The 125,838-nt window shown below is 38.2% G+C and overlaps 1 protein-coding gene across 2 annotated transcripts; it reads right to left on the bottom strand.

Moving 5' to 3' along the window:
* Positions 1–18,065: 18,065 nt before the first annotated feature.
* col6a5.S (collagen type VI alpha 5 chain S homeolog) lies at positions 18,066–113,831 on the bottom strand. 2 transcript variants are annotated; one of them, XM_041567540.1, is made up of 42 exons: positions 113,746–113,831; positions 92,972–93,067; positions 88,972–89,580; positions 86,113–86,700; positions 83,163–83,762; positions 81,916–82,536; positions 80,661–81,221; positions 77,788–78,345; positions 74,159–74,734; positions 72,702–73,277; positions 67,261–67,613; positions 66,031–66,109; positions 63,324–63,469; positions 63,073–63,165; positions 59,928–59,981; positions 59,724–59,795; positions 59,277–59,303; positions 57,735–57,779; positions 57,074–57,127; positions 56,899–56,961; positions 56,093–56,158; positions 55,261–55,314; positions 54,381–54,416; positions 53,337–53,399; positions 52,493–52,555; positions 51,678–51,740; positions 51,308–51,370; positions 49,157–49,207; positions 48,690–48,725; positions 46,587–46,649; positions 44,718–44,780; positions 43,720–43,755; positions 43,308–43,344; positions 42,132–42,143; positions 41,553–42,046; positions 39,438–39,528; positions 36,821–37,492; positions 33,781–33,862; positions 33,412–33,539; positions 27,053–27,229; positions 21,784–21,822; positions 18,066–20,123 (listed from the first exon to the last, which is right to left on the bottom strand). In XM_041567540.1, the coding sequence occupies exons 2-42, from the start codon at positions 93,045–93,047 to the stop codon at positions 19,957–19,959; spliced, it is 8,307 nt and encodes a 2,768-aa protein (XP_041423474.1). In that variant the 5' UTR covers positions 93,048–93,067; positions 113,746–113,831; the 3' UTR covers positions 18,066–19,956. The 2 variants fall into 2 exon arrangements, with proteins under 2 accessions (XP_041423474.1, XP_041423473.1); XM_041567539.1 differs by lacking the exon at positions 27,053–27,229.
* Between the last annotated feature and the right edge of the window lie 12,007 nt (positions 113,832–125,838).

Below are 125,838 nucleotides of genomic sequence, written 5' to 3'. Positions count from 1 at the left end.
GCTCAGCAGATCATAAGTTATTTATTCACTTGTTGGGACTTTTATGGGCATATTTATCATAGGTTTAAAATAGAACGTATTTCATAATCTTAAATAGGTAAATATAAAGCTGGGAAGTTACTTTCTGGTGCACTGTGGTGAATTCTATTTGGCACTAAACTAAAAGAAAAAACACATTATAGTTATATTTATCAAAGATTAAAAGATTAAATAGAATTTACCTTAGTTCGCCAGAAAGGAAATCTCCAGTTCTCTGTTCCCTTAGGAGCATATTTTGAAGTGGGGTAAATAGAGCAAATTCTGTTTTAAACCCTTGATATACTGAACTAGATCCTAAAGAGCCTTTATTAGTGAACAGAGCACCGGTGATCTGTGGGAAGCTTTATTTTCATGCTTTATTATACTTTTTACTGTGTATCTCTAAATCTAAATTGCTAATGTATTACTTTATACTAATTTATATTTATGTATAGCCTCACTTGTAAGATGCAGATGTTATTTTGTTTCTGTTTATCTGTGTGGGCAATATCAATACACGGTGTATATATTTTAAAATTTTGTGTTCTTTATTTTGGTTTGTTATTATGTTGAATATTTGAGAAGCATACTGTATGTAAAGAAAATTAAGTGCAGTGAGGGTTGATGTAGGCATTGAATTTGAAAGACGTTTATGTGTGGCACAACTGTCATGCATACAACCCACCAGGATACTGTACCTAACTGCAGGCGTATCTGTCCTGCAAACTCATTCTTGCTTGGTAAAGTTTTTCTATAATGGTGGTAGCAGGTTTATTATTTGTATGTTGTTCTTATTTTTCTTATGCTTATCTTTATTATTTATATATGAAGGATTAGAGCATAGAGGTGCAGAAACCGCGGCTAGAGCTTTCATCCTTTACGCATTTATCACAAGTCAATTTATACCCTTGGATGGGAACAATAGTGCTGAACAGTGTAGCTGCAGCTGTAGCTCCTTGTTTGATCTTGCAGTTCTGTAGCTCTATTGATATAATACAGTAGCTTTGAGGTTTTTATATCTTTTTTTTATTTGCATTAGTAGTAATATTGTAGTATTATTAACTTTGTAGCATTTTCCTGTTGCAGCCCATAACATGTATTGATTGTTTCAGAGCTTTTATAGCATTAGCTAAGAGCATATAATGGCAACAAGGGGTGGCATTGGAGGGGAGAAACCCGCACAAACGTCTTTCTTGGCCCACTGCTTACTAATATGAAGAATTGTAACAACTTTCTATAATATTGAAAAGAATACGCACATTTGCGGCTTAACAATGTAGAAGCAGATACAGCTCTGTGTTTACATTTTCAGAAAGGGCAGCATCTGTGCTGATAAAATGGAACTTTAAATTATTATTTGCACTTATTGTCTTTGGTATAGTTTGTGATGAATTTTGTGTTTTGCTTTATGTTGTTGCGGTGGTCATCTGAAATTGATGCGGTGTGGAATTGGGTGCAGTAGACAGTATTGCAGGTAGAGAACATACTGGGGCGGAGAGAGGTGGTATTGGCGGGGGCGACGTGTGTGCCTTAGGCATTTGCTTTGCACACAGGTTGCCCCACGGCTCTTTTACTTTGCTCTAAGATCATTTTGGAGCAAGGTGAAGGGACCCGCTGACAATTATGTTCACTTGTGTCTTGCAATAGTGTTGCACTAGGTCTACTGTCGCACAGTTTTTCAGAAGGCCAAAAATTTTCTAGATTTTCATTATTGTGTTTCCTTTATTATTTTAGAAATTGCTGTTTTATGTGTTTGCAATTACTAGATTCTTATTTGCCTTGCTATGTGTTCATGTCGTTTTTCAGAATATTGCTTAAGAACTTTATAGAGTTATAGTCGCTATGAATGAATTTACATGCATAGGGTGTCTTATTGAGGTTTATATAGTGCTTTATGTTGTTGCGGTGGTCATCTGAAATTGATGCGGTGTGGAATTGGGTGCAGTAGACAGTATTGCAGGTAGTGAACATACTGGGGCGGAGAGAGGTGGCGTTGGCGGGGGCGACGTGTGTGCCTTAGGCATTTGCTTTGCACACAGGTTGCCCCACAGCCCTAGGATCATTTTGGAGCAAGGTGAAGGGACCTGCTGACAATTTTGTTCACTTGTGTCTTGCAATAGTGTTGCACTAGGTCTACAGTCGCACGGTTTTTCAGAAGGCCAAAAATTTGCTAGATTTTCATTATTGTGTTTCCTTTATTGTTTTAGAAATTGCTGTTTTATGTGTTTGCAATTAATAGATTCTTATTTACCTTGATATGTTTTAATGTCGTTTTTCAGAATATTGCTTAAGAACGTTATAGAGTTATAGTAGCTAAGAATGAATTTACATGCATAGTGTGTTTTATTGAGGTTAATATAGTGCTTTATGTTGTTGCGGTGGTCATCTGAAATTGATGCGGTGTGGAATTGGGTGCAGTAGACAGTATTGCAGGTAGTGAACATACTGGGGCGGAGAGAGGTGGCGTTGGCGGGGGCGACGTGTGTGCCTTAGGCATTTGCTTTGCACACAGGTTGCCCCACGGCCCTTTTACTTTGCTCTAGGATCATTTTGGAGCAAGGTGAAGGGACCCGCTGACAATTTTGTTCACTTGTGTCTTGCAATAGTGTTGCACTAGGTCTACAGTCGCACAGTTTTTCAGAAGGCCAAAAATTTTCTAGATTTTCATTATTGTGTTTCCTTTTATTATTTTAGAAATTGCTGTTTTATGTGTTTGCAATTAAATTGGCAATGTGTTCATGTCGTTTTTCAGAATATTGCTAAGAACGTTATAGAGTTAATAGTCGCTATGAATGAATTTACATGCATAGGGTGTCTTATTGAGGTTTATATAGTGCTTTATGTTGTTGCGGTGGTCATCTGAAATTGATGCGGTGTGGAATTGGGTGCAGTAAACAGTATTGCAGGTAGTGAACATACTGGGGCTGAGAGAGGTGGCGTTGGCGGGGGCGACGTGTGTGCCTTAGGCATTTGCTTTGCACACAGGTTGCCCCACGGCCCTTTTACTTTGCTCTAGGATCATTTTGGAGCAAGGTGAAGGGACCCGCTGACAATTTTGTTCACTTGTGTCTTGCAATAGTGTTGCACTAGGTCTACAGTCGTATATACAATTATACCGCACCTGTTACTTCGGCCAATTGTTACTTGGGTGCACGTCCAGAGACCTGTTCACAAGGGTTCTCCATCATACAAGTATTTTCATCCAATAGACAGCACTCCAATAGTATTAAAACCGTCTTTATTTGTAGGACAGCAGCACAGATGCAACGTTTCGAGCGGCACCCACTCTTTGTCAAGCATGCTTGACAAAGAGTGGGGTGCCGCTCGAAACGTTGCATCTGTGCTGCTGTCCTACAAATAAAGACGGTTTTAATACTATTGGAGTGCTGTCTATTGGATGAAAATACTAGGTCTACAGTCGCACAGTTTTTCAGAAGGCCAAAAATTTGCTAGATTTTCATTATTGTGTTTCCTTTATTGTTTTAGTAATTGCTGTTTTATGTGTTTGCAATTACTAGATTCTTATTTACCTTGATATGTTTTCATGTCGTTTTTCAGAATATTGCTTAAGAACGTTATAGAGTTATAGTCGCTATGAATGAATTTACATGCATCGTGTGTCTTATTGAGGTTTATATAGTGCTTTATGTTGTTGCGGTGGTCATCTGAAATTGATGCGGTGTGGAATTGGGTGCAGTAGACAGTATTGCAGGTAGTGAACATACTGGGGCGGAGAGAGGTGGCGTTGGCGGGGGCGACGTGTGTGCCTTAGGCATTTGCTTTGCACTCAGGTTGCCCCACAGCCCTTTTACTTTGCTCTAGGATCATTTTGGAGCAAGGTGAAGGGACCCGCTGACAATTTTGTTCACTTGTGTCTTGCAATAGTGTTGCACTAGGTCTACAGTCGCACAGTTTTTCAGAAGGCCAAAAATTTGCTAGATTTTCATTATTGTGTTTCCTTTATTGTTTTAGAAATTGCTGTTTTATGTGTTTGCAATTAATAGATTCTTATTTACCTTGATATGTTTTAATGTCGTTTTTCAGAATATTGCTTAAGAACGTTATAGAGTTATAGTCGCTAAGAATGAATTTGTTCATTGTGTCTTGCAATATGTTTAGGTCTGTTCTACGTGAACGTTTCAGAGGGGATCTTTTCAGATTGTATTTTTGTGTTTTTCTGAATTTTTAGAAATTGTAGTTTTATGTGTTGTTAATGAGGTTTATATGGTTTTGAGCTTTTTGATATTGCTGGTGGTCATCTGAAATTGATGCGGTGTGGAATTGGGTGCAGTGACAGTATTGCAGTAGTGAACATACTGGGGCGGAGAGAGGTGGCGTGGCGGGCGCGAGTGTGCCTTAGGCATTGCTTGCACACAGGTTGCCCCAGCCCTTTTACTTTCTCTAGGATCATTTTGGAGCAAGGTGAAGGACCGCTGACAATTTGTTCACTTGTGTCTTGCAATATGTTGCGCTGTCTACAGTCGCACCAGTTTTCAGAAGCGAATCTTTTCTAGATTTTCATTATTGTGTTTCCTTTATTGTTTTAGAATTTTGTTTTATGTGTTTGCAATTACTAATTCTTATTTCCCTTGCTATGTTTTCATGTCGTTTCAGAATATTGCTTAAGAACGTTATAGAGTTATAGTCGTAAGAATGAATTACATGCATCGGTGTTTTATTGAGGTTTATATGTGCTTTATGTGTTGCGGTGGTCATCTAAATTGATGCGGTGTGGAATTGGTGCAGTAGACAGTATTGCAGGTAGTGAACATACTGGGGCGAGAGAGGTGGCGTTGGCGGGGCGACGGTGTGCCTTAGGCATTTGCTTTGCACACAGGTTGCCCCACGGCCCTTTTACTTTGCTCTAGGATCATTTTGGAGAAGGTGAAGGGACCGCTGACAATTTTGTTCACTTGTGTCTTGCAATAGTGTTGCCTAGTCTACAGTGCACAGTTTTCAGAAGGCAATTTTTCTAGATTTCATTATTGTGTTTCCTTTATTGTTTTAGAATTGTTGTTTTATGTGCTTGCAATTACTAGATTCTTATTTCCCTTGCTATGTTTTCATGTCGTTTTCAGAATATTGCTTAAGAACGTTATAGAGTTATAGTCGCTAAGAATGAATTTACATGCATCGGGTGTTTTATTGAGGTTTATATGTGCTTTATGTGTTGCGGTGGTCATCTAAATTGATGCGGTGTGGAATTGGGTGCAGTAGACAGTATTGCAGTAGTGACATACTGGGGCGGAGAGAGGTTGGCGTTGGCGGGGGCGACGTGTGTGCCTTAGGCATTTGCTATGCACACAGGTTGCCCACGGCCCTTTACTTTGCTCTAGGATCATTTTGGAGCAAGGTGAAGGGACCCGCTGACAATTTGTTCACTTGTTGTTGTCTAATGACAATTAAGGTAGTTGCACTATCTAGTTCATGCGTTTTATTCAGATAAGGTTTCTAAAATTTCTTCTAGTTTTATGATTTATATGGTGTTTATTTGGTTGCGTTCTAAAATTGTGTGTTTAATTGTGCATGACATATTGCGGTATGAATTCTATTTCCGACGTGTGCTTATTTCTTCAGGTGCCCAGATTTCTTAGCAAGTAACTGCTGCTTTAGACGGTTGATAGGGAAGGTTAGTTAAGTCGGGTAAAACTGATTTCATTATTCGGAGTTGTTTTATTTGATACTAGATCTTTTTCCCTGCTGTCGGAAAATGAAAATTATACCGTATATTAAGGCAATTCCTTGCTTGTAGGATGTGTGAGACAATTAAAAACATTTTAATAATCCATCCTCCACTCTGACACGTGTTTAAAAAAAGTACACCAATGCACATAACTCAACTTTATTAGACATGTGTTGATTTCAAGGGCTCAAAGGGGGGTTCAAATAACCCTTCATGCACAATTTTCAAATCCCATTGGGGAACTGAATTAAGAACAGGATGCTTTATCTTCAGGGCTGCCCTAAACAATCTCTGTACACTGGGCTCAGCGGATAAATGAGTACAGAAGAAGGTTGAGATTACAGAAACCTGGACGTTGAAGGTATTTGGACTTAGATCTTTGTCTAACCCCCACTGCAAAATATCAAGGACATTATTGACAGACTGTTTCCATCTCAACACATTCTGAGGACCACCACATCTGGAACGATTTAATTAACCTAGAATAAGCCTTGGAAGTTGCTGGCTTTCTGGATTGGAGTAGAGTATTAACTACCCTATCAGAGAGGCCCAAAAAGATTAATAAGGCCCTGTCAAGCTCCAAGCAGTCAGTTTCAGATGGCTCTGCTCGTGGTCCTGGAACTGGTTCTGAGAAATCAGACCCCTGACTTGGGGAAGAACCCAATAGTCCCTGTGGCGCATAGTCATCAGCTGTGAGAAATCATACACTTTTGGGCCAATACTGGAAAATAGCAATGATTGAAGCCTGATCCAGATAGATCTTCCTGATGGCCCTGCTGATCATTGGAATAGGAGGAAACACGTACGCTAGTCTGAAATTCCACTTGTCATTGCATCCTGAACCCACGGATGATCCTGTTGATACAGGACATCCAGGCATTCTCCCTGGTTGCCATCAGATCCACCTCTGAGACACCTCTGAGACTCCCCAATTGTCTAACTAACTCTGTGGAAGTGGAAAAAAATTGGTTTGATTGTTTTGTAACAAAAAGTCACGTGAAATCATGCCCTCTCCACAATCTGCATATGCAAATTAGGATTCGGATTCGGTTCAGGCACAAGGATTCAGCCGAATCCGAATCCTGCTGACAAAGGCCAAATCTTGGCCGAATCCCGAACCGAATCCTGTATTCGGTGCATCCCTACTAGAGAGTCCTCTGATCTGTCCCAGAGTCTCAGTAGTTTCAGCTGGAGAGGGTGAATATGCAATCTTGCCTATGGAAGAGGACATTAGCCCTAGAACTTTCATTATCTGTCTTAAAGAGACAAGAGACTGATCCTTTGAGCGACTGACAAGGTCCATAGTCTTAAAGGTGTTAGAGACGTCTTTTCCACGTTAATAATCCAGCTGAGATATTGCAGAACACTCAGATCTTCCCAGATGTTTCTGAAAGAGGGAGGTTGACGCAGCTTTTAGAAACAACTACCTTGGTGAATACCCTCAGTATACTGTAAGTTAAGGTTCAGCAAGAGGCCACCTTTTTAATGCACACATGTAACTTTGTAAAGGTTAATGTGATATCACCACCTAGCGTCTGTTTATTTAGGGTTGCCACCTTTTGACCACACTCAAAAGTTCAGGCAAGGGTAATGTTTCAGTGGTGGGTAGGGGGAAGTTTTAAGACAGGTCTGCAATGATGTGGAAATTGGCATGTAGCTGATAACCAAACTTGGAATTTGGAAATCTAGACAGGCAGTTTTCACCTGGAAAATCTCACAGATAAAAAAGCGGATGAGGCAATAGAGAAAACAGACAACAAAACAAAAATATGGTGTAGTAGGTTCAGGTTTTTAAAAATAGTATGCTGTGTTGGAAAATAGAAAACTCTCTTGTGTAAGTTTCCCTTTAAAAAACCTTTTACTCCTCCAAACAGTGCATACTGTATATGCTTATTCCGGAAGCCTTCACCAAATATGGCCAAAATGCCTACTTAAAAGACAGTAGTTGTAACTATTGCATGTAGTATCCAATAGTATTCTCCACTTCTCCGCAAAACTCCTTTAGGCTCCAACATAGGAATACAAAAATCCCATTGCGTAATACTGTTTTATAATTTTTTATGTTTTTATAAAAAAAAATGTAAAACATTACACTCACATCAGTTTCCATGAGGATAGTCAAAAGAGCAAAAAGATTAAGTCAAGAGAAAAGAGTTTTTCCGGCGTCCCTTTCTTCCTCTTGGCTCTCCCCTGTAGCTCACCGTGACGTCACCTCCGCTCGATGCGTTTCGCAGAGCCAATCAGCTTCGTCAGAGGCATGGAGTGTGTTTAACGCTGATCCGCTTTTTTATCTGTGAGATTTTTCATGTATAGCTGAGAGACTGGAAAAGGATTGGCAAGAGTTAATAAATCTAAAGGACTAACTTTTCGAATGTTTTCTATATTTATTTATAGTTTTCACCTGGCCCAGCCCTTCTGAAAACCAGGCTATCAAGGTGGCAACCCCATGTGTATCTCTTCTCTGAGAAGAGACATTTTCTATTTTAGTAACATGATAGGAATTATTGCCTTAAGCACAATCTTATTTTGCCTCATTTAGTTTCATAACGGAGATATCATAATCCTTTACAACTAAAATTAGCGCCCTTGTCGAGGGCTCCCAAACATTTTATTACACCTATATGTAATTAAAAGTTTGCCCAGGTACAGTAATGCATGTGGTCACCAAATAATGTTCAAACCATGCTATGCATAATTCCTGTTTAAGAGAATGCATGGCAATTCAAATGTTTTGTTCCACCCGCTTATAATTTAGTCCTGCATGACTCTTTCACCCTATCTCTGCATCAACAGTAGGGTGCTATCTTCAACAGGCTGCTGGCTGCAAAGTGAGAAATATCTGTCCTTCTCTCTGTGGAGGTTGAAAATATTGAAATTTCAACTCTGAGATGATCAAGAAGAACCCCAGAAAGCAAACAGGGTGCCCTATTTATACAGTAGTCCCCCTCTTCTCCTGTGTGTGCATGCTACATGTTGATGATGGGAAGAGGGAGGTAAAGCACATGCGGGTGGTGGGGTGAAAAGGACCTGGCCTAGGGGTAGGCAAAAGAAGAGGTACATGCCTTTCATCCACAACAGCTTTTGCCCTATGCATGTGCCTCTTCTGTATGGATATGTATTTTTGGATTGTCTGGTGGAAAAACAAAAAATGCATTTAAAAATGGAGAAAGAAAGTCCTATAAGTGTCACAAATATTTCAGGATAATTACTGACATACCTTTTACTCTTTAGGTAAATTTATCTTCATCTTTTACTGGTATTGTACAAACTTGGTCAAATACAAAAAATAAAAAGATCCCATGAACATGAGAAGGCAGAAGAAAATGTATTGTTAAGGCCTATGGCACATATTACAATTTATCTGCCAACAGAGAAAAAGCTAATCCCGCTTCTGGAAAATAAATTTACCGTAATTAAGGCCCTTCCTGCTTGGTAGGATGTGTGAGACAATTAAAAACATTTTAATAATCCCATCCCTCCACTCTGACACGTGTTTTAAAAAAAAGTACACCAATGCACATAACTCAACTTTATTAGACATGTGTTGATTTCAAGGGCTCAAAGGGGGGTTCAAATAACCCTTCATGCACAATTTTCAAATCCCATTGGGGAACTGAATTAAGAACAGGATGCTTTATCTTCAGGGCTGCCCTAAACAATCTCTGTACACTGGGCTCAGCGGATAAATGAGTACAGAAGAAGGTTGAGATTACAGAAACCTGGACGTTGAAGGTATTTGGACTTAGATCTTTGTCTAACCCCCACTGCAAAATATCAAGGACATTATTGACAGACTGTTTCCATCTCAACACATTCTGAGGACCACCACATCTGGAACGATTTAATTATCCTAGAATAAGCCTTGGAAGTTGCTGGCTTTCTGGATTGGAGTAGAGTATTAACTACCCTATCAGAGAGGCCCAAAAAGATTAATAAGGCCCTGTCAAGCTCCAAGCAGTCAGTTTCAGATGGCTCTGCTCGTGGTCCTGGAACTGGTTCTGAGAAATCAGACCCCTGACTTGGGGAAGAACCCAATAGTCCCTGTGGCGCATAGTCATCAGCTGTGAGAAATCATACACTTTTGGGCCAATACTGGAAAATAGCAATGATTGAAGCCTGATCCAGATAGATCTTCCTGATGGCCCTGCTGATCATTGGAATAGGAGGAAACACGTACGCTAGTCTGAAATTCCACTTGTCATTGCATCCTGAACCCACGGATGATCCTGTTGATACAGGACATCCAGGCATTCTCCCTGGTTGCCATCAGATCCACCTCTGAGACACCTCTGAGACTCCCCAATTGTCTAACTAACTCTGTGGAAGTGGAAAAAAATTGGTTTGATTGTTTTGTAACAAAAAGTCACGTGAAATCATGCCCTCTCCACAATCTGCATATGCAAATTAGGATTCGGATTCGGTTCAGGCACAAGGATTCAGCCGAATCCGAATCCTGCTGACAAAGGCCAAATCTTGGCCGAATCCCGAACCGAATCCTGTATTCGGTGCATCCCTACTAGAGAGTCCTCTGATCTGTCCCAGAGTCTCAGTAGTTTCAGCTGGAGAGGGTGAATATGCAATCTTGCCTATGGAAGAGGACATTAGCCCTAGAACTTTCATTATCTGTCTTAAAGAGACAAGAGACTGATCCTTTGAGCGACTGACAAGGTCCATAGTCTTAAAGGTGTTAGAGACGTCTTTTCCACGTTAATAATCCAGCTGAGATATTGCAGAACACTCAGATCTTCCCAGATGTTTCTGAAAGAGGGAGGTTGACGCAGCTTTTAGAAACAACTACCTTGGTGAATACCCTCAGAGCAGAAGTGATACCGAAGGGTAGGATGTGAAATTGAAAATGGAAGATCCACCTTGTGATCTGAAAGGCTTCTCCTTTTTGCCATATATAGACTCTCTGGGTCTAGCTGGAGACCTCTATTGCCAACTAAAAATTATTACCCTACACATCAGACATTTTCTCCTTGAGCGCGTCTAATTTTGAACCAAAAAGATGACCAGGCTCAAAGGGCATATTGAAAAGATTATTTTTAGACATGGTATCTGCGGACAACAGCTTAAGCCAGATAGCCCTCCTGGCTGTGGTGGAAAGGGACATATTTCTAGAAGCTAGCTTCAAAGACTCAATGGAGGTGTTACACCCTTAAGGAGCATTAAGCTACCATATAGGGACTTTCAAATCAATATCCTCCTCCAGCTGCATGAGCCAGTAGTAGTGCACTTTGAAATGCAAGCTACTGCCACATCTACCACCGGAGGGGACTCCCAAACTTTAATTTCCTGATCAAAAGGAAACAAAGACTCATGTCCTTTATTTAGTACCTTATCTGGATTTTTCCATTTGAACTCAATTAAATCTTTAATTAGTGGATGCAGAGGAAAATATTTCCCTTCCTATGTTTTTCAGCTCTCTTCCCCCTCCTCTTCCCTTTAACAGCCTTAATAAGCCTAGCAACATTATCTGGCTGAAAAATCAATTACTTCCTCCTCATAAGAAGAATCAACTTCATCAACAACAAAAAAAATTACCTACCTCAAGGAGGGGGAATCCTCTGCAACAGCGAGGCCCGGATTTGTGGTGAGACCACAAAGTCCCGGGCCTAGGGCAGCAAAATATTAGGGGCGACATGCCACTTTCCGGGGAGTACTGTGGTCTCACAGCTCCCCAGTGCTCTGGCACATATATATGCATGCTGCGTGCGCTTCCGGAAGGGGGACAATATTTGCAAGATGTCTCCCTGGCTACAAAATGTATATGGAAATATAGGGCCCAGTGTGAAAGACTGCCACTATGGAAGTCCCCCAATCAGTCAATAAGGTGTGTCAGGCATCAGGAAAAAATGTGCTGCCATAAAAAAAAACCCACTGCAACAGAACGTCACTTGCTACCTGCAGGAGGTGGAACAAAAAACACGTGTTAACGTGGATTATTATGTTTTTAATTGTCTCACTCATCCTACCAATCAGGAAGGGGACTTAACCCCACAGGTGCTGCAGTATAGGACATGAAGGAAATACAATTCATACCACAGGCTTATCTGAGCAAATACCTCCTTGCTAAAGCAAAAATGTTTCTGTGCCAAAGATCTTGAACCTTGTCTAGTTATCAAACAAAAGCTGCCTGACAAGCTAGACAAAGCCTGCCAAAATTCATTGAGTAGGCAGGGTCTCAGGGTTACATTGCCAGTAAATTTGTAATACCGGCTCCAGCATTGGTTGTTATTTTACCAGCTAGGCAGGTAATATACTGACCAAGTGGTGAACCTATTTATTATGGTAATGCTTGGTTTTAGAAAATTCATTCTTATCCTAGTACCACTGGGAAATCTACATTTTTGCCCACATAAATATTCCAATAAAAGCAAAAACTGGTTTGCATCACCAAACTGTATGTTGTATGTGGGACAGTCCTCCGCCATGGATGTGGGACAGCCCTCAGCCATGGATAATGGGAATTGGGTAAGTGTTTTGGATGGGTAGGATCTGGGTGTAGTTGGGCTTGGGTTGATCAGAGCATGGCAAAATGTTTCTGTTTTTAATGCAGTTAAGGGACCAGTTATCCAGAATGCTCAAGACCTGGGGCTTTCTAGATAATGGATGTTTTCGTCATTTGGATTCTGCTCGCAGTAGGGAATAATTATATCTAAGTTTGGATAATGTATAAGGTACTGTTTTATTACTACAGAAAAAAAGGAAATCATTCTAAAAAATGTGGATTATTTGGATAAAATGGAGTCTATGGGAGACTTTCCATAATTCTGAGCTTTCCAGGTAACTGATTCCACACCTGTTAATCAAATGTTAGTTTACCTCTGTCAGTGGGACAGTTTGTTTCCATCAACATTTATCACTACTGGTTGGTCGTATTTTAACTTGCTATGAGTGGGGTATGAACCCCAGGAAATCTGTGTTTATCATGCGACAGACCTTTGGGAATTCTGAATTCCAGGGAGCAGCTTATGATTGTCAGGCAGCCGTGTCACCTTAGCTAAGGACATAGGCTTTGTTCTCCTTAGAAAATAGCATACTCAATTCCTTTTCAGTTTTGCCCTTATCACTACCACTGTTAATATATTTTGTGGAGGCAGAAGAAAATGTCTCAGCAAATAGATGAGGAAAGATTTAAGGCTACCCTTACTGGAAGCAATACCACAAAGACATGCACCTAAACAATTCTGCATGAGCAGCCACAATACACTGGAGAGCAATTACCTTGAATATTGTTTCCTCCCAAAGGGCTTAAAACTAAAAGCCAGAGAAAAACACTGTAAGTAAGCAACACTGTAAGTAAGCAAATAAACATTTTTCTGGAAATTAATCACAAAAATATTGAAATATGCTTGCAGCATCATCCATATTCAGACCATAAGATTTATTATACTTTCAAAATATTCTAGAGGATTGAAGTTGATCCTGTAATGTTCTGACACCATAATGATGTCTTCAACTAAATAGTCCAACTAAACCACAAAAGGATTTGGCCCTGTTAGTAAGGAACGCACATGTGAAGGCAGGAGCTGAGAAGTCTGTAATTATACATTTTAGTATTACTATAGCCATGGATATTATGCTTGTCAAAGAAATCATTCCAAGCCAATCTGAAAGGCATTAACAGAATTAACCATCACAGCATCACCCGGCAGCACATTCCACAACCTCACTGTTCCCACTGTGAAGAACCACCCACATTACTTCAAATAAAAGTTCTTTGTGGTGGTCTCTGGTCTAATGATCTATTTTATTAAATAATAGATCTCCCGCTAGCAGTCTATAATGCCCGCAATGCACTTATAAAGAGTAATTATGTTCCCTCACAAATGTCTTTTCTCCAGAGAAAACAACCCCAACCGTGACAATCTACTCTCATAATTTAAATCTTGCATCCTCTTAACCAGTTTAGTTGCACATCTCTGCACTCTGTCCAGCTTATTGATATCTTTCTTAAAGGAGAACTAAAAACCCCCAGTTACAAAAGCCCCCTTTAACTTTTTGAATAGCGGCACCACATTCGATATAGCCATTTGCTAGTCTCTCAGCACATGCCAGACCTTAAAGGATCCTGAAAAATTAAGTATAGAGCTTTGGCAAACACAGAACTAAGCTCATTTAGTACCCTGGGATGAATACCATCTGGTCCCAGACCCTTGTTTATCTTTATATGTGCAAGTCTTTTTTTAATTTCCCCTTGCATGAACCATGCATCATTTGTTGCATGTATTAATAGAATTGGGACTATTTAGAAGGAAACCTTCATTCCTCATTTGTGTAGACAGATGAAACATAACAGTTCAGAATCTCTAGAAGAATATTCACAAACCTGTTAGCTTTTTCTGACTTGGCAACCCCAGTCAATGTCTGGATAAGTCACCCAAAATAATAACTTGACCTAGTTGTGAAGCAGCCTCTATTTGTAATAGTAGCTGGGCCTCAAACTCATCACTTATTCAAGGTGGTTTGTAGCATACACCAATGATAATTTTTTTAGTAGCTTTTTGCCCAGTCGAAATCTCAACCCAAAGGGATTCCAAACCTTCCCCAGTGCCACCCTTTTTAATCCCTCTGTCTGTCCTAAAAAGGGTGTAGCCATTTAAATTGACAGCCCAGTCACATATCATCCCACCAGGTCTCAGATATTTATAGTATTTCATGGAAAATTACATTTAGGGGCAGATTTATTAAGGGTTGAATTGAAAATGCGAACTCAAAATTAGAATTTTTTAATTTTTATGTTTTTTTTAAATGCTTTTACGTTTTTTGTATGTTTTGTATGTTTCTTTAAGTATTTTTTTAATGATTTTCGAGATTTATCATACTCTGGCCCTTTAAGAACTTGAATTTGACTATTTGCTACCTAAGAAATGTAGAGCAAATTGAATAAACAGCTTGAAGGCAGTAATTTGTAACTGCAAAGTTTTCTTTTTTTTTTTTTTTTTTTTTTTAATTTTAGCAGTGTAAAACACACACTACGGGACAAATTCACTATGCGCCGAAGCGCCGAACGCTAGCGTTAATTCGCTAGCGTTTGGCATTTTCGTTACTGCGCAGATTCACTAACGAACGCTGGCGTAGTTTCGCTAGTGTTACTTCGCACCCTTACGCCAGGCGAATTTTCGCTAGCGACATAACTACGCAAATTCACTAACTTGCGCAGTGTACTGAACGCTACCTTTTACGCTAGACTTCCTTCGCCACCTCAGACCTGGCGAAGCGCAATAGAGTAGATAGGGATTGTTTCAAAAAAAGTCAAATTTTTTTCTAAGTCCCAAAAAACGCTGGCGTGTTTTCTACATGATGGGTGATAGGCTGAAAAAGATCGAAAAAATTTTTGGGGCTCCTCTCCTTCCCCCCTACATTTCCTGACTCAGTGGGCACATGTGTAAGGCAAAATAAAATTTTTATTTGATGATTTGAAGGTTTTCTTGGCATTTGTAGTGCTGATAAGTATTCCTCCATTGAAATTTGAATTTGGCGCCGTATGCAAATTAGCCTTCGCTAGCGTAACTTCGCTTTACATAGCGAATCAACGCTAGCGCAACTTCGCAACCTTACGCTACCCCTGAGCGCAACTTCGGATTTTAGTGAATTTGCGGAGCGCTGGCGAAACTACGCCTGGCGAAGTGCGGCGCAGTTGCGCCTGGCGCAACTTCGAATCTTAGTGAATTTGCCCCTACATGTTTCGGGTAAAGACCCTTTATACTGTCACTTTAAGATGTAATTTGGGGGAGGTTCCTGGTATGTGGAAGAGGATTTATATACCCACAACACTCTGCACTTGGCACACTTGATAAAGGGTCTTTACCCGAAAACATGTAGTGTGTGTTTTACACTGCTAAAATAAAACTTTGCAGTTACAAATTACTGCCTTCAAGCTGTTTATTCCATTTGCTCTACATTTCTTCGGATTACCTTGGGGGTTGCAAAGACTCCTGGAATGTTAACAGCTATATGATTGGTTTGCAAGCCACGTTGTAGCCAGAATCCTGTTTTCTTTATTTGCTACCTAAAACCTGCCGAATTGCTGTTTAAGTCAATGGGAGAGGGCCAGGGATCAATTTTGAGTTGGTTGCAGCCTTCCTGACATTATTAAATCAAGTTTTTAAAACCTGAAATTCAATTCGATTCAAGTTTTCCGGTCTATTCCATTCATCCGAGTTTCAAAAATTTTAATTTTGTAATAAATTTAGATTGGTCAAATGTAAAATTTAGGGGAGTTTTTAAAAACTCACATGAATTCGAAATTTGACTTTTGATAAATGTGCCTCTTGAAGTTACTATTAGTCTGTTTACTTGTAACAGAGTCATCTCCCTACCTGGTAAACTGTATGCCCCTTCACTCCTCCCCCGTGACCCCTTACTAATTCCAAGGAAAAATTAGCCCAGTGTTCTAGGAACCCAACCCCTACACGAAGACAATAGCCATGCATTTAGATCCCTAAGCTCCCATCTTCCTAAACATGAGCGTGTGGCACGGGCACAATTTCTTAAAAAAATTACATTGGTAGACCTGCTCTTAAACTTTGTTGTTAGATCCCTAAACTCATTCTTTAAGGTCATCCATCTAGCATTAATTTTGTCATTAGTACCAATAAATACTAAGACAGCTGGGTCATGCCCAACTGCACCCAATAATTTGTCTACCTGATCAACCACATGCCGAACAGCTGGATCATGCCCATCCGCATCCAATTTTTTGTCTACCCAATCGACCACATGCCGAAATCTTGCACCAGGAAGACAGCAAACTGTTCGGTTGTAGCAATCCAGACAACAAATTACCTTATCCACTTTCCTAATAACTGAATGCCCTATAACCACAATATATTTTGGTCTGACTCTGTTCACCTTCTCACCATTACAAGAGAAACTGGTCTCTTGCTATTAGAGATAGTGATGGGCGAATTTATTCGCCAGGCGCGAATTCGCGGCGAATTTGCATGATTCGCCGCCAGTGAATAAATTTGCAAAATGTCCGCGAAAATTCGCCTGAAAAAAATCGTCAAAAACGAGACGCCGGTGCCGTTTCACTAATTTTTCGCCGTTTTGTGAATTTCGCGCGAAATTCACGAATTTTCCGGCGAAGCGAAACGCCGCAAATTCGCCCATCACTAGTTAGAGAGATCTGCCCCAACTACCAATCCAGAATTCACACTCCCGTCTTCTTTATACAATAAACACTGGAACAGTCTCCCTTTTTTTGTCTTGCCCCCCCTAGATTTTCTGTCACCCAGCTAACTGCCTCACCATACTGCTGCTGTCCCCCCCCCTGCAAAGTATCTGACCCAACTAGGTCATGCTCAGTGAGCAAGAGACTCCTCTCAAGATTGTTGTTCCGGTGCTCTAAGACAAACCTGGCAATTTGCTCACAAACAGTTTGGAACGATTGTTCTAAATTTGCATACATAAGGAAGACTGCACACTGGGCCATATTTTCAATCTTGCTAGCTCTCATTATCCCAGACTGAACAAGCCATCAAAAATTAAACCAAGGTACAGTAGTTAACTATACAAACATTTATCTAAAATAACAGTTAATAAAAATACTTGTCCTTTTTGTTAATTTGATTGCTCAGTTGCTTTCAACAGTCACTAGCCTGTTACTAAGCCTAGACTACTGGTGACAGTCTGGAACACCTCTCCAGTCCATAATAAATACTGCCGCCAGGCTTATACACCTCAGCAACCGGTCCTCCTCTGCCATGGCACTCTGCCAATTTGTGCCCTAGCTTCTACTACCTTCCAGAATAAAATTCAAAATTATGACCCTGACAGTCAAAGCAGTTCATAACTCTGCCCCCCCACATCTCTGAATTTATTTCTAGATACTCACCTAACTGCTTGTTATGCTCCTCTACTGACCTGCTCCTCAACTCTTCTCTCATTACCTCCTCACATGCTCGCATTTAAGACTTTGCAAGGGCTGCACCCCTTCTCGGAAATTCTCCCACGGCTGTCCTCATTCTATTTAGATACCACATGCAATACCATATCTGTCCTACGTTCTCCCAACCTTTCTACTTTCAAATGATCTCTAAAAAACACACTTATTTAGAGAAGCTTACTTCATTCTGTTTAGCTACCAAATGCAATAACAAATGCTACACTTCTCACCTTGCTTATTTCTGATCTTGCCCACTCCCACACCTTGTTTCTCAATCCCTTCCCCTTTTAAATTGTAAGCTCTTATGCACAGGGCCTTCTTCACCTTTCATATAGATTACTGGTCGCTATGTATGTAATTCTGTATGTTCCTTATATAAACACATTTATTTTACAGCACTGCAAAAAATGTTGGTGCTCTAAAAATACATAATGATAATACTTTTCTTAATAAAACTGGACGGCAGAGATATTCCATTGAATTTAGTTTATTCACATCAGACTCAGAGTGACATTATTACAATACTACAAAATCTGTTTATATTTCACAGAGAACATTACAATTTGCAATGTCCAAAAAACATTTTGATAGAAAGTTGTTGAGCACCACTTTGATCAAGTTAACCTATGTATATGAGCACAACTCTAAAACTAGAGAAATTCAGTGGCAAAACACTGGCAGTATGTCATTAAAAACTATAATTATTTATAATATTCCTCAGTAACAAAAAATGGTCTGAAACAGAAACATATGAAATATTTTGGGTATTGTGGGCGAATGAATACACCAGAATATACTTGTAACATCTGCTTCTTGGCTTTTGTTGGGGCAAGTTTCTAAGGAAGTGCCTGAATAGTTAGTAATTTGTCCATATAGCACTAATGGGCCCCCTTAAAAACTAACAATATTAAGGCAGGCAGTACATATTGGGTTCCTGTATCAGATATGACCATCCTCAACTGGAGGGCAAAGTCTGGAATGTGGTAGTTCTGGGAATGACCAAACACTACTAGCTAAAAATGGTCACCCCTCTTTTTTTGGGCCTCATACAAGTGTGTCACTTAGGGTCTTCTGTACAATAATGGACAGTTGCCTTTGTTATCTACCTTGTCCTCAAATTAGTATAAATAAAGATAAAGAGCTCTATGTAATGAATGGCTTCCTTCTCCTAATTGCTGCCTGTGTTACTGACTGAGGAATTCAAGCAATGTAACTGGGAAGGACAACATGAATAAAATGTTTCAGTTATGTTTAATCTATGCAGTTAAAATGCATACATAAAGCCTTTTATTCTAGGGCTTATTATATATTGTGTTACTTACACAGGTGTATCTTGTCTCTTTGAATCTGGTTAAAAAACAGAATTATTCTGACTAGCATATGTTGCACTTTTTATCCAGTGACAGAGCACTTCAAATCACTTGGACATTGGCTTAAATGGGAAATGCCTGAAAACCATTGGTACTTGTGCTTTTCAGCCATGTTAATTTGCACATTATAAATCAAGGGTTTTCAACTTATCGATCAATACCTTGAACTGGCTTTTATTGTTGTTTAGGACCCTATGACTTCCTTCACTACAACAATGTGTCCGTCTTAACCAGACAGGTATGGGATCTGTTATCCAGAATGCTTGGGACCTGGGCTTTTCTGGATAAAGGGTCTTTTTGTTAAAAACATTTAAACTTTAAATAAACCCAATATGATTGTTTTTCACTAGTATGGATTCATGCAGCTTAGTCAAGATCAGGTACAATGCACTGTTTTATTATTACAGAGAAAAAAGAAATCATTTTTTAAAAACAGAATTTTTTGCTTAAAATGGGCTCTATGGGAGATGGCCTTACAATACTTCAGAGGTTTCTTGATAATAGGTTTCCGAATAATGATCCCATACATGTAAAAGCATTTTAGAACTGGATCCTGGGCTGCATAGATAACCCCTACCAGTTTGGGTCCCATAGAGAACATGCTATGAAACCCTGTTTTACAAGGAAATCCCACCAAATCCTATGCCGACAGGTTATGAAGCTACTATTGTAATCTGGAAAACGTACCTGCCTGAAAAATTTTGAAAGTCTTATGCGTGTCCTGTGTGTAGATGTTGGATCCAAATGGCCATGGCAATGTTATACAAAAGTGTAATGTTTCCTTTTCAATTGTTGTGAAGTATTTGCATAAAATAACAGAATAAAACAGCTCTTTACCTTAAATTATACCTTTTTGCAAATTACTGGCTGATTATTGGACAAATTAACAATTGAAACGACACATTTATGCTTCAATAATTTATGTTGATTCACTTTGATTTCCGCTATGTAAGCATGGTTCATAACAACAGGCGCCTCTCTGGGTCACAGGCTCATGACATGCAGATGGCTTCACACTGCCCCTGTGTGTCGAATCGGTTCCCATTTCCTCCACAGCCGCCGTACCAGAACTGCACACAGGCTTTCTTGCCTTGGTTGTAGGACCACTTGAGGATGTAATCTGCACATTCTCCTTCCTCTTGTTTCAATGTGCAGACATCTAGGGAAGGGATAAACAAGAGCAAAATAAATATATATGGTTCCCATGGAAATGAAAAGTCTGATGAATAGAAAATCTTAAAAGGGTTGTTCACCTTTAACTTAAAGGACCAGTAACGTCAAAAATTTTTACAAAAAAATTCGTTAGAATACAACAAAAAAAAAACACCAACACAAATTAAAATTTAAAATAGCAAAGCCTTTATTAAGAAATAACTTACAGAAACTCCACTTCCTGTCCTCTTCATAAACGGCGAAAGGGCGACCATCCATCTGCAGCGCTCGATTTCTCCTCCTGGCTATACACTGACAGCGTGTCCTCTGCCCGATCGCCTTCTCCAGCTCTTCTTCATCCAGCAGCAGTATGAAGGCAATGTCTCCTGCTCCTCCGCTCCAGGAATGCAGCCCTGACTGCCGACCCGTGCCCACTCCGTCACTTATCAAGGCAGCTGAAACAAAGCGGCCGCAAAAGAATGCGTCCAACACTGAGCCGGCAGGAGGAGTAAATAAAAGTAAATCATACAACCCCGGCAGGTCCGCATTGAGTGTATTAGGAGGCTGCGTCTGCACCGCTCCAGGGCGAAAGGCTGTCCCCCCCCCAAATTCTGCCGGTTCACGATTCAGCCAACAGCAGCCCAACAGCAGTTTGGAGGGAGCAGAAGCAGCTGCAGGCAGGGAGCAGCACGGCTCACCAAAAGAAGCTCGTCCTCCCGGGGTTGCCGGCTCAGTGTTGGACGCATTCTTTTGCGGCTGCTTTGTTTCAGCTGCCTTGACAGTGACGGAGTGGGCACGGGGTCGGCAGTCAGGGCTGCATTCCTGGAGCGGAGGAGCAGGAGACATCGCTTTCATACTGCTGCTGGATGAAGAAGAGCTGGAGAAGGTGATCGGGCAGAGGACACGCTGTCATTGTATAGCCAGGAGGAGAAATCGAGCGCTGCAGATGGATGGTCGCCCTTTCGCCGTTTATGAAGAGGACAGGAAGTGGAGTTTCTGTAAGTTATTTCTTAATAAAGGCTTTGCTATTTTAAATTTTAATTTGTGTTGGTGTTTTTTTTTCGTTGTATTCTAACGAAATTTTTTGTAAAAATTTTTGACGTTACTGGTCCTTTAACTTTTAGTATATTATAACATCTAATTCTAAGCAACATTTCAATTGGTCTTCATTTTATTCTTTTTTATAGGTTTTGAACGATTTGCCTTCTTCTTCTGACTCTTTCCAGCTTTCGCTCAAAAAACAAATGCTCTGTAAGGCTACACATGGATTATTGCTACTATTTATTACTTAACTTTCTATTCAGGCCTCTCCTATTCACTTTTCAGTCTCGCATTCAAATTAAATGTAAACAATAAATAAATGGATTAGGCTGGTTTTGCTTCCAATAAGGATTAATTATTTCTTAGTTGGGTACAATATACTGTTTTATTATTAAAGAGTCAAAGGGAATCATTTTTAAATTTTGAATTATTTGAGTAAAATGGAGCCTTTTGGACAATGGGTTTTCATGTAACTAGTCCAAAACCTGTTGTAACATTGTCAGTAACTAATGTTTTTACTGGCTAGTTGGCATCTTTACTGGTGTGTAAATTCAAATTATTTGCATTTTTAACTGTGGCATATCCTTTTAATCAATGGCATTTGCAGAGATAATCTTTTAACATACCTTTCTTAAGGCTCCGCACTTCCCCATTAGCTTTTTTACCTATAAAAGTATAAGTAAAAATTAAAACATTGTTTTCTGTCCAGCTTTTTTTTTAAAGTTGTTAACAATAGAAAAACGCTTGACTGCTCACTGTGGATTCAAAGTGCAAATTGGCAAATACTATTGAAAAAAAGAATTCCTAGTGCCAGAGAGGTGGTTAATAGGAACATACATACTTATAACTGCAACTATACAAAATTTGTTTTAGGGAAACTTAGATAAGAAATGTAAATCGTCCACTTGCTGCCCAAGTCATATTGTGCACTAAACTTCAGATGTATTTGTATATCTACACATGCCAAATTCATAAAATTTGCACTTTAAAACATTTTATTATATTTCATATGAATAACCGGGTAAATCCATTTAAATTTGTGAAAAATAAACATAAGAATCAGGGAAACTGAAACTACTCCACGTTCAGTGTTTGTAAAGTAGATAATTAGATTTACTATGCAGGGGGGTTTTCTGATTACTGGGAATCTATCTACCCAACATGGAGTAGCTTGCACTTTCCCTGTTGGTCCTGATTAGCTCAAGATATAGCAAATACAAATAGATATTTCATGATTAAAATAATAGGCGAAAAGTGTTGAACAAGGGTGTATATTTCCCCCACGGGCAATCCTTGGGGGGCTGCCATCTGATGCCGCCCCCCTCTCCCAATCCATGCTTAAAACACCAGCATTGGAGCTGGTCAAAGGGGGGCAACATCACTAGTGCAATGAGTGCAATAGCTCGCTCTGCACTAACAGAGCCGAATTTCCAGGTAAAAACCTGAATATTCATCTCTCACTTACACAAGGTTCTCGCTTTGTCTCATGGCAGAAGCGGCCCTGATTTCCCCTTTAGTTGAAAGTCTTAATATCTACATAGGAGAATACTGGGTCAGGGACACCAGAAACCCACAAAACAGGCAATCAAAAAAGTGATTAAAAAAAATCTTTATTTATACCATCAACAAAAAGCCTTATGCGTTTCATGTGCACATGGCACATAGGAGCCTATGTCATAACAGTTAGTCCTAGGTCTGGGGCTGGAGCACCTAGACCACTATATGTATGTTGGTGAGTTTCTACCAGTTGCATTTGGTACCTTCTGTTTTTTATTTAAATCGAAACCCTCTTTTATATAAAAATCATTTTGTGGTGAAGATACGATAATAATTGGCCATACCCTTCCCTGAATTATGATGCAGTATTTTGTGCAGCTCGTGTATCCTGTTTGAATAAGTCTCATCCGTTTCTGAACACATAGTAGATTCCATCTTCTGTGCGTACTTCCATATATATGTCGCCCTAAATTTTTATTGGAATTAAAACTTCTAATTGATTCTAGAAAGCTTGCCACCTACCAAATATACAATGCTGTCCCAAATTCAGCTTTCTTAATCCTGATTAGTTATGCATGTTTAAACATTACTTTTCATAGAACTACAGAATATTGGTTTTATATGATTTTCCAGTCTGAGAAATTAACTCCCATGCAACTCTTATTCCTTAGATACAGGTTTGCAATGAAGAAAACAGACAATGAATAACAAATATGTTATTCTCTGGTTTAGTGCAGAAATGTTGATCGTGAGCTAATTAAAAATAACACTGTCACAGTTGCTGTTTTATGCCAAAAAGAACATTATAAGTCATTGGATATGATGAATTAGGGCTCTACCCTTCATAAAACTGAGAAATAAGCAAAGTGGTAATCAGGCAGACACTGCGCCCTCTAATATTCTATAATTGCCTATAAAGTGTCATAACCAACTAATGCTAAGTTACTGGAAAATCTCTTTTCTGTCCTTTAAATAATTCTCATAGTTACTGTTTGGAAATCTTAATGCTTTTAAACAGCCAGTCCATTTAAGGACTGGCTGTTTAAAAGCATTAAGATTTCCAAACAGTAACTATGAGAATTATTTATATTAACTGGAGAGCGAGTGCAAATAGTGAAGCCAAGAAATGGAGGAAAGAAACCAGCCACCAAATATGAAAATCCCAGAACCATATCACAAGCAGAATCTCCAGAGTCTTCCCTTTGATTTGCACTTGGGTTGAAAGGAGTTTGGAGTATATTTCCATTGTAGCCTTTTGCTAATATTTTCAAAGAAAAATTATCTTAAATCCCTTCCCACTGGGAAGAATGAGAGATGCACCAAGTAGACCTTGGGAACTGGGAAATCATATCAACTGTGCACAGCTAAAAGAGTGAACATAAAGAAGTTCTTGTAGAATTCTACACATGGGTTATACGGTATAATAAAAGGTGCAAAGTTTGCTGCAGGTCTAATCGTGTAAAGCAACCAATTAGCAGTTAGTATTTTGTGAACATCTAGGGGTTGCTGCAACTTTTATTACGTATGGGGTACGCTGTTTTGGTTGACCTACAGGCAAATTCCAAAGGCAGCCTCACAGTATTTCAAAGTGAGATGAACATCTGCAGCCCCCAAACCTGCAGGGTTTATGATAAATTAGGATGCATTCTGAGTCAATGAAGGACTGAAACTTAGGGGCCTAGTTATCAAAATCCAGTGGCTGCTTGTAAAAGCTGTGACACAAAAACGTCACCCACTGCCATTTTTTTTGCACTTTTTTTTTTACTGTCAGAAATTATTTGCTGTCTGAATTTTCCAATACCGAATTAGAGGGCATAAATTAATACTTGTATAATTATAAATTCAGCATGTTTTTCTGCTTTTTACACTTTTTTCCATATTAATACATTTTACATTGCATGATAGGTCTCATATTGTATAATTACCTCATTTTAAATGAAATCTGCTCAGAGCCACATAAAGGCTAAATGGGTCCATAGACAGGGTATTGCTTCAGGGCCCCATCTGCTTCTAGAATCACATTTTCACTATATTCACAATGTGCTCAGCAAAAATCTCATTGTCCATAAACTGCTCTCCTAGTAGATAGTATACTGAGAAGCTTCAAAGTTGAACCTCCTTTCCAAAGATCAACAAGAGAAGATTTTTGCTGATCGCATTTTGAGCAGAACCAGGTCACTTTGCATCAGCATTTCAATTGTAGAAAATTCTGTTTTTTTTAGGTTGGTGTCTATTTCACCTAACAGGTAACTTGGCCCTGTAGCTACTGGGAAGTATGCAATTACATATGGCTTTTGACAACTACACAAATGTGGTTCCGAACTGATTAAGCTGAGTAGAGGAGAAGTGAAATTTGGATTTATATTTATACAATTGGGGATATTTCTGCTCTGACAATACAGAATAGTAAGCATTAAAACAGGTAATAAACAGCTAGAAATAGGATATGAGCCAAATGAGCTCTAGTGCAGTTAAGTTAGCTATATCTATGCAAGTTTTTCTCATTAGGCTGTATACATCGCATAATCACAATTTAAAGGACGAGTAAGCCTAAAAATCTACAATTGTTCAGTGTATTTTCAAGCACTTTTGCAATTTACATTATTTTTTCCGTTTCAGAAATAAGTTTTCATTAACTGCCAATAAATCAGGGGCGCTCCACCAATGAGGCGAGTTGTAACTAATGCTGCTTCTGGTAACTAAGAGCCGAATTTCCGGTTTTCAACCCGGAAATTCGGCTCTTCTAGTGCAGAGAACGCAATTGCGCTCTCTGCACTAGCGACGTGCAGCGCCCCCGACCCCCTCTGGCACTGAAAAGGTGAGCGCCGTGAGGGGGGGTGGGGGCGGCAATGGAAGGCCGTCTCAGGCGGCATAAAGGCAAGGATCGGCGCTGAATATAATGAACTGCTGGTCAGTTCCTGTAACTGAACTGTCAAGGACAGTAAAAGAGATTTACCTTTAGAAGGAAAATAGAAAATAGCTCTGATGTTGCGCTGTTCAGGAAAGAGATGAAAAAATGCCATTTGAGGCTTCTGATCTCTTTTCTGGGCAAAGGCAACACCAGAACACTTCTTTGTTTTCCTTTCTCTTTGACTGACCACCAGATTACACTGTTTACAATGTAGAAAAGCACCCTGAACAATTTTACATTTATGTTTTTAAATGTTTATTTTTACATAAATGACAAGACTGGAAATGAGTGATCTTAAGCTTGCAATTTGAAACTGGTGTTGCAATAATAACTGGCTTGCGTGGCTTCAAATGTATTGTAATCCTAGCCCTCTCTCTGTACCATGTTCATCTGTGTTATATCTATGCTAATAAATATCATTTGAATAACTTTCAAATCACACTAGAAAAACATTTAATGGTAATGGGGCGACTGATGGGGGTATCTGGCCACCTGACTCGTCAACAGATCAGTTTGATATACTGATCATGATGATAATTTTGCAGAATGTTAAAGCACACTCCATGTGCATAGCATTTCTAAAGATGCTTATTTGGATTATTAGCTAGCTGTTTTTTTTGCTAGCATTGGTCAGTCTACTTTTAAAAACCAAGTGGCTTGTTAGGGAAGGGGCAAACACACACACAAGCAACAATGACTGGCTGACTGACTAGCATAAATATGGTTACATTATTTTATGTATAAACAAAGATAAGTAATTTGGCGACAACAAAAAGATCAATCAATGAGCTGCTGGAGAATGCCGAGATTTACAGACTAAAAGATGTGATGGGTGCATCTCCCTGTATTATGTCACTAATATATACTTAGATGTATCTCATATCCACTGAAGACATTACTCATTGTCTTTTTAATTCCCCAACCGTCATGACTGGATTTTACATTGTAGAATTAATGTGCTGACATAGGACTAACACAGAGTGCTTAAACAGAGTCTATATTTTTCTTTCTCTCTTGAGAGTCTATATTTTTTCTATGAAACCCAAATGGAAAAAAATGTTTTTGGCAATGCAACAAAAAATTTCATTATAAGGCCAGATTGTTATTTTCAATCATTTTGTTGAATTCACTCTCTCCCCTCTTTATCTTTTCTGACATCCAACCCGCTGCGAGGTTGCTAAGATCAGTGATCAATAATTGACATGGGGTCAAATAGAAATCGGCATTTAGTTGGGCTATTTCTAAGATCAGATGGTGTATCCCCAGCAAGGCCAATATCACAAAATACTGATCCACCACATTGTCCCAACATCTTACAATACCTTTAGCCTGTCAAGCTTAATTTATACATAGCAAACATAACTTTAAAATCTTGTATAAGAACATTAAGTAACTTAGCTGCCTAAACCATAGCAAAGCCAGTTTACAAGATCTGTAAAATTATACCAAAAAAGTCAATGTTTATCCTGTTGGGACCATAAACTTACTTTTGGAAGAGCAAGTTTGCAGACACTCAGTTTCAGAGCTAAATCTGTTTCCATTACCATCACAACCTCCATACCAGAACTGGGAGCATGCATCAATAGCTTTTATATAAAACCACATGCGCTGATAGTCCCTGCACGCTGTGCCATGGTTCACATCCAATAAGCAGATGTCTGCAACTAAAACAAGTTGAATTAAAGATGTAATACCTCATGTCCCTTAGCTATTTAATCACATGAAGAAATGCAAACCACTCTAAACCTGCAGGAAGTTGTCAATTAAGATATAAACCATGACCCATGAATCTAAAACAACCAGCTTCAAGCTGTTACGGGATGGTTGGCGCTGTAGGCAGGATATTCACATCTTATATTTTATACAGGTATTTGGTACATACAGTTTATTTGGCCAACATATGTATGGCACTCTGTGGAGTGCAAAATCGAATATATATAAACCCCCAAAGAGGGAATACGTATAAGAATCGATCAGCGCCTGTGGCAACAGAAATAAAAAACAAACATAGCGCAATACGTTTACAATGTAAAATATCACCCCGTGCATGCACTGGATGTTAAGTGGATGTGTTTTCCCCTTCTCCTTCGGGTGACTGTTAATGAGTAAAAGTGGCAATACAGGTGAACAGAGGGACGGAAGAGTGCTTTTCCTGTGAAGATGGAATATATTCCAGGGATGCAGATGCCTCCACCTTCTATATAAAATGCCTACTTACAAACCACTGCCGTGGTAGGGTGCGTTTAACATGAAGCTCTCTCAGGTTTCTCCTCCAGCGTTCACAACTCCTTCCAAGTTCCCAAAGCAGGAATACAAACCGATAATAGTGTAACACCGTTTATTTAAAACATAATTAAAAGCAATTAAAATTCACACTCACATTTCCCTTACGGGTTTTTGCGCATTGAGTCCAAAAAACAGTTTTTCTGGGGTCCCCAGGGGCAGTCCTGCCAGCTCGCTCCAAATTCTTGTCTGCTCACTCCAGGTGCCTTGGTCTAGGTTATTGTGTCCCCCAAGCTATGCCTAGACCAAGACACCTTGGGACCCCAGAAAAACTGTTTTTTGGACTCAATGCGCAAAAACCCGTAAGGGAAATGTGAGTGTGAATTTTAATTGCTTTTAATTATGTTTTAAATAAACGGTGTTACACTATTATCGGTTTGTACTCCTGCTTTGGGAACTTGGAAGGAGTTGTGAACGCTGGAGGAGAAACCTGAGAGAGCTTCATGTTAAACACACCCTACCACGGCAGTGGTTTGTAAGTAGGCATTTTATATAGAAGGTGGAGGCATCTGCATCCCTGGAATATATTCCATCTTCACAGGAAAAGCACTCTTCCGTCCCTCTGTTCACCTGTATTGCCACTTTTACTCATTAACAGTCACCCGAAGGAGAAGGGGAAAACACATCCACTTAACATCCAGTGCATGCACGGGGTGATATTTTACATTGTAAACGTATTGCGCTATGTTTGTTTTTTATTTCTGTTGCCACAGGCGCTGATCGCTTCTTATACGTATTCCCTCTTTGGGGGTTTATATATATTCGATTTTGGATTCATATACAGTTGAGAGACTGTGAAGGGGTCGGCAAGAAATAATCTAAGAGACTGACATTTTTTATTGGGCTGCATTTTGTAAGCTATATTGTTTTTACTCTGTGGAGTGCACCTTTACAAATATACTGTATTTATATCTGATTAGAATGTGTTTACTGCTCAGCATAGAAAAAAAGAGGAATCATTTATGCCAGGTAAAATAAATAATTTTTTAGGTAGTGCTGGGATTGCAGAAAGCCATTTAGGGCAAGGTCTGGGAAGGCATGATCAATGTTCCAGATAAAATTGAAAGCCAAGTTCAAAAGTCAGTAAGGTTAAGATTTGAGGTTAGTTGCTGGCTTAGGTATTCTTGGAACTATGACTGAAATAACAATGTTTTCTAGAACCTTGTTAAGAGCTTTGGAGTCCCTGCAGAAATATTGGACGTTAAAAGGGCAATTAAGCTGAAAAAGTATGAAGACAGACATGCTGACTTGATCATCCCTTGACTAACTTTACATATATTTATGAATGATTTATGAATAGTTTATTTAACTATTTCAGCTTGCTTTAATGTTTCTTTAGAAAAGATACTTCAGTATAACACTACCAATGAATACATTTAAGTTTCTTAGCAAAATACTGTGAGCTTATTCAGGGTTTGGGTACCCACAGAAAGCATTTTCACATATTAGAAATACACATTCATGAACTCTCACATGTTGTATCTGCTAACCTTGGGAAGATTCTCTGGAAGTTGTACAGTTGTCATAACAGATAACACCCCACATTAATAAAGAATTCATCTTATCTTTCAAGTCTTTATGAATAACCCAAGATTTATGAATAACCCCATTGCTGCCAGTTTCATGCAGTTATTAGTTACAGGGAATTTCTGCCTGGTTTTGGAACTGGTCATGTTCCTCCAGGTGAAACCCGCTTTCATTAATATGGATGTTCACTTTTAACTAGTCAAAAATAGACTGTACTTCAAATATTTGTTATTGTGTGTGCATTTTCAATTATTTGAACTTTTATTGTACACAACAGTGTTGATAACATTTCAATTGCAATTGCTTTGCAGGGTAATCAAACCAAATCTTTAAGTTTTAGAGCATTGATCCCATTAACCAGATACAATTGTAAAAGGAAAAGGAAAGGCTAAATCAGTAGTTGCTTGCCTGTTACACAGGCTGGTGCTCTTGTTGACCAAAATATGCCCCAAACTAGGTTGCTGCATGTGGGGGCCTCTTCATCATATTCCTTTTTCTAGTGGGCTCTCCATTGGTCATTCTGTAGAGCACATGTACCGCAAAGAGATTGTAGTAAAAATTCTGTACTGTGCATGCAAGTGCCCCAAGGCAGACTAAGGAGGAGACCAGTAGAAGAGGAAAAACATTGCAGTGTGATCCTAAAACATGAATCTGAGCCCGAAGAAGAGAAGCACATGCCCAGGGTAATGGGTAAATCACTGGGTGGTGCCTAACATCTTAGTACCCTCTAGTGTTTTAATCTTTGCTTGTCCTTTAAGCTTAGGTTGAAAAGGTACAAAATATTAAGTCACTTAATTAAAAACATTACAAAAAAATCTAAAAATCCCCTGGCTCCTCCAAACTAAACATTAGCCACAGATCAATTGGGCAGGTTAGAAAACCCAGTTGGGTAAATGATCTGATTGCAACTGAACAAACAAAGGGATCATGAATTGAATTCTCAGCTTGAGCTGGCCATGCTTACTTTGCATCCTTGATTAACATTAAAATAGAGGTAGAATGTTTCCAAGATTTCCAAAACTCATTTCACTCCCCTTATATAATATGGGTTCCAAAAACAAATTAATATTCCATGGTTTAAGGTGTTTTTCCTGAATTTAGTTTACATTGCACATAGTCCAGTGGAGGTTTCTGCTTTTATATTGTAGCTGCATTACGCTAATTGCACTAAAAAAGGACCCCAAACAGCCACTGCAATTGTTAGACCATAGGTAGATTCTATCAAATACGAGAAGGGGGGGAGGCCACCAAATTTCTATAAAATAGTATAAAGTATAGAGTATAAAATCCAGTAAATACATACTACTACTATTGAATTTGTGCCTACAAACATCAACGGGTCAAGTCATTAAACAGCATGTAAAGGCAAAAAAATAAAATCCAATTTTTACTTTCTTTAATGAAAAAGAAACCTATCTCCAATATACTTTAGTTAAAAAATGTGTACCGTTTTTATAAGAAACCTGAATGTATGCAGTAAAATCCTCCTTTCAGGAATTGTCAGATGGTCCCTAACTGCTGAGCAGGGAAACAATCATACTTATGAACAGCAGGGGGAGCCCCCACCTTACTTCCGAGCCATACAGAACTCAAGCAGCTTTGTTTATGACAATCCCTAAGCAGCCCAGACCACACTGAGCATGTGCACTTAGTCTTAGTCTTGCAAAGATGTTTAATAAAGTTACAAGGTAGTGACTCCCTTTAGAGCAAAAAATGAAATCGCCGCTAACCAAGAGAGGGGATCAACTTCCGGTTCTTGAGGCAGCCCTCCATGCCGGCCCGGTACGGCACTATAGCGAACAAAACAGGCACTGAAAGTGGGAAGGAGGGTGGCGTTTCGTGACCACGAAACGCGTCAAGCTACACTCACCCTGCCTGCTTGTACTGTCAATTTTAAGGATTTCATTAAAGTTTATCTGTTTTAACCTATCTTCTGGTTCCACCGCTTTTGATGACCTTCCGGACGCCACCCTCCTTCCCACTTTCAGTGCCTGTTTTGGTGACTCCCTTTAGCCAACTTTGAAAGCATAAATTATTTGTTTGATTAGGCTTGTGGTGCAGTAAGTTCACGTTTATATTTAGTATACAAAATACAGCATTTCTAGCCTTATTCTATTTTAGACTTTACATGCCTTTTAACATATAAGCATTCCCTTCTGCAGTGTAAGATGGTTTATATTCTAAAACAAATCAGTCAAGTTCATACTGACAAACCAAAACAATGCGCCAATGATAAAGTGCCTAGTTTGCGGGCACAAAACGCGTTACAATGTAATCTGAATGTGTGTCTGAACATGTCTGAATAAGTCTGAATGAGTTGTTACTAAAGATATCAGACTCCGAGACATACTTTGATCAGTGCTCCGTAGTGATTCAGGCAGAGCCGGGCCAACCCAGACAGGCGCCCTAGGCAACCTGGCCGGGCTTGGGTGCGCATGCGCGAAACTGCACTCGAGCGTGCATGCGTAGAACTGCATGCGCACATGTGCAGAAGCGCAATTACAAGAAAATATCCGTGGCAGTCGGGGAGAGACAGGACCGGACAATATGGTAGGCGTCAGAGCAGGTACGTGCCTGGTGCCCCCCCCAGCTTGCGCCCTAGGCACGTGCCTACTCTGCCTACCCCTAGTTCCGGCCCATTCAGGAGTTGAAGTTTATACTAAGCTACAGTAGTTATTCATTGTTGATCCAGAGTGTGCCAGACCATAGGCAGAGACACACGCTCAGATTTGGTGAGATTTAGTTGCCCGGCGATAAATTGCCTCTTCTTCGGGCGACATATCTCCCCTAATTGCCTCCTGCCGGCTAGAATCTAGATCGTCGGTGGTATGGCACTTGGAGTGCTTCGTTTTCCAAAGTCAGCCAACGTTTCTGCAACTTCGGGCGACTTCGGAAAATGAAGCGCACCGAGTGCCATCCCACCAGCGGTTTACATTCTAGCTGGCGGGAGGCAGTTCGGGAAGATTAGTCGCCCCAAAGAAGAGGCGTTTTGTCGCCAGGCAACTAATCTCCCTTGAATCCCTCGAATCTGCTTTGTTGTAAGTCTCTCTGCACTTTCCGCTCGATCTCTTAAAAGCTATTGAAATTCTAACCGACACAAACTCACCCACATTATTGTTTAAAGAAACATCCCTCCTTTTAGTGGATACTAATGAGGTGAGAAGGGTTATTTATGCATTACTTGAAGGATGAAATGTAGCATGTTTCCTGTATTTGTGCGTTTTAGTGTGTTTGGTAAGGCATACTCAGAGTGTTGTTTTGAGTGACTCTATATATGATAATATGAATATCGTGTAAATTAAATCATTCTAAACAGTGCTTAGTGAAGTCATCAGTTATAATCAGAGTTTAGTGATGTACCACTTAATGAAAAATATTAGGCTATTAGTAGTTACCTTCAGCCTTGTTAATTTATATGGTCATGGAACTCCTTGGGCTGGGTATTATTCACATATGATTACAAAGTTTTTGAATAGCATATTTCTTATCAATTCAGTTTGTTTCCACCACATCTATAAAATACTGCAACATATTTCCCTCTTAAATATATATACTGTGAGGAAGCACAGAATCAAGAAAATTCCTGGTGCAGAATATCCAGATATGTACTGTATGTGCTCAGTAATAAGTGCAAAAGCACATCGACCATGTCAGTATGGTAACCCCACTAATAAAGGTAATAAGAAACCAGAGAGGATTCTTATTACCTTTATTACCTTTATTAGTGGGGTTACTGACAAGGTGGATGTGCTTTACTGAGCACATACATATCTAGATATTCTGCACCAGGAGTTTTCCTTTTTGAGCTTCCCCACAGAATATTCAAGCCTTTGTGTTAGTCCTGCAAGGTAGACACGTTTGGTGGGAATCGCAATCAAACACTTATACCTCAAATACAGTGCAGATTGGACTTTGCTGGTTTTAATATTACCCTCTTAGAATTTGAGAGCGTAAATTTAGACTAGTAATCAACTAAATTCCCTTAGAGCAAATAGAACTACCAACAAAAATTCACCCCTTATAATAAGGCACACACCTTTGTTTATGATAATTTTCTCTGTTTTTTTCCCCACAATTTCTTCCGGTGCAGGTGTACCAAAAATCTCCACTACTTCAATTGTCTCATCTGTTGTAACAAGTTTTGTCAACTCTGTGCCAGGCAAGCTGTAGGAATAAACAATATTGTAAAGGCAATGAATTAATGAAATAAAGTCTATATGTTGGTAGAGTCATAAACACTATTTATAGTTTATTGGCTAACAAATAAGTCAGATTTCTTGATTAACAAATGCGAGTCCCGGTGTAATTGTGACAGCACATTAAGCTGCATTATTTAGCAACTTATGCACAATGTATAAATATGGGCACAAAGAAATGCTGAATTTGGTAAATTCTGTATCCATACCTTTCTAACACTGAGAAAGACGAGTCCCCACGCCCTTGACACTCTGCTTGCAGTGCTGCGGGTGGGTAGCGATTAAAGTCACCTATGAAAACAAGAATTCAGGCTCAGTTTCAAATGTTAAAATGCAATTATAGCCACACAATTAGGTAATGTATAAAGAGGAGGTGGAATATTAGATTTGCAAATTATTAGCAGAGTGCAGAGCAGCACAGAGGGCCAGTCTGAAGGCAAATTAAGAAGAGACTGGGGATAAACAATTATTTACTGTCTTGGATATAGCTACAATTATATCAGTTCTACATATATACCTTACCTTATTATAAGCTAAGAGGCACAAATAAAATTTAGCATGCCAAAAGAGAGCCTGAGCTCTCATCTTGTCCTGTGACAAAAGTTTTCCTGTACTTTTTGCATGTGCACTCGTAAGGCCCCTAGCTCTAAGGGTACAAGGTCCATACAGGGTCGTTTTATCAACAAAATAGACTGCATGTGTCTGTATCCAGGCCAACACAGTGGTTCTGGATGCAGGCAAGAAAAACAGCTGTTGCCAGCATAGGGACTGATTATCAACCAGTGGCGGAACTACCGGGGGAGCAGGGGGTGCAACCGGGCCAGGGCCCGCACCCCCTCAGGGCCCCCCGGCAGCTCGTGCACCACTCAGTTCGGCGGCCGTTTCCGGCCGTACAGAGGGGGGCGGGCCCCCCGCTGCACGTCCCGTGCCAGGGCCCCCCCCCCTCTAGTTACGCCTCTGTTCTCAACTTGCAATTTTCTGCAGGCAGAGAATCAGCACCATGTGACATTAGCCTAAGGGTGCCCAATAGAACAATTGTTGTACAGGAAACAGCACTTTTATAAGCATGTTTTCAATATTTTACCTAGGAGTTACATTTTTATAAAGATTTAAAAAGTTTTTGCAATATTTACTTAGGAATTTCTTCATTGGGTTTTCTCACCCAAATTTTTGACCACATCGATGATGACAGAAATTCTTATAATCAGTTTTATAAAAGCTTAGTGGGACTAGGTGGAAAAACAGGAACAAATCTCAGCTTGTGAAAGATACATTTTCACAATGGATGCCTATGTTGAGTTCATGGTTGTCAGGAAAATGTGTAGTTCATTACAGTAAAAACTTTAAAATCTAAAATGCAGAGATATACATTTTTTGTCACTGGCAAGAAAAAAATTAAAAGTCAAGATATTTTAGCAATATTTGAACTATTAAATGTATTACTATCTCTGCCTTTTCAACATACTGAATATAGTTCTTTTCCCCCTAGGCAAGGAAACTAAGGTGAAACAATAAATATTCAGAAAACTCCAACTCTTCTCCCTTTATGACCTAAGCTTATTCAATTGTGCTTATATAGAAAAAGTGCATAAGCAATATCTGAACTTTCCGAAATAATATACATTTTGTTATACAGTCATACCTGATTACATAAATTGAATAGAAAACATGATGCCTTTGACAGCACTTTATGGAGATTATGTATTATTCACATTGGTCCCTGCCCCAGTGGAGCTTACAATCTAAGCTCCCTAGTGTAAATTTTATCAGGTTCCAAGTAACCTGCCTGTATGTTTGTGGTGTGTGTGAGGAAACACTTGGAGAACATATAATGTGTGGTAAACAGTTTCTCTTGAAAGTAGAGGGACTCAAGTTCCAGAATTCATCACTTCACAATGGAGCATCATGAGTAAGGTTACTACCTGGCATAGCTGGTAAATCACCAGCTAGGGCCAGTATTGTCAATGTACTTGCCAGTAAATTTATGAAGCCTTATACTGTAAATACCTCCCTTCCCCTCTGCCGATCACCCTGATACCAGAAAGCCCGCTTATTTACCCGCCTGGTCCTCCTATTCCCATCCAAATATTCCTGCCCATTTACACCCCCCATATGTCATAGTCCCCCTCTGTGAGACGTCACGTTCCCCCCCTCTGAGAACTGAAGGTCAGTATTAATGAAGAAAAAAGGTGGCAATCCTAATCATGAGGCAGAGATTTCATGGTTCCTTTGAATATCAATAGACTACCATGGTTTCCTATCAGTGTGATGAATCAGGTATGTCTGTGTAAAAAAAAAGTCTATATTTTTTTGCACACACATGTACAATGATGTCACATGGGAGGCCATAGTGGCCTGTGAGCGGACCCCTGAGGGGTGAGTGGCGGAGGGGAGAGCAGAGCAGCAGAGGGGAGAGCAAACAATGGGCTAGTGGTAGGTAGAAGACCCTTTAACACGTACCTGCCCAGCGCCCCCTATCGTTGCACCCTTAGCAGGTAGTTTTTCTGCCTACCCATAGTTCCACCCCTGTTTGGACCCTGCAAAGTAAATAATTCAATTCCTTGCTTGCAACATCCTCCCTTCCCTCTTTATGGAGCCCTAGTTATCTAATTATTTACCTTGCAAGGACCAAACATTAAGTGGCTTAAATCTCTCTCTGCCCCATTTAGCTTCAGAAATGACTAAGACTATAGATTTTTTTGTGAATATACCAAAAGTGTGTTCAGCACAAGCCTATTCATTGAACTCATGTTAAAAAAGTGGTATACTAACTCTTTAAGGTTCCCACATAACTATGTTATCTGGGACCAAGTCTTGTTTCAGTGTTACGGTCCCTAGGGAAATTTGTACCAGGGAGATATGCTCTGCTGGAATTATTTGTTAAAATATCCTGGGTGGTGGTATGGCATTACTGTAGGCATTACAGCAGGACTTGCAAGCCACACTCTGTTGGCAGGATATTCAACACTGTATGTTCTGTCCAATAAAAGTACAGCTTGCAGCTCTAGTTAGAACTCACAATATGAAATTTCTTCAGATGTACATACTTTTTTGTTTTGTAATTTAATGAAAATGAAGGTAAAAGCAACATTGACTTTTTTTAAAAAAAAAACATAGTGGCACACATGCTATAACACTATTTTCATTGGTATTTTCAGTGCAATCATGTGTGGCCAGCAACTGCATACCCCTAGTTCAGTTGCTAAAGCACATAATGCACAAATCATAAAAAGTGATAAAAGTACTTACTGCCGAGTAGATTGAAGAAAGCATGACTCATCTTCTTTGCATAAGCCAATTCTGGCCGTGACACACTTATCAAATGAAGCAAATGTTGGTCTTGTGGTAAACTGGGCAGCTGTGTCATTTCCAGGTCACTTATGGTTTTTCCAAAACCCAGAACAAATATTGCTAATCCTTGACATCTAGCTTTTTGGGAGACTTCTTTCAATTTTTCTCTGTCCCAATAGCTTGTCGGGCTGGCAAGAATGAGAAAAAGTACTTTATGCTTTCTTAGCTTTGGGGTTTTTAAGAAGATATTGTCAATGACCCATTGAACAGAATGGCCAACTGCAGATGGACCGTCCAGCTGTCTAACAGCTTGTCTAATGTGTCTCTTCATCATATTTGCGTTGTTGTAACGAAGAAGGTCAAACTCAGTTTTAACAGGGCTAATGTTCCTATTCGGAACAAATTCCTTAATCGCCTGTTGTACTAAAGCAATTCTAGCCTCTGTGTCAGAAACTCTGGGCCGTGCTGCTATGTAGATGGTGTCCAGCATACTGCTCACAAACTCTTTCATTTCCTCAAAGACTTCTGCTTGCACATTGTGTGAGCTGTCTAATATAAAAGCTATGTCCATGTCTATCATGGTTGCAGGCATTTGATCCAGCTCACATTCCTCATCAGGTTTACACTTATCTGAAAGTAAAACATCATATTATCAACCCAAATGAAAAAATGTAAAGTTGCAAAACAAACACACACAGGGAAGCTGATATTAGTGAGTAATGCTCCCATTTAACATCTGAAAATGCTTGTGTGCTCACAAACAAAACCACCACTTACTTGAGTACAGTACAGGTAATCATGTCCTTAGGGATTTCTTGGAGCCATTATGTTTCCCCAATACTCTCACTGTTAGCAAAATTATGATTAATTAAATGTATGCTTCTTAACACAAATATGAAGTATTTAATGGTATTCCTCCTGAAATCTGTATACAAGAATTTGGCGATAATGGTATTCTAAGAATTCACAATGGAGTTCCTAACATATTGCCACCCAGCCCCTTTGGGTTTCCTTTTACTTTAAACTTATTTAAATGACATTCTTTAACACCATTTACAGCATGGCAAGATCACAGAGCAATTTAGAATTGTAAATTCTAAAGGCATTGGCAGTCAGAAATCAGGTCCCTAATATACAGACCACAGAATTGATATTCTACCGCAGGCAACTGATTGTTGTTTTGTATAACACATACAATATTGCATTTACAGTATCTATAATACAGATATGGAGGCTATTATCTGGAATGATTGGGACTTTTGTAAATTTTTTTCCTACTGAAAATCATTAAAGTATTAAAAATAGCAAAATATTTGTTGCCCCTGACATGGGCACAATTACACATTCAGGAACAACTATTTCCCACTAAGATTTTTCCTCACATCAACACACTTTATACATCAAGATTAGACTGTTGTCTCATCTTTTGGACTCAAACACTAGGGGGCACATTCACCAAGCTCGGGTGAATGAATAGAGAGAAAAAAACCTAGAATTTCGAGTCGTTTTTTGTGCTCCTCGACTATCGAATTGGCATAAATTCGCCTGAGTAGAATGATTCGAATAGATCGAGCGCAAAAACGCTGCGAATATTCGCCCATTCGATAGTCGAAGTACTGTCTCTTTTACAAATCATTCGACTGCCTACTTCGCCAGATTAAACCTACCGAATTGCTTTAAAATCCTATGGGAAAGTCCCATAGGCTTGTTTTCTACATTTTTGATTGAATAAAAAGGCATTCGATCGATCATTCGATCGAATGAAAATCCTTCGATTGTGCGACTATTCGCCAGGCGAATGTTCGCCCATTCGACTATTCGCCAGCGCGTAAATTCGCCCGAATTCCCTATTCAATTCTATTCCCCAGTCCAATTTCGAGGGATTTAACCCCTCGAAATTCGACCCTTAATACATCTGCCCCTAGTTTATAGTCCAATATTTGTTGTTGTAAAAAGATTCACCAGTACATAAAATTCTTATTTTATTCATCTAATTATATGGGGTTATTTTTTAAACTCGGAATCAAAAATCACAAAAAAATTGTGATTTTGTTTTATAAAATCGGACTTTTAAAAAATCATGACTTTTTCAGAATTTATTAAACCCAGAGGATGGAAAAGTCCGAATCAGAAAATCCGGCATCTCAGACCTGTTGATGTTGCATATAAATCAATGGGAGAAGTTCCAATGATTTTTTGATGTGTGCTGAGTTTTCAGTGAAAAATCCAAAAAATTTTGACAATTGAATGAAAAATCCGAAAAATCATGATCGGATTTTTTCCCCGCAAGGCAAATTTTCTAGAAAATGTAATAATAAATAAGGGCAAAAAAACAGAGCGTATTTGATCGGAGTTTGTAGCAGAAAGTATTAAGATAAATTAGATAAATAACCCCCCAAGTGTTGCAAAAATATCCAAAAAAGTTAAATATTCATGCAAGAATCTGATATAATATTATTTTGTCCAGGGTGCAAAATGACTGCTTCTGTAAAATTCTTTTTACATTCTTGGGTAAAGAATATCTTATGAATTTATCACATGACAGTACTTACAAGATACAATAAAATTATCTTACCATAACAAAGAGTGCAATGTGAAATAAGTTCTAGTCTCTGATCTTCAGGCCTGCTCCATAAATACACTTGGAATCTTCTGCTTTCATCTGCCTAAATGGAAGACGTTTAGGGAGTTATATTATATCCATACGAGTCTTGTTGGTGTTTGCACATAAGAGGAAATAAACATTTTTACTTTAAAAAATGTTTAATTGCACTTCCCCTCCCTATAACCAGAAATAAATGATGTGATACATCCAGGCAAGCATATGTATTGCCCTGCACTAAGCAGAATTCTGATGGAAAACAACATTTGCATTTCAGCTATATAATCTACGTGTGTGCATCAGGGTAGCAATGCACACATGTATCACATGTATCATAATTGCTAGGTTTCTGCAACTGAGTAGTATAGGTACAGAATCCGTTATCCGGAAACCCGTTATCCTGAAATCTCCAAATTACAGGAAAATCGAATAATTAAAATATATATTTTTATTCTTATTAATACAACAGTAGTTTATCTGTGATCCCAACTATGATATGATATGGCAAAACACTCCTATTGGGTTTCATTAATGTTAATATTATATTTTAGTTAAGATATGGAGATACAAATTATGGAATGGTCCCTTATCCAGGTCCCAAACATTATGGATAACATGTCCCATAGTATGAGATCAGAAATCATTCCAATATGACATCAGAGAGTAACTAACATCAAAGATAATGGAGGTAAATGAAGGTGCATTGTGCTACACAAACTAAAAGTTGAATGAAGCAGGTTTAACTCTGTTGATAGTACAGGTATGGGACCTATTATGTTACCAGAATGCTTGGGACCGCAGATAAGGGATCTTTCCGTAATGTGGAGCTCTATACTTTAAGGCTATTTAAAATCATTAACAAAGAAAATGAACCCAATAGGATTGGTTTTCCGCCAATAGGGATTCATACAGCTTAGGTTGGTTCAAGTACAAGGTGTAAAAATGTATTGTCTCTAATCGGACTTTACACAAGTTATATCATCTACTTGTATTGGATATTAAGGAAGTAACATGCTATTAAGGATACCAATTAACAAGAAACTTCTAATAAGTCCATACCCAGATATAAGGCATAATAAATCTGGGTTTGGTGTTATTGGATGGCTCTGATACAAAACATGTATAATGCAAACTTTGTATAATGGTGGTGGTTGGACAAATGTCCGCTGCGTATACATATACAGAAATTGGCGGAATTACACGTGTTTGAGAAAGAGGAGGAGAGGCGCCCTTCCATATTGGCAGCATCTATTTGTGTTTTTAAAGGTTTAGGGCTATTTTAAGATTAATGCTGGCAGAATTTGTAATAAATATATATCCATTTAGAATTTATTTGATGTTGGATTGGTTTTGCTGACATGAAATAGAGTCATTAAAGAAGCTAAGGTGTTTCAGGATAGTGATAGAATTGGGGCATTCAAGCCAGCTGGTATATACATACAGTATTTCACTTTAATAGTGAGCTAATACATTTGTAGTGTTATGTCAAGTACAAGGTACTGTTTTATTATTACAGAGAAAGGGGAAATTATTTATAAGAATTATTTGATTAAAGTAGAGACTATGGGCCTTCCTGTAATGCTGAGCTTTCTTGATAACAGATCCTATTCCTGTACTGCAATTAAAAGGGTCGTTTATCTTCTTGATCTATTAGGCCTCATTTAAGTGTAAACACAGAATTGCCCTGTTTTCATTTTAAAAATGGAGCACTGGCTCAGGATAAACGGTTCATGGGATTGTCTTTAATTTTCAGTGTCCTTTGAATAAAGCTTCAACTCAGTGAAAATACTCCTTTTTAGGGCTGAAACTACTACTACTACTACTGAGAAATCCCAGCAAATAATGTATCGGACTGTAACAGTTTAGAGAGTCAATAATAAGGCTGCCAAACACAAATGTAACAAAAACTGTAAAAAAAAAACAGCAGTTGAACAAAATTTTTGTTTGTGGTGTAATATTGAAAACAAGTTGCTTTGTGAAATATGTCTCTAAAAATATATTTCATTAGCTAAATTAAGCACTCAATATGACTTTCTACCAGTACATAGTTATAAAGTTCTACAGTATAATATTTTCTCCTTAACTTACCGAAAAAGCTGCTACGACATTGGGAACTTTATTAAATGCAATCACAATAGGTATAATGTCAAGAGCACTGTATTCCATCACTGCCGTGTTTATTGCATCAGCATCAGGAGAAGGACCATTAGCAAAGAACACTGCCACTTTTCTAATATGGATTCCATGACGAATGCGCTTAAATATGTTCCTCCCTGCAAACTTCATGGCTTCTCCAATATTCCTCCTTGAAGACGATCTTTCTGGAGAGATGCCACGAATTGCTGCCAGGAGCAGGCTTTTCCTTTTGTAGTCAGAGAAACGAATGAGGTATTTGGTATTGCTGTTGTAGGCAACAACAGCAACACGGGCGCCTCTAGGGCAATTGCTCTCAGTAATGTCCAGCTTTTCTATCATGGAAATAATGGTGTCCTTCATTCTTTGGAAAGCAGCTGGGGAAACATCCTGAGATGCATCGAGAGCAAATACTATTTCAGTTGGGTATACTGGACATTTCGAAGCACCTGTAATGTAAAAAAAAAAAAATCTAAATATTTTTTTCTTTTAGATTTTTAAAATTGTATAATTGAGAAATATGATCACACTTACTTGTAAAGCAAGCTGTTCAAGAAACAAAAAAGAGCAACAAAATTAGATATCAGTTACAAAAACAATGATAACAATATGATGTAATGGAATTGAGAGAAGCTTGTTTATTATGACATACTGAGTGCACATACTGTAGGTGGTCAAACAGACTGTGTTAGATCAAGCTAATGGCAATTCACATGTCCCCATTTTAGACTCACTATGGAATGATTACTGGGTACAGTTGTGAGACACAACAAACTATCAAAGTCACTAAGAAGTACATATCTCAGAGATAGGATGGTGACCTATGCTTTTCTAAGATCTGTGTTTCAGTTCACTAAAGGTCGCCATAGATGTTACAATTACAGTCTTTCCTAGAAAAATCTTTTAATGAAAGATTATTTGTTTCAACACACATGTGTAGAGCTGAATCATCAGATACACAGGTAGAAACAATAGAATTCTACCTGTATCTGATGATTTAGCACTTACAATGGTCGATGTTCAGGTGCTTTCGAAGGCGCCCGATCAAAGTTTTCCAGCCAGCCCGATCGACGAGTTGATTGATATCCAAGTCTTCTGCCGATATCAATCAGCTCATTTCCCACCATACACGCACCAAATATCGTATAAAAATTAATTTTGTAAGATATTATCAGTGCATATATGGCCACCTTAAGACTTGCACTTCTAAAACTCACTTAGAGAGAGACTATGGGGTTTATTTACTAAATCCGAATGCAAAAATCCAGAAAAAATTGTGATTTTTTTTATAAAATCAAGAATTTTTTGGAATTTATTAAACCCCGAGGATGAAAAAAAAATCTGAATCTGAAAATCCCGCATCTCAGACCTGTCGAGGTTGCATATAAGTCAATGGGAGAAATCCCAATGATTTTTTGATGTGCACTGGCTTTCATGCAATACCCCCAAGTTTTTGGAGTTTTCGGGCGAAAATTCCGAAAAAATCATGAAAATCGTGAAAATCGGATGAAAAAATCTGAAAAAAATCGCGAATCTTTTTTACTGCAAATCAAATTTTTGGGAAAATGTAATAATAAATAAGCGTAAAAAACCAGAGCGGATTTGATCGGAGTTTGCAGCTGAAAATATTGAGATAAATTCGGACTTTGATAAATAACCCCCTAGATGTATTATACATTTCAAAAAATTCTACTCATTATCTCTACTCACGGCAATTCTCTCGAGTAAACTCCACAAGTTCACAAGGCTGAAAAACATAATGATAATTTATGAGAATTGCTGACACATTTCTGACACTATGCTTTGTATTGTATTGAAACATGCAGTATCCAAGAATGTATAGCAATGCATAGAATTGGGGTAGATTACTGTAGCATGCAACTTTTTAAGGTATTATGTTCTTAAGGCTATTGTGTCATTCAAACTTGCTATAACTTGCTGCAAACTGCAATGCTCCTTTTGAAGTGCCTAGCTTGTATCCCAACTGTATTACTAAAAAGGCCATTATCTGCGACTCTGTTGTTGGGATAATTTAGCAGGGTAGTAAGTAGCTCAAATAAACAATATACATTCATATAAAATCTGCATGACTAGATAAGAAAAAAAACGTGTGGGAGCATACCGTCATTGGCATAGTTCCTGGCAATCCTCTGGAACCCTATAAAAAATTAAAAAGCAAAACAATAAATGGTGACTGTTAACAATACCCTTCATTACTAAAGCTAATATTTTTTTTTATATTATATTGCTCCCATATCCAGAAACCCTACCGTCTTTGCTGTTATCTCTAGTTCTGAACTTGGCAAGAATGGGACTGTAAACTTTCTCTTCCTACTTTTAAAGGCACCCAGGATTACCTAGTCCTATGAAACACTTCTCACCCATTGCCATGCAGTACATCTGTCAGAACATGAGCAATGGAAGACTCAACCCAAAGTCAGAACATCCAAAGAATCCTGACAACTATTTCTACAAGGGCATCAATCATCAAGATTAATATAGTTTCCAAAATAAAGTGTGCCAAAGAGGTAAACCAGCCCTTACATACCATGTAAATATCCAAACAGAAAGATGGCAAATAATATGTACTCCACTGATGATACCAATTTCCATCTATTCATGCTGTATGAACCCAACTATCATCCATATTTTCACTGTATATAGATTATTCCCTGAGGTTCTGTGTAATTTAGAAAATGTTTTCAGGTGGGGCCCATCTCATCTCTTACTCATTGACAGTGATTAAAATGCCCCTAATTTTTGTAGCCCACCTAGTGACCTCTGTGTATGTATAGCATCATGTATACCACTGAAGTTATCCTGTTCCCTGTCCTCCATGTTACTCTAACACACATCTTTCTACAACACATCCCTATTATATTAGAGGTCTGTTTTCTCTACAAAACATATACATGTACAAGCTTTTAATGCTGTCTCCTGTTTCTCCTTTATTTAGATACAAGAGCAATCTTTGTGAAACACAAAGAAATTAGTCTAATAAAAAATATCACTTTTTACAAAAAGAAGCAACTACACTGGATTTTAAAAAATAACAATTTATAACGCGAGAGATAATTGACTTACAGTGATGAATTAAACATGGTTAAATGTGGTACGTACCGGTGGGCCACGTGGTCCCCTCTCTCCCCTTTGTCCATTAGTTCCTGGTGGGCCAGAATTACCCTAAGGGCAACACATTTACATTCAAATGCACAGAACAATTGATAATGTCTGCACAAACTAAAACATATGCGTTCATACATATGGTTTCCTGTTGCAGAGGATATTTCAAGTTATTTCAAATTCATATAATATTTATAAGGAAGATTTATGTTCCATTTCCTCAGAGTAAAGCTGTAAAGATTCAGGGGATACTTGTGCATTTAACATTTATTTTCTTATATTATTATTACCAGACTGCATAGGCAAGTATTATTGGGTTTATTTATCAAAGTTCGAATTTAAAAGTTATGTGAATTTTTTTATAATACTAAATAATCGTATAATAATATAATAATAATTTAATAAATTCGAATGTACTTATAACTTGAATGGGATGTAATTTATAAAAAAAACTCGAACATCTAACATTCCATCAAATAGGTACGTCCTGAAATTTCAAATCAAATTCAAATTGAGTTTTCTTCCAAAAAAAAATCTTGACTGTCAGGAAGGCTATTAGCATCTTCAAATGGTTCAACCTCTGCCATTGACTTCTACATGAACTTGGCAGGTTTTAATTGGCAAAAGGTCGAATTAGAAGTGTTGCTATGGTCGAGTTTTGATAAATCTCACATTTGAATTCAAATTGGTGGTTTTAAATTCGAAATTGTGTGTTTTGACCAAATAACCAATTTGAAAATTCTAATTCGAATTTACCATTCGAACCATAGTAAATCTGCTCATATATATTTTTCCAATAGAATAACAGTTAGCAGTTCCATCCTCCATTAAAATTGTACATCTTTATATTGCTCAGCTAAAGGAATAAACAAGGCCGGCCTTTTATATGGGTTTCTGTATGAAGTCTGTGAATACTGAAGGATTATGCAGCCCATCCCCCAGGCAAGTATTTTTCCCTTAATGGCAAAATTCCATCAATTATAATTTTAAGTTTAAATGGACTGTCTGTATGTCTATGGGGGTTATTTACCAAACTCGGAATGCAAAAATTTCGAAAAATTCGTTATTTTTTATATAAAATCAGACTTTTAAAAATCACGACTTCATGACTTTTTCAGAATTTATTAAACCCCGAGGATGGAAAAGTCAGAATCAGAAAATCCGGCATCTCAGACTTGTCGAGGTTGCATATTAGTCAATGGGAGAAGTCCCATTGATTTTTTGAGGTTCGCTGGGTTTTTGGCAATACCCCAAAGTTTTCAGGTGAAATTCTGAATTTTCGGGTGAAAAATCCGAAAAAATCGCGAAAATCAGATGAAAAATCAGAAAGAACGTTGAAAATTGGATTTTTCATGATTTTTTGCAGATTTATTCAAAATTTTCAGGAAAGCGTATTAATAAATAAGCCCAAAAAACCTGTGCGGATTTGGCCAGAGTTTTTTTCAGAAAATATTGATATAAATTCAGACTTATGTGTATTAATAAATAACCCCCTATGTCTTTATGACTTTGCTCAGCCCCCAAGCTGAGTTAAATTTTTAAGAGACAGAAGTGGTATAAAATTAAAATTATTGTAAATCTGATCCATGAGATCTCAAAATGTATGTGGAAATGTAAAAATATATATATATATATATGCCGATTTATTAAACAGCAATTCAATCATTGATTTATAGTTATAGAACAGAATAGATGTTTCCTATGAGCAGTAAATGCTACCTGCTGAAACTCTGATATAGGTGATTAGACCTTTGCAAATAACCCTGCTAATAGCAAAGGGCCTTATACACTGTGCAAAGTGTGCATATATCACTGGAAGATCACCTGACACCAACATCTGACTAAAAAAATAAATAAATGTCTCACCCTTCTTCCCCTGATTCCATTTGGGCCAGCATTTCCAGATGTTCCAGGATTGCCATCTTCTCCCTGTTAAATTAAACTGACATTTACCTAAATGGATGGATAACAAAGGAATCCCTAGCTTTATGCTTGTAGCAGTAACTGAGATTCCAATACGAAAGAAAAATAACAACATACTCCCTGCTGTTGTATAAGCAGTCAGAGAAATGTTGTGATCCTTTATAAAGGTGACATTTATACAGGCTTTGCACTTTTTATAAATACAAATAGCAAGTGTTACGTTAAGACAAAATATGTTTAATTTCATTTCATCCCCATGATGTCTTCAGTGCAGTGGCAATGCTGCCAGGACATGTGTTGTAAGAAGGACAGGAGGGACAATAAAAGAAGATGTCCCAGTGCAATTACATTATTGTCTCTGTACCCTCTGCTTCCCCAGAAGTTTCTCTGCCCACAATGCACCCCACCAACATCCAATCAGCCCTGCCAGATTCATCATTTTCATAATGAACAGCATCAAGACCCCTTGCCCTATTTTTTTACAAGCTGCTCCAGTAGCAGCACTGGAATTTCTGTGAGCAGAAATAGCATAGCTTGTACTGCTGATAGACTTTTCAGAACTTCTCCTACAGCCAGATCACCTGTCTATGTCCCTACATATTGTGACAGCATGCCCATAACACTTCCAGTGCTATACCAGAGTTACACCTGGTGCTGTTTAGAATAAAAATAAAGAATCTTGCAGAGGAAGCTGGTTGTATGTCAATGTAGGGGAAAATCATTGTGAGATGTGTTGTCTCTTAGTTATAAATTGCATTGAATCCATCATTTTTGGACTTGGTTGAACGCCAAAAAGACTAAATACTGAACTAAATACACACCTTAATTTGTATATTTAGATTTAAGAAAATAAACTAATTTGCATAATCTGTTTAGAAAAAAAGTTGCTTTCAGTTGTCCATGGCTTTAAAGTCACATGACTAAGCTTTTGGATTCAGTTTGGCCAAGCAGTCAGTATTGGGATATATCTAAATCCTGCAAAAAAGTGCTAGAATTTGTCTAAATCCCAAACAAAATATTGGATTTGGTGCTTCCCTAGGGGCCCTTTACTCGAGTGAAGGAATAGAAGGAAAAAAACATCGAATTTCGAAATGGTTTTTTTGGCGACTTGGACCATCGAATGGAATACTTCGACCTTCGACTAACGATTCAAACTAAAAATCGTTTAACTGTTCGACCATTCGATAGTCGAAGTACTGTCTCTTTAAGAAAAAACTTCGACCCCCCTAGTTCGCCAACTAAAAGCTACCGAAGTCAATGTTAGTCTTTGGGGAAGGTCCCCATAGGCTTGGCTATCTTTTTTTGGTCAAACAAAAATCGTTCGATCGATGGATTAAAAAAATCGGTTCGATCGAACGCATAGCGCTAAATCCTTCGACTTCGATATACGAAGTCGAAGGATTTAACTTCGACAGTCGAATATCGAGGGTTAATTAACCCTCGATATTCGACCTTAAGTAAATTTGCCCCCTAGTTTTGATATCAGAACATGCCATTTATAAAGATTTGGGGGCAGATTTACATATGGTCGAATATCGAGGGTTAATTAACCCTCGATATTCCACTGCCAAATGTAAATCCTTCGATTTTAATCCATCGATCGAACGATTTTTCTACGACCAAAAAAACATAGGAAAGCCTATGGGGACCTTCCCCATAGGCTAACATTGCACCTCGGTAGGTTTTAGGTGGCAAAGTAGGGGGTTGAAGTACTTTGACTATCGAATGGTCGAATATTCAAACGATTTTTTGTTTGAATCGTTAGATTCGAAGTCGTAGTCGAAGGTCGAAGTAGCCAATTCGATGGTCGAAGTAGCCAAAAAAAACATTCGAAATTTGAAGTTTTTTTTATTCTATTCCTTCACTCGAGCAAAGTAAATGTGCCCCATAGTGTATAATTATAATTTGCTACATTGTAGAATGCCCAACTTGTATATGTATATATGTGTATATATCTATTCTATCTATCTATATTTTTTTCTGACACTGGCTAAGCGCACAAACATATACATGTTCTGCAGAAATCAAAAACAGAACAATACCTACCTGAGGCCCAGGATCCCCAGGAAATCCTACATGACCCTAAAAAAGTAAATTTTTGAATTATTACTATCACCAAACATAATACATTTATTTCAGGTTTCAGAGTTAATATTCTACATGCATAGAATGAGTGCAGTGATTGTTCTGGCAGTAGAATTAATTCAGAGGAGGAAGAAGTAGTTTATCTAGTAGAAAGCAGAACATTTGGCAGGCTGTGATATTTTTGTTGGACTTGAGAGCTTTTGACTGAGACTGAAAAAGGAAAAACTTTACATGGAGTCAGAATCTGAGTTTCTCAAAACATAGGAGTACTTGCAAAATATTATGTATATGCCATAGATCTAGTAGAGTACACCAAGTAAATAAGGAAATGATCCGGAAAGTGGAGAAAAATCCAAACAAATTATATAAATTGAAATAATAGTGGTGCCTGGCAAAAGCAAAAGTAACACATAATAGGTCAGACATACCTTCTCTCCCTTTAAGCCTGGAGGACCGTATCCATCAGGACCATCTAAGCCCTACACAATGCAAAATTAGGTCAATAACTAAACAACAAAGCTGATCACTGATCACTTTATGCAGTAGGGGTATTACAATTACAATCATCCCTAAAATGAATCCCCCCATCAATTTACTAAATTAATTAGCATTTTGATACCAGACATTTAAAGGGGTGGTTCACCTTTGAGGTAACTTTTAGTATGTAATAGAATGCCAATTCCTAGCTACTTTGCAATTGGTCTTCAATATGTATATGCTTTACTTTTTGAGTTATTTGCCTTTTTCTTCTGATCCTTTTCCAGCTTTCAAATGGGGGTCACTGACCCCATCTAAAAACAAATGCTCTGTAAGACTACAGATTTATTGTTATAACTACTTTTTATTACTCTTCTTTCCATTCAGGTACTCTCCTATTCATATTCCAGTCTCTTATTCAAATCAGTGCATGGTTGCTAGGGTAATTTGGACCCTAGCAACTAAATTGCTGAAATTGCAAACTGGAGAGCTGCTGAATAAAAAGTTAAATAACTCAAAAAACACAAATAATAAAAAATTAAAACAAAAATGCAAAGTGTCTCAGAATATCACTCTCTACATTATACTAAAAGTTAATTTAAAGGTGAACAACCCTTTTAAGTACCAGAATATTCTGCAAATTAATTCATTTTTAAATTCTTATAAGACAACAAACAAACAGAAAGGAAAACAATGTAAACCCCACCCAAGCATTTTTTGGGGAAAATGTAATGCTAAGCAAGCTTCCACCATACATACAGTAAGTTAATGGTTTTATAGTTATTACTAAATAGCATTGCTATTGAAAGCAGTATTTGTCTGTCCTTGTTGTAGTCTCTGTACTACTTGTTCTGACCATTGAAATAATTAGGTGGAAGCCAGCTGATTAAGATACCAATAAAGACACATGCTAGGGACTAATTGGAGTCTTGACTGGAGGAGAACTGGCTTCTGAAACATTGTCCCAAGACTTGGAACCAGCAAAGCGGAATGGGTTAAACCAGTGGTGTCCAATCTTTTGGCTTCCCTGGGCCACATTGGAAAAAGAAAAATTGTCCGGGGGCCACACATGAAATACACAAACACTTTTGATTTGTAAAAGTAAAGAAAATACACAGAAAAGAACTGCAATAACAGTTGAATAACAAGATGGAGCTATACATTAGAACAGTGATCCCCGACCAGTAGCTCGCGAGCAACATGTTGCTCACCAACCCCTTGGATATTGCTCCCAGTGGCCTCAAAGGAGGTGATTATTTTTAAATTCCCGGCTTGGAGGAAAGTTTTGAATGCATAAAAATCACGTGTACTGCTAAAAATAGCCTCCTGTAGGCTGCCAGTCCACATAGGGGCTACCAAATAGCCAATCACAGCCCTTATTTGGCACCCCAGGAAGTTTTTGCATGCCTGTGTTGCTCTACAACTCTTTTTCTTTTTGAATGTGGCTCACGGGTAAAAAAAAGGTTGGGGAACCCTGCACTAGAATATTGGACATCTGGATATTAAATAGACTTATTATTATATTATTATTATGACGTTTCCTCGGGAACTGAGTTTCAAGATGGGACATTCATATCCATCCTGGGCCGCATGTGGCCCTCGGGCCGCAGTTTGGACACCCCTGGGTTAAACAAATACTGCTTTTAACTGCAATTACATTAACAAATACATTTAAAACCACTGGATTTTTTTTTTGATTAATATATGAGTACCCTTTTAACCAAAATAGAATAATAAGGGCATAAATATGGGCTAAAGTACAGCAAAGATGCTGTATATGTTACTGTATAACCCCTTAGTGTCCTGGTTGCAATATAGTTTTTATTACCATTAGAGACTGTTGTGGGGGAGGTACCATTGGTTTTCTCTTTTGGGCCAGTCAGTGTCAGTGCAACATTGGCCAAACTGATGGGCAGGAGGCCCCATACATCAACCAGGGATCCAGTTTGAAAGTTATATGACTTTTTGTATAAACATTCATTCCATATGTGGTCCTTTTAAAACTTTACAATAATATTTATTACAAGGTTGTTTATAGATTAGCATGAGCACAATATAACCACATATCCAAAATGAAGGTACATGTTTTAACTTATACATACTGGCAAACCTCTGCGGCCTGGACTGCTTGGTTCACCCTTCTCACCCTTTGTTCCAGGTTCACCCTACATGGAAAAAAAACAAAGATTAGCATGACACAACAAAACAGGACTGGTGCCTCTAAATGACACCAATTTTTTTTATACGTTCATTTCCATTCATGGAATAGGTAATATAATATGATCTGATCAGTTTTGCTCACCAGTATGAAATTTGATTCAGTGCTTAGGGCTTCATATAATATATTTTTGTATGCACTGAAAAGGCCCTCTGTAGTCCCAGACCTCACAGCAGCTGCTTCTCCGTTCATTAAACCAACACTGGGATACATTTAACTCATCTTGACAAACTTTTACTATTATGAAAACCAACCTTTGGTCCTAGAGCTCCGGGTTTACCAATGGAACCTGATGCACCAGGGGCACCTACATCTCCCTGAAAAGCAAATGTAAGAGCAAAATAAAGTCATTAGCAGAAAACTTGACACTCATAGGTCACTATAATGTGTAAAAGTTAAGAGCAATATAATTAACCTGCATCCTATGTATATCATAATATGGGAAAGGATAGGCTGAAACATTTAAAGGGGCATACAATGTAAGCCCTAGCTATGCAAATTAATATTTTGAATTATCAATTATGTATGGGTAAGTAAATAATATGAATGTGGTGTTTTGCTATTTTAAGGGAAAGCTATATTAATGAATTTAATTGCCGCTCTCTTATCAAGTGCTCTTAAGCAAAGTGTAACTATTAAAATTCTGTTCTAGCACAATCAGTTATAAAAAAAACGGAACTTTCATGTGCAAGTTCTACCAGTGTGTGACAACATTGCTACAAATAAAGGCACAGTTCAGTGTATATTTTGTTAAACAGTCAGTCACTCCAGCCTTTACACATTACACTTTTGGCTAACTAACTAAAATGAATTTTTTTTTATATAGCATTGCCTATCTATTTACCCAGTTTTTATACTGAACTGTTCCTTTAAGAATGTTTCTTTCTTATATCATATTGACTATATTGGTGCATTTGTAACTTGTTTTGATATTTCAGAAAAAGTAACTTTACTTCTGGTTCTGGCAAGGAGTGCTTCTTCTTAGGGCCAAGACAAAAAAGAGGTCTGAGGGTACAACAGGTACAACAAATGGATTAGGTGCACTGTAGTAAACATTTATTTACAGTACCTGACGTCCAGGCAACCCCTGTGGTCCCTGTGGACCTGGTGATCCTGGCATGCCTTGGGAACCCTAAAAAATCATTAAATGTTGATTATGTATTATTAATTTCCACTTACATTGGTGTAACTGACAGGTATAAAATAAATAATCAGATACCTGTTTTATAATTTCCAATTCCATGCAAAAAAATCTTTTTAAAAAATATCTTGAACAGCTTATTTATTTATATATTTATTTATAGGTTTCAGAGGTACAATATATCCTGTGCCAGTACAATTTAATTCCTTTAAAAGTTCCTGATATTGGCTATTCTATACAGAGAGTCTCACTACTTCTTCAGGTATGTGGTTATACAATGGAGAAGCCATGGTTGCCCTGAGGTGGCAAAATCATTCATAAGTGTAATTAAATTTACCAAAGTATCAGGAAAATGGAAGGTCGCCTGCACACAGGACGACGCAATGGATGCAGGCAAAGGGCTGATTCTCAGTCTGCAAGTTTTAGCCCTATGTGACATTAGCCTTAGGCTAAGAGTTTGCATTTCAGCACTGAAATACACACCATAGGTTCTGGGTGCAGTCAAGAAGGAAGTCTGTGCTAGCCTAAGGACTGATTCTCTGCCTGCATTTTTTTAGCAGGCCAAGATTCAGCCCTGTGTGGCATTAGCCTTGGGTTAGTCCTGCTTACTTGGAAACCAGTGGTATATATCTTATATTGTGGTATTCTGAATAATGTACCAAATAATATACCTGTCAGCAAGGAATGCAGACATAATGCTTGCCTATTGAAGACAAGTAATATGTATGCCAATGCACACAAACGCTCAAAACACAAATTCACAATGTCTCACTTGTACGCCTTGGATTCCACTATCGCCTCTGTTCCCTGGCTCTCCAGGAATTCCTCGTGCTCCCTGTCGGTGGCAAAAAAAACTAAATTTGTGACACAGTTCTTCACTTAAATACATGAAGCAAATTTGTCAATGATAAAAAGATGTTATAGTATGTTGGCCAACCTGCTATTTGCTAATATTGCATTCTTTGTTTTGTAGGCCTAATGTTCAGGTGACTTGGTTATCTTAACCTATAATGCATTTAGATCTGCTTATACAGAAAGTTAAAACAGTGCCAGCAAATCTGTTATTAGTATCTTCGTTAAATCACTATTAATGTTGCCCCCATAGCACTCACTTTAGACGAAGGCAAAGTCAACATTCTGATGTCTGGGCAGAAACAAATCATTGGTTTTAATTTGTAAAGGACAGATGTGCAAATGTAGTACCAGAAGTAGTTTTTTGATCCAACTAAACACCTTTTTTGATTTTGATAAGTCCTGTGAGTGCGAGCTTCTTTATTTCACTATATATATATATATATATATATATATATATATATATATATATATATATATATATATATATATATATATATATATATATATATATATACACACAAACATTTATATATACACCTTCAATTACTTGAGATATAAAATGCATTTTAAACAGTTTGAGTGTTTCATCAATATGCATGAAGGGTGATGTTCTAAAATACTAAAATATTCATTCCAGGAAAGCGCCTTCACATTGCAAGAGATAGGCTTGATGTCAGCTGGCAAGCATTACTATGGAGGATTCCTGCTGTACTGAATCTTTTGTAGTACTGAATCTTCTCAAATCCTACATGAAGACTGGTCCCAAACAAAGCTCAATAAAACATGCCCACACAATCTTTATGGCAAAACCCCCTAATGTGAAAAACTTACTCCAAGGATGTAAAGTAATAAAAATAACAGGAAAAGCTTTTTTTAAAATGAAAGCCTTAGACTTAAGTTTCTCCTTTTAAACTACAAACTTTGAAACATATGTGCCAGTTTTTGATAAATAACTGCTGACCTTTAAACCAGGAGGCCCTCTTCGGCCTTGAGAACCCTGTGGATAAAGTAAAAGGGAAAAAAAGTATATCAGATATTTGGCTCCTGGCACTTTTCAAGTTTTGAGAAAAGCCTAGTAGCAAAGATTTTTATATACATCTACATAGACTGACTCTACTGCAGTATTACATCTGGATTCTTTATCTCTCTGACAGGTGCTTCTGATATATTTGTCCCTTATCAGCTCTGTCTCTATAAAGGTGTCAGATAAAATAGGTAAATAAATAATAAAAAGTATACTGAAAACAGATGTTTCAGGTGTTTTCCGCCCCCTTTCTTGGTGTACTGGGTCTTAATAAACAGTAAATCTAGAAGTGGATAAGAGGCCTGAAACATCTGTATTTTTGTTTTTACACCTTCAAATCATGAGTACCATCCATACCTGGTTTTGATACGTGCAAACAATTACAAATTTATTTTGTGAATTTTCTTAAGGTGTTCTGATCTTTGAATACATTTTATTGTAAACAGTTATTTGTTAAAGTATTTCCCCTTCTAAATGAGTTCAATGTATGGGGCTTGTGCTGAGCATACATTCTACTTATTGCTATAATTAGGGAAACCTCAAGCTTCATTATGTTTTCAAGTAGATAATTCGAAAATTAGATTTAGATCAGTATATTATCCATGCACAGATAAGGTTGTTTATACAGAGCTCTGGATCTCTAATGAAACTAACAAAGTGCATGTCACTACTTTAATGATAGAGCTATTTCTATATTTTTAAAATCTAGGTTAAAAGTTGACGTTTGTACATTTGCAGTCCAAAAAAAATAAAAAAATAAAATAATATATATATATATATATATATATATATATATATATCAGTGTTTTATGTTTACATTAGGTCCGTTATCGCCTCGCTTTCCTTGCACACCATCTCTTCCCGTCTCTCCCTGGGGACAAAAATATAGTTTTGATTTACTGTGCTATATAATACTATTATTCACAATGCTATGGCATAGGTTTATTTGACACATTAACTTTACATTGCAATAATAAGAATATCTATGTTCCATGGGACATTTTTTCCAATGGACAGCAATTGTTTTACTTGGAAGGATTTCACTAAACTAAACATTTACTGTATCTCATATGGCTCACCATGTCCAACCATGTCAGTCCATTAAAAAAGATCATTGTTATACCTTTTCCACTTGACATGATGCACCAGTAGTGCACCAGGTTTGTCCACAAAAAAACTACATCTGGCATTTCTGGGTTAACCTGATAACCTTAAACATCCATTAACTTTTCAGAGCGATCATTTAATATGACCATCCTGATCAAGAATAATGTAAAGCCAGGCACTATTGAAATATAACCAATATGTTGCTGGTGGGTATTATAGATAAGAACAAAAAAAGAGAATTTCCTAATGCAGTGGAGAGTTTTATAATGTATGATAACATACAGAGGGATTCAAACAGATACAGTATGTCCAATCGAGTCACAGCATTTTCCTTTCTGGGCAGACCAGCTTGTGCTGGGATTGGACTACTGGACCAGAGGTAAAACAACCACCAATGGGGGCATCCCAAATTCGTTTTAAATTGCTGCTGGAATGCCTGCCTCAAGTATATTACTATATACTGTGTATTGCAGCCGGTCCATAGAATCAAAGCAATATTGCTATACTATAAACAGGAATTCAAAGAAATTCATGAAGTTTACCTGACGTCCTGAGTTTCCTTTCAATCCTTTAGGTCCCTGATTGTTACTGTTAGTTCCAGGCTCACCCTAAAAATAACAGATCAATGTCATACATTGCAAACAGACTTAGAACAGGATTTTAGCTGCTAATTTTAAATACTTCAAAAAAACACTGCTGAATGACAGAGTTGTAAATACTTGTAAACTGCCAAGACAAATTCTGCTATGAAGGTAGTCAATAATTGTAAAATTCACCAGCTGAGGGGCACAATTAGCAATAATAGGAATAATTTGCGTCTATTATACAATATGAGCATCCAAAGGAAGAAGCCTGCGGACTTTGTGCTTATATATCGGTCATGTGATACAAGGTAGCTTGCGCTATTCTTACATATTAAAACAGTGGGTCAAGTTTCTAGAACCAGTTATAAATGTTGATATCACAAAGCACCATTTATAAAGATATATATTACAGGTATAAAGAAGGGAGGCCAGGGTATACTTTGTGGGATTTCTTTTGTATTTTGCACATTGATCTACCCTATATAAATTAGCCGAATACAGCTATAGAAAAAATGCTCCAGGAAAACATTCTTTAATCAATCACTGCCCCATAATATGTGTCTCCATTCCTGCTTAGACTAGTGTGTCAGCAGTGGCAAAAATAGCCCTTCTACTGTAATTTATTCAGGGATTTAGGTAAAACAAAGGAGTATGGTAACCCAATCAGTAAGTTGTACTGAATGGTCACCTGATGAGAAGCAAACATCTTATTGACTTGGTGCCATTAATTACATTACAATACAATAAAACTAGTGTATACATACTGGATCTCCCCTCAGCCCAGTTTCCCCTTTTTCTCCAGGTTCCCCACGAGGACCTTTTCTGCCCTGTCATAAAAAGAAATACAATTCTTAATTCTTATGAAAGTCTTATAAATTAATTTTATACCTTTTTGCTTAATGTACCTGGAGAGCTCATTAAACAAGGCTATCATTCTACCTGAGCTCCAGTGGTTCCACATTCTCCTCGTGCTCCGTGCCTTCCAGGTTCACCCTAAAATGAGCCAAAAATATATAATATGTGAAGTTCATAAAGTCAAAGCAGCTTGAATCAGAAAAGTAAAAAGCTAAGAACTACTGACACCTTCTCCATTATGGTGGGTCTTCATTATACAGGAAGATAGATTTATAAAAAAAACTTTTAGAATATTGTTGATTGGCCTATTCTTAGCAACTTTCCAACTAATTTTGTTTTTGTCATTTGTTTTTTTGACCATGGCAAAAAAACAAAAAAATAGTAATTTACAGGCTTCAGCTTTATTGCTATTACTTATTTACTATTTGCCCTCCACTCTGACTTAACTGCTACTTTGTTACTAGGGTAAATGGAAGCATAGCAACCAGAGAGCCACTGAAATGCAAAATTCTATAGCCACAGAACAATAAAAATTAAAAAATAAAATTGAACACTAATTTCAGTTTTTCTTAGAATAGCTACATCATATTACAGTTATAAAATTGACTAACATGTAAAAGATAATCCTGTCCAGGCAGTAATGTTCTCACCGATAAGATTAAACTCAATTTTTTTTTTCATTTTATTTGTCTCATCCTTTTGACCAAATGTATAGCCTTGAAAGACAATATAAACATTACTTTACCTGTTCTCCAGGCACACCATCAATTCCAAATTCTCCATCATCGCCCTGCAGAAGAAATAAAATGGAAAATAAATCAGAAACTAAGACAAACATTTACAAAGGACTTGTCTATTAAACTGTTAGTCAATGGTCATAATGTCTTCTTTAGAATGAAGAATCTCAACTTAGTTTTTTCAGTGAAAAAAAAAATAATTTCCCTACATACTTCCCCCCGACACCAAGAAACAACCACATGCACTTAGATTTTAATAAATGCTGATACTGTAAGTGATATTGTCTGTATTTTTTTTGTTTAAAAAGTGTAAACAATTATGTTTTAGAATGTATTGCACATTGATGTACTGGTTTGCAGAGTTCAAAAGAATTCATATATTCAGAGATCCAAAAATGTTAAGCTAAGCTTCATTTCTACTGCCACATACATCCCATGAATTCATTTGAATTTGGAAAAAACCCCAACAAACTATTTATTGAAAGAGATGATGTCAGCATCTTCCAAAGAAGCTCAGATTAATCAGGAAAAGAAATGACAGCACAGATGTGGGGACACATGGTACAACCATCTGGAATTTTCTGGCCCCAACAAAATTAAAGAGAACCAAAGAAGGCTATATAAAAAAGAAACAACCAAAAATACCTTAAATGTGCTTGCAATTGCTTTCAAAATACCTTTTCACTGGAAAATCTAGCAAGGCTTCTTTTTATTATGTATTCATTTGTCAGTTTGGCAAATTTATATATTTGTTTAATTAATGTATCCTTTAACATCTTCATTAGAAATTTAGAATGCGGTTTGGAGACGATAAAGCATTTTTTTTAATGTTTTTAATTATTAAATTTTGTAAACTTAGAGCTGTTTACTTTTATATTGTTTCCTTCCACCAAGGGCTGTAGTGCAACATAAAAGCATGGCTGTTAAACTCTGGTCCCCCATGGAGTTGCTGAATGTGAATCTGTCCTTATACTGTAGCTGATGAAATTAATTTCATATGTGGTTCAGGGCACAGATCCCTGTCTAACATAGTCTTGTAATAGTTTGCAGGCCTGTCAAACTGAAAAGAGCCAATTTGGATAAACCACTGAACATCTTTTAGGGGCATTATCCTCAAATACTAACTGTGTAAATCTGGCATTGCCTGGATTTGTGTCAAACCCTAGATAATCGGCCATTCAAAATACAAGAGGGCCAGAATGCTAAAACCTCTTGAAACTGATTTGTGTCTCATTGTGGTATCTATACGATACAAATATATTACTGATTCTAGGTCCTAAAACACATAGAAAATGTGTCCAACACATAAAAAAGACCAATGTCATTGCACTTTGGGAATCATGCATTATGGAGAAATCAAGAGAATAGTTTACTACTTGCCCTATACCTTCTTTTCAACTGCATCCCATTTAACTGCCGGACAATGAGGGAAACTTGGGAAATGATCACATATAGAGAAAGGCATACTGTCCCAATTTGGCATAGTCATAGTGACAGGACAGATGATAAGCAATTTTGTTAGGCAACAATAAAACAGAGATACAGCGTACCTTGTCACCACGTATACCTCTGCTACCCTGAAATGGAAAAAAAAAGAAGTTGACACAAAACGACAAATGTAATAAAATAAAAAAAGTATATAACAATAATAAATTATAACTACAATATGCATTTTAAGTTTCTTTTTCAAAATATGTTCCTACCTTACAAAGAAATAGCTTTGTAAAGATCACTGTTCCAGAAGTGATCACCATAATGGACAGGACTGAAATAATCATTTTGTCTTTCAATAAAATGTATGTTTGAGTATTTGCATGACAAGAGTTAAATAGCATACGCACAAATAATATTATTATGTAAATGTCCTTTGTTATATATGATATGCACTTAAATTGGCATTAAAACATGTGTGCTTGCATGTGTCATCACTGAAGCAGAATATGTCTAACCATCACCAAGGAGATCCCATTCGAGGTTTATATAAACCAGATACTTGCCTTTAATCCCCTACGACCAGGACATCCACTTTCACCTCTGGTCCCGTTCAGCCCACGGAATCCTCGTTCACCCTAAAACCACATGATAATTTTACTCTATATTTAATATGGAATAAAATTCATGGTGGAAAGAGAATTAAAATGGTAAAGAGAAGAGAAAGACAAAAGGAAAGAACACAGAAGACTTATTGAACCTGTACTTACATGGCCACCTTCTTCCCCAGGATGACCTTGAGATCCCTTTATACCAGGCTGACCCTGAAAAAAATTTCATAACACGAGTCCATTAGATGCCCAGTCATATGTGCATTATTAAATATAGGGCTTATTTATAAAAGGATACTGAAAGTTCTACTGTGCTACAAGTTACTAATCTGTGACCCCTAGCAGTGAAGTGAACTGTGAGACTTGTGCTGGTTCTGCACAACACAAGTGTTGGGGCCAGTTGTAAATACCAATGGGTGATCCTTTAGGTAGGGTTGGTGGCAGGTGAGAGTTTGCCGGCAGTTGCATGAGATACAGGGCAGGCGGTGGGGGGCTAGGTGCAAATTATGCAAGATTTGCCTTTGAGGCCTACTAATTAAACACAGTAACATAATAAGTTAGCTAAAAAAACACACGTTCATCAAGTTCAACCTTTTATGTGTATATATATATATATATATATATATATATATATATAACCTGCTTCATTGCTAGTTGATCCAGAGGAAGGCAAAAAACTAATTCCTTCTGAAGCCTCTCCAATTTTCCTCAGAATGTCCAGAGACAATAATTAAAGGGCCCCTGCCACTCCTCACTCCAGAGGGAACATTTTTTGCACTTCTTGCGTTTCCCATGGTTTGTTGACTTGCACAATTTGCACTCACCAACACACTATTTACAGTCACGTTTAAATCATTGGACCCCAACAGCAAAAGGTAGAGAATAGAATTGCAATATCCATTGTGGATACAAATTATATCTCGCTTGTTTGAACTTTAATATATAAAATGAATGGATATATGCTATCTATAAGTGAGCACCATGCCTGGATATATGCTATCTATAAGTGAGCACCATGCCTGGGTCCATGAGCACTAAGCAAATAATCATAAACACAAATGCACGGTAACTCACTTCAGTCATTTATTTGTGCAAATTCAGCAAAGCAATGTGTGAGTAATGTAACCATATGGTTGACTTCTTACTTTGTTTATAATTCCGATCAGTGGGGTTGTTAAATGGCTTGTGCTAAAATCGTTTAAAATAGCGAACTAATTCTCAGCATTTATGATTTGGGTGTTGGTTCATGAACATCTGCAAAGGAAGTTTTTTTTATGATCAAGATAAATATCCAGAAGCTCACAGCAAAGGCTGGTACGCTATCCAAAAGTTAAGAGGTCAAAGATATAATTGGCCTTCATTTAATTTATAACCAAATGACTGGCCTTACATCTGCTTCAGGCCAAGAAATTCACATTCACTGTAATGTCAATAGTTTCCTTTCATGGTTTAAGCCTATGATTTTTTTTGTTCCTATTCCTGTTTAATCACAGTTTTATACTTTGGACAAATGAAATTTTGAACTGGCCAGGTGACAGAACAGCATACTTAAATGTTCAAGATAAAAGAGTGTGTTGAGTGGATGAACAAAACACACCAGTGTCTGCACTAAAGCTGCTTCAGCTATAAGATGATATTGCATTTTTATAGATCATATTGAGCAAATAAAAAATGGGAAAACAAAACTGCTGCAAGATTTTTCTAATCTCCATAAATTGATAAAAGCTGTGAGAAATGAATACTTGAATAATAAAGCCTTGGAAATGGCAAATTGATTTTCACTTTATATGCAGCATAATACCTTGGAAATGGCAAATTGATTTTCACTTTATATGCAGCATAATACGTTGTCCTCATACCAGGTCAGATAGACCATATTCAGTTTATTACATGGAAACAATAGCCAAAAAGTAGCCAAAGCCAAATGCATTTACATTGTCAGGGTGTGGGGAGTGTAGGGAGTGTGGCGTCTGTTACAAGGGCTGGTCAATTTCCCAGTGAGTTGGAAATAAGACAATACAGTATTCAAATATCTAGCTAACTGGAATCATTTCTATGGTCAAATCTGATATCCAAATCAGGAAAACACATATAACAAATATAAAAAATCAAGTGTAAGCTCCATGTTTTTTATACCCCCCCCCCTGCCTATAAGAGTTGCACCTCCCAACTCCGCAAGTGGTACTAAAAATGTCCCCACATTTAGCACACACACATGATTTTGACAGTGAAGGAAAGATGTGATGGCAATGGACACATTTTTAGCACAACTGCATCGCAACTGCAGTAGGTGCAAACTCAGTTGCATTGTGGGTAAAAAAACATACAAAAAAGTCTAAAAGTGAACACATGACTGTGGGCCATTAACAACCCCATTTGTGTTCCTATAATAATAAATATAAAAGAGTAATAGCTGTCTATATAGCTGTCAGAAGGGTAAAGTGTAGGTGTCCCATTGCTCATTTCCCATTATAATAGACTGCCAAGAATGACAAAGAAGCCCTGAACTTGCTATTTGTTTTCCTTCCCACCCACCCATTAAAGAGTATGGTTCAGTAAAACCATATTGTTCAGGGGTGCCGAACTGAAGGTGGAAAAGAGGGTCACACATTGTAAATTAGTTTGAGAAAAAGGCATATGTCCAACAAGTTCAATCTTTTTGCCTAAGTAGAAATCCCTGGAATAATCCATGGATTAAATTTGTGCTAAAGTTGATTTTGGTCATATCATAAACTCCCATTACTGAGGCCCTTTTTCTTTATACCAGAAAGACTTTTTGCAGACATTTTTTATAAATAATATCCATGAAAAGAGACCTTCTCCAAAACTTTAGCTTGAGAAGCCCACAAGACAAGGCAATGCATATCATTTTAAAAATGTGAGTCTTGGCATTAAATTGCTGTCTATTTTGTTTTTTTCTTTTGTTTTCTTTTGATTCACTTTTGTTTTTTGCTTTATTTGCTTTTTATTTTTTATTAACAAACAATCATAAATAAAGAGATTTTAAAAAAAATGCTGTCTATTATGTGAAATATGGCATAAGTGAGTGTTTAAGGTGCTTTCTATTTTCTAGAATCCTACTGGCAAAAGTACTGATATGATTGTTTCAAATTAGTGATGAGTGAAAATTTTTACCAGGTTCCTCCACAAAAAAAAAAAGACTCCGGAAACTGTAATGGGTGAAAAAATTGTCACTTAAAATAAATTGTCGCAAATTAAAAAACTGTTGTCGCCCTTGACTTCAATGCATTTGGCAAATTTTTCACCATTTCTCAAAATGTGAAAATTGTCAGATTATACAAACCTTTACTCCTAGAGTCCCTGGTAAACCTAGAGCTCCATCTTGTCCTAAACATTTACATACTACATTACAGCATTTCCGTTCTGCAACAGTATCCTGCAAAATACACAAAAAGAGGTATTAGGAATAAAAGTTGCGTATATCTATCTATCTATCTATCTATCTATAGATAGATAGATATATATATATATATATATATATATATATATATATATATATACATCCAAATTTGCACTTATTCTCAGTGGACTTACGATTTCTTTTAGCATTACACTTGACAGATCAGGCAGGGCAATGCTCAGAGGTTGCCCGTAGGAAAATCCTCTTCCAAACTCTAAGTTTTGCAGCTCTTTAAAATCCTGCACACCGTCAAGAGCAACGAATAACAGTGCATCCAAGCCTAGATCACAATAGAGAATGAGATGAGCATGACTCTAAGCAGCAATAAGCAATACATTCGTACTGAGCATAGTTAATATGTGAAAGCTGCCACAACAGCTGTGGGAACTCTAGAGCTTCAAGGTAATGGCAGCTCAGCTCTAACTTTAGATAGAAAAGCTTCTTAACAAATGACCCTTTCTATGATCTCCCCCTATCCCCCTATGAACTGGGATAGCCTGTAGAAAAACATATGTTTGGAAGCAATAATGAAATTTACACACTCCCCCCCCTCATCCTCTGGCAGGATAAAGAATTGGGGAACATGAACTGAACTCCTGTTCCCCAACTAACTAACTTAACTAGAGGAATACAGAGGTCTATTTAGTAGGTGGGTCATGCTGTTGAAGCATCTGTGTGTGTCTGTGAGGTGCAATGTGTAACTTTGTTAGCTCCATTCTCAAGACTCTATTTATCCCACTTCTCCCTGGAGCAAAGGATCTGAGATGTGCTGTATGACAGGTTCACAAACAGCAAGTATGCAGTGCCAATCAGTAAAAGACCTGGTTCTTGGTGCAGTGCATGTTTTCCCATCGGCAAAATTCACCTTTAATGGATCATTTGGGACAGGGCATAGACTACAATGGTCACTCACAGTTGCAATGTAGCCCAGTACTTAACATCTCCCTTTAGTGGTAAGTACAGTACAAGGCTCCAGAGCACCTTGTGTCCTCCAGTGATCCTTCCTTGCTTCTCCTGAATGATGTGCAAGGGTTGACAAGGGGCTGTAAATATCACAGAAATGTGACCACCTTGTGCCAGTTTGGCATACAGTTCAGGTCGGTGCCAGAAGCAACTCTCGGGTGCATTGAGGGAAAACAAATAAAGCCTGATGCCTATGGGGTGTCATCATAACATTGGAGCCATTTTACTAGCAAAGACATTAAAAGGCAAAGGAGATGATTTACCCCAATGTACTTAGATATATGACCTAGAATTAATATACTGGCAAGAGTACAAAGCTTTTGTTCTGTGTATACTCTATGGCAGTGATCGCCAAACAATGGCTCGTGAGCAACATGTTGCTAACCAACCCCTTGGATGTTGCTACCAATGGCCTTAAAGCAGGTGCTTCTTTTTTAATTCCAGGTTTGGAGGCAACTTTTGGTTGCATAAAAACCATGTGTACTGCCAAACAGTGTCTCCTATAGGCTGCCAGTGCACATAGGAACCACCAGTAGTGAATTTCAGCCCGTAATTATCATTTCCAGGAATCTTTTTCATGCTTGTGTTGCTCTCCAACTTTTTATAACATTTGAATGTGGCTCATGGGTAAAAAAATGTTGCGGATCCCTGCTCTATGCATATATAATGTGTAAGAGAAAAAGAAGTGACCTCAAGTATTCCACATAGAGTTGCACATGCTTTTCCATTTTCAGACTTTGGCAATAGTAATAGTAACTTTTATCCCTGTGTTTCTTAATACACTCCACAGCTATAAAATGCAGACACAGTAGTATAAGTGTCTGCAATAAAGTGTAACCAAATGAATCCAGTCTGTTCTGGATTACCAATATTTCCAGTATTGACAACTACAGTGTCAATACTGGAAGTTGCTTTTAACATTTTTATTCTCTACTTTTATAGACAAATAGTAACAATAAATAATTCTACTAATCTACTAAAGGGATTACCATTGTTTTTGTTTCTTTCTTGTAAACTATAATAATAAACTTAATAGTTTGTTTTTTTAAAGTAGAACTAAACCCTAAAAATGGATATGGCTAAAAATGCCATATTTTATATACCGAACTTATTGCACCAGTGTAAAGTTTCAGCATCTCAATAGCAGCAATGATACAGAACTTTAAACTTTTCACAGGGGGTCACCATCTTGGAAAGTATCTGTGACACTCACATACTCAGTGGGCTCTGAGCAGCTGTTGAGAAGCTAACCTTATGGGTCGTCACAAATTATCAAGCAGAAAATGAGGTTGGCCTGTGATATAAGCTGATGCTACAGGGCTGATTAAAATATAATATTTTGATGGTAGTTGCACTGGTTTCTGTGCTCTGATGGATTACTTATCTGTTATAATTACTAATTAGCCTTGTTTAGTGTCATATATATATTCTATGTATACATAGAGTCGGTCCCTAAGCTCAGTAACTGACAGCGGCACAGTATGTGCACTGAATCAGCAGAAAAGAAGATGGGGAACTACTGGGGTATACTGTATTTGGAGACACAAATCTTTATTGCTAAAGGGTTGAGGTTACCTCGGGCTGGTACAGAAGCCAAAAACACAATGTACAACATGTCTAGCCTACTTCTTTAGTTGTGAAAATGATATTGTTGGGTTTTTTTTAGCGCAAACACATCTGGAAAAATATTTGTGAATTATTTTGCAAACTTTTAATCCACATGTCTAAAAGGCTACAATAATTAGGGTAATGCTGTTACAGTATATATACTTTATGTGAAAGACGGACCATCTATATATAAACAACAAAAATACTTCCTATTTACATAACAATAAATTATATTATGGCCTTGTACTGTGCATGATTGTCACTGTATACCTTCTTTCCGAAGAGATTCAGTGGTTATCTTGAGTACTTCAGAACTTTCATCCAGTCCATCAGTGAAAACCAGAATAATCTATAAATCATAGTAATACATTTTAACATAGAGATATAGGCACTCCATCCCAATCTACTTCAATTAAAAATTACATTTTGTTAAGAGGTTTGTCAAAAACACCTTATCCAATATTTTGTGATATAAATTTAACATGTGTGAATCACTTTGGGGGTAATTTACTAAACTCCGAATTTATCTCATATTTTATAAAAAAAAACCCCCACCAAACTCCCATGTACGATTTGACCTTATTTATTAGTTAAAAAAAATCGAATGAATTGGTTCAGGAAAAAACTCGATAAAATCAAGCAAAAACCCAAATCTTTGGATTTTTTCTGACTTTTTGCCTGACTCTCTAGATTTTTTTCTGGTTTTTGCCCTAAAATTCTAGATATTTGGGTTTTCATGCAAAAATTGGTTAAACTCAGCCCAAACCACGATATCTTAAAATTGACCTTGGTGCCTCTCCCGTTGATTTATATAGGACCTTCACAGGTCTGAGATGGCGGAATTTAGGATTCAGACTTTTTGCGGCATCGGGGTATAATAAATCTCTAAAAATTATAAAAAAAAATTCCATGAAAAGTTCCAGTTTTTGCACCAAAAGGTCAAACCAGATAAATTTGAGGTTTAGTAGATAACCCCCTTGGAGATAATAAAAGAAAAAAAAAGTTTTAACTCTTTAGACTGACCTACTGTAGGTGGTCTGGAGTGCTTTGAAAACATTTCTTTTTCATGGGGCTAAGATGGGCAGATGCTGGGTGGAGGTTGACGTACAATGTAAGTACATTACACATATAGCATCATGGTGGTTAGTTTGTATGTTCTCCTTGTGTCTGTGTCTGTGCTTCCTACAGGTACTACAAAAACATACAGACAGTTTCATGAGCTCCTGATAAAACTGCCCTTAATGTGTGAATTTCAAGCTCCACTGAGGCAGGGACTGATTAGATCGATGTATGAAGAGCTGCAGAAATGTGTCAGTGCTGTATAAATAAAGGATAATAATAACCTAATAGGTTTCAGTAGAAGAAGCTTTTTGCCCTGTAAAGTAAAATCAACAGATTTTGTGAGGCAGTTATGAAATATATCTTCCACCAGGATGAAAGTCATTAAAATATTCTATTGAAAATAACGTTGCATTAGGAAGTGCCTTCAGATGCACTTACTTTTGCTTTCTGAGATGGTGAACCTCTATATTTATTCCAGAGGGTCTGAAGAAACCTTGCATTTAAATAGGTATCAACAGCAGACTGTTCAGTTATAAACTTCTTAATGACGTCCTCGTTGTACTTCTCAAAATCAGAGTCAAACGCCAGCCTGTCCTGCGCAGCAACAGCATATCGGAAGCGTAAATTAATCTGGGATCCTGAGGCACAGCTTATATTGCTAAGCGAGGAAATGCGTTGAAGCACCGGAGGGAGGAACTGCTGCAATTTCTGCTGCACACGGGGGACTGTAGATAATGTTGCTCTTCTTGAGTGGTCAACTGATATGGTGATATCTAAACTGCATTCTTTGCCTAAAATTCAGAAGAGTTAAAGAACAGTTTAGAGCAGCATCTAAGTATATATCTATATAATACACAAAAGCCATGAATTATAGCCTTTTAAACGGTGAGTTCTAATGTCATCCGTTATAAACGGTGAGTTCTGATGTCATTTCTATCACGACTCACTCAAACGTGTGTATTATAATAAATAATAATAAATAAAGTACCCCCAGTTGCAAAATATGAGGATATTAGAAGTTACCTCGGAGTTCCATGACCTGGTCATGAAACTCCTCGGTAACTTATAATATCCTTATATTTTACAAGAGGAGGTACTTTATTTACTATCTATCTATCTATCTATCTATCTATCTATATATATATATATTATATATATATATATATATATATATATATATATATATATATATATATATATATATATATATATAGATATATATATATATATAGATATATATATATAACATTTAATACCTTACTAATAGATTGCATAACTGAGAGCCAAAATGTAACAATCCAAAAGTTCAGTTAAATAGCTCATTATGCAATGTTATGCACTTCCTGGCTGCCAGTGACCCCATACTGTCCATCGCTAAGGCTAGGGCCAGACGGGTGCAGGCCGATTTAAGCCCCTCACCACTAGCACTATCTTACTCTTGCTCATCTGGAAGACTTGCGTCTGTTTCGCTGTGAAAACATTCAGTGGGTTTCGCCAAAGAAACGCAAGACTTTGCATTTTGTACCTGAATCCGCCAAATGTGTTCATGCCAAAGTCTTCGTAAGGCTTCTGGGGGCTGGGCCTATGAGAGTTAGGGATGGGCTGGGTCTTTCAGAGTTGGGGACAGGCTGGGCCTATGAGAGTTGAGGACGGGTCTATTAGAGTCGGGGATGGGCTCAGTCTATCAGAGTTGGGGACAGGCTGGGCCTATGAGAGTTGAGGACGGGTCTATTAGAGTTGGGGATGGGCTGGGTCTATCAGAGTTGGGGACAGGCTGAGCCTATGAGAGCGGGGGGTGGGCTGGGCCTATGAGATTTGGGGGATGGGTTGGACCTATGGAGTTGGATACGGGCTGGGCAGTGTTATGTGCTGGGGGAATTCTTATGTGTGCTGTCCCTCTGTTCGGAGTCCCCAGAGGCGTGGTGCCCTGTAAGGCCCAAATGGACCCAATTGGTCCAATAGGCCAATAGGAGGGTTAGAACAATGTACATTATGTGTGTAGCAAATGCATGTGATTTTGCCCTCCCAATTATTACTGGTAGCCTCAAAACAGAAACGAGGTGCCAAGACTCAGATCCTTATGCTGTGCACTTTTTTTCTGCTCATTACTATTGCTAATACAATGAAATATCACTTTTATATACCCTGATTTTCCCACATTTTACACAGATTTCCTGTGGCCCCTCAAATATATAATGTATAATACATTTCCCTGGTTTTACATATTCCTGAATTTTACACCGTTTTTTTCTGGTCCCCTGAATAACAATGGGACATCCAAACAGGTCTCCTCAAATACAGTATATGTTTAAGGAACCAACCTGTCAGTTATAGTGATCTGCTAAGAAAAGTTTTTTCCAGGTGCTTCTAGCTATTACCAATAGGAGGAGCTATGGCTTACATGACTATTGCCAGCAACATGTGCTTTTGGTCTTAAAGGGGAAGTTCTGCATGAGTATTGCAGCCATCAGGTTGGCAGGGGCACAGCAAGCAGATAGGCAGGCTGGATTTGTATTAATATAATATCAGTTCATCACTACGTGATGACATACACAAAGATCATTTTGTAATTGCGGCAATTATTTCTACATATTCTGGAATGTTGTATCAGGATAGAATTTGGGAAGTGACAGCACCGTCTTCAGAGCAAGTTCTTCTGAAATCTTGTGGTAATAATTAACCTTGCATTGTCAATGTCAGAGTATGTGGCACTGAAGGTGCCATTCTGAGGTAAGGTATCTGGTTTGGCCAAGCCGATTCCTGCCTGACTGTATGCCCATTAGACAGCTTGTAATGTGCTATACATATTAAAAAGAATAGCCCAGTCATAAAAGAGACATTAATCAGTAAATATGTATCCCTAGCATAAGGGATACACCAAATCCACTATTTTAGGATTCGGGTAAATCCGGAATCATTCACAAAAGATTTGGCCAAACACAGAATGAAATACAAATCTTAATTTGCCTATGCAAATTAAGGAAATGAGAGGCGAAAAGAGCTAACCAGTTTTACTTCCTTTTTTGTGTGACAAAAAGTCACTTGATTTTCTGGATTCAGTTCCAGGGTCGGACTGGGGGGCCCGGGGCCCACCAGGACTGTTGTCCAGGGCCCCCCTCCAGCCCCCCCCGCCCCCTCATGCACGAACAGCACGGCACCACAGCATGAGCTGACTGCGCCAAAAAAAATAATTATTATGTAGAGGGGAGGGGGGTCTTCTGGAGAAGGGGTCTAGCCCGCCAGGCCAGCCGACACTGTTCAGTTCGGTCAGGCACTTGGATTCTGCCAAATCCTGCTATAAAATGCCAAATCCTGGCAGAATTCCAAACCAAATCCTGGATTTGGTGCATCCCTACCTAGCATACAAGTATTAATTGTGTTTATAGGCCAGTCTTACTGTGCAGGGTAATATTACAGAGATTTAGGCAGAGCTGGGGAAAGGCATTTGGATATAGATGAGGACAATGGCTAAGCTTAGGATCTGCTACTTCGGAGAATGGGCAGAATTGGAGTTGGGGATGGAAGAGGGTTTCGGCAGTGGATAGGCAAAAGACTTGGTCAGAACTGGGGAACTGCAATTGAACTGGGGAACTGTCATTGAGATGGCTCAATGACTGGATAAAGAACTTGAGCAGTGCTGGGTCAGGGGTAGGCACTGAGCATGGTGAGGACTGGGGCAGGGTTTAAGCAGAGTAGACTTGGAGCAGTAGATAAGCAGAGGATTTGGGAAGAACCTGCACAGTAGATTGCTTGTAGTACACACATTATGTTCATGCACGTCAGCTCACATTTCTCGTGCTTTCAGATTGCTCTTTTAGTGTTTAGAAGAGTGTACAGGTTCATTTATAAAGGTGTAGGCACAAGTGCAGTGAGTTGTTTTAATCATTTCTCTTCAGTTGTGCACAAATATCAATGGACAATTCAAGCAATGTTTGTAAACAGTCTCAGTAAAGCTCTGCATAAATGTGTCAGCACTATATATATCACCAATAATAATAGAATTATAATGCTATTGTACATTACGAGGGTTACTAAAAGTAACACAATGTAGTTTGTCAAGAAAAATCTAGTGTGGTGCAACAGCGCCACCTATTTGATTTTTTCATTATTACGATTTCAAATTGTTCGTGCAATTGGCCCCCTATGTAGCCATGTCCAACAGTCAATTGATTCCCAAAGTGAATGTCCAGCAGCTGCTTTAAGGCTTGCCCAGTAAACAGCTGCTCGGTTGTCACTTGCTGAATTATTATTTTGCAATATTCTGCAATAGATTGCTTTAATGTGGATGTTTACAATGACCCCAAAGTCTTGGATGCCTCTTTATTTACACAATGTTCTAATTTAATTCTCAGTTCTAACTATGAGGTTGCAATAAAAAGCATTCACACAAAACAGAAGGAAAAAAATTACCTTTTAAATCCTTTTGAAGGAAATATTGTAAATGCACCTGCTCCATGGTTACCTCTTTGGCTTTGGAGCAGGTCAAGGACCTGCATCACTATTGCAGAGAGTGCGTTTGCATTTTAAATAAAGGAAATTTAGCTCTTAAAGTTACCAGAGGTGGCTTTTTGTCACCCCTGGTAACTGGCTGCTCACTGCCACCTGAAGAGAGGTTCTCACAATGGGGCAAATTCACTAAGGCGCGAAGCGCCGAACGCTAGCGTTTTTTCGCTAGCGTTCCGCATTTTCGCTACTGCGCAAATTCACTAACGAATGCTGGCGTAGTTTCGCTAGTGTTACTTCGCAACCTTACGCCAGGCGCATTTTCGCTAGCGACGAAACTACGCAAATTCACTAACTTGCGCAGTGTAGCGAACGCTACCTTTTACGCTAGACTTCCTTCGCCACCTCAGACCTGGCGAAGCGCAATAGAGTAGATAGGGATTGTTTCAAAAAAAGTCAAAATTTTTTCTAAGTCCCAAAAAACGCTGGCGTGTTTTCTACATGATGGCTGATAGGCTGAAAAAGATCGAAATTTTTTTGGGGCTCCCCTTCCTCCCCCCTACTTTTCCTGACTCATGGCAACTTACCTAGACAGTGGGCACATGTGTAGGGCAAAATAAAAATTTTATTTGCAGATTTAAAGGTTTTCTAGGCATTTGTAGTGCAGATACGTGTTCCTCCATTGAAATTTGAATTTCGCGCCGTATGCAAATTAGCCTTCGCTAGCGCAACTTCGCTTTATATAGCGAAGCAACGCTAGCGCAACTTCGCAAACTTACGCTACCCCTGTGCGCAACTTCGCATTTTAGTGAATTTGCGGAGCGCTGGCGAAAATTCGCCTGGCGAAGTGCGGCGAAGAGCGGCGAAGTTGCGCCTGGCGCAACTTCGATTCTTAGTGAATTTGCCCCTATGCCTCAACGCAAGAGCAGCCCTGATTACAAGAGGCAAAGTACAGACAGTACATCTGAAATGGCTTGGCAGGGCACAAGTGCTTTGAGTATGGGGAACTGAGAGATGACATTTTGTGGCCTTTAGCACTACTGCACTTATGCCTACACCTTCACAAATGAACCTGTATACTCTGTACACTCGCTGGCCATATTAGATACTTTAGGTGTTTTATAAACACATGATAATAATGATAATAATAATAATAATAATAATAGCTAAGCATAGACCTACAGATCTAAAAAAAACAGATGGTAATATTTAAAAGGTTCAACAAAAACCCCCTATGAACAGATAAATAACCCATTTTAGACTAATACGAATGATATAAAAGTGGATGGTATTGAAGATGGGGGAGAGATGTATAGGACATGCCAAAAAGGCAAGATTAATGCACATATTTTATCAGAACTTGTGAAAAGTGCATTGGACAGATGTTTAACATCTCTTTATACAGTAAAGTAAAGTAACATACAGTAATTACTTACCTATAATAGGCTGATCAGATGGCTCACAGACTTGTCCCACAATCTGCCTCTTGATAGAATCCAGAGCTTGAAATGTTTCCACTTCAAAAACATTTTTGGGTGTTCCAGCAATCATAACAAGCTCAAAACTGTTCCGCAGACCAATACCAAGGGAGAAGATCTTAACTCCACTGCTACGCAGAGCAGCTGAATCTTCCTCTACACTGTCATTAGACATGCCATCGGTCATTACTATAAGATACTGGGGAACACCTGCATTCTTACGGCTGCCATTTGCAGGATCAAAGAACTGTTTGACAAATCGTAGGCCTTTGCCAGTGTAAGTTGTAGCTTTCAGCTGGGTAATGTTATCGATCTGTTTTTTCATGTCAGCACTGGAGTAGTATTGATTTAAGAAAAATTCTTTCTTTGGATTTGCACTGTACTGTGCAACTCCAATACGCACTCTATTCTGTGAGATAGTAAAGCTGTCAACGATTTCTTTCATGAAAGTCTTGGCACTTGTGAAGTTGCTAGAAGTGATACTTGCTGATCCGTCAATCAGGAAAACAAGATCAAGCTGTTCATTTGCGCAAGCTACAATAAATAAATACATTAGTAAGACTGATGAAATGTTTCTTGCCTTGTGTAATTCAAGTTAATGCACTTTTCAAGGAATAGTGCACAGATTTAACAAGTAAATATCTTGTTGCACACATTGAACATCTAACAGGTAGAGCCATGTCTTTTTTTAACCTTTTCGACTGTTGTGGGGACTCCCAGACAAAAGGTCAGTGATTCACAGCATGTTCTGATTAGTGCTAATTGCCATGGATAACTCCCCATTTATCAGAGTGAAAAATATGATGGTTGTCCCAGCACAGATGAATACTGTATGAATACTCTGTCACCCAAAATTATGCAAATGTGAATTTTTGGAAATATTCACCAGTATAAAGGTGGCCATAGACGTAACAATTACGATTTTTCTTGGAAAAGATCTTTCCAAGAAAGATCGTTCGTTTCAATACACACGTGTAGAGCTGAATCGTCAGATATACAGGTAGATAAACGGGAAGAAACAATAGAATTCTACCTGTATCTGACGATTCAGCACTAACAATGGCCGATGTTTGGGTCCCTTCAAAGGCACCCGATCAAAATTTTCCGTCCAGCCCGATCGACGAGCCGACCGATATCCAAGTCTTCTGCCGATATCGGTCGGCTCTTTTTCCACCATACATGCAACGAATATCGGACGAAAATTCGTTTCGTACGATATTATCTGTGCATCTATGACCACCTTAAGTCAATGCATGGCACTTCCCATTGATGTGATTATATATCACATCCTAATGTTAATTTAATATTATAAATGGTTATGGACACCTGCAAAGAGAAAATAGTGAGCTTTCTAGATATGGCTGATCCTATACCCACACTTCAGCAAAAGCTGAATGAAAGTACTACATGCTTACCTGGTTTTGATTCATCGCATACAACCTTTGTTATATTATCATGTAAACCATCCAGGCCTTTGTAATCCTGGACTAAAAACCATCTGTCTGGTTGTCCTGCAATCTGCTGCAGCTCTTGAGGAACTGCCTTGCCAACTCCTACTGCAAAGACAATGATGCCATCATCCTTCAAAGCATTTGATACTATCGGTAGGTTAGGTCGATCAGCATTAGTGGTGGCTCCGTCAGTGATTAGAATCAGAATATGTGGAATTCCTGATCTTCCACCATATGATGAACCAAACCGTATACGAGTGTATTCCAGAGCTTTTGCAGTGTATGTGTAGCCAGATACTTGGGATACATTAAATACAGCCTTAAGAGTATCAGCTTTAGTTGAATACGTGTTCAGCAAAAACTGTTCTGCTGGATTTGTTCCATAAACAACCACACCAAATTGAACATTTTTCTTTCCGACCAAGGAGTCATTGACAACAGCCTCCACAAATCTCTGCATGAGTCTGAACTCTCCTCTACTAATGCTTGCAGAAGCATCCAACAGAAATATGATGTCTGCCACCTCAGTCTTTTTGCAAGCTGAAATAACAACAGATATTCAGTGTTATCCACAGTAATTGTTTATTAGTTGATAACTAAATGAAATTGCAGTGGCCTTATGAACTTCCTAATGAACTTCCATGATTTACTTCTATGCTAAGCAACAACAGTAATGCAGCAAAAGAAAGAATATCTTACCTCGCGTGACAAATAGGGATGTAGCGAACGTCGGAAAAAAAGTTCGCGAACATATTCGCGAACTTGCGCAAAAACGCGAGCGGTTCGCGAACGGTTCGCGAACCCCATAGACTTCAATGGGAAGGCGAACTTTAACATCTAAAAAAGACATTTCTGGCCAGAAAAATGATTTTAAAGTTGTTTAAAGGGTGCAACGACCTGGACAGTGGCATGCCAGAGGGGGATCAAGGGCAAAAATGTATCTGAAAAATCTGCCTGTGTGTGCTTGGAAGAGATAGTGTAGGGGGAGAGCTGTTAGTGATTTCAGGGACAGATGATAGTAAGTTTGCTGGCTAGTAATCTGCTTGATACTGCTCTGTATTGGAGGGACAGAAGTCTGCAGGGATTTGAGGGACATTTTAGCTTAGGTAGCTTTGCTGGCTAGTAATCTACTGTTCTCTTTAAACAACTAGACAAACGAAATCACTGGCACACGTGGCAATTCAGGTGCCGGGTTACCCCGTGCTCTTTATTGTGCGGACGTGCAACGTTTCGGGGTGGCAACCCCTTTATCAAGCATGCTTGATAAAGGGGTTGCCACCCCGAAACGTTGCACGTCCGCACAATAAAGAGCACGGGGTAACCCGGCACCTGAATTGCCACGTGTGCCAGTGATTTCGTTTGTCTAGTACATATTCTTGGGGGTTGCCGTGCCCTCTACACTGTGCACCGGGCTCAAACTACCAAACTGTGAGGAGAGTGTGCGCTGCTTCATCCAAGTTCCTGCTCTTTAAACAACTGCCATACGTTGACCTTGTAGGCATTGTTTGCCCAGTTTTTTTGGACGCAGCCACTGAAGCACAGTTGCCAGAAAAAATATGCCATATAAATGCTGAAAATAGTAATTTTTCGCCATACGTTGACCTTGTAGACATTGTTTGCCCAGTTTTTTTGGTTGCAGCCACTGAAGCACAGTTGCCAGAAAAAATATGCCATATAAATGCTGAAAATAGTCATTTTTTGCCATACGTTGACCTTGTAGGCATTGTTTGCCCAGTTTTTTTGGTCGCAGCCACTGAAGCACAGTTGCCAGAAAAAATATGCCATATAAATGCTGAAAATAGTCATTTTTTGCCATATACGTTGAGTCAACGTATGGCAAAAAATGACTATTTTCAGCATTTATATGGCATATTTTTTCTGGCCTCTGTGCTTCAGTGGCTGCGGCCAAAAAAACTGGGCAAACAATGCCTACAAGGTCAACGTATACACTACTACAGCGGTGGATACGGATTACGTAAAATATATGAATGCTGCTTGAAAAAAAGTAACTCAAGTGGTTTTTCTAGAGACGATAATATTATCAATATTTAGACAAAATGTGAACAAGCTCACACAGCTAGATGGCGGGTTGAAGAAAACACTGTGCAAATACTGCCCACAAGATCAACGTATACACTACTACAGCGGTGGATACGGATCTCGTAAAATTTATTATGGCTGCTTGAAAAAAGTCACTCCGGTGTTTTTTCTGGAGACGGTAATATTATGGATATTTAGACAGAATGTGAACAAGGTCACACAGCTAGATGGCAGTTGGTTGAATAACACACTGGGCAAAAAATGCCTACAGGGCAAATAATGCCTAAAAGGTCAACTTATACACTACTACAGCGGTAGTAAAATAAAAAAAGTAAAAAAAAAAAAATGAATATTAAAAAAAAAAATTAAAGTTGGTGCTGCTGAACTACTAGGAGCAGCAGATTAGCACACCAGTCCCACTCCCCAACACTGCTAGACTAATAGCACTGGGCTCTTATAGTAGTAGTAGTAGTAGTAAAACAACAAAAAAATAAATAAAAGCAGTCCTTACAAGGACTACTGTTATTGCAGCAGTCAGCAGATGAGATCAGAAGCAGGACAGCTGCCCACTGCAGCTACATACAGAGCACTGCAGTAGAAGGTAGATTACTAGCCAGCAAAGCTACCTAAGCTTAAATGTCCCTCAAACCCCTGCAGACTTCTGTCCCTCCAATAACAGAGCAGTATCAAAACGATTACTAGCCAGCAAACTTTCAACTGTCCCTGAAATCACTAACAGGCAGCAGCTCTCTCCCTACACTATCTCTTCAGCACACACAGGCAGAGTGAAAAAACGCTGCAGGGCTTCGGTTTTTATAGGGAAGGGGAGTGGTCCAGGGGAGAGCTTCCTGATTGGCTGCCATGTACCTGCTGGTCTGGGGTGAGAGGGCAAAAAAAAGCGCCAACAATGGCGAACCCAAAATGGCGAACGTCGCGCGACGTTCGCGAACTTCCGGCGAGCGCGAACACCCGATGTTCGCGCGAACAAGTTCGCCGGCGAACAGTTCGCGACATCTCTAGTGACAAATAATATAAAATTATCTCAAAATAGGCATACAAATAAACTCCATAAGAGGAGTAAGTGCACCAACATTTCTTCAATGCACCATGGTATTTGTAAAATGGCAGCAGTTACTGAATGTCATGGTTGCAATGTATTTTGGTTAAAGTATGATTTAAAATATGCTCACTACTATTTTGTACATTGTGTAAAGGAAAGCTTAACACTAAAGTATATCCATGCCAGAGGCTTCCCGTCTGTATCTGTGTATGTTGTCACAAGAGCTGTTGAGCCCACTGATTAAATCAGGATCGAACTACATTTGTTTGCTACTCTTGGTTAAAACACATCTTCAGACACCTTTATTTTATGTATGGTAGAGAAGATCAGACCCATTAATTTAGAGCCACACTCTCATGGAAGTTTATGGTGTGAGTCTTGAACAATTAGGCAGAAAAGTAGCGCAGTTGTGAAGTAGAGAGTATTATTTATTTGCTATTCTTCCTGGAAAAATGGGTCTATGGCTGGTGTGTATTTGTGTATTGAAACTCACCCTCTTGAGGATTGCAAATCTCAAACATGATGTTCTTGTTCAAAAAAGCCAGGGCATCAAAGCTATCTTCATAAAACACCTGTTCTTGTTTGCCAGCAATCTCCAGAAGTTGTGTGTTGTTGGCTTGTTGTACTCCTATGGCATAAATGATAACTCCATGGTCCCTTATTGCTTTGGCTGGTTTTTCCACAGTATCCTGGGCCTCGCCATCTGTTATGACAATTAAGTACTGTTTTGTGTTTACACGGCCTCCTTTGGAAGCACTAAAATAAGGTAATGCATATTTAAGGGCTTCTCCCATAAGAGTTCCCTGGCTCAATTGCTGGATGCCTCTTATTGCTGATTGTATTTCATCCTTCCTTCTGTACCTGTTGAGAGGAAATTCTTCTTTTGTTTCAGAGCTGAACTGAATTAAACCAATCTGTACTCTATCAGGACCGATTTCTGCCTGCTTGACCATTGACTCCATGAATTCTTTCATCGTTTCATAATCATCACTGTTAATGCTTCCAGAGCTATCAACCAAAAAAATTATATCGGCTTTCATGTTCTTACATGCTAGAAAAAATAAAACAAAATGAAAGTTTCATTAAATAGTCCACAAGTGCATGCATTTACTATTCCAGCTTTTTGAATGGGGATAGATAACAGAGGTCCTCAACTGACCAAGAGAGATTCTGCCTTGAGGCAAATTACACTCACTCATGAAAAGCTGCTCCTAGAAGACGTTATATGCACTCCACACAACACATGCAATTTTAGGAGCCAAGCCTCCTATCTTAAGTAAGATGTTTGTTTCACATTACTGTGCTTTCTTTGAACCATTAAAGGCCTTCCAGTCCTAGGCTATCCATACATTACACGTGTTATGTTAGGGAGTGCAAGCACCAAAGATGAATGAAGGCAAACCTAAGGTGGTAAAAGGTCCTTGATCTGCTCTGGTAGCTAAAAACAACTGTTGCTGCTTCTTTGTGAGGATGAAAAATTACTTTGGTTGCCTTCTAAAACACAAAGTTCAATCACTCCTCTGCAACTATATTACAAGAATCTATTTAACAGTATATCGGGGTCTTTCAAAGAATCATGACCATGAGTATAGCTTACATGCCGTTAATTAATACAAACACATCTGTGGAAGGCTTTGGGGGTTAGGGGGTGTCTCCCATCAAAAAACGAGACAGGAATCTCTTACAGAATGCTATTTTCTTTGGTAATTTGTTTTTTTTTATGTAACTATATTGAATATAATAATGGTATTTGTAAAGAACTTTAAAAATAAAAGTTAAGATAAAATCATAAAAAAAAAAAAAAAAAAAAAAACGAGACAGGGCTGTTAAAATACAGTCAATTCTATGCACAGAGACACTGGTCAAGTGCCATTAAAGTGCAATTTTCAAAAAAAATTGTTATCTCTTTTTCATTTCAGAGATTTGTTATATATTTCTTCGTGTTTTTGTTTGTTGGCAAAGCTCCAATACAAACATAGACTTCACTGAATTTGTAAATCTAAAAGCCACAAAGCAGTGTTTTTTCAATTCATGCCCCCTTAAAGATATAACCATCAAGATCGAACCCTCCTTAGCTCATGAAATGAGTACATATATGAAAAATATTGGTGTATCAGTTATTATGTCATAGTTTTAAAGGAATTGTTCAGTGGGAAAATAAAAACTGGGTAAATAGATAGTCTGTGCAAAATAAAACATGTTTCTAATATAGTTAGTTAGCCAAAAATGTAACGTATAAAGGCTGGAGTGACTGGATGTGTAACAAGTCAGTCAGGACACTACTTCCTGCTTTTCAGCTCTCTTGGTTTACACTGACTGGTTACCCTGGCTACCAGGCAGTAACCAATCAGAGACTTGAGGGGGGGCCACATGGGTCATATCTGTTGCTTTTGAATCTGAGCTGAATGCTGAGGATCAATTACAAACTCACTGAACAGAAATGTACCATGTGGCCCCCCTTCAAGTCGCTGACTAACTCAGAGTTATAGAGCTGAAAAGCAGGAAGTTGGATTCTGGCTGTTTTATTAGACATCCAGTCACTCCAGCCTTTATATATTACATTTTTGGCTAACTAACTATATTAGAAACATTTTGTATTTTGCACAGCCTATGTATTTACCCAGTTTTTATTTTCACACTGAACTATTCCTTTAAGAATATCTAGCACAGCAAATTCATACCCCAAATCTCACCTTAATTTACAATTAAGCTCAGCTTTCAGGTGTATCTTAGTGAATAAATTGCCATTCTCAACCTTCATGAGCTTCTGAGCTCCTCTTGCCACAAATACAAGCCCCCACCCAGGGGCACTCTGCCAATGAGGCGAGTTGAGACGTTCGCCTCAGGCGGCAGCGCCCCCCTGGTTGCCGCTCCTGGTAACTTTAAGAGCCGAATTTCCGTTTTTCTGCACTCGGGCGGTAAAATCGGCAGGATCGCCCCTGCCCCCACCCACCACAGTTTGAGAACAATTTCACTTTAGGATCTGATGAAAATACATAATCCAACACGTGCCTGTGATCTATCATCTGTAAAGATCTGGGTCTAGGGTTTTCCAGATAAGTAGTAATTCTGTCATTTGGGCACAATTTCCTAACATTGCTAAAACATTTGAACATTAAAGACACTGTAGCATTGTTTTGCCACCAACATGCATGTATGCTAGCTTGATTATCAAGTAGAATATACTAATTTATTATTATTTTTATAGAAAAAAAACATTTAAAAATCACATCATAGGATTCTATTTCAGAGCTTTCTGGAGCTCAATGGATTTTAGGATAATGGATGTATCTGAATACAGCCACACTTGTAGACTGTTTACATTATAGTATTACTATCAATATTGTAAGTATATGGATATCTTACCCTCAGGTGTACACAATTCACGAGCCACATCATTCTTGATCGCCTTGAGAGAATCAAAGTTGTTAACAAAAAACATCTTGTCATCTGACCCTGCTATATCTCTAATCTGTTCTTCCACTGCATTTTTAACGCCAATTGCATATATATTAATGCCATCATTTCTAATTTCTGCAGCTGCTTCAGTGACCCGGTCTTGAGATTCGCCATCTGTAATAACGACCAACGATTGGGGTACTTTATGAGGACGATCTTTAGCTGCATTAACAAAAAGCTGCTTCATTGACCGCAGAGCTTCTCCTGTTTCAGTACCGCCGCCCAACTGATATATTTGAGAAATAGCGTCCTTTAATGTTTTCTGGTTTCTGTGTTCACTGATGGTAAATTCAATTCTACGAACATCTGAGTATTGGACAACTCCAAAGCGTACCCTGTTGGCACCAACTTGAAACATACTTATTAATTCAATCATAAATTTTTTCATATCTTCAAAGTCTTCTGGATATATACTGCCAGAACCATCAATTAGAAAGTATATATCAGCTTCTTCTGTATCCACACACCCTAAATTTATAGAGAGAGAATTAAAAGTTTTAATTTGCATAATTTTGGAACCCAACCTCAGGTACATAACAGTAACCCTCTAAGACGTGCAATCAACAGCAAAAGATTTCTAGCCTAGTGTGGGAAACAAATATTTTTCTGGATCTCATAATAGTAGAGCCCTACGGTGTTGCTTTTTATTGATTTTAAATAATGGTTTAACATACAGCTACAATAAAGGAGTTAATTAGACCCTATGCAAACTGGTTTCCAATCTGCACACTCTAATTAGACTGCCTTGCGTTTGTAATGGTCTTCAGGTTGCCAAAGCCAAAGGTAATTTCTCCACTGTAATCCTACCTGATTTATCATCTGTATTTGACACCTGCAAATGCAAATTCCTAGTCATCTTTAAGCATCCTGGCTTTTTTGTTACCTTTCTAGCACCCAAGCAAATCTCAGTCATAGCCAGCCCCACTTAAGGTAGGGGTGCTGCAAGGCCTTGAAATTGGTTTGTTGCTATTCTGCATATATACTCTGTCTTTGGGAGATCTCATCCGCTCATTGCCACCTACATGGACCTCTGGGTAACTACCACTTTAGACAATTCCCTTGTCAAAAAGATCAGCATAAATTTAGCATTACTTTCTAATTTATGGTTCTATTTCTAGACCATTGTGGGATCATTAATCAAATTAATTGCATGAATAATTACCTTCCTTCACTGCACGTGCAAGTGCAGGTACTGCAAATGATGTCATAACAATTTCATTGCAAAGCCGTTTCTGTAACCTGAACTCAAGGTTAGTTAGCTGCAGGAAAGATTCCACATTTGTGACATGTTTGCGTGGTGGGTGAGATGCTATGATCTCCAGTTCTGTATCATTGATATTCTGAAAGCCAACAGCAAAAACCTCCACACCAGACCGTCTCAGCTTTGCAGCAGGTTTAGTAACATTATCCATGGACTGCCCGTTAGTCATGATGACCGCTATCTGCTGAATTCCTTGATGTGCCCGGCCACCATTTTGTTTGGTGAACATTTTTTTCCGTAAAAAGTCCAGAGCAGCACCTGTATATGCTTGGCCTCCTCTGTATGGGAGCTTAGTTATGTAGTCCAAAATTTCATATTTTTCATTAAAAGTGTTCAGTTTAAATTCTAGTCTTGGCTCATCACTGTAAAGCACTAAGCCCATTCTAATATTACTCAAGGAGATATCCAATGCACTTACAACCTTGTGTAGAAAGACTCTGGTCAGCTGAAAGTTAATGGTGCCAATGTTGCTAGATTCATCAATGAGAAACACAATGTCAGCTAGAGAAGCACTGGAACAAACTAGGAACAGAAAGAGAATGAACACTATTCAAGTAGAAGAATAAGATAACACAGCCTCTATAAATAACACAACACAACAGTTCCTGAAGATTTTATTCAAAACATTTAACTTTTATATTTTTATTTATTTATTTATATTTATATTTTTTTTACATAGAAAGCCTTCTAGCCATTATTAATCATTATTTTATTATTCTATATAAATGGCTAAAACTGTACTGTATGATGATAAACAGTAGGTTTTGAGCACCCATATATTAATTGAGGGACAGTAATCAAACTGTAGGTTTAGTTCTAGAGCAGCAGATCCTCTCTATAGAGGCTCTATAGAAGCCAGCTGACAACCCTAGGATTGCTTTAGAATAGAACTAAAGACAATTATTTATCAGCTACTTCTTTAAAGGTCATAGTCACATTGTTATCTTGCACTGGAGTGGTCTAACCATTGTGGACATTATTGGTTATAACTCACCATATAGTATGTAGAAGATACTAAGAAGATAGAAGTTTTGTTCAATATATGCCTTTGATGTACACAAGTTTTTTTCTTAGAATGACTCACTGGAGAGAGTATATAGATAAAGAACTAGAAAACCCGTATACAAATAAGTAAAAATATTCAATACCTGCTGGTACAACTGATGCTGGAGAAAACTGTAGCATGTTTTCTGCTAAAATAACATTGGTCACATCCTGTTGAAAACTTGAAATATCCTGTAAGCCTGTGGTTTGGAAAACAAAATTATCAGTAGCAATTTTCTCCAGTTCTTTCCTATCAGAATTGTGAACACCAACAGAGATAGTAGTTACTCCAATACTTCTGAGCTCCTCTGCATGTCTTCTAACAGCATCTTCTGATTTTGATGATGTTATGACCACTACAAACTGAGGGTTGCCATAGTTAATCCTACTTCCAGCCTCTTCTATGAAAAATGTTGAGCGTACAAATTCTAACGCAAGTCCTGTTTTTAAAGGACCACTTTTGTATATGAATGTTTTCGTAATGTAATCTAATATCTCCTCTTTGGTTTCATAACGGTTGAGTAGAAATTCAGTTTGGGGTACCCCACTGTATTGTGCCAGTCCAACACGGTGTTTATTTATTCCAACATTTAACTGGTTTATTATATTTATAATGAAATCCTTTATCTGTTGAAACAAGATAGTTCCCATGCTTGTAGAAGAATCAACTACAAATACAACATCAGCGTAGCGCTTTGAATATACTGAAAGAAATTAAGAAGGAGATTAAAAAGATGCACTTTATCATATGATCATATATGCTTTCTATGCACTTCATTATTTTACTTTCCCTTCCTTATCATATATGTATATGTATAAAGACACTCATACATGCACATACATGGAAACATACCCATATTTTGCCTGTTTAAGCCCCTCTTTAAGGCATTAAAGGAATCATCAGTCAGCACATTCTACAGCCTCACAGCAGGTAATTACTGTAGGTAGTTGCATACAGTACTTTAATATATTATGAAAAATGTATATCCGGACATAAAACTTATTGAAGCCTATGGCTCATAAAACATCAGATGAGAAATCAACAATACCACCCAAAACCACCTGTGTCTATTGCTTGTTAGTGACTTCTATAGCATCTGATTATACTGATATCACTGAGTTCACAGGAAGTCAGATTCCATGTCTCCCTGGACTACAATGGAGTTTTCCTGATAAATCAGTTTGTTTATAATATGAAAAATCTACTGTAAGGGGAAACCTGGTGCTAAATTATACAAAAAAAATATGGCTAGAAATGCCATATTTCTTTATACCTCTTGAAATGTTAATTTACTCAGCTTAATGCACCAGCCTAACGGTTTGGCATATCTTTTTAATGGTAATATATAATCCAGGCCTTTAAAGTATTCACAGGAACTGACCATCTTGAATTTTGTTAGGATTGTCAGTGACACTGAAATGCTTAGTGCGCTCTGGGCTGCTTTTGAGAAGCAAAGCATATACAGTATGTGGTTGCAAGTCATCAAGAAGAAAATAACTATATCCTGGATAACAATCTGATTCTACAGGGGCAATTTAAATGCTATTACATTTTGATGCAAATTGCATTGGTTTCTGAGCTGCTAAAGGGCTGTGGTTGCCTTGGGTTATTACAGAACCCCAAAACATAATGTACACCATTTCTACCCTATTGATTTAACACTGAATGCTTCCTTAATAAGGAGATCCATTTTTTTGCCCCTTTCTCAATATTCACAAGCAACATATTGAAAGGTTTCTAAAGTATAATGTGCTAGTGGTTGTGTTTGCACAAGAAAATTGCCTTGTTTAAATACATAAGGCATAAGTACAGGCTGGAGGGGGGTGATTTTTGTGCTTGGGAAGGCTACATAACCCAATCCTTGTTAGCATGCTTTGATTTTACCTCTCTGCTTATGTCCTGTATACACAGGGCATGTCATAGAAAAAAGCACAATTAGTGTGTTTTTTCTGCTGCCCAATGTACCCTCCTATTTATCCTTTTGCTCTCATCTACAGCTGCCATTACTGTATTCCTCATTTTTAATTTGTCTCTCTCTTTTTAGACTGCTTTCTAACATCACCAATACATTCTATTTTTTACACTCTTTTCTCTTGTTTCTTCTTATTTACGCAATCCATCTTCTCTTCTATCACTTCACTTCCAGGCCCGGATTGGCAATCTGTGACTTCTGGCAAATGACCAGTGTCGGACTGGGCCGGCGGGACACCGGGAAAAACCCCGGTGGGCCCCGGGCTCTTGTGGGCCCCGCCGGCCCAGATCCGCTACTTAGTGGGGCGGCGCGACCCCACTTTGTTTGGGGTCGCGGTAGAATAGAAGGGCTGCGCATGCGCACAAACGCGGCGCCGCGCGCATGCGCACAAACGCGGCGCCGCGCGCATGCGCACTAGCCGCCTGCAGCACTCCGGAGCGGCAGTGGCGGCTGGAGGGGGCCCTGGGGCAGTAGCCCCGGTGGGCCCCATGCCTCCCAGTCCGACCCTGCAAATGACAGAGGGGCTGCTGTAAAATACCATAAACAGTTACTATTTAGTGGGCTGGTGGGGGCTGTTTGGGACTCTGTGTACCTGAAATGCCAGGGCCTATTTTGATTCTCAGTCCAGACCTGCATATAACCCAGGAACAGGAACAGTTAATCACGGCAGCAGACATTGACTAAACTTTAGCTTTTTTCCCCCTCAAAGTGCAAGTCCTGGTCCTGCCACTAGATGATTGCCTAGGCTGCAGGAAGCTTCAAATTCCTTTTGATGCTGGAACTTGTACTGGAACTTACATCCTGAGGGGGGGGGCAGCTCTTTTTTTGTCTTGTTTTTCATCTTGAATCTTTTTTATCAGCCAGGTTTGGGAAGGCTTAGCCTTCCCTAGCCTTAGTGAAAATCCACCCATGTGGATAAGTGATGTTTGCTGAATTTATGAGCTACCTGAAAATGAATAGAAATTGACCAGAATATTATCATAGCTAACATTTTTTTACACAAACAAGAACAATTGCAGATTAGGCAGATTTTAGAAATCATAAAGCGTATTCAATTGTTTCCACTATAGAATGGGGTTACCTTGAATATTCAGATCTATGCTATAGCACAGATTTTTCAGAAGTAGCTCAGTCACGTTCTCAGAGTCATCAAAATCATCGAGTTGATAAAAGAATTTTTTGTTGGGCTTGCTTGATGCTTCCTGAAGTTGGCTATCATCCTTAATATTTGTCCCAACCACGTAAACAGATATACCTCTTGCTTTGAGTTCTTTAGCGGGCTCTGTGATGGTATCGGCAGACTCTCCTTCTGTCACAATGATAAGTATTTGAGCAACGCTCTCTTCAAATCTACTGCCTGCTGCCTGAGTAAAGTAGGTTGTATTAACAAACTCGAGGGCTCTCCCTGTGAAGGGATAACCTCTTACGTATTTCATATTCTGAATATTTTCAAAAATTTCGGTTTTCAAAGAGTAGTCATTTAGGAGAAATTCAACATTTGTCTCTTCACTGTACTTGACAAGCCCGATGCGAATTTTATTATTTCCAATATCCAAATTAGAAACAAAATCATAAAGAAAGTTCTTTGCTTTTTCAAAAGTGGCTTCACCCATACTTGTTGAGCTTTCGACTAGCAACACAATGTCAGCTTGATTGGCATTTCTGCAAACTGTAAGATACAAAGAAACATTATATTTTGTTAGCTGGTCTTCCAACGACAAGTAGATTTTCCCCTAGAACCCTGAAATTCATCCTACAGTGTATACAGTATATATATACTCAGTATAGTGTATACAGAGTATATATACATAGGGTCCTTATTTGAAAATATCTTAGGACTCCTTCACTAAAGGAAAATCAAATAGTGTAATTGGTTAGGCTTTTACCCACAATATAGCAATGAGGTGCTATTTAAATTAAATTAAAACCAGTTGTAATATGCACACACTCCTATCAACCATATATTGGCTTTAATTTTCTAACTAAAGCAAAACTTTCAATTGCACTTGCACAATTCAGGGCTGGAAGTAGGGATAGGCAGGAGAGGCATGTTTCTAGGGCGCAAAGTTTGGGGGATGCCAGCCACGTACCTCCCCTATTGCCTACCCCTAGTCCGGCTGAGCGAGTTCTGCTCTCCAACACCCGTTCTCGCTTGTTTGCGCACATCACCTCTTTTGCGTGTCACCTCTTTGAAGAGTTACAATGTGCCACTGTGATTGGATTAGTGGAAGAGTTTATATGCCAAGAACTTCCCACACCCAGGGCAGCCATCAGGGGGGGACAAGGGTGAGAGTTGTAGGGGGCCCTGAGGGTAAGGGGGGCCTGGCCACGCCACACTTGATTAGCCGGGCCCCCCATATTTCTGAGAGCTGCTGACTTCGGGAAGGCATGGACGTTTAAGGGGCCCTGACCACCAATTTTCTCATAATGTGGGGGGGCCTGGGCACTAATTTATTTTCCCACCAATATTTTTTAATGGGGGGCCCTGGCCACAAATTTTTTTATGGGGGGGCCCTGACCACCAATATCTTTTTATTAACATGTGGGACCCCTAGCCACCAATATTTTTTTACTGTGAGGTGGGGGGCGGACCTGTGGGGTGGGGAGGGCGGACCTGTAGGTGAGGCTTGTGTAGGGGCCCAGGGGGCCCAGGAAATTTTGTCGTATGGGGCCCTGCAATTTCTGACGGCGGTCCTGCTCACACCAGTCAGAACTGAAGAAGCTGCTCGGATGAGTAGTGAACCGTCTTCAATTATTACTAAGCAAGTCCAGTTGTTTTTAGATTTACCTATACTAGATATAACATGGCCTGGATGAATGAAAATCTTCACAGTTAGTATTTCAATGTTTTTCATTTATTGGCCAGATTATTGTTTGGGTTTCAAAAGGCTGAAAACCGAACAAAAAGTTGAGACCCGATCAAGCGTTAGAGAACTGAACTGTTTGGGTCAAAACCGAACAGGTGGCAACCTTTGGTATCATACATAGTGTATCTCCCCCTGTGCTGATTTACTTGTACAACTACGCTTATTGGTATTACCTTTGCAAGAGCCTTAACTTAGCTGCTTCATTTATGCTACCCATTTTTTTAAAGAAAAATGCCCAAAGCAGATACATAGTACACTATTTATCAAACAGTCTTAAATATCACTCTAATTTGGTAGGTATCCATACTGTAGCTTGATTCATAAATCCATAAATTCCCAAGGGGTATATTTATCAAAGAGTGAAGTTAGAGATTACCATAGTCCTCTAGAGTGAAATTACGCCACTCTCCATTCATTTCTATGGGATTTTTAAAAGCGTATGTATAAATAGGTGAAAGTGAAAGTATCATCCTTTGATAAATACGCCTTTCAAAATCACATAGAAATTAATGGAGAGTGGCGGAATTTCATTCTACCAGACTGTTGCGATCTTTAACTTCACTCTTTGATAAATATACCTCCATGTCTTAAACACTTCCATGTCTTAAAACTTGTAATTTTCAGAGCATCAGCACGAAAACCACAGCTTTTTCGGACTGTCACGTGAAAAATCCGAATTTTTCGGATTAGACACCCAAAAAGCCAATCTTTTGTGAAATCTTCAGAACAGCCGAAATGTTTGGATTATCATACGAAACCAAGCTCAAACAATAATATCTTCAAATTGCAAATAGGACCTCTGCCATTGACTTCTGCAGGACCTCGACAAGTTGAAAATGGAGTCTTTTCAAATTCTGACTCTTTGCAGCTTCGGGGCATAATAAATCTTGAAAAATTTGAGTTTTTTTCACTAGAAATTTGGATTTTATAGTAAAAAAAACTCTAATTATTCGAGTTTTTAGCATTATAGCAAAAAAAAATCCTTAGCACTACCAACACAAGCTAGGAATTTTACACTGAAGATCACAATTTTGGCCATAAACAAAAAAATAGAAGATAATCTAAAGGTTTACCTTGAGCAATTTGACCTGCCTGTCGAGATGCTTCTTCTACTGTTGTGCAGAGCACCTGGATCATGTTCTGGGAAATACTCTGCAGTGCATTAAAGTCTGCCACGCTAAAAACATATGTGTCATCTGGATCACTGGCTATTTCATTAAGCTCAGACAAAACAGCATCTTTAATGCCGATGGCATACATTATGATTCCAGCATTCTTCACCGCAATGGCAGGCTCTCTGATGTTATCTTGAGCTTGCCCATCAGTTATAACAACTGCTATTTGAGGCACACCTTCCTCTGCTCTACTGCCTGCACCTTCACTAAAGTGCTGTGTCAGCATGAACTCCAGACTTAAGCCAGTCTTTGTCCCACCACCTTTATACTTTAGATTCTGAATGTATTTCAAAACATCTTCTTTACTGCTGTAACTGTTTAGGAAGAACTCTGTACGTGCAGTATCACTGTACTGAATTAAGCCAATACGGATCTTATCTTGGCCAACATCAAAACCATTCACCAAAGTATACAAAAAGTTTTTCATTGTGATAAAGTTTTCAGTTCCGATGCTCCAGGATCCATCCACAAGGAATACGATATCTGCAATATTGGCCTCTGTGCAGACTGAAAAACACAAACCATAAAAACGCAAACATGAGGGCAGGTATATGTTATCATTAATCATTTTCTCATTACACATAAGCTTCAATACCATTGTGCTATTTCTAAAAGCGATACTGACACAAAAAAATTTATTTTCAAAATATTAATCTTCATGAAAAGTTAAGTATAGGTCATGTTGATCATTTTTCGCTGATAGTTCTGCTTTTGTAAGTAATTGTTACTTGAAGTTCCTAAACCTGACTGTCCCTTCTTAACCTGTCAGTTAGAGTTTCTAATGCTCATGAACTCCTGCTGCACAAATATAGGAACAGGGTAGTAAGAAAGGTAATGTAAAATCATCAGGCAAATACTTTTATGGCAAAATTATAAATAGTATTCAAAGATAATGTTATGATAGATATTAAAAAAGTTTATTTTCTGGTTTCAGTGTCTCTTTAAGTAAAACGATTGTTTGCTTAGCTTTAGCTGATATTGCCTGTGATTTTTTTTAATTATTTTATGGCTTCACTATGCTATAGTAGTGTAATTGACAGATAGCTTCTTCATACAACTGATATTGCTGTTATTCTTTTGTAATTATAGACTGACACAGGGATTGTTTAAATGCCAGACATAGAAAAAAATAAATCTTCTGGTTTCACATTTTACTTCTTATGCATGAGCACCCAGGTCTCGGATATATTCAGGGTGTGCGGCTCATACACACCATCTGTTATATATATATCTTCAGTATCCGCACTCCAATCAAGCAATCTCAGGGGTGCATGGCCAATTTTCAATCATATAATCAAAGTTTGGAATAAAACATTCCTGGGCCAGCACTTCCCTTAGTGAAACAAGTGTCTTTTTATTTTACACACATCACAGGGCTCCAACGTTTCGGTCCCTCTTGGGACCTATCTCAAGGATAGTATACAATGTGCAATAAAACTTAATATATTGTAATGTGTATTGTGATCACTATATAAAGTTTTATTGCACATTGCATACTATCCTTGAGAAAGGTCCCAAGAGGGACCGAAACGTATATATATATATATATATATATATATATATATATATATATACACTATACACAGAAATATAAATATTAAATATGCTTTTGATTAGCTCAGAATTTTTTTAATTATTTGTGAGTGTCATGGAAAACTTGGCTTCAACAGGACAGATCTGCAATTTTAATATTTTCATATTCAAATGTGTTTAGACATAACACAGTTTTGGATATTGAGAATATTAACAGCAGAATGGCTGGGTGTTGTCTGTAGTTCCGAGGCTAGGCCGGACATCAGCAGCAATACACCATAGCAATAACAGCAATATAATTATTTACCTCCATTCTCCGTGGAGCATGGGCTGTCACTATCTACAGCAAATCTAATCACTTGGGCTATGTAAATAGGTTTTGCCTCATTCTCAGTTCTCATTAAAATGACTCTGGCTCTAACACTGTCTTGGTTTGGGAAGCTGGCCACGATAAAGATGAATGTGATGCCACGATTGTTATATCTATTCGAGACGCTTCCCATACCAATACCCGCTGCCGTACTGAGCAGTATCCAATCCATGTTCACCAAATTTATTTGGGCCTCTCGTAAACCTAGGATAGCCAAGGGGGTATTACTAAAACAGACAACACAAGGGGGTCTATCAGTCCCAGATGTTAGAAATTACTACAGGGCCTGCCAGCTTCGGCAGATAATTCATTGGACGGCACTGCACCCTCCGAATAAATGGGCAGAATTAGAAAGATTAGCAGTACATCCGCTTCATTTAACTAACCTAATTTGGGGCTCTGACCAGAAAATACTTAGAGTATCGTGCTCGTTACACGCAGTAGATTTCACACGAAAAGTATGGAAAGTGACCCAATCCCAACATACTTTACAGTCTGAGACCTCCCCATTACGTAGCGTACTTGGGAACCCGGGATTCTTGCCAGGCCAGAACTCAGCCTTTAAAGGTGTATGGGACCATCCTAAAGTTTTTCATTTATATAGTATCTGGGATATCGCTAAGCACAAACCCCTTGACTTAGTAACTCTGCAAACTAAAGCAGATGGCACGACTATCCCACTTTACCAATACTTCCAAGTTTCCCATTACTTGAGGTCCCAAATGAAAGGGTCCACTGCAGTAGGTTTGACACCGTTTGAGCAAATTTGCCGGAAAGGTCCAGGACAAAAGCAAGTTATTTCTAATATTTATAGGATGTTGATAAGTCTACCTACCACAGATTTCCCCAAACAAGTAGGGAGGGGTGTGTGTATGGATGCTGGGTTTTCATTTGGAGGGGTTGAACTTGATGGACTTTTTTCAACCCAATTTAACTATGTAACTATGTAACTATGACTACATGACCTACTGGGAGAATACGTTCCCAGCAGATGTGAGTCTCACCACTTGGGAAGCTATTTGGGACAATGCGAAAAAATCTTCTATTTGTGTCCAATACAAGGAGAACATATATAAAATTCTGTTCAAATGGTATTATACCCCAGAGAGGCTCCATAAAATTTACCCCGCGACATCAGATAGATGCTGGCGGAATTGTGGGCAACTAGGTTCTCTACCACACATACTCTGGGACTGCCCCATTATTACCCCCTATTGGGAGGAGGTGCAGGAACTTCTCCGGAGGGTTCTTCAGATGGATGTAAGGAAAGACCCTTGGACATTTCTCTTAGGGAAACCCGATACCAAATTTATTAAGCCGGTCAGGAAACTGCTGAACCACATCTTGTCTGCAGCCAGGAGATTGCTATGCCTGAAATGGAAACAACCCACCAAGCCCACGATGGGGGAATTACAGAATAAGATTGTGGAAATAAAGCGTATGAAGTACCTCTCGGCACTTAGTAATACCTCAATGCCCAAATATATTGAGACATGGAGCTCCTGGGTCTCCTGCTTCCCTGAAAGTTGACTCACACTATGTTTGACGCAACAGTTAACACCTAACCCCCTTCCTAGTTATGTTACTTGAATATCACCCTAAGCCTGCATATATAATTTTATTTGCCTTTTTTTTTCTTTCTTCTTTTCTTTCTTCTATTTTTCTTTATGTTGTATAAGGTTGCATACAGCACTTGACATTGTTATAGTTGTACTGTGCGCAATATCCTTCTGATTGTACCATGTGATTTTTATTACCTGTCACTTAATTACTGAAGCCAATTGTCACAGATACTTGATGATGTCAGTTGTTCTAAACATTGAAAATAAAGTGTTTAAAAAAAAAAAAAATGACTCTGGCTCTATAACCAGCCAGGTGATTACTTATTTACTATGAATTCTGCCCAATGCCCAATAATATATATATATATACGTATGAATAGCTCCATAATTTATAACAAAAATGCAAGTTTATTATTATTAATATTATTCTTACCTGTTTTCTGAGAACCTGAGACACTGACTGAGTAGACACAAAGCACACAGGAGAGAAATACTTTCCAAAATCCCATTTTGATTGCAATTCTACAGTCTGAAAAAAGTAAGAATGTGATTTACCAAACAGGAAAAGAAATCTGAGAATGTTTTTAATTTGCAATTGATTTTAATTTTTTTCAATTTGTGGTTTTTGACTTATTTAGGTTTTTATTCAGCAGCTTTCCAGTTTGCAATTTCAAATTACCCTAGCAACCATGCATTGATTTGAATAAAATACTGAAATATGAAAGGGTGAGGACCTGTATAGTAAGACGAAATAAATGCAATAAAAAGTAGCAATAACAATATATTTGTAGCCTTACACAGCATTTGTTTTTTAGATAGGGGTCAGTGACCCCCATTTGAAAGCTGGAAATAGTCAGAAGAAGAAGGCATATAATTAAAAAATAATAAAAATAAAAACGAAGACCACCTGAAACGTTTCTTAGACTTGGTCATGGTTTATCATGACCATGATCATGAGTTAACTTAAAGGTGAACCATCCTTTTAAAGGAACAGTTCAGTATGAAAATAAAAACTGCAAAATAAAAAATGTTTCTAACATAGTTGGTAAGTCAAATATGTAATCGAGAAAGGCTTGAGTGACTGGATGTCTAACATAACAGAACAGAACCCTACTTTTCAGCTCTCTAACTCTTAGTTAGACCACCTGAAAAGTTTCTTAGATTTGGTCATGCTTTATCATGACCATGACAATAAGTTAACTTAAAGGTGAACCATCCCTTTAAAGGAACAGTTCAGTATGAAAATAAAAACTGTGCAAAATAAAAAATGTTTCTAACATAGTTGGTTAGTCAAAAATTGAATCTAGAAAGGCTTGAGTGACTGGATGTCTAACAAAACAGAACAGAACCCTACTTTTCAGCTCTCTAACCCTGAGTTAGTCAAAGACTTTAAGAGGAGCCACATGGGACATAACTGTTCAGTGAGTTTGCAATTGATCCTTAGCACGGAGGTCAGATTCAAAAGCAAACAGACCCATGTGGCCCCTTCAAGTCACTGATTGGTTACTGCCTTTTAACCAATCAGTGGAAACCAAAAGAGCTGCAAAGCAGAAAGTAGTGTTCTGGCTATTATGTTAGACATCCAGTCACTCCAACCTTTATGCATTACATTTTTGGTTAACTAACTATATTGAAAACTTTTCTTATTTTGCACATACGATCAATTTATCCAAGTTTTTATTTTTATACTGAACAATCCCTTTAACAAATGAAGCAATATCCATAAATGTTCAAAGAAGGACTCAAATTATCTCAACTGCTACGGCTGCTGTTTTTCACTTTGTTTTAAATTCAAAGTGGAGCCTGTAATTTTATTTATAAGGTATATCAGAGTAATGACAAATACTGTAACTAAACTGAGTATTGCAGTATAACTCTTTACAAATTTTGTCCAAATTTGATTTTTTTTTCTGTGGGGCTGCAAATGATCAGAGCCAGTAACATATTTATTTCATAAGAAAATCATGTTTGCTAGATATTTATTGAAAACATTACAACATATGTCCCAAAAATTGAAGCTTACTCATTTTATTCAGGTTTGAAAGTTTTGCATTCAATCTTTCTAATATAAATACAGAATCTGTATTGTTATATCTGCTGTTTTTATACTGATAGCAATACAAAAACACCCCTTATCTGCACATTTTTATTTACACATATGACTCACTGGAAGCTACCATGCTGCTAGCCTCAGATGAGAAATATTGTGCTAGAAAATCATCTCGGCAGGGGCTGGGCAGGTCAGGGGCAAATCCAAGTCCAGGGAGCTGGGTATTGTAGGAGAAGGTGTGGAGGGCCTAAGTGATTGGCTGGGTGGTGTAAAGTTCAGGGAGATTATGGAAGGAAAAGCATTACTAAATTGGCAGACACATATATTACAGGTAAATGTGTAATACTGGCACCAGAGAAGTGGTAACCCCAAACCATGTTCTGTGCAGTACATCTGTTCTTGTTTAAGGAGAAATAAATAGAGCATATTTATTACATATTAAGTCAACGTTTTCCCTTTAAAGGAGAAGGAAAGGCATATTTAATAGGGGGAGCCAATAGTTAGTCACCCGCAAGTGATTATATATACTTACCTCACACCCCAGGCCAGTGCTCCTATCAGGAGAAAACTGCACCAGTCCAGGGGTTCTTCCAGCAAGCACCACAGAGCAATCAGCTTCCTTCTTTTTCTTTCTTCATATTTCCCAGGGCAGACGCATGCGCAGTAGAACAAAATAGCCGTCTTCTTCATTAGAGCTCAGCTTTTCGCACTACTGCGCAAGCCACCTGAACGAAGAAAGAAGAAGCCAGAAGTCAATCGCTCCATGGTGCTCACTGGAAGAACCTCAAGCCGGTGCAGTTTTCTGCTAATAGAAACACGAGCCAGGGGTTTGAAGCAAGTATATATAATCACTTGGGTTGGGGATACCCAACTTTTGGCAACCCCAAGTGCTAAACGACTTTCCTTCTCCTTTAATACCCCACCAGATTTGTCTTTTAGACCTTTTCCTCAGTACGGCTATTGCTGAAGCATGAATGTTCTAAATCTAAATTACTACTGCAATCAGGAAGAGTTTAAGAATTGTAAAGTATGAACGAGCTGTGTATCTTACTGTCAAATTGCTTTTAATGTATTATTTTAATAGAAACAAGGACATTGTAATTGTTAACAGATTTTTCTTTTAACTTTCTTTGACAGTCAGTGATTATTTAAAGGAACATGTTCCCTAAGTATACTGACATCATGCCCCTGAAGCTGTGGAAGCCATGGTGAGGAATGTAGAAGGGAGAGTTAAGTGGAGCTGTATAGGCCTAAGGAGACGCACTATTGTTGCCATCTGTGATAAATGTAAGCAGTTTTAAATGTAATTTTAATGAAATAAGCAAGTAACAACAATTACAAGCATCCCCAATTTTTTTTAAAATCCTCTAAATTTAAGTGGAACAGTCCCGAACTGCAGCAAGCATTTAGCAGTACTTTGGGTCTACCAGCCAGCCAGGCGAGGCTGTCAAGGCAAATGCCTAAAAGGCTGGCCACCTTGGATAGAAATGCCTCATTTACCTTTCAACCACCCTTATTCCTAAATCATGGGTGCATGCTTCCCCACCCTGGTAATGACACCTACCAGTGCTGATTTCCAAAAGAAGACTTATTAAGAATCTTTTTTTCCTTAGCGTTTCAGAATTGTGTTTTTTGTTTTGGTTCTAGTTCTAAATAACAAAACATGTTCATTACACTGCTGTCTTACAAGTGTTTTCTTTCTGTTTACTTGAGTTTTTGGAAGATCTAAAGATCAAATTGGTTTCATACGTTTCATACCACTTTCTACTGCTTTTTCTATTCAACCCCTTTTTAGTTCCCATTCCTTCCATGCAAACATATAGCAGTATCAAAGCCAAAATGGAGAACCGCAGAACATGAATACTCTAACAATCTTTTCTTCCTTATTTCCTAGGTAGAAAAGTGAGATTGTCCTCATTATAAACTGCCACTACACCTGTCATTGAACTAAAAGATGTACTGTAGTTGATCATAAGAACCCATGGACTTTTGTTATGCTGTTTCACTTTACTGCCAATATTCCATGAAATTTTGCTTCCAGTTGTGCTTTGTACATTGGAATCAGAGCCTAGCCAGGCCGGCCAGGCGCCCTAGGCAACCTGGTGCCAGGTGGTTGAGCGCATGTGCGAACTGCTACTTGCAGCTGGCATGAGCGAAATGCTGCTCACACCTCGCATGCTCGAATCGACGCATGCATGTGCAAAAACATAGCCAAATAAAATAGACAGGTGGAGAGAGGGGACTGGACATGGGGTAGGTGACAGAGGCGGGCGCCCTAGGCACATGCCTACTCTGTCTACACCTAGTTCCGGCCCTGATGGGAATGCCCAACACTTTTAGGAGATTTTGGAGAGTGACCACACTTTTAGAAAATTTAATACATGTAGTAGTTTAGTTAGTTAGTTATGTCCCTACTGGTGGCAAAACAACATTATTGTTTTTATAATATTTAAACGTATTAAAGGGAATGGTCAGTATGTTAAGAGGAATAGTGCTGCAAACTGTAGAAAAACCTCTGTTCTGGAATATCCCAGGTCCCACACATTCCAGATAATAATTTCAAAAGATCTATAATCATCAATAATTGATCTTGGAGCATTCATGATTACAAATAATTCCAACACCAAATCTAGGTGTGTTTGATCCTAAGATACTTGGCTCCAATCCACGTATTACTTGTAAATAAGGGTTAAGAAGGGAATAGTGCTGCAAACTGTAGAAAGACCTCTGTTCTGGAACATCTCAGGCCCCACACATTCCAGATAATAAATCCAAAAGATCTTTAATCATCAATAATTGACCTTATTCATGATTACAAATAATTCCAACACCAAATCTGGGTGTATTTGATCTTAAGACACTTATCTCCAATCCACCTATTACATGTAAATAAGGGTAAAGAGGGGTACAATTTGCTAGCCCTTACTTTAAGTAGTCCTTATTACAGCCTAGAGTTAGGCTTGTTCAGAGTTGGGAGTTGGCAGTTATAGTTTACTTGGGAGTCTTGTAAATGGCCACAAGAGTCCCAAGAGGTGTCCCTTGTCTTTAAATTGGAGTCTCTTTGGACAGTACTAAAGAGCCTAAGGAAAGAGGCCTCAGAAAGAGCAACTAATGACGTGGAACATTGTGTCACAACTCACTCTAGGGGGAACACATGAATCAGTTTTTCTAGGTTCAGGGCAGCAATTTGCCATTATAAAGACAGAGCATCTTATTATCTATTTCACCTCCTCCATGCTAATTTCCCACATACGTCATCTCTTTATGGCAAAAATGTTCTTTAAAATTTTCCCTACCACAATTGTAGAAAGAAAATCACTGACAAAATTTCACAGAGAATTTATGCCAGGAAAAACTTGAGTACATTTTTCTTAAATAGAGTACTTACAACTTTTAGTAAACATGAGATGTGTTGTGAAAACATACCTGGTGAATTGAGGTGAACTTTGGTGAAATTAAACAAGGAGAAAAATCACACTTTAATAAATGAGTTCCTTAGGGTCAGGTCACACAGGCAGATTCAGTGAGATTAGTCGCCCAGCGACAAATCTCCTCTTCTTCAGGGCGACTAATCTCCCCGAACTGCCTCCCCTGCCTTACCGCCGGCTAAAATGTAAATTGTTAGCGGGATGGCACTCGGAGTGATTCATTTACCGAAGTCGCCCGAAGTTGCCTCACAAGGAAACTTCGGGCGACTTCAGAAAACAAATCACTCGAATGAAAATCGCTGGCGGGAGGCAGTTCAGGGTGATTAGTCGTCCCAAAGATTGCTCTTCTAATCTGACCTAATCTGCCTGTGTGCCCTGACCCTAAGGGTAGTGGCACACATTTGGATTCAGGGAGATTAGTAGCACAGCTGCATCTCCTCTTTTTCGGGCGACTCTTTTTCCCTGAAATGCCTTCACATTGTAGCGATTCCCATTCTTGCCAGTGGGATGACATTTGGATTGATACGTTTTCTGAAGTCACCTGAATTTGCCTCACGAGGAAAAACCAAAGCGATTTGAGTGCCTTCCCACCGGCAATTCCCTTTCTTGCCAGCGGGAAGTCCCTGGGCGACTAATCTCCCCGGATTCATCACGTGTACAACCACCCTTACAGTGAAAGTTGGACTGAGAGGAAGGAGGAAAGCAGAAAGAGGAAAACAAGAAAAGTAGAAAGAAGTACCCTGGAGTGTTAGTGCCAGCATAAGGCCTCAAATGGTCAGATTCAGAATTAGAGAGATGTGCTTAAGAAATTCACTGTGTGTAACCCCTCTGTGTGTAAGCCCTCTAAACTAGATCCACTGTGAATACTTTCATTGGTTGTAACTAATGTCCTGCATGTGGCAACTGGCAAATACAATCATGGGAGTAACTACTGAAATACTATCAAGCCATTGTATTCTGTACCATTTGAATAAACATCTGATTTTGATTCAGCAGATAAATAATTTTTTGAGAAACACTGACACCAAAATTATTTATAGATCTACCCTTGTGTGTGATATCAGAATGGTTAACCTTTCCTTTCATCCTAGTGAGGGTCCATGCTCTGCCAGGAGTTGTGACACACCGAGCCTGTGTTTCAGTGAAAGGCAGTGTCCTCTGTATAAAGGTAATAAAGTGTATAGCAACGTAGGGCATTAAACGTCTACAAATGGGATAGCACTTGCTAACTGATGGTAATGTTTTACTGTAAGATAGTATAAATATAGTTGTACACTTCCCACTCTTAATTAGGTGCATATGGATTCCAACGAAAGAACATAAATAATCAAAGTATTCAGGATGTGGTGTTATTGTGCCAGAAAAAGCACTTCAAAGATCTTTATGAAGTACAGATGCTGAGAGTGACTTTAGACTTGGGCTGCCTTTTGGAATCTTGTATAAAAGACACCAATATTTCCTGTCACATATGTAATTGTGTATGTTCGTTTGCATGTATGTTCGCAGCTCAAACCATATAGACCTGTCTCCATCTTTGGAAACAAATATAATATAATAATGGTAGCACAAAGCACATTATAAATATATGTTATTTTCTGCTACATATGGGAAGCAGAAATAATATTATCATACAAAAAAAAAAAAAACCTTTGAAATTGGATAACTTATTTCCTGCCAAGTTTCTTTTAGGCCGAGAATATATCACGAGCTAATAAAAACTACTGACTGTTCAGCTTCAGTTTGAGTGCTAGCTTTAATATTTTAAAGATTCCATTCAGAAAGAAAGGACAGCACACTATAAATTGTGTCGCAGCATTCGTCCGACGCGACACGACTGTCGGATGCAAACGATGCACGAAGCTTCTACATCCGACAGTCGTGGCACTTCGTATGAACGCTGCGACACCATCCGACTTCTGTATTACTTATTTAGCTTGTTTCCCATCACATCCGACTTGACGCGGGCGTTTTGTCGTCCAGCATCGGATCTGACAGAAGTGCACGTAAATCGTCCGTGTGGTGCTACCCTTAAAGGAGGTTTGTATTAAAGGTATAATGTTTGCTCCAGGTCTGGTAACACACAACAACCAGATGCTTGCTTTTAGAGTAATGGCAGAGGGGGTGTTTTGTTACCCATTCCGTTGTGTTTATTTAGACATTTCATGCTGCAGCTTCTTGAACTTGATGTGCATTCAGAAGACAATACAATATAGGGTTGCATTTGGAACTAACAAAAAGCACACATAAATGCAGATACACAGAATATATGTGTCTTTACCTGTTCAGCCTGCATTTTACAAAAACACCTGCGTGTAAGAGCCCTTACAACTTTTCAGGAAGGGAACATAGATCTTTAAGGTGGTTTGCATTAAAGTCAATGGGGCGAGACAAGGGTGAAAGGCACCAGCAGAAAAAAACACAGGTGTGCCTGTAGCTTTAAAGACATTTTCAAGGTCATACATTTATTGGGACTGAGAGGCAAACATAGTGATTGTTTCTTAAAACAAAGGACAGCTGACAACTATACAGTTTACACAATTGTCAAATAATACATTTCTATATGAAAAGATGACTGATTTTTTTCTACACACAAAAACACCAAACATTTTCAATTGCAAAAATAATATTATAATTATAGGGCTGTTTAAAGTACTAAAAATTATAAAAATAATAAAAAATAATACAAATTATAAAGCATACAAACCCTAGGGCTGGTTAAAATTCTCACCTTCCATTAGGCCACCCTAAGGAAATGTGGGACAATCCCCAACATGCTTTAATTAAACTATTTGGTATTTCAGGTGTGAACCATAACCTGGTAATGCAAAATTTCTCCTGCAATGTACAGTATTTTAGTTTCTATGTTCCTTGCCTGCCTCTGGAAGACTCTTCTCTGGCATTGTAAAAAGAAAACATTTTGAAATCTATTCAGCCCTTCCTGACAATCAAGGTAGCTGTTATTTACTGTACTTCAGAACATACTGTGCAGCTGCACTCTGTTAAGAGTGCTGAGAGCCCCTAATATATACATCAGTATAAACACTGCAACAGATCACTTTAGGGACTCTCATTTAATGATAATAAAAACCCACTGGTGTATATGTAAGCAAGGAGATTGGCCCCACATCTGTATTTGTCAGAAACAGGACTAATAAAAAAAAATCTGATATAAGTGTATGCATGCGATACACTGCAAAAAGAACACGTTTCTCATATGTATTATTTTTCAACAGTATCTTTATTTTTAGTTAAATATATGTTTGATACGATGACTTAATAGGGAAATCTGACCTAAATAAAAGCAGGACTTACTTATCGCTATCCTTCTATAAACAAGCACTAAAAAAGCAAAGGTACAGCTTTTAGTGAATTAACAACGTCCTAATCACAACAAAGTTACAAGGGAGGGCTGTACATTCAATTCTTCAACCTTGAACTTTGCTTACTTGCTGTCTCCTAGCCATTCATATCTCTTGTAAGGTGAATTTATTTTCCACAGTGTGGGAAGTATGCGGCAGTAAGCTATAAGTAAAGAATACCCATAACCAGCTTGTGTGGCAAGAAATGAGACGTCAATTCAAGCAAATCATCTGTGCTCTACAAATAAATCTGCGTGATGAAAAATGTCAGCTATGAAAAAAAGTACCCTGTCAAATATATTGTTTAGAATAATGAAATGCTTTACTATTATAAACAAGAAACAGCTGCCTATGAAATGGTTCCAGAAATCATATGCTACCATGATGTTAGAGGGAGCAAGATATAAATAAACGGCATTGTTCAATATAATACTGTGACCGGTGTGTATACAGTGACACGTAAGACACAACTCATTAATGTTTGCAAACCCAACTGGTGGGTGATAAAGTATGAAGATTGCATGGGTGACTCAGTAGTGACAGTAGCCCTCTCTCCCAACCCAGTACCTGAGTGCCCAAAAACCAATTTTGTTTCTCTGCACGATTCAATGGAATGACTGTGAATGGGGATTGTGAGGCAGTAACAATCAGTTGTATACAGTTTCCAGGTCCCCGATATAGCAACCTGGCTGTTCAAGTTACTTGATCATCAGTTTCTTGGCCAGTCAGGTAGGTAACAGGTTCTTGGCTTGAGTGTGAGCACCAGTATAAAAACGTGACAGCTCATTGGCAGTTCTGGTAACAACAGGCAAAAAGAATGCTATGGGCATAGTAACCCATTACAACCATGGATAATTTACAGAGCCAGTGAGTCCAGAGCGGAGATCTCACTGGTGGGCTCCCTTGGCTGCTCCAATCTACATTTTTAATAGTACTATCTTCATAGTTTAAGAACTTACAGAAGAGGCATAGCAGCCTATTTTAATATCGAAAAAACATTTCCAGGTCTTCAGTTCCCCTTTACAGTGTTGGAAGGTACCCTACATGAAGAATGCGGATAACAATTTGGGCAAGGTAATGATGCACAAAAAATGGGAGCAGAAGGATAAACATGGGAATAGCTGGCAAAAGTAACATTGTGAGCAAAACAAGTTACAGTAACATACTTGGTGTGTCAATGTTTGTACAATGGCACATCATTGGGTGTGTGGTGATAAGGTGCTCTTCAGACAGGGCTTAAAAGCTTTATCATTCCACACCATTGACTGAATGCTTGGTTGGGGCCATATTTGACATGTTTGTGCTGCTGAATCATATATAGAGCTGTGCAATTTGTATAGTGACCTTTAGAGAGCATGTTTTATTGTATGTACAATGGCTCTTGACAAGGAAGTAATATATATAACTTGCAAATGCAAAACTGAGGACATAACATTACATTCTCTCAGTCTGGGCAATGTATATATTTGCATACAGATTATAAGAAACAGAACCCACAACATCCTCCCTTGCCTTTGATGTATTTCCAACAGATTAAATTATTTCATGATTTACAAATTGTCTAAAGGACTGGAAAACATAGGTTTACAAAATATATTAGGGCGCCTAAGAACATAAAAAATCTTAACAACACCCATATGTTGTACAAATACTTTTGTGATGCCATTAAACTGGGAGCATGTCATGGAGGGCTTGCATTATAAATACTCAAAATGATGCAATGTTAAATTGTGGTTTCTGTCTATAATTGTCTCCGTGAAAGAGTCCGATACAATCCAGTCTGTAGGATCTAACATCACTGAGACTTATTTTTGGCAGCACAGTTTCACAATAAAGTTAAAAAAAACTGCACTGCAGCGTTTATGGGTTTTCCCGTACACTATACAGAGGAAATTATAAACTAGGGCAAAAATAGCCATTTTAGTTGTTTCATCTTACCAAGTGTGCTGTGCGATGCTAAAAATGCTAATATATAAATATTCATAGGGAGTGAGATGAAATAAGGCTTTGATACTGTTATATATATATATATATATATATATATATATATATATATATATATATATATATTTGTTGTTTGTAATTTGTTACTGCCTATGTGACTAATATACATGTTCTGTACCAATTGTGTAAACATATGCTCTTTATATACAGTAGGTAGGGTTTATCTTCCATCCATAGTGGTCTATTTTAATATGTGTCATTCCCAAATTTTAGGCTGCAAAAAAAGGCGAGAGTGGGGGCCTATAGCAAGACAACATAGACAGTCTGGATCATATATGTGGCTATAAATATCCAGAATTATGGCATTATTGGTGCAATTATTTTAAATATGAACAGGAGTGCTATACTGGTGATGTCTAAGGCGTTTAAGGGTAAATTATGTATGCTCCACTTGCACCTAAATGTGTATAGTGTGCACCGTAACATGCAGTGCAGCATTGCCCTTTCCATCTGCCAATAGTACAGGTGGAAAGTTTAGGGCTCATTTGCACACCACACCCACCAGAGCTCCCTGTCTTGCATGTCGGAATGACATGAACACAATGCTCTCCATCTTAAATCTCAAAGGCCAGGGCCTCTCAGCAATTAGAATAACGGAGGATCTGTTTTAATATTCAGAAAGGGTATTTTACAGTAAGAGCTGTGAAGTGGTAGAATCCTCTCCCTGAATCAGTTGTACAGGCTGATACATTAGATAGCCTTAAAAAGGGGATGGATGGCTTATTAGCACACAAATGAATACAGAATTATGGATTATAGAAATCCCACTATGGCCAGATCATTGTGGGAGATTGACCCTTTTAGGGCAAGCTAGTGATAGGAGATGGTTTGAGTTCACTCCAGGAGAGAAAGATAGATAGGCTAGCAAGAAAGGGCAGTCTCTTGTTCCAATGAGTAGCAATTAGGTTGGTGTACAACCCCAGAGGCAACTGTGCACCAGAAGAAGTTTGGGTCTTGTTTGTTAGGTCACCACAGAGAATCAGACGTGGAGGTTAAAAGTAGTGAGGGCCCCATGTATGGCTAACAGCACTCTGTTGGTGCATCATACATGCCAATGGTCCTGGAGGCTTCCGTATAGAACACTAATACACAGAACTTTATTTAACTGTAAAACCTGAATGTTTAGTGAAAAAAACTAGAATTTTTCAGAATTTATTAAACCCCCGAGGATGTTAAAAGTCCAAACAAAAAATTACTCAAACTCAGACCTGCCGATATGGAACTCCTGAAGATATCCTGATCTGCGCTGGGTTTCGTGCAATAATCTGAAGATTTTGTGGTGTTCGGGCAAAAATCCGAAAAAAATACGTTTTCGGGCATCAAATCTGAACATTTATTTTCCACAATTTTATTACGTTTTTTGCCACACAGGAAATTTTCAGAAAAATAGATTGATAAATAAGGAGAAAAAAATCAGTGTGGATTTTGTTAAAATAATCTCCCTAGAGTGTGAGTGAGATATTTGGTAGATGCATTGTACTTTGAATTGAATCAAATTGAAGAGGTTTCAGAAGGGATTTTTTGCCTTCCTCTGGATAAACTAGCGTTTTTTTTATATATATATATATATATATATATATATATATATATATATATATATATATATATATATATATATATATATATATAATGTTTTTACCCATAGCTCACATCTTTATGGGCACTAATGACAGAAGAAGTGACCAAAAATGGTACTCATTAGGGAGCGCCATGCTCCATGCAGAAGTGCAAGAACACACCCCTTGGTGCTTATGCATGGATCACTTCCCCCCAGGGGAATGACTGTGCAGCATTGAGAGGGTGAGCAGGCCAATCTTGGACAGGACAGGACATTGTTGTGACCAAAGGCTACAGCCTTTGCTGCCCTGTGTTTTTGAAGGGTAGGTGGGTGGTCCCTCATGAATTCAGCACTGCCACATGCAACTAACATTCTCGAAAACAGAGCATAAAGAACTTGCAATTTACGCAGGGAGGAAAGTAGGGTGCAAACTGCAAAAAAAAAAAATGTTTGTGTTCAATTGCATGTTCCTCATTCACAAGAATGGCAACAAGGAGGAGTAGGACAAAAAGAAGGAATGTGGTGGACAGTGACGGACACCACTACCTCATGTTCCAGGGGCCTAATTAACACCTACCTGTGAGCACACATTTATTTTAAGGTTCCATTTACAACACAAAAGTTTTCTTGTGCCTACTGAATTACATGGAAATGGAAGCAGCAATGAACTGCATGCCACTACTCAGTCTACAGTAGCATGCAAATATTGTGCCAGATCATTTGCAGCACACGCAAAAAAAATGCACATTGTACCAATTTTTGCATTTTGGCACTGTTAGTAAATGAGACCAGAGTCAGAAAGAAATACACTTTTCTACTGAAACCAGATAAAAGTTCATTTAAAATGTAACCCTTTATGTGTTGAAGATTTGCACCCAGTATTACCTTGCACACCACGGAATTGAACTCCCTGGCGATGGATGCCATCTGGTTTCTATCAACCCATCACATCATTTATACCTCCTTTCTGTTTACCAGACCCTCTTACATATACAAAAAATAAGATGTTATCTAAAAATTTTGTCAGGTTGCTTCTTTCCACTATCTACATAAAATATGTTATAGGTTTTACTTAAATCTACTTAACTAAGCAGCAATTCTATCCTGTCCATCTGCCTTTACTGTAGGTCAGCGCTCTTGGTCTGACAGTTCAATCAAGTCTATGATGTTGCTGACAGTTCCCAGCCATACCTGGTTCTCCAGAAAGCAGCTGTCTCGCTATATACCATAGGTACCTCCTAACCAAGGATATAATCACTACAGACAATTTACAGGGGACCTTTCACTCACACATAAAAAGCTGAATAATTCCTTTGCAAAAATAAACATGAATCCCACATTCATTTTTATTAAAAGATCCATACCTGTTATAAATGTATTAAATGTATTTAAAAATCTCAGCTTTATTGCCTGCCCTGCCTCTATGCCCAAGGCATTAAACACTTATAAATGTTACTGCATTCCTCATTTTCCCTTCCATGCTCATGGTCTATAATCATGTAGCCTGTTTATGGAGAGGGGCAATAGGTCCCCCATTTTGGCATCTTGGGATGAAATACAAAACTTGCCTTGATAACAGTGTCCACAAAATGCTGCCTGCCTACTGTGATTGTGAATTTCAAGACTGAAGGGAAAAAATTAAATAATTTATAAAGTGTAAGTAAAGTTGATGTTGCTCAACTAACATAGTATAAAAACAATTTGGAATAGTTCATAGGGTGATCCCCTTTAAGATGGCCATGCAGGCCCAGATTTGGTCAGTTTGACTGATTTCTCCCACATTGCCCAACTATCTGGTTATGTATTACATGTAGGGGCAGATTTACTAAGCTCGAGTGAAGGATTCGAATTAAAAAAACTTCGAATTTCGAAGTGTTTTTTGGGCTACTTCGACCATCGAATGGGCTCCTTCGACTACTACTTCGACTTCGAATCGAACGATTCGAACTAAAAATCGTTCGACTATTCGCCCATTCGATAGTCGAAGTACTGTCTCTTTAAGAAAAACTTCGACCCCCTACTTCGGCAGCTAAAAGCTACCGAAGTCAATGTTAGCCTATGGGGAAGGTCCCCATAGGCTTGCCTGTGATTTTTTGATCGAAGGATATTCCTTCGATCGTTGTATTAACATAGCCATAAAAATACATGGCAACTAGTACAGTATCCATCTATATGCAGAATTGGCCAGTGCATGGCAAGCCTTTAGTCACTGATTTTGCTCCTTGCATATGTAGAGAAGAAGAAACAGAGTTCATCGCCGTTTACTAAGAGGGGAACTTGCCAGTTTTCTGTTCACTTGTGCAGGACGGATATAGTTATCATATAGTGAAATGTGGTTTGCTTTATTTCCACTCTTTGATAAATATGCCCCTAGAAATCCTATACAAAGTAATTAAGAGCAGCTAAACTCCCCTCTGGCAAACTGTGGCAAGCTATATTTTCATCCTTTGAAAAATATATACCTAATATATTTTTAGTAGGTATATGCCTCTTGTCTCTTCAGTATACAACACTTAACATGAATGTAACTATAGTCTGCATGTATTTTTAATTTTATTATTACATAACATCTGAAAGTTAGAGAGAGTAACAAAGTTCAACTTTTATTGACACCCCTCAAATACCTTGACCATAAAAACCCAACACATTAACCCACACCAGACTTTCTTTAGTTCAAATCCAGCACAATCACAAGTGGCAGGCAGGGTAAGGGCACACCTGGAGATTCAGGAAGATTTAGTCGCCCTGCGACTCATCACCTCTTCTTTGGGTGACATCTCCCCGAACTGCTTCCCCGTGCCTTCCACCTGCTTCAATGAAAAAACGCCTGCGCCAATGCACTCGCGGCACTTCCGATTTATGAAGTTGCCTGAAGTTTCCTTGTGAAACTTATGCCAATGCACTCACGGCGCTTCGATTTCTGAAGTCAGCCGAACTTTCGACGCAGGTGTTTTTTCATTTAAGCAGGCGGGAGACACTGGAAAGCAGTTCGGGGAGATTAGTCGCCCCAAAGAAGAAGCGATTAGTCGCCAGGCGACTAAATCTCCCCGAATCTGCCCATGTGGCCCTGCCCTCAGGGACAGCTAGTTTTGAAATTAAAAGTGAGACTGTTTCACAGAAATTGGGAAAGTTGGGAGGTATGTTTTCCATTAGTCCCTGTTTGATCTGTTAATGTATTTATTGTTCTACTTTACTGCTCTATAAATAAAAATATACATACTTGCAATGGAAAAAATAAATGCAACATCCATCTCAAATTACTGGAATCCTCTGGCTTTGAAAAAAAACCATTATGGTTCATGGTCTTAAAAGAAGCGATGACATTTCAATGTTTATATGAAGACTGTAATATGATATGTTAACAATGAGTCTAGAAAATGTGGCTTTGGGGAATGGGGGTTGTGTACATATATGCTATGTGTGATGGAAGTTCCTTTAGAACTGCTCCCTATACTAAAAGAATTAATGATTATTATTTAATTTCTATAGTTGGTTACTTTGTTTTTCTTCAGTTCATAAAAGCTTTAAATAATTGTAATTGGAAAATGAACAATTCAGCAACAGCATGTTTCATATTTTCAGTTATGTCATACAGTTGTAAACAAAGGCAGAGTAGCCAAATTACAAAAAAAATCCTACAAAATGCCAAAACACACACAGAAGTTAAATTTTAAGGAGTGCACCTTTCAGAATCAGCACCTCTAAATGCCAAGCGGTTACACTCAGTCACTAAGAATACACAAGTCTCTACATAGTTTCTACATAGACGTTTTAAGGGGCAACTAAGACTTTTTTCGCCGTCACAATTACAAAATGATCCCTTGGGTAGCTTGTCATATTAATTAAATACAGATATTTTCAATGCTTACACAATAATGTTATTATTTTATTCACTGTGCTTTAGTGTTTGACACTGTAACATCAGCTGAAAATCCTAACATTCTGAAGAAAAGCTGTGAACACTTGTACAGTTGCAATTTGACAGACTAATCATTTCCCATCTTGAAATTCCCAAATGACAGTGTAACACATACAGATGTCTTTCCTCATATCAAACTAAAGATTTTAGATGAATATTAAAGCAGAGTCAGCTGCACTCAGCACATCAGCATTTTATTATGTGGAGAAGTAATCAGTTTCATCAGTGCATTAGGGCAATGGCACAGAGTAAGGTTTTAGCCGTTTTGTCTGCTTTATTCTTAGTGCTAGGAATGTACCATTAACCATTTGGTTATATTGAACCATTTCTCATAGAAGCGAATGATGAAAGATTTTGAAAAGTTTAGCCCTTTTTATTTTGACTATTTAAAAAGAATGGCACACAGAATGCTTTAAGTCACCCCATGTCTGATTGCCATTAGAATGGGGCACGCTGGGCTGATTGTGCACTTTTCTCAGCCTGCTTTTTGTTGAAGGTTGGATAAAGTGGATCCACCCCCATCAGCTTCTCCGTATGGCTTCAAAGACAGGCACGGTGTTCATCTGTGTGCAGCTACACTGAGCAGATTTCAGCCTGAAAATGCATACCTTTCCATTTTTTTGTGCCAAAATCCACTCTGAGTATCTGCACACTGACTAACTGTTCAATATCACCTAGAGCAGGGATCCCCAAGCTTTAGAACCCGTGAGCAACATTCAGAAATAAAAAGTGTTGGGGAGCAACACTAGCATGAAAAATATTCCTGGGGTACCAAATAAGGGCTGTGATTGGCCATTTAGTAGCCCCTAAGTGGATTGCCAATCTACATTGAGGCTTTGCAGTGCACCTTGTTTTTATGCAAGTAAAACTTGCCTCCAAGCCTGGAATTAAAAAATGAGCACCTGTTTTAAGGCCACTTAGGTCAATTTGAATAGTTCTGGTACATATAGGTCATATATATGTCTTTATTAGAGATGTTCGTGCAAATGCTTGAGGTGGCCGCTTATTATTAAAAATGTCCAAGCAACCAAAATAAAGACAAAAGAGATCCTCTTATAACCTAGATATAAGCCCACCCTAAAACAATATATTTTCAGCATACAGGATATGATGTCATTGACATAAGACTGAGGAGGATGTAGCTTCATCTTATCAGCTTCCTTCGCCAGATTATACCCGACGAAGGAAACTCTGGCAAAAGGAGTAACGTAATGGAAAATTCACAGAGTAACAATCATTCTCCTGAGCGGAAATTCATCTGGCGAAAGGGTGCAAAACTTCTTTAGTGAAGTACTCTTTAGCTAGCAAATTGTCCTCTGCACCTGTTAGTAAATTGGCAATGTCCCTGTGGATTAGATTTCTGCCAAATTTTCGCTAGTGATGCCACTTTGCCCTTCTAGCAAATCTGTCTCATAGAAGTATTGTATGTAAATCCACATTTTACTACAAAACTGTACTTTCTAAAACTAAGCATGCTAAGTAAGAAAATACGTCAGACAAAGTGATGTGCAACCAAAAGTAAGGCACTACAAATCATGTTTGAAGGAAATGGCTTTTCTTTACTAACCTTTAATGGAACAGACACTATAATTGTACCTTTCAAGACCTTGTCATCTTTAAATCAAATATTCAGCCCTCGTTAACTTAAATTTATAACAGGATCCAATGCAGTTATTACTCAATTTCCTCACATAAAATGCTTTTTGATTAAATAAAAAATTATTAGCCATACATGATGTCACCATGGACAGGAGATAGTCCTGCCAACCCTAAAAGCCCTCCCACCCAAATAAATACATTTGTCATTGTTTTTTCCTGGTATTTACTGTGTATATATTATATATTTTACTCACTTAGATAGGACTGACGCATGGACACTGCCTTGACGGGGCATACTTTGTACAAACTTTGTAACTAAAAGTGTCTTTTTTTTATCATTAGAGTTACAGTTCAGTTGTGCAAAACAGGTTTTCCCATGTATATCAAGCCTGACCACGTGCACCCAATGAAGGAAACGGATAAGCTGCATTTCCTTGTTTATTTAAATTATATATTATGGGGAGGTGGCACTCTCCTTAAATGCCTGCACTCCCAACCCCCGCTTAATGGTGTCTTTGGAAGAGATCATGCTAAACAAAGAGAAAAGCAGGTATGGTCTTTCTCTCCCCAAAGATAATACTTTTTTCTCACTTAGATAGGACTGACGCATGGACACTGCCTTGACGGGGCGCGTCAGTTTATGCATACTTTGTACAAACTTTATAACTAAAAGTGTCTTTTTATCATTAGAGTTACAGTTCAGTTGTGCAAAACAGGTTTTCCCAGGGGGTTATATGTTGGAGTGCTGGGGTAAATTTTGTAGCTTATATATATATTTGCTATAGAGCGAATTGTGATTTTTTGGCGTAAATTTGCCAAAATGACAATTCACAGCAAATTTACCAATTTACTAAAAGAAGACAATTCTCTAGCAAAAAAGCTCAGCGCTAGAGAACTTTAGCGCCGTTTCGCCAGGTGCATTTTCACTCAGATGAACGATCGTTAATCCACAAATCAAAGTGTAAACTTTTCAATACGTTACCATTTTCTACTTCGCCTGGTTCTACCTGGCAAATTGTTAAAATGAAGAAATATCCTCAACATTACTATGTCAGTGACATCATATTCTAAAATAACTAAACCTGCAGGAACTGGGTTTAAACAAATATTAACAAAATAAATAAATGTTTTAAACATTTTCTATGAATAACAATAACATGCAGTATGCAACAAATCACATCAGCTAAACTGTAATCCTATAGTTAAGCTATTTGAATTACTTACTTTACTGTTTGTTCTTTTACTGTTACTGCCACATCAGCTTAGGTGTTTATTAAGCACCCCAGGCCATTTCCATATTCCTCATTTTGCTGGGCCTAGCTAGACAATTCTACACTACAGACACAGTAGGGGAGAGGGTGCATGGGACGGCTAGTAAGTGCCAGGGGTCATTTATCCCCTAGACTGCCTTACCTAGTTCTAAATAGAGTTTCTGCACCATTAAAGTGGGGGTTGCTAAACATTGAGCATCAACAGAGATCCACATTGAGACCTTTCTTTGTTTTATTAATTGTCAGGAACTGTACAGTAGTGATGGGCGAATTTGTCCCGTTTCGTTACGAATTTAAAGCGAATTTCGCAAAACGGGCGAAAAATTCATGAAACGCGATTTTGCCGCCAGCGACAATTCACCGGCGTCCATTAGGCGTAAGTTAATCGTTGTCGGCGTCTAATTTGTCAATAAATTCGCCCATCACTACTGTACAGTAGGCCCAAGGCATATAAACATTAGTCATCAAAATATTTAAAACAGCAAGAATTCTACAGGTATGGGATCTGTGATCTAGAAACCCGTTATCCAAAAATCTCTGAATTAAGGGAAGGCCATCTCCCATATACTGCATTTTAATCAGATAATTACATTTTTTTTAAATGATTTCCTTTTTTCTGTAATAAGAAAACAGTACCTTATACTTGATCCTAACAAAGGTATAATAAGTCATTTATAAAGGTAACACAGTCCTTTTGGGTTTATTTAATGTTTAAGATTTTTTTAGTAGTAAGGTTTGTAGATCCAAATTACAGAAAGATCCCTTATCCAGAAAAGCCAGAAAAGCCCAGTTTCCCAGTAGTAGCCGGCCCAATACCCGTGAGACCTGCAGGTTTACCCTGGTCGGACGGGTTCGGGCTGACCTCGCACCCCCTTTTGCACTGCCCGCTTCCGACTTCCTTTTTATAGACGCGTGCCTGATTGACCAGCCCCTCTTTTGACATCATCGGCAGTGGCGGGTCAACGCGGGTCTATAAATGGAAGCCAGAACTGGGGCTCGAGTGGGTGCAGGTGTAGAGAAGGGTGGATTATTGTCGGGTGCAGGTCGACACCACACTCACAGGACTCATAGGCTAAATAAATTATTTAATTGTAGGCAAAAAAAATTATGTTCCGGCTGGAACACAAGCCTTTCTCAAAGGCTAAGAAACTTTGAAACTTTGAGAAAGGCTGGTGTTCCACCCAAAACGTAGTTTTTTTGCACCCAGGCATCAGTAACACTATTTTTCGTGTGTGCCAGTATGTCCTTATATATAATAATAATATATATATATATATTTGCCTGGCTAATGTAAAATGTCATCGCTGCGCAATACATTGGTGCTCTATAAATACGTTAATAATGTCAGTCTGAAGAAGGGGTACCACAGTCCCAAAACTTCTGTAATATTCTTTAATTTGTTAGCACATATTCTGTCTGTCTCTTTGTCTCTTATTACAAAAGTTTTGTAATAACACAGAAAAATACTTCCTGGGGTCAAACAATGTACCTTGAACACAGATCTTATTTAAGATGAAGTCATCTTTAGCTGCCTGAGGACATTATCCAATTCCTGTGCAGCTGTATAACCCCATAGGTGCCAAACCCCTGCATTATAGATCTGGAGTTTTGTGGCAAAGCAGTTTAAACTCATATTCAACATCATTATTTCAAAGTTTAAATGTACTGAATACACAATACTAAATATACTGTAATTACCCCCCCCCCCCATTTTACAGCAAATACAATATAAATGCCAAAATTAATGCAGGATAGTTACCAAAAATAAAGACAATAAACTATAGTATATTTCTATTATAACTGTATCAGAGAAAGTAAAGCAAAAACCTTTCAAACAAATGACACAACCAGTTCTACTATGTGCAGAAAGTTGTATACTTTTCCTTCTATGACTACAGGAATACCCCCATGTGTTCATGCTGGGAGCTTTCATGTAAAAAAAAATCACAGAATAACTGTTTTCTTTGCAGCCCCTGTACTAATGAATGAAGTGGAAAGATCCAGAGGATGTAGGCTGACCTGGCTCCGGGGATGTGCAGTACCAGGCTTGATCCCAGAGGATTCAGAAGAAGCAGTAGAAGAAGAGAATTCCTTACGGAGCTGCACCCTGCAGAGCATCCAGAGCCCTGGCTGGGATTGGAGATCCTCAGAGATAACCCAGACTCAAATTCAAAAGGGGAGAGGCGGAGCACAGAATAGGTTTGGTAGTTAAGAATTAAATGCTCTCAAATACAGTACCTTATACACATCATTCACACAGAGAAATACACACAAGCTATATGTTAGATTACACCACACAAGTGGGGACTGCATTATTGTGTTTTTAATAATGCAACATTGTTCTTTATCACATACACTGTATATGGCTCATTTATAAATGTGCCATGTGGTGCATAATGCAATTTTCTGAGGCAAATTGCATATTTATTTCTTTACAATGTAGCGTTTTCCTCAGAATGTTACCACCAATGCACTTCTATTTGGCACATTTACGTGCGAAATGCAAAAACACTAACTCGTTTCATGAATTGGGTGCACGTCGCAGCTAGCGTTTGCACAGAAGGGAAGGTGCCACTTCTGCCATGCCAATGTGCTCACCATTAATAACTGCATTAGTACTCACAAGTCAGTTGTGCCTATTGATGAAAGCCACCAGTGGAAACTTGGAAATTTTGACCTGGCAGTAATACATGAATTTGAGTGGAATTAATTACAGCAGGCTTGGTGGGCACACAGTTAAATGTTTCAGTTGTTTTAGAGATTCACTCACAAGTTATCAATGTTATGCTGCAATGTGCATGAATCAATGAAGGCCAGTGGTGTAGCTATTGAGGCAGCAGACAGGGGTGCATGGGGGTCTGCTTCCTAGTAATGTGTACGGTGGGGGATTGGATGCACCTAGTGATGGAACCTTTTGTGGAACTACTGTCACATTCAGACTCATGGTAATTCCAGGGTTCCTTTGCATCAATACATGCAATTGTGTGTAATTCATCAGAGAAATCCTGGCAGACAAATTGGAGCTTCCACCAATTACATACATGTAATGAATCGTGAGAACAATACCCTTTAATGCTTGTGCACTATTCATCAGAGAAGGCTGGGTGCATTGGCACAAATTACTTGCAAGTCCAAGGACCGTTTATGAGCACAAGCAATTTTTAAGAATAATACTTGGGTGCTTTATCAGAGTTAGGGTGTCATAACTGTGATTGCATTCATAAATGACTCATCTACTACTGCCAGAACACAGAAAGCCAGGGAGAAGGAAAGAGTGAGACCATGAGCTCTTATTCTCATCTCTACCTATGAGATTCTCAGCTATAAAGGGATTGTTCACCTTCCAAACACTTTTTTCAGTTTAGTTGTTTTAAGAAATGTTCACCACAAATAAATGTGATAGGTCAACTGCACTCCTGTAATTCACTCTTACTGCACTGGTGGTTCTGGCCTTCCGTTGACCAGGCAAGGTCCCTTAGCAACAGCAAAGATGGTTTAATGGAACCACACACACACACACGATTATTTGCAGTTGGGGAACTTCCCCTTTTATTATGCTACCAACAGAATACACATTTTGGGGGGTTAACCCTCCCTTCAACACCTGAAATAAATAATCGTGTGTGTACGGATCGGTTAAAGAACTATCTTCACCACAAATAAAGACTTTTTTCAATTGCTTTCCATTTTTTGTTTTTTATTGTTTTACCAAAATTGAAGCTTAAAGTTTAATGTTCTTGTCTCTGTCGGTTCGTGTCTCAATCTGGCAGCTCAGTGATCCTGGAGTAGAATCTGGACAGATACAATTTGATACATTGAGTGGCTACATGAGTTGATACATTTATCGGCAGGATCTGCGGAATATTAGCAACTATAGTCTTATTTTTGGTGAACTGTCTGAAAACAACTAAACTGGAAAACGTATTTGAAGGTGAACAACCCCTTTAAGACCAGAAAAGTACATGAGCAGCAGCTATCTCTCTCTACTGGACAGTTTAATTGCGAAGCTGCTCATTTCACAAACATTCATTTATGAGTTGCAGCACAAGGGAGAGCTTTTCAGAGTGGGACCAGCTGTGTGGCGGCCAGTTCTGAGGGGCGGTATAACATGGAGGGGGAGGAGGCACTGAGACTGTATATTTGCTGGCTTTAGTGGGACTCATCAAAACATGGCAACAATTACCTTGGTCAAGTTTAAAAAAAATTAAAGTAAACATTTTTTCACAGTTTATTGCCCAGGTACAAATATGCCCAGTATTAGTAAATGAGCCCCACTGTGGTGCACTGTCCTGTCCCTCTCTAGCAATGTGTAACCATGGTAACAGCACTGTGATTTAGCCTATCATTGGAGCTACTGTGGTAACCTAATTGTAAATAAAAGCAGACCCATCACACAAGATTATCATATGTGCCAGTCCTTCAATAACCCAGTTGGTCAGATGTAGATCAGGCAGGTTTAAAAATCCCATCAGATTGAGGACTGCATTGGCCCTAGATCCGACCACCTGTATTCTGCTCATTGTGAGCCGATAGTTGGGCCCTGGTGCCCACAATCGGATCAGCCTGGTATCAAAGTGGGCATATTGGGGATAGTACAGATTTCTGTAAGTATGGCCACCTTTACACTTCTAAAAATGCCCTCCTTTAAACAAAACAGAGATTGTTTGTTCATTTTGTTCATATATCGCAAAATATGCAAAATATAGTTGACCCGTGATTACTTTGATGTAGTTGTCCTGCCTATATTGTTCTTATGATTGTCTTATTGATTATGTAGATGAAAACATATGTATTTTTCTCTCTGTTTTCAATGTAACCATAGATAACATTTAAAGGGATTCTATCATGATTTTTATGGTGTAGTTTTTATTTCTGAATAACACTGTTATTAAGTCAACCATGTAAAATTTAATTCCTAACCCAACAAGTGTATTTCGCTTAGTTGTAATATTGGTGTGGAGCCGGCCATCTCAGGTCTGAAAGAGCCAGTGCTGCACTATTACAGGCTATTGTTTCTAATACTCAATGTATCTGAAGGAGTCGCAGTAGGAGATTGATTTTTACTATTGAGTGCTGTTCTTATATCTACCAGGGAGCTGTTTTCTGGTTACCTTCCCATTGTTCTGCTGATGGGCTGCTGGGGGGGAGGGGTGATATCACTCCAACTTGCAGTACAGCATTAAAGAGTGACTGAAGTTTATCAGAGCACAAGTCACATGACTGGGGGGCAACTGGGAAACTGACAATATGTCTAGCCACATGTCAGATGTCTAAATTAAATATAAAATATATCTGTTTGCTTTTTGAAAAACAGATTTCAGTGCAGGTCTGATGATGCATTTTTTAAAAAAAAAAACATTTTCTCATGGCAGTATCCCTTTAAGTTGTTGCATTTTCCCGATTCTTTTTCCTTTAGAAAAACAACTCAATTTTTATTTTGCTGATAAAAGGGAAATAATAATTACCTACAGTATGTAAAGGCTGGGGATTCCATTATATTCCAATGTTATCTTTAATACTTTTAAATGACTGCTGTAAAATTGCTGTAAATTATATATATATATATATATATATATATATATATACACACATATATATATATATATATATATATATATATATATATATAATATATATATATATATATATATATATATATATATATATATATATATACATACAGTATATATATATATATTTTATCAAACAAGCATCAAATGTTTCTCCTAGCCTTGAATTCCTTCTTTAAAATAGATGACAACTAGACCTTAAGGTTAATACAGATGAGCTGATGACCTCTTGTCTGCCATGTATTATTAACCTGTCCTAGACGAACAGCTCCAAACAATAGCATATGCCTTCAGGTTTCCACTATTCAGAAACCAGAACAAGAGAGAAGTGGAATGTCCTTCGAGCATTTAACCTTTAAACAAAGCAAAATATTGCCTTGGACCGGACACATACTCAAAACAGCTACCACATCAGTAAAAATATAAATTTTCTTTAGAAGTATTTCATAAAACCTCAATGAAGATTAAAGAGGAAATATGGAACTGAAGATACAAATAAATATATATAGGAGAAACATGGGACCAAATTGCATCAATGCAACTGTTGCATTCATTTTCTAACTGATTGTAGACTTAAAATTAATTGGTGGTTGGTTGCTTTGGGCATCTATTTAATTTAGCACCTATGTTAGCAAATGCGGACTACATAGCTCACATAGGATTAAATCTGTTCCATTGGTATTGGTTAAATTTTTGCAGTATCTTTTTGGGTGTGTCTGTAATTTAAAACTGCATGCCAACGATGTCGGGAGTACATACCATTATGGGTTGAGTTCATCTGACTGTATCAGAGCCTTTTCTAATCTAGCAAGACATTTATCATCTATAAAGCACCAGCAATGCGTATTACAAAAATAAGAGATAATATATTATCAAACAAGGGTTGCAAAATTAAGAGCTTGTCTTTTGACAAAAGTGAATAAGTGATGAAGAATGTTTGTTTTGTTGGAGGAGACATTATGAATGCAGAGCATAGGGATGTATCTGGGTTGATATAATCTTCCTTTCAGCTACAGTATATGTAATGAAAATGTAAAGTACATTTTTAGGAGAACTCCTAGGAGTCACATACTCTTCTGCTTCAATCCTTTCAAAGAGAAACGTTTTATTCTGCATATGCCTTCTGATCTGTTAGAAAAATCTTTCTTATAAGTCTCAGTTATGTAATAAAATGACTCACTTAATAGGAGGCAAAGTGCAAAAAATAGCATAACTCTTGTATCTTTGCTTATCTTAAATTGTTACAAATGTATTTAAGTGCAGGTGCTGAGTGTTCTGGGCTCTCTGCCTAAAAGCCTCCTTTTTTAAGTTTCAGAAACTTTGTATCTTTTTCTGGTGTCAGTGAAGGAGATCAAAGAGAAACTCTTTTAATAATAACTGCGGTCTGAGCTGTCAAAATCGGGACTGTCCTGCAGAAAACAGGACAGTTGGGAGGTATGAAACGTGAGCTCACAATGATGCCATTCCCAAACGTATGTATGCAGTGCTCCTTGCAGCTACTTGTAGAGAGAATTATTTTACCCATATAGCCTGCACTGTTCAATTGAGATTAATGGTGCACATGGACACTAGCTAATCCTAGAATTATCTTCACCCTAGACATTGTGGTAATTCCAGGTTCCACTCACTATTTGCATTCATATCCACAACTAACTTTCATCCAGTCAAAAGGAATAGCGCTAATGTTATCAATAACAGCGAACACCAGAAATTGCAATCCACACTGCTTGCACCATGCTCTGACAGATATGGTGTGTCGTCAGTCTAAATATTGAAACCTGTCCAAACCCCAATATCCATAGCAAAGGGATACCGGTCAGGATTGGAGGGACACCACATGTGAAACTTGTTTGTTTTTTTTTTTATCTCTGTTTGTATTCATTCCCCACATTTTCCATATTGTCTTCTATAATTTTCTTGCAGTTATACTCCCCTCCTCCACACTTCCAACTCCCTAATCCTTCTTATCAGCTTCACTCTCAACCCAGAAGCAACTTTCCCACCACCTTCCTCTCTTCTCTTTTTTACCCACCCCCATTCCATTTCCTCTCACTTTAACTCATTGGTTCACATATATGTGATCCGGAAACATATTTGGTTTCTGTTTTGTACATTTAAGAGACCCTGTTACCTACATTGTATACACACTGCAGCATCTCATTACTTTTAGAAGGATTGGGAGGTATAATTGGTCTGGCTTATGTGATGCTGCAATTTATGTTGTGCCCAAACTTTTGATGTAAAATTTTCTGTAATTTTTCACTCATTGAAAACAACCATTTCCTCTGAAATGTATAATTTTTAATGTTGGATTTAAGCCCAAAAATTAATCACACATCTGTTGCAGGATCTGTACAGAGGCACATTTTGGGGCAGGAATAATTGCTTCTTCTTAAATCTCTCTGGGAGTTTATAATATATATGCAGATTATCTACAGAACTTCTAACTCCCTTTTGCTATTAATTTCACTTTATTGTCTTAAGATCAGCCGATTGAGCTGTTTTAGACTTACTGAAAATTCCTTGTTCTGGAAAGCACAATGAATTATCAATGAGGGTAGAGCATATGTCTTAAAGGTTAATATGTATAAGAGCTGTTTGTAAGGAGTATTGACATGTGATTAGGTTGCGTATGTATTTATATACATATACATATTAACTTATAGAGGACAATTAGAGATATTAAAGGTTTAGAAGCACTTTCTAATGGACCACCACGGTGAAAATGTTTGTGTTTTTCATTGCTAACTGAAACCCACGTGTGTGAGACATGCCTTTTTATAAGCCTGTGGTCACTGACCAGAACTTAATCAAAGAGCTGGGCCAAGTAATACTGGCAGCCCAGGCAATACTTTAAACCCCATGCCAGCTGCTGCTTGCTACTTGGCCTGTAACACAATTTTACCACCCACCCTGCCGCTTGCTTTGTAGACAACCCCCCCCGCGCGCAATCTGTACAGCAATTAAGATTCGCAATAAAAGTCTAATGAAGAATATTAAATTTTTGTTCACAAATTTTTGCTCTTTGCTAATTTTATCACATTTCTCCCCTATTTTTTGAATTCTCAGCAGATAAAAGTAACCACATCACACGGTGTATAACAAATAAATCCTTACTCTGTGTCTTTGCCTAACATATACAATTTTGTCTATGCTGTACATTATATCCAGAGTTTTCTTAAAAAAACCTTTCTTTTATACATAAAGGCCTTACAAGTTTTAGTTTACCGGTGGTAGGTTTTTATTCCATATCTGAGGATAGGTTTTGCTAAGCACTGCACTTTCTGGAGCTGAATACTTGGTAACATGGGGAAATTACATAATTTCTCACCAGAAACCTTTAGGGGCTGATCCAGTTATTATACTGAGGATTCCCAACAGTTTATTTTCCGAATTTATCAAAACTTTCCTAACTGTTGGAAACATACACAGTCAAGTTGACACATTTATGAAATCTGATACTTCCATCAGTTTATCTCATGTGTTTGACTGCTTTGAGCATGCAACCACCATTCTGATCAATGGGGTAACCTCAAAGTTACAGTATTTTAGTTCCAGCAGAAAATAAATTGTTACATTTAGAACCCACTGTAATGCTGTAACTATTACCCCTTGCCTGATACTTGAAAGTTGATCAGCACCTTAACATTTCTCACCATAGGTACTGTAATGTGTCTACCTTTTGCCCCCTACATTTAGGACAATAATATGTTTTCCAAATTTGTTGTTCAAAAAGCATCATTATGATGACACTGGAAGTGATTCAAATACATACAAAAAGATAACTTGAGTAGAACTTGAGTAATAAAGACACTAAAACCAGATTTAAAATATATGTAATAAAATTACAGGATCCATGATTGCTTCTATTCAGTATTTTGTTATAGAATTCCTCATGTCCAAGTCTGAAATAGAAAGAATAGATTGACTTTATCAAATGGGCAGTATACCTTGTGTTGTATTTACTTTTTGCTTTTATCAAGAAATATATTGTGTTTTTTTGATTCTTTGAGCTAAACATGTCAAACAGAGAAACCAAAAATTGTTTCTCTTTCCAACACCCAACAGTTGTATAGATAAACACCAAGCATAATATCTGTTAATCTGTGAAATATACATAAACAAAAGGGAGAAGGGGTTTGTTTTATAGAGCGCATTATCTACATTTAAACTAACTAAGTTTATTACAGACAAGATGGACACAAATGTGAAAACAAAACAATTAGGGGCAAATTCACTAAAGCACGAAGCGCCTAACGTTAGCGCAAATTCGCCAGCGTCAAGTCCTTTGTGTTACTTCGCTGATTTACGGGCGCTGGCGTAAATTCGCTAGTGAAGTGGACCTACTCTAGTGCTACTACACACCCTTACGCCAGGCGAAGTTGCGCTTTGGCGAAGGATCAATGTAACTACGCTAATTCACTAACTTGCGCATTTTACTGAACGTTACCTCTTGCGACAGACTTGCTTTCGCCACCTCAGACCAGGCGAAGTGTAATAGAGTATATAGGGATTGCTTAAAAAAATAGCTTATTCCTTTTTAAGGGTGATAGGCTGAAAAAGATCGTAAATTTTTTTGGGGGTACCCTCCTTCCCCCTACATTTCCTAACATATAACACCTAAACTATACAGTGGGCACATGTGTAGGGCAAAATAACAACTATATTTAGTTTTATGAAGGTTTCCCAGGCTTGTGTAGTGTAATGTATTTGCTGCTACATATACGTCCATTCAACTTTAACTTGGCGCCGTATGCAAATTAGGCATCGCTAGCGTAACTTCGCGTTGCCTGACGAATTAACGCTAGCGCAAATTCGCTACCATTCGCCTCCCTGAGCGCAACTTCAGATTTTAGTGAATTTGCGGCGCCCTGGCGAAACGTCGCCTGGCGAAGTGCAGTGAAGTGCGGCGAAGGCGTCGCTAGCTCATTTTCACTGCTTAGTGAATTTGCCCCTTAGTGTTTTATATTAAAAAAATGTTACTATAGATTTTATTTTAATTAAAGTAATATCTGGAATATTTTTGAGCATATACCTGAATTACATTTGATAGCAAGGCAATATTTGATATTGCATGAAGAATGTATCGGGTCTGCCATATGGACACTATCACTGCATTATTCTGCATATATTCAGGAATATTCAGTCTATGTTTATTTAGGAATGAGCAAAGGTTTAATGACAAAATGTAAAGCTAGATCATATGAAGTCTAAATTGAAATAAACTGAATCGACTTTTGTAGTATTAATTATGTTAAAGCAGCTATGTTATGATATAGGGGACTTCGGCCTACCATGAAGTGTTGATGAAACCTACAAACATATTGTATGCTTATTGTAAGGTCACAAAATATTGTATTGATTTCCACTGTCTGTGCGTTTACAAGTGAGGGACAGTTTGCAAATGATACCAGAGTCTGGAAGGAGGTTGAAATATTTGTTCAGGGTGTTTACTAGTAGATGGCTTTACATGGAAATGTATATTTCTATATACAGGGTCGGACTAGGGGGCCCGGGACCCACCGGGGCTGCTGTCCAGGCCCCCCTTCCAGCCCTCCCTGCTGTGAATGCGCACTACGTTTTTCGGGATGGTGCGGCAGGATGGAGCCTGCAAATCACTGATCTGATCCAGCAGGCCCTGTCTGACCCTGACTATATATTTATATGGCAGTTAGTCTCTTTTCGGGGAGGCTAAGCCTCTCTAATCCTTCAATATTCTTTGTATACACAAGACTGAAAGATTGTGAATAAAGGGACAGAAGGAGATATATGGTCAGATTTGACAAGTGTATACACTAACACTACAAAACATATTTTTTCATGTTCAGCCTTGACAAATATCTATTGGTTCGCATGGATGCAGGTTTGAAGTGGCAGTTCTGATTCCTTCCTACAACAATCAACTAGACTATTAAAATGTTTAATTCAATACAATCATTCATAATATTAATACAAAGTACAGGTATGAGATTCTTTATCCGGAAACCCGTTATCCAGAATGCTCCAAATTACGGAAATGCCATCTCCCATAGACTCCATTATAATCAAATAATCCAATTTTTTTTAAATGATTTCCTTTTTCTCTGTAATAATAAAAAGGTTACTTGCACTTGATCCAAACTAAGATATAATTAATCTTTATTGGAAGCAAAGCCAGCCTATTGGGTTTATTTAATGTTTACATGAATTTCTAGTAGACTTAAGACATGAAGATCCAAATTACGGAAAGACCCCTTTCCCGGAAACCCCAGGTCCTGGGTATTCTGGATGAGAGATCACATACCTGTATATCATATTTAAACTGTCATTTGAGGGCATATAAATACATACAGTGCATAGGCATTGGAACATGAGATCCAAAGGGCTCATGGCCCTGCAATACTTTTCCACTATGCTTTGGAACATTAATGCAACAAGACTCTTTGGAGTGCAGAGAGGAAAGGCAACTTTGGAACTTTAGAAAAACTTAACCCACCCTTAGTGAACTTCCATGCCTCCTGTTTTTATATACTTCTTAAAAATAAAGACGATTATTTTGTAATTTGCTGTTTGGTTAGTGGATGTTTTTAATAGATTCCATTTAAGTTATTAAGAAATTAATTTGTTGCCTATGGTAATTTAGTCTAAGCTTGTTTGCCTGAAATTGACTAATACATGAATGAAGAAACATTGCCTGACTGGGATGGGGAGGTCTTTGCTAAATTTAAAGGGTCTGTAACAATGTCTAGAAAAAAAAGCATATTTTAAGACTATTTAGACTAATTAATAAAAGGACATCCTACTGCTTCCTACAAATCTTCATATATCATGTATAAAAGTATGTATTGGTATATTGAATCCAGGAGTATTAACAAATGCAGACAAGGTTTTCAAGGTAATTCTTTCATATTCAAGCATATCTGTGCAAGAAAGACATTTTTGTAGTTCCAGGGCATGTTTCAATTTGTCAAACACAATAAGCCTTGCCCCAAGCTAAACAGCTTTCCTCAAATTCGGTGGAATTCTATTTTTTGCTTAAGGGGGAGAAAGAAGTGCTTAATGCTTAGGTAAGAATAAGTGGTTCAAGTAAACATTCCAGTATGATACCAAGGAATTTGGAAGAGTGATTGTTTTACCTTAGCTGTATTAGAAATATTTGTGAATGTCATCCCTGCACCATGCATTGTATGAAATCCATATGAACCCAGTAAGTACAATTTCTTGCAAAAAGTCTACAAAATTGCACAGAGAAAGGTATACTGAGATATCTTTACATTTTTGAAATCACAATGAAGTGACACATGACGGCTTATTTCATAGGTACATAAAGGGAAAAAATATTTAATTGCAGAAAATGATCACTATTGAAAAAAGAATATGTAGATATAATATACATGTACAGTACATGTATAAAATGAAAACCATAAAAAAACAACAAAAGCCATAACAATAGCCAAGTTCTACTGAATATTTGGCTGGTTTAAATTTCCCGAGTATTAATAATGAGATACAGACAGACAGGTTTGGATTGGGCCGGTGGGACACCGGGAAAAACCCAATGGGTTCCGGACCCCCAGTCCAACACTGCAGACAAAAGAGGACATCTTGCATGTATTTATTGAATTATTTGTCTATGCTTCTCCTTTTTCATTTTATAAACAATGATCTAACATGAGCGCATTAACATTATTCCTTATTTATTAGTCAATAACCAAAAATTTAAAAGGGTAACATCATAATTTTCAGATAAACATCACAGAAATGTTATTTCAGCTATAAATGGATGTTTAAGTTGCTCAAGTGGCCCCAACCAATATAGCAAGTTCCACTTAACTAGCTCATTATGGTTATGTTCCTAGAAACTGGCTGCACCTCTAAGTATACTTAAGAGTTGACTGAGCGACAGAGAATTGTTGTTCTGGGAATACTGTCTACTTCATTCTCCAATTTCTCTCAGTTGAGACTTGCTAATCTTATTTTAACCCCAGGAGGTGCCTTAATCAGGGATCAAAAACTTTTAGCTCTCCACATGTTCCTAAACTATGACATATTACCCCCTTTAGGGCACAAAACTACTGGGGGAGATTAGTCGGCCAGCAACAAATCACTTCTTCTTCGGGCGACTAATCTCCCTGAACTGCCTCCCCTCCGGGATGGCACTCAGTTAAAGTGATGATTGAGAGATGCTGAAGACATTGTGCAGATTTTATGAATAAAAGTATTTTAATTTGGCAATATATGAATGGTAGACCCTGTAGAAACATGTTCATGCCAGTAACTTTACATACTGTGATGTGTGCATGGGCTGTGTATGTTTTTTGTGTTTATGCATCTGTTTTGGAGTGTAATAACAGTAGATACACAAGGAGCCGCACATTGGTGTCTTATTAATGTTAAAATGTAGCTGAATCAGGCTAATTTATTTCATATGTGCCATTTACAAGTAACAGATGTTTCACATACTAACATACCAACGAGTATGATTTAGCTATCCACTTTGAATTGGAGTGCTGAAGGATGGTAGGCGTGTCATACATCATACATGGCAATTTTTATTTTATCG

Source organism: Xenopus laevis, chromosome 6S (genome assembly GCF_017654675.1).
Source record: "Xenopus laevis strain J_2021 chromosome 6S, Xenopus_laevis_v10.1, whole genome shotgun sequence".
In the NCBI taxonomy this organism is placed as follows: domain Eukaryota; kingdom Metazoa; phylum Chordata; class Amphibia; order Anura; family Pipidae; genus Xenopus; species Xenopus laevis.
This window is presented reverse-complemented; position numbering and strand designations above follow the sequence as displayed.

Excerpts from the sequence above, each read along its gene's own strand:
- col6a5.S (XM_041567540.1), bottom strand. The coding sequence starts at position 93,047 with ATGGGATTTTGGAAAGTATTTCTCTCCTGTGTGCTTTGTGTCTACTCA. Across the intron at positions 53,400-54,380 it reads GAGGGCCTCCTGGTTTAAAG|GGAGCACGAGGAATTCCTGG; the intron begins GTCAGCAGTTAT and ends TGCCACCGACAG. Across the intron at positions 43,756-44,717 it reads GGGGACCACGTGGCCCACCG|GGTTCCAGAGGATTGCCAGG; the intron begins GTACGTACCACA and ends AATTTTTTATAG.